General features: G+C 33.8%; 1 protein-coding gene and 5 non-coding genes across 6 annotated transcripts; 3 read left to right on the forward strand and 3 right to left on the reverse strand.

Annotated features, from left to right (window-relative positions):
- Positions 1–7,043: 7,043 nt before the first annotated feature.
- TRNAD-GUC (transfer RNA aspartic acid (anticodon GUC)) lies at positions 7,044–7,115 on the reverse strand. Its single transcript has one exon. It is a non-coding gene; the product is annotated as a tRNA-Asp (tRNA).
- A 19,419-nt stretch (positions 7,116–26,534) lies between these two features.
- On the forward strand, positions 26,535–112,024 carry RunxA (RUNX family transcription factor Runt related A). The gene is made up of 5 exons (XM_089633843.1): positions 26,535–26,979; positions 62,648–62,761; positions 84,989–85,105; positions 106,347–106,538; positions 111,328–112,024. Exons 1-5 carry the CDS (start codon positions 26,535–26,537, stop codon positions 111,999–112,001), a joined length of 1,542 nt encoding a protein of 513 aa, XP_089489969.1. The 3' UTR covers positions 112,002–112,024.
- On the reverse strand, positions 85,677–85,748 carry TRNAD-GUC (transfer RNA aspartic acid (anticodon GUC)). Its single transcript has one exon. It is a non-coding gene; the product is annotated as a tRNA-Asp (tRNA).
- On the reverse strand, positions 90,909–90,980 carry TRNAD-GUC (transfer RNA aspartic acid (anticodon GUC)). The gene has a single exon. It is a non-coding gene; the product is annotated as a tRNA-Asp (tRNA).
- TRNAD-GUC (transfer RNA aspartic acid (anticodon GUC)) lies at positions 98,732–98,803 on the forward strand. Its single transcript has one exon. It is a non-coding gene; the product is annotated as a tRNA-Asp (tRNA).
- Positions 100,053–100,124, forward strand: TRNAD-GUC (transfer RNA aspartic acid (anticodon GUC)). Its single transcript has one exon. It is a non-coding gene; the product is annotated as a tRNA-Asp (tRNA).
- Positions 112,025–144,179: the final 32,155 nt, after the last annotated feature.

Here is a 144,179-nt window from a genome sequence, read left to right on the forward strand (position 1 = left end):
TAAGCACAAAGGATATCAAATTATTATAAGCAATAATTATTAGTCTGAAACACAAAATGTAAATTGAAAAAATTTTTAGAAAAAAATAAATGCCGTCGACGGAAATTGAATTCTGATTTCCGGTCAGGTGCACTAAGCCACTGCGCTACTTCGGCTTATTTTTATCCGCCAAATAATTCAATAAATACATCCGAGTATTTTATTCAACAATTATTGCATATTTAATTTTTTTCGGTTTATATTTTTATTTATGTTTTTGGCTAGTAATCATTGCTTATAATAGTTAATTATTGCTTATGATTATTAATTATTGGTTATAATAATTAATTATTGCTTATAATAATCACTTATTGCTGGCAATACATAATCAATTATTCCTGATAATACTTAACTAATCATTGCTTATAATAATTCATTATTGAATAATAATAATTAATTATTGCTTATAAAAATTCATTATTGCATAGTAATAATTACTTAATTGCTTATAATTATTAATTATTAGCTAATAATAACTGATTATTGCATATATAATTCATTATTGCTTTTAATAATTAATTATTGCCTAGTAATAATTGACTATATAATTCATTATTGCTTATAATAATTAATTATTGCACAATAATAATTCATTATTGCTTTTAATAATTAATTATTGTGTAATCATAATTAATTATTGTTTATAATAGTTAATTATTTCGTAAACATTTTTGTCTCAGGATTGTTATATGTATTTCTTTTTCAATTATCCTAGAATAAAAAGGTTTATAATTGTTTAAATTTTATCAATTGGTGAGCGGACTCACACCTCATGACCCCAGTTAAGGGTCAGACAGGAGAAGGTGGAGGGTAAAGGTGCAGGACTCACAGGAATGTACGAAGACAAACTGCGGAATACTCGCAGTAAGCAGTCAGGATTTATGGCATATTTTCAAAGGACACGAGAGAAGCTGCATTGCGCTGAATTAAATTCTTTGAATAATTAGTAATATCTTCCTCAGTAATTGCAAAATTAATTTACACCACTATTTATCGAAAAGGTCCGAAATGTTTCCAAACCAAAAGTTTCTTTGTCAGGATAAACATGAAATAATGAAAATTGTCAAATTTAAAAATAAGTGTAGACATAAAGTACCTATGGACTAAAATGAGATGTGATTAATCAGTTATTATTTTTTTAAATTTGGAAATTTATTTGAAATATGAAACAATCGAATAATTTTAAACATTTTATTTTATTATTTTATTAGTGGCACACGTAAAATGAAATGCGGTAATTGTTTGGGATAAATAATGTAAAGTTAAACTCTCTTGTATGAAATACTGTTAATTTATTAAAAATCTGGTAAAATTATTCGTTTTTCTGTTAAGAACGGGACTAGAGGCCTATAAAGAATGAATCTAATTTCATAACATACTATCAGTAAAACAAGAATATGTTATGAGGAAGTCGGAACACGTGATCTTAAAAAATGATAATTTCGCATCTCGTACATTATATTTATTAGGAAAAAGCCACCTGCGTGAACACGTGTTCATATATATTCTGAATTACTAATATTTTATTAGGAAATGGTTGTGCAGTCACATACTTAACAGAATTTTGATTTTAAAAAAGCCATACCCATTTTTCTACGTTTAGTACAAACTTAACCTACTCGTTACATAGTATTATATTTGACTTCTAAATGAATAAATACGCCATAATATGAAAACGGATAAATTCTAATGAATTATCTAATGGGTACTACCAGCTTAATGTTCTATATGTGTTAGATTTATGAGCAGTTTGCTGAACAAAACAAATTTATCTTTGTTCACTTGTTTAGGGTTGCTCTCGTGTAGTAAATGTTGGAGGTACCTACCTACTTGTCGGGGAGTGCGATTTGATTTAATATGGAATACATGTAATTAATACTTAATTAATTTTAGCTTTGTTTATATGAGTGGGGTGCATCTAATACGCGAGGTAAATATATATATCACTCGCTTTAATTGAGATGTGCGCTGTAAATAAGATTTCAATTAGAATTTTGGGGAATATTAATATTATTTAAAGCAAAGCCGCGCTAAAATTACGATAATTGTTATAAAATCTATTAAATAAACAGTACAGTGCTAATTCACCTTTCCAATTGATGTTTACATTACACACTTTCTGCTTTATTACGTTATACTTATTTCTGAAGCACCAAGCTTTGCCGGGCTTCTGTTTAAGGGGTGGAAAAAGGGATGAGAAGGTAGTTTTCAAAATACCGCATGGATAGTAATCATAATAAGATGATTTGAAAGTCAAATGTGCAAAATTTCATAAAAAATAGTAGTTGTACAGTGGGTATATTATTTCGATTTTCATTTTGTAACTGCCCTGAATAAGTTATGATAATTTAATAAGAAACTATTAGGTACTTTACATATAAAAAGAAAAGTGAATAAAAACGAAGTTAAAATTTTTATCTATCTGTCTATTTATACAAGGTGTCCGGGGATAAAGTGCGCTAACTTCGGGAGGTGATTATGACAGATGTGTTATTTACAATAACACATCTGCCCTGGTGATGGACACTGCAATGTTGTCCGAAACGTTGGCTAAAGAAGGAGTTAGCGCAACACGGCATAACACCCCAAAAACAAATAACAAAAATATTTGGATGATTTGTATAGTGCCGGTTTTGTGCAAAATCACCTCAAGGGCGCTAACACGTTTATATAAAGAACAGTGTTCGTGGCAAACGACGTGGATTTGATTTATCTACAAATTTACAGTTTATTTCGAGATTGCTGAAATTTTTCACTTGATATTCGAAACAAGAGGAAAGTCACTGCCTAAAGAGTCCTGTTTAAAACGTGAAGTGAGGCCATTTTATAAAAAAACCATCAATTCATTCAGAATATATCTGAACAAGTGTTCACAGAGCTACGCTTATCCTAATAAATATAAAGCATAAATGCGAAAATATCAGAATTTTTATGAACACGTGTTCTGACACCCCGAATACACATTCATGTTTTACCGACAATTTGTTAGGAAACTTATCAATTCATTCGTTAAAGGCCTGAAGTACCATTTTAAACAAATTTTAAATTAATTTTAAATTTTAATGTATTAACAATATTTTATAGGTATCAGTTTGTTTTCTCCATGCGCCTCCATACGATTTTCCTACCTCTTAAAACAGAATTATGATACTTCTTCATGAAATTTTGCACCCTTAACGTTAAAAATAAAAGAAAAGTTACTGTTTACATCTGTTTTTTTATTTTTTTTTTGTTAAAAGCCCGGGTAACGCCGGGACTTCATCTAGTCTCAAAAATATATGTTTTAAGCCTAACCCTGCTCAAAATAAGTTGGTTTGATGAATGACAAAAAAAATTGTGTTCTTATTTTAAAAACTGAAAAACACTGAATAATCACTTAAATTCATGCAGATAAACAAAAAACGAGATTTCCACCCTTTGCCATCTGACTGAGTGTGATCTGCCGCTGCCGGGGTAAGTCACCCCATTAGCAAAGGGCACTGGGCACTAGGAGCGAGGCAGGGCAGTCTTCCTAAGCGGGCCGCAGTCGTCTCGCCCCGTTTGTTTGCTGAACTGACCAGGAGGCTTTAGTCTTTCATCCCTCTACCCTCTAGTCGTAGGAGGCATGGGCAGGGTCTGGGTACTAGGTAGCACCCAGCACCCGCCCTCAGGAGGCCATTGATGCTTATTTTACGATGGACAGAACAGTTAAAAAGCTTTGTATCTAATTAATGCAATGAAACTGAAAAATTCAGGCATATTGAGCAATATACGTGTTGGTAGGTATACCTTTTTACCAATATGACCAGTTTTATATACGGGGCGTATCAGATCAGCACGTAGCCGAAAGATTTTAACCACAGATTCCTGAGCATATTTGGAGTAAAAAATGTAGACATGTCCGATGATTTCAATATCAAAAAAATCCATCACACGTCGCCACCGGGTACAGCCTGGTTCGTCACGTGATACGTACTTCATCTCGTTCCACCACCACCGCACAGACGAGATGGAGCGTAGCATAAGTAATTTTAATTGTAAAGTAGAGATCATTTTTCTGATGTAATAAAACCCAAAACCGTGAGCTTTGGCATTATGAAAGTATCACTTTTTCAGCGTGTTGGTACTAATTTTATGACGACCGACGATTTCAAATGTCAAAATAAAGGATACGATGCCGAATATTACGATAAAGGTACCTATACCTTCTTAAGGATTGTTTTATTTCTTTTAAATTAAGAATGATTTTTATGAAGGCGTTAACAAAAGCAAATTTTTTTTTTTAATATCAGTATTAAAACATATTTTTATTATTATTTAATGGGTGGGCAGCATTCTGGTAATCGCTCATATATTTTGCAGTAATTTTGGCAATTGTTTTAAATTTAAAATAAGTTAATCCAATTTATCTGCTTTTGAAATAAGAGTATGATTAGTTCTTACCGGGATGTCATTTATGCAGTTCCTATCTATCCCTAACCACAACTTAGCTAGATAAGTATTTGAAATTTGGAACAATGGCAAGAACATGTGCAAATTCGAGTATATTTATTTGAAAACAGAAGAGGGATTGGGACTACCTTAAAACAAGTTATTGGTGTTTTTCGTGTACATAATTTCGTTGAAAAGTAAAAGAAATAAGTTGGCTATCTTGAATGTGCATAATATCGTTTTAAGCCCTAATTCGTTTTGTTGTGGCGATAATTACCTCGAGGTATCGTCAAGGTGGAACTCGCTATACTGTGTTGTGTGCTCCTTCGCGGTAAGCGGTAAGTGATCGGCCATCCTGTTTTTTCTTCCTTACATATTTATAGTTCATGTTCATCTGAAGCTGTGATTTGTAAGCAGTTTCGGTTGCAACACCTTTCTTCTCTCCTAATAAGACTCCAATCAAAGCTTTAAATTGCTATATATTATTAGCATCAATGAGATGGTTTTATAGATAAATGATTGTAGTCTAAATATAGTAAAAACAACCATTATGAATCGAACGAATAATTTATGTATTAATATTCAGCATGCTTGTATCCTGATGAAGTAACCATTGGTTTTGAAACGTGTCGATAATTTTTATTGAAAATAGTTGTGTGAACTAAATTTGGTTATTTTCATTTAATATAAATTGAAGCCACAATGTAATTTTGCAATTATCGAAGAGGTGAAAAATGAATTTAAAAAATTCATCCTTTTATTTCAAATATGTTCTAATCACACTGTAGAATCTGGATAAATGAATGCACTTCAGTCCATTGTGGGGGGATTGTCTTAACCCTCCGTAGCCCTTAATGCCAAACTGCCGGCCCGACCCAACCCCTTCGGGCCCGCGACTTTCTGCGTTTTCCGAGCCTTAAAGACCACTAATTTATCGGACGGGGCCAGCTGGAAGACCGGGGAGGTATTACTCTTTCCTCGAAGAAATTCCAAAGGACTAAAACTCAAAGCTTTATTAATCGCTTACCATTTTCTAAGGTACCTTGTAACCCTGCTTAAAGGCGTTGTTTACATTGTGTAATTTGACGTTGATACCTACTAAAGGGTTAATGTTTACAAATGAATTGCACCAGTTTCAAACTTTACAAATATTTAAACCAATTTAAACATTCTTCAATAATCATTCATGATTTCTTCCTGATGAAGTAACCATTGGTTTTGTAAGGGTGCACATAAACATGTCAAAAATGAGCCAAGAATTACTGGAAAGGAATAAAGCAACCTCAACCATTGTTCTTTCCCATATTCGCTGCTCGGCTCGCGAAAATTTCATTCTGTTTATACGTAGCATAACATGTTGATCATTTTTGATTGAATAGTTGTGAACACGAAGTTATTCATTTTATTTCAATACATATGTATTATCTTTTGATATACCTGCTAGATTTGATGATATATATCACGTATTTTCACATTTAGATTACTGATTTGTTGGTCGAGTGGTCGAAAGCGTTGGGTTCTCACTCAGGCCTCGCGGGTTCAATACTCTAATATGTGTTACGATTATAATGACGCAGGTAGGAGGAAATTTAAAATTTGGCAGATTTTTGAAACAAAACAAGTCAAATTAATTAGCTTATTGAAGTATTTTATAGAGGTACCTGCTTTAAATATTTGTTGTTTTTTTTAAACTATCGACATAAGCGTCCCGGAAAACAGTGGTCTGAGGCAGTCAACTCTTAGATCAGCAACATCATCAGCAGACTGATGGAACCTAAGCGCAAGGCAAATATTATGTTTGGAGATCTCGGTTTCGGATTATCTGGGCCGAAGGCTTGGATTAAACTCCCTCCGGAGCTAAGATGCATAACAAGCCCAACAAATTTCAGGTCCAAACTAAAAATTTACTTTTTTAGGCTCTCAATAGAGCTGCCTGAGAGTAATTTTTATTACCTACAATATATCCTCATCACACTTTTCTTATTGGTTTTACATTATTCGAGGCCTATGTAGGTATACTTATTAATCTGTCTCATATTAAGGAATAAATCACATTTGGGAAAATAAATTCTAATCAAATCCTGTTACTTTTGTACCGCTCAACTTAAGGGTTGCTTTTCCAACACGCTCATTAAAGAACATAAATACCAGAATCAATAATATCATTTCCAATTAATAAAAAAATACCAGAATTAATAATATCATTTCCAATTACACGCGTTCCAATTATGTCTTCTGCGTGCGAACTGTATATAAATTTCTTTAACAGATAATGGATGAACAGTGATTAATCTCAGGTGACCTTTGAGGTAAGTATGGTCCAGTATCTATATTATCTGCATGTACAGAATTTAAATAAATTGTAATATATAGTTTTGTATTAGTGTAAATATATAAGTAAATGTATAAGTCATAAGTTGTAAATAGTTCGTCTAGTCTATGGTTAGTAATAGGATAGATCATTGTAGAAAGATATCATATATTTGTACAGCGTCCTTGAGGTGATTTTGCACAAAAACGGCGCTATACAAATCATCCAAATATTATTATTATTATACAATGAAGATAAAAACAAAGCGATGTAAAAAAAAAGTCTCTCCAGCGGGGAATCGAACCCCGGTCTCCCGCGTGACAGGCGGGGATACTTACCACTATACTACTGAAGATATCTGCTCGGGCGCCATTTTTATAAATATGTTGCAAATCTTTATGTTCATACAACTTAATTATGTTCCTACCTACTATTTTTTTTCATTATAAATTAAACTATTATTGTTATTACGCCAGATAATGTATTAAAATGTGGGTACCTACATATAATTCGAAATTTTACCTAGCAATTAAAAACCAGTGTGCTGAAGAAGAAAATCTACTAGTGAGCTCTGTCGTTATGAAATTAGCAATTAGCTTTCAGTCTCCAGCGTCATTTTTTAAATACATTATCATAAAATGTCTATGTAGTCATATAAAAAACATATACTATACTATATGAAAAAGAAATATAATAATTCTGGCGAATGCGTGTAGGTACCAGCTTCCATAGTCCACAGCAAACTTATGTGTACATTTTAATCAAATGCAGCTCATGTGTGCATGTTCAATAAAACTTTGAAAAAAAGCATTTTGCATTCAGCAATTAATCACGTGACAGCGCCGTCAATGGGGTGCGCATCCAGCATATGCATGAGATTCAACGTATGCATAAAAATCATCGTAGGTAGGTGTAGTAATCAACAGTAAGGTATAAGAATCAACATAGATAGATATAAGAATCAACATGTGTAGGTATTAGAATTAACATATCTGGGCTTAAGAGTCAATATGGGAATATTGATCAACGTAAGCCCGCTATTCAACAATGTGGGTATAATAATCAACAAAGGCTTAAGAATTAACACAGGCATGTGAATCAACTTGTGCATATGAATCTACATAGGTAGGAAACACGGTAGGAATAAGCGTAGATCTGATCTTAAAATTCGCAGGTATGAGATAAACGTACCCATGAGAATCAACGTAGCTAAAATATTCCGCACAGGGATCAGCATAGCTAATAGTATCCAGGAGTGAAGGTACTGTGGGGTGGTATTGTGCTGCTGGGCGATTGTACTCGGATAAGCGGGTTACCCCTGGTCGTATCTAACTGACCAGCCCTTAGGCCTGTGACTGACCACGCTATAAGCGCGCTATATATGCCTGGCTTGGCATATTTCAGCATATCACTTGCCAAACATTCCTATTGGTAATGTGTGATGAGCGATTCGCTGAAATAGGCCAAGTCATGATGCATATAGCGTAATGTGTCGCCTACTTTACACCCGACAAGCACATGAGTTCGCCCGTTTTCCATGCCATGGTACCAATACCCGGCTAGAGGCTTATTTATGTAAATGTAACACTAATTAAGTTATGTTACACCAAACATGATTACTACCCGATGATTTTGACTAAATATTTCATAATAAAAGTTTTTTTCGCTGTCCACTTTTTATTTTAACACGAGTTTCAACTTATTAACATATTTTCAAGGTTATGTGTCTTAGGAAACCTGCAGATTATTAATTAATCATTTTTGCATTAACTCCACACAGGAGGCCGCGAGGAAAATAATTTCCCTCTCCATCTATGTTATATTTGGGAATAATGTGTGGAGGTTTTTTTGAGTAGAGGAAGGATGGGTCTTGAACAGACCCATGTTGTAGGAGGGAGAAAACACAGAGGGCGGCAAATCGTTCCACAAAGATGAAGAATCATACTGTTTGATTAAAAGTAACACAACAAGTTATTTTCGCTGTTTAACCATCGAAAAAATTAAGAGAATTATACTATAATGATTGCATTAAAATGTTATCAATTTGACGAATAAATATTCTAAAACTAGTTAAAATACGTCATTTTTGATTTGCTGGCGGGTTTGGTGACGTCAGGGCGGTTCTCCGTGAAGGCCGTGTTAGCAGCAAATATCCCATTATGCATACATAAAATTATTATAATATTCCGGAATTTCATTTATTTATTTAATTTTTATTTCTTGTTAGAGCAATCCCGATGAGTTACAAAACTCATTCACGTACAGTACGGTATAAAATTTAAAAATAGTGGTTACATAGAATAAACAGAAGAGGAAACCAAAACAAGGATTTTCGTGTAAGCACAAAGCCAAGGGATGAATTTATAGAAGGGTATTTATCCAGTAAGATATTTGTAAAAATAAATAATGGATGATTACTGATATACGAAAAACAGGTAAGAAAAAAAGATACAAGATAAAACTAAAAACGTCAAGAAAATTACGTAGTTTCATTTTAAAATGTACAAAAAAATATTCTTTAAAGCATTATTTTGAATATTTTATTAATCAGGTTGTTTATATATATCAAGAAGAGAATTATATAGTGTGTAGGCAAAAAAGTTAATAAATTTTATTTTCAATGGGTTTCTACTAAATTTTTATTAATTTATTGATGTTGATGAATCCAGATAGATTTTAGATAGAATAATATTGGAATTTTCTGAGAAAGAAGGCACTAGCTAACTAGATTATACATAGGTATTTCAAAATATAATAACATTATATGAGTAGTCTTTACTTCAATAACCTATTGCCATGATCACACAAGAGTCAATGCTTTCAATTACCCGGAGCATGGGTGACTATATAAATTCAACATTAGAAAAACAATGACGAATTGTTAAAATAAACTGTACATAAATTATGGGAGAAACAGTCTTATTAGAACTAAATTACTGAAAAATGATCTCTCTTTTATCTTAAAATAAAATATTAACTTTGTTATGTACATATCTTTTTCTATTACTCGTTTCATGACATCAATCGCTTCTCTTCTTTTATCTTCGACGTACAGGGTGTTCCAAAATAACGGTTGTATTTATGGCAGACGCACATGTATACGAAGTAGCCGGGATTTAGTAATTAAAGGCCTAAAAACACGCTCGCATACATTATCGTGCAGGTACCTAGTTACCATGTGAGGGTATGTGAAAGGGGTACAAAAGTATATGCGTGCCCTTAGATGTGTGTGAGTGTTCCCTTGAAAAACGAAGACATGCATTTTCTAGGGGCGCGGTAAGGGTCAATGAGGAAGGGAGGCTCGTGGATTATTTTAATTACTCGGTGAAATTAACACGATGAAAATAGGTATTTTAAATTCTCATATTCCTAACGAGTTTACATGAGAAGTTATCAATTATTATGAAGATTTATTACTTTTATAAGCCAACCCAAACAATTGCTTACCCATACTACTGTTACTGTTACATAGAGTTTTTTAACGCTTTAGTTTTTCTAATTATTTTTACAAAGGTAAATACATTTTTTTTTAAATGTCTACGTATACAAATGAAATTATATATAAATACAAAACGAAAATAATGAAATTGAAGTTACTCGTTCACTGTTTATAATAATAATAATAATTGGATAATTTGTAGAGCGCCGTTTTTGTGAAAAATCACCTCAAGGGCGCTGTACAATTTATTTCCTAGGATCTACATTTGTTATTTAGACCAACTGGGCCAACACGAGGTTCGTCATCCGTTCAGGTATGTGTCTGCCGCCAATATAGCGCTGACATGTGTCTGCTGCCAATAAAGAGCGCTGACACAACATCCTCACATAGATAACAAACCTTGGCAGCACCGCTGTGACGTTCGACGAAGACAGAGACTCTGCTGCAAGAATCCTAGCTGGCGAAGGAACTGTACCAGCTGCTGCAGCGAGAGAGACCATCGCGTCCTCCAACAGTGCCAACACGAGGTTCGTCATCCGTTCAGGTATGTGTCTGCTGCTAATATAGCACTGACATGTGTCTGCTGCTAATAAAGAGCGCTGACACAATATCCTCACATAGATAACAGACCTTGGCAGCGCCGCTGAACAAAATCACCTCATCCTAGTCTAATTTAGTCTCTCTAGTCACTTCTTAGTCATTCATGCCACTTAGTGTATCCTCTCCACCCTTTTAGACTCTTTCCTGGCTCCAATACCTAAATAAAATCCAGCAAAAAAAAAATTACAATTCTTTCTATTGTCGTGATCCGACGATTTCACACCTCTGTCTCAGACCTTTAGGGCTCGCTTATCGCAGGCTATCATAAGCAAAATCTTGAACCAAAGTCAAAGTGAAGTGTATGTGTGTCATCTGTAACAAAATACATAAACAAAAATAGAAAATAAAAACAAAAACTTAAAATAAAATATGGCTTATCTGTTTTATAGGTAGATATCCTCGGTTGAAGAGGTCCCGTAAATCCAAACACCACTTGACACTTGAGGGGTCAGGTATAAAATCTTCGACTGCATTGAGAATCTTTGTTCTAGCTTCACTTTCAAAATTTAATCGGTTTAAAATGCTATAATAATTGCAAATTCCGGCTAAACGGTAGAAGTTACGCGCATTTCGTGAAATAAGAAGGTAAGCACTATATAAAACACGGATGCTGAACATTTTTCAGCGATCTCTTAACAAGGGAAACCTTCTGGAAGGATTAAACAAACCAGAGCGGTTAAAACACGTCCGCTCTCGTAACAAGTCCGTAATAGTCTGTGGGTAATATTAGCATGTGATAGGTTCAACTTTAATTTTTAAAGTTATTATATACCTACTAGTTTTAATGTAAATTTCATGAATTAATGTTTTGAAAATAACAAAAACCAATGAGCATAAAATATACTGGTAATTTTGATGTTACCGTGTTTATGTATATTTTATATTGTAGTGAAAAGTGAAACCTTGAAGTTTTCAAATCGTGTTTCAACATCTTAACTATCCAACCATAATTTAGATTTAAAAAGTATGATATTTTTTTAGTCATTTGAATTTGTTTTGGAAGAAGATAAAAGGACCAATTAAACCGCCATACGCTTGCATTCATTTGTGATTGTTTAAACTGATTTGTTTAAATTCTTGAAATCTACGTAGGTATAGTAGACCTTAATTACCTATTTAAGTGCCCAAGGTTTTCTTATTTTTTAGTACCTACCTAAATTGTATAATATTATAGTCATGCTAATGTTATTTTATGTAATCTTGGTTGGTAATAATATTTCCAAGAATACTTTTATGAAATAACCCTCTTACTTCAATGAGATCATTTTGTGAATTGTTAAATATGTAACATTGTTAATTGAAATTTCCAAGTAGTCGTCGAGAAAAAAATATGTGACTTATAAACTGTTAAAATTATAATAAGGGATGATTTCTCCACTCCCCTGCCTCGTGCACGGCGGAATAACCTCCAGCCTGCGCGGAGTGTGCGGGGGCGGTAGCGGGGGACGGGGCGGCAGAAAGAAAGAGGAATGAACACGATCCCGGCCGCCCCCGTTTCATTTGTAATATCAGTCGAGGGGTGGAATCTGATTATACACTGGTCAGAAATGGGGTTAAAGCCCTGTGGTGCAGTGGGAAAAACAATTTCACAAGAAATGTACTATTATTTTTCAGTTTATTAATATGCTTTTGAATTTAGGTGAGATTTGGTCTAATGAACTAACATAAACATTAACCAAAAGACTTATATTAAAGTTTAAAAATATTCAATATCTAAATACCAGTTTAAAAAAGTAGATCGTATCTGAAAAAAGAAAACGTTTGTCATACAATTTGAAAACGTTACACTAAGGAATTAGTACAACCTCAATGTTTTAAAAATAAAAAAAATATTTTTTAAATAAACTTTTATTTAAAAAAATATTAGTTCTCTGAGGGCGTGTTTCATCTAAAATGATAAATTAATCATGGACATATTGAATGTATACAAAAAACACATATCTATTGATACACTAGCTCTACTCTGCCATAGTAGCTCATTCTGTCTATAATAGAGAAACAATAGCGCGAGTTGTTTTTACAAAACAGTTTTTTACAGCTGTTTTTCAAAAAAGCATGTTTGTCCAACAAATATAATTTTTTTTGTTAAAAAACAATCATGTTATTACCTGTCACAGGTGACATCTTTATAATATAGGTATATAAAAACAGGCGTATTCGAATGCAACGTTGCGTTGTGTCAAAATTTCAAAGCAATCGGTGAAGAACAGTTATAAAATTAAGCAATATGTATGTAACTCTTGGTCCGGTTGTGTATAATGTATGATATGTAGGTAAATTTTTACTATTTTAAGATAGTTTTTTTGGCTTTTTAATCCATATCTTAATTTGGTTTCTGAAATTTTTTGTGTTTCCCTCTTTTTTTTTCAAGTGTGAGATTTTTTATGCTTTTATTGCCTTGAATTCGTCCAAAGCTTGTACTTATCGATGGAATTTTATGTTTTTTATGTACGCTTGTCTAACTGGTCTATTCATGTTAGTTTGTTTCTGTTTGTTGAAATTTGGCTTTTTGGTAAAAAAATGTACTTTACTAGTGTTTTTTTATGTATATTTGTTGTGTATCTAGAATGTCAAACATGATCAATATTTGATCAGTGTCAATAATTCTATGCTTCTTAAGTATTATCTTTATGATAGTTTTCTGTGTAGTTTCCATATGAATGATAGCTGAGTTTGTTGCTCCTTCCCAAGCAATTATACCGTAATCTATAATAAATTTGCAAACTGCATGATATATTGTTTTAATTTGTATTAGGTTAAATATGTTTCTTATATTTAGGAAAATGTAAATTGTTTTGAGGAGTTTATTTGTGATGTATCCATATAAGGTATATTATTATTACTAGATATTTTATTTGATCAGTTTTTTCTAGAGTAGGGAAATCGCAGATGTTGGTGTCTATGCATTTATGTGTTTTGTATGGTGTTTTTTTTTGTCCTTTTGGTATGGTATATTGTACAACTTTCTTCAATATTTAGATTTATATAGTAAAACTGGATCGTCCAAATAACTAAAAATTTCTACTTCTATGTTCATGTTGCATAGATTTTTAATATAAATAGTGGATAAAATGGGCTTAAGTATGCTTTCTTGTGGAACTCCATTTGTAATCGCAGTGGATTTCTAGTATGGTGATTAACTTTGACTTGTTGTGTTCTGTTACTCAAATTATTTATAATTATTTGGAGTTACTTTCCTTTGATACCAATGTTTTCTAATGTTTACATAGGATTTTGTTTCCAGTCCGAATCAAAGGCGTTATATAAGAATCTAGATATTTCGCCATTCATTTATGTCCTTGTTCTGAGTTGCCATAAATATAATCTAACACGTATGCCAATGCTTTTTTTGTGCCCCTTTTTTCTAAATCCATATTGTTTAACCGAGATTAGAGTGCGATGACGAAGAGCGAGAGAAAGCCAGTAGAAACAAGAAAACCTAAGAAGAAGCAAGAAGAGTAAAAAAGAGCCAATAAGAGATAAGAAAAGATAAGAAGAGACAAGAAGAGCCAAAAAGAGACACGAAGAAGTAAGAAAGGTGGGAGAAGTTGCAATATGAAGTAAGAATCAAGAAGAACCTCAAAGAGCCAATATGAGCTATGAAAGCGCGCGAAGATGCAAACATTGTCAAGGCGAGACAATAACAGTTAAAAACTAAAAAGAGACAAGAAGAGCAAATAACAACCCAGAAAAGTCAATAAGAACCTGGAAGAGCCAAAATGAAGCGAAAAAATACAATAAGAGACAAGGCGAGCCAAGAATAGTCAAGAAGGGACAAGAATATCCAAAAAGCAAGAAAAAGGAAATGTAAGACTAGAAGAGACAAGTCGAGCCTAGAAGGGTTGATAAAATGCAATAAGAGTCACGAAGAGCCGAGAAGTGACCGGAACAAATTTGAAGAGATGAAAAGCGGCGGTAAGAAGTAAGAACATTTAAGAAGAGCCAAGAAGATACAAGGCTAGCCAAGAAGGGTCGAGAAGTTGCAATAAAAGGCATAAAGTGTCAAAAAAGCCAAGACAAGACTAGAAGAGACAAGAAGAGGCAGTAAGAAGATTCAAGAAGAACCAAGAAGAAATAAGACTAGCCAAGAAGGGGCGAGAAGATGTAAGAAGAGTCAAAAATAGCCAAGAATAGCAAAGAAGAGCCATGAAGAGTATGGCAAAAACAAGAAGGGGTTGTAAGGCGTAAAATATACAAGAAAAGACAAGATAAACCAGGAAAAGCCAAAAAGAGAAATGGAAATGTAAGAAAGGGCGAGAAGAACGAAGACATAAAAGAAAAATAGTAAGTAAATAAAGGTCAAATCAAATTCTGTATTTCTGCCAAATTTCTATCCAATGCGAGCGGACATTAACAAATATTTATTCTCAGACCTTTCAGCCCCTGTTCTCGGATCCTTAAACTCCCGCTATGTCTACTCCACTCTGCCCCACGCAAAATTCCAATGGGGGCTTATTAGGTTGCTTGTATACTGGTCGTTTAAACTCCAACCTCCTTCCGATCCTCAGAGCACGTGTTCCAAGTCCTAACAAATCAGTGCCCCCTGGTGTACCGGTCGCCACAAGAGCATCGTATCGTATCTTAGTATCTTCTTAATCTTATAATTTTCGTGCACATTTTATAAAAATTGAGTTTCTCTATGTCATCCGCAGTATATTTAATTTGTATGTGTATTTTGTCTCGTTAAGGAATACATTTTAAAATTCCGTGTTTTATACACAGTTTTATTTATTTTTTTGTTTTGTGTGTATGTTTTAATGGTTTCAGATGGGTGTAATTATTCATTTCTTGCGTTGACATAGTTGTAAATTTATCTCAAGCCTTTTCAACATTCTGTTTTCGGTGTATTGTGTTCCAGTCATTATTTTTTAGTTTTTTTTTTAAGTTTTAGATTGGTGCTCGACGAATGGACTGTGAATTTGTACAGTAAAATAAGATTGAACAATCGCGTTTATCACAAGAAGGAATGGGTATGTAAAGGAGATCTTTACCTTGTGAAGGTTGTGGCTACAATTGGAAGTTTCGATGTCGGTCTCGATCTGGGCACAATAGTATATAGTATATACATTTGGTTAATTGTTCACAAAACACACGTTTTTTTTATCACATTATGAAGCAGCTCATCGGCTCTTCGATCACTCTCGACAACACATAACATCAATCCAATGTACGACGATTGGAGCCGATGAATGACTATTACCACGAGGGACGACCAGATACGTGCAACCAAATGCAACGACCACAATAATGAGAATAAGAATGTTACTTGATTTTTTCGAAAAGGCATTTTTTTAGGGAAAAGGCAATTTAGGTAGGAACCGGATTGGAATAGCCGTAAGTGTGTTTCAATAATAAACAATACCTACTATCAATCTGGTTTTTGTGTTTCGTTGTGTGGTGTGTTGTATTTTAGAATATTTTAGGTGTGTATTTCATTCAACTAGCATACTGTTAGCACAATGACACGAAAATTATGTTCGAGCTGTTGAAGGTGGTATAAAATGAATTCATCAAAGTTTTTGTTAATCGATTTGATGTTTTGGTTTAATATTTGGAAAATGGATTGGTAACCCTACTTTAATTGTTTTTAGCAATATGTAGGTAAGTACTATTTATTATCACTCTATTGAGTGTTCCCAATAAACAATAAAGAATTAATTATATTTGAATTATAAGTGCTTATATTGTGCATACTCAGGTTATTACTACACGATTATTATTGTAGGTACTCCTGCACAACTTACCCTAAAGCCTTCAAGGCATTCTTCGCAATTAATAAATTTCGGAATTAAATATATTTCATTAATTTGTGATATTTGGAGAATACATTGCATAATTACTATTTTTACAATTTTTTTTTTTTTTATAAATTTTATAAAAAAAATGTATTCATATATTTTATATTTAAAAATGTATTCATATATTTTATATTTAAAAATATATTCATATATTTTATATTTAAAAATATATTCACATATTTTATATTTAAAAATATACTCATATATTTTATATTTAAAAATACATTCATATAGTTTATTTAAAAAAATCAAATATTTAAAAATATATTCATAACGGATTAACACGTTAAAGTTCGTAGGGTAAAGTGGAGTAGACACAGCGGGAGTTTAAGGGTCAGAGAACAGGGGCTGAATATATAAAAGGTCTGAGAATAAATATTTGTTAATGCCCGCTCGCCCAAAGTTAGGGATTTGCTTTATGGCTCATATCACTTGTGTTATTGAAATGTTAATAAGCAATTAGAATAAAGCAAGATGTTGCACTGATTTACGGCGTTTTACAGACTTATGCATGGTAACATTCAATAAGGGGAATTACAAATTTATTTTTTGGGCGCCATAACATATTAGTTTACCCCAAAAAAAACAACAGTCAAACTTCTGGTTATCAATTTAGATTCAGATTTTTCGTTTAAAAGTCAAATAAATAGGGCTGTAAGCACCTGTTTTTTTCACCTAAGAAAACTCAAGTCTGTCCGAAGAAACCTTCCTACGGAAGCAACAAAACTACTTATCAACTCTTACGTAGTCTCACGTCTCGATTACTGCAACGGAATTTATGCCAGCCTTCCAAAATATCAAATTGACAAACTTCAATCAGTGTTTAATGCAGCAGCATGGCTCGTAACCGGGGTTTCAAAATATTCGCACATTTCAGAACACCTTCGTAACCTTCACTGGCTCGAGTGCCCTGAAAGAATCCAGTACAAACAGTGCTGGATGGTGTTTAAATCCATCAATGAAATGGCCCCACCCTACATCTCTGAACTATGCGTCCCGGAAAACACTGGTCTGAGGCAGTCAACTCTTAGATCAGCAACATCATCAGCAGACTGATGGAACCTAAGCGCAAGCCAAATACTATGTTTGGTGATCGCGTTTTCGTAGTATCTGGGCTGAATGCTTGGAATAAACTCGCTCCAGAACTAAGATCCATAACAAGTTCAACAGAATTCAGGTCTAAACTAAAAACTTACCTTTTCAAGCTGTCATACCCTTAAATTAAATATACCATTCCCGAGAGAAAGTCCAGTTATATCCAATTATGTCCTGAATCCTGTATCTAAATTTCGCAAATAAACAATTAGTTCATGTTAATTAAGTGTTAATCTCAAGTGACCTACCAGGTAAGTATTGTACAGTATATTATCTTCATATATAGTTAGTAATAACATAGTAGAAATGTATAATATACTTGTACAGCGCCCTTGAGGTGATTTTGCACAAAAACGGCGCTATAAAAATCATCCAAATATAATAATTATTATTCTTTACCCAGCAAAAATATTTAAGTAGATACCTGCCTTCTTTCCACAAAATTAATTTTTAATCAAATCAAATTTACATATTCTTTTGATACTATGAATTATAAATCCAATTCCTCCAGCTGAGAATAAAAATATAATATTTTTTATGTTAATTTAAGTGCACTATGTAATTTGATTAAATAATACTTAGTTTATGTAAAAACCCGACAGGCGTAAATTAATTAATAAATATTATTTTACGCAATTGAATAAAATAAGTTTTTTCGTATTTTTCATTCTTGACAGTTTTCTTTGCAAATTTTAACCCTTTCGCGGTCTGTGACAGTGAGACCTAGGTACCTAATATGTAAGTATAAGTATAAGTAAGTACATTATGTACCTTCATCATCTTTTCATTTTTATAAAAAAATTCTGAAACATTAAAAAAGTTTTTTTTGTTATTTGTTTTTGGGGTATTATGCCGTGTTGCGCTAACTCCTTCTTTAGCCAACGTTTCGGACAGCATTGCAGTGTCCATCATCAGGGCAGATGTGTTGTTTAAAATAACACATCTGCCCTGATGATGGACACTGCAATGCTGTCCAAAACGTTGGCTAAAGAAGGAGTTAGCGCAACACGGCATAATACCCCAAAAACAAATAACAAAAATACTTTTGGCCGTGAAAATCTTAAATCATATTAAAAAAGTTCACTTTCGCTTAATTTTTCTTTTCAACTTAGGTATTCTAGTCGTTGAATTTTAATCAAATAGAGTAGTTAGTAGTTATAGATTAATAAAATATTAGAGTTTCAATATAAACCCACTTGGTTCGAATATAAGTTTTAACTACATTCTGATATTTTTTATCTCAATTTAATTTTATAAGTAGGTAATACAGGTTTCTAAGTGAAATACACTTTCGTCAAAGCGTTAAAAATATTGAAATTTGTAAAATTTACAGTTAAACTTTATTTTGCTTTTCGTATGTCCGTACACTGCTTTAAGATGGTGGCTTTAATGGTTCACTAGAATAAGTAAACAATTAATTAAACAATAAATCCAAACCGAAGCAGTGACATCGATGTTCAACTGCATTATACGATCAAAACTTGAATACGTTTCTGCGTTTTGGGCCCAATACCAGAAAAAATACGTAGAATTACTAGAATTTTTTTTTAAAGTTTCTAAGGTATTTTTATATGAAAGTCTCCAATCTAGGAGGAATGGAGCTCTTACAGTAACATCGTTTAAAACTATAAACTATTTAATTGACAGCCCATACCTCTTGGAATGCTATAAATTGTTCGTACCGAACAACTACCGCCAGGGTCGACATCACGACTTGCTCTCTATTCCACATAGCAGAACGGACGTAGCAATTCCATAGCATGACAAGAGGTATGGTGCTGCTAAATGAAATCTCTAGGACTCTTGACACTATCAACATTGGCTTCGAAGGTATCAATAGTCATTTCAGGCAAGTACTCTTAAATATATTATTGTTAAATATTTGAAACCTGTAAAACACATTTATGAAAAATAAAAAAATTACAGATTCTTTTCTCAAATTTCAAAATCTTTTGACGTTTCTCGTTCGCGATTTTGTATCTACTTAAGTAGGAACCTACCGGCGCAATAAAAGTTTTAAAAATCATTTGTTATTGTGATAGTGACGTGATAAATTGTATAATTCCTAATTTAAAATGAAAAAAATATAGTAAAAAAGAAATATTAATCCATAAACTATAAGGACGGGTTGTTTCATAGAATTTGAACAATTCATCAAATTTGAAGGTTGATTTTCAAGTTCTGTAATTATTTCATTTTTGTAAAACAATTGTCCAATAATTATATGCAAACAGAACTTGAACCTAACTAGAAAATCGACTTTTAAATTTGATGAATTGTTCATATTCTGTAAAACAACCCGTCCTAAGCGACGTACACCACCCAACAGTCTAGATTTACGCAAGCACCGAAATAATGCACTGCTAACCCCTCAACAAAATCATTTCGATTGATAATACTACGCGCTCACATTATCTCCTATCCTCCCCGCCTACCCTCCCAATCCATCCGCTATTCACCCGCCTCTACCTATATACTCTACTCAGCAGTAGAACAAGTACAACCTAGAACAGTGCCACATGCGCTAGAACACTCAGCCTATTGTTCTAGTTAATTTTCATTAGACGCCATTGTGCGCGAAGTCGACCGGTTCCACAGTCTACACTTCCATGTGTTGGGAAATGTGAACTGCTTAATGTTGTAGCCAAACACTGGCAAGTTCGCTTTCCTTTCTTTTGCAGACGCATATAAGTCACGGAATAATCATTAATTTGTTATTGTAATCTGTTTGTTTTAAAAAAAAACCATATTATTAAAAACAACAAAAATTCGTAACACATTAAAATACTTAAAATATGCTTAGGAGAGAAGAAAACGTGCACTGTTGTTTATTTATCATACATTTATCAAGGACCGTAACAGTATCTATGGGCCTGCCAATAAAAACTTCTTTCAAATATACTTCGTCATTTATTTCATTATTTTTTTACAATTTTAAGGATATTTTGTTGACAATTGAATTGTGAATTTGCTAAAAAAATTGGTTTTGTTATATTACTTCAACAACGTGAAATAGATCTTAGGGGCGTCTATCGGATCTTTTGAGTCCAGTGTGTCATTATTAATGCAAATGAATTGAATTCCTCAACCCTTCCGAACCCAAGGGATGGCTGCACGGCGTGTGTGGGTACCACGCCATGTACCATCAGAGGGTGGCTCGGGGTATGGAGTAAGGTGGTACGGAATTATCTGCTAGTCGAATCCGCATTCGTGTTGGACAGAAGTTGCTCCCCGCCCCGAGTTACCTAATCGTGTTGTGTTAATAAGCGCTTCAATAGAACTAATGTCTGGAGCTCTGTTCGTCTCTTCTCCGTGTGTTAATTAGTGAGGATTGTTAACTCAAGCGTGCATGTAAAATGTTCCTCGTCGCCAGCGAGGAGAAGAAAACTAATTAAGAAGACGAATTGATTTAACACTACGTTGTGAAGTTGGAACGTGGCGTTTTCAGGAGTTGCTAGCTGTGCAGAATGTAGAAATAATTATTAGAATGTAGATGTGTTTCGGTTCCAGGGAAAACAGTGTATTGACAGGGTTCTCAAACATTTTTTATTTATTTAGTCATGTTCTCCATAAAACGGTTATTCACCAATATATTAATTTGTAGTTAACCCTTCAGGCGTTAAACTGTTTTTACCAACGGGTCTAGGTCAACCCAAGTCCCAACGAAGGTAAAAATTTTCATTTATATTCGAAATGATTCCGAGGTATTTAAAATGTGCTATATATATATATATATATATATATATATATATATATATATTTTTTTTTTTTTTTATAGTGAATACCTCACAAGAGTCCCAACTGCTCCTGTCTGGAGCCAGTGAGACTATGGCATCCCCAATTGGGGGATATTGTGAGGCTGAAGGTAAGTGGGAAAGGGAAAGAGGAAGGTGGGGAAGTACCTGGCTATTCAGATCTAGTCAAATAGTTAAATTAAAGTTATTCAGATCTAGTTAAATTTTCCGAAACAACCCGTCCTTAAAAAACATATATCTTTTGTGTGAAGAATTAGTTAGAAAACTGTTACTTCACTTTTTATGCCGTTTTTTACAAAAAAAAAATAAATAAACCATCTTTTAACTTTCAACCGTCGACGCAAAAATCCTGCCAATATGTAATCATTCACTCTAACAATTGTTTGGAATTTATTCATGGAATCAAGCATAAATATTTCGGACAAACCGAGAATAGTAATTATTTTTCTTTCCAACGACGAAAAAATCACATATATCCGCATTATAGAAAAAGATATAAAAATAATTTTATAATTAATAGATGCCCCGGTCAGATATGTCCTTCAGGGTCTTTAATGGAATATGATGTTTGTGACTACGAATTTCCTTCAGAGGTACGAAGGGTTAAGACCCACTTTACTAATAACAAAAGCGTCGCACCGAACGTTAATGAGCATAATTTATAAATGAGTTTTTAAAAATGTGGACAACTTTCGTTTTAAATTTAAAAGGCTAAATTTCAATGACAATATTTCAGCACTTACACGCTGCAGCCGAAAATATCCTGTTATAATTTCAATAATGTTTATCATCTTAAATGTCTGAGTACTATTATTTTAATAAATCTCAACAACCTTCCGGTAGGTCGCAACTCAAAGGTTGGGAATCTATTGACAATTGTGTAAAAAAATCAAAACTAATAAATTGAAGTTGAATATTTATTAGATGTTTGTGTATCTTTATATTATTGCATGGATGGTTGGTATGACAGTGGTAGGCAGCATTATTATTTGTTGCCATCGAAACGGTCTTCAAACAGAAGAAATAGGTGGCTGGGATATCTTGAGAGCAAATGATGTTCCTTCGTAAAAATGAGTCAAACTCGCCCGCTCTCAACAGAACAATGATCTTGTTCCATTTGGTAATGTGCAACACTTAATAATGAATTCTTACATTTCCTTTAATGAATAGAATCGTGTTCCTTGCAGGAATAGGAACAGAAACAGCTGATGGCCACCGTGTTCTGCCCAGTGGGGTGTTGGGGTGGTGGTGGTGGTGGGTGGTGGGTAGTGGGTGGTGGGTGTGTGGCACTAACGCGGTCGTCCTAAGGGCTATTTTCCCCGGCCACCCGATACTCGGTAGATAGTTTCAAAGCTAACACAGAACAAATGCCGCAGTTATCGAGAGCCTGTGTTCTACCGATTCTGTATCAGCTCCCGTGCCGATATCCCTGTCCCCCTCGCGCGCCGCCGGACTCGCCATCCCTGTCTGGCACACTTGAACACGTGTTTATTTGTACGTTTTATCCTTCGGCGGCTTTAAACCCAACCCTCTCTAACCGCAACGGTGACTCTTCTCCCGCTTTAACTCTTTGGATCTGTTTGTCTCCCTTCTTTCCACGATGCCCGCCGCCCTCCCTCTCTCCTCTCGCGCCGCGGTGTAGCGCCGTCTCTGTTTAACTTTCCCGCGATAGCGGTAGTGCCGCCTAAAATTCTTGGCGGGCGTGGAAAATGGAATCTACATTACTCCCACACGATTCAGTTGTGTTTACGGCGCTTTTTCAAAACTACGCCTCACTAACAAACCGACAAAAATGATAACACCTCTGTAAGAGAATCTGTCGATGGTTGTTATCGGTTGCTCCCATTTGGGGAATTCCCCGTGCGATGACAAGACACGGAAGGGTTGGTTGCCGGTGGACGCTGCCACCGAAGGCATTCCTTCGCGGGCTGTCCCACGTGCGGCCGTGCGCGGTGTAGGAGCCTAGACAGCGTGTAGAGATAGAGCGCAGAGTGCGAACGCCGCGGTGACCACACGTAGTGCGCGCACCCACCACGGCCCGGTCAGCCGACAGCCGACACCGAACCACCCGGCACTCGTGGACACTCAGTCACGATTTTTTTCCCGCGGCGGATGGTAACCCACCGGACCGCGATCCGACCCGATGATCGATATTAACTTAATTGTGTGAAACAAAACATTCCTCGACCCACGAATAAAAAACAACCAACAGTGCTCCTTGAATAAAAAAAGTAATTTTAATGTATTTTTTAAAGTGTTTTTAATTATACTTGTGTCCAAAGTCTAAATCATCAATTTTAGATTGATTTCCAAACGTGCAACTAATGCAACCCTCATATGTCAAAAGTTAAATGCTTCTGAGTTGGGAAAGTTTGCCCGTAGATCCGCGTATACGCTTTTCCCGTCACGTATTTTTTGCGGACCGAGTGACGGATGGCGGGAAGTGTCACGTGACGGATTATGACAGAAGCGGGTCTGTGGCACCCTTCACGACACTTGTTTACCGACAGTAAAAATATTTAACGCTTTTGTCGGCACGCGGGCTTCAGAAGCTCGCGGCGGCGGAAGTCGCCTGAAAGTTTGTCTACACTACAAAAGAATACAAACAAACTTTTATTCGAAAAGCGTTAGCTTTGATGTTCAGTTTTTTTTCCATTGCTTCAGCCTCTTTGAAAGTGTCCCATTATTTGGATATTAAGTTCCCATGACTGACAACTAGAATTATCAACTTTCAACCAGATCAATTCACTCAATTGTAATCAACGGTATCTGTTATTCTAAATTATCGTTAAAATGCCTAATGGTAGCATTTTATCAGATAGGTATTTAAGCGTCAATTTGTTATTATTCATCAAAAAACCATAATCAACTGTCACACTTAAGCATGCGGTGCCACGCATAAATAACGAAAAGAAAACACTTGTTTATCAAACAAATGGAAAATGCGCTGTATTCTGACATACAATAAACAATGACATTTAGCAAAATGCAGAAAGTGAATTTAATATGATATTTTAACAAACATGATTTCTCTAAAAAAATATTTTTTAATACTCTTTAAATGCGATTTATTGTAACTTGTCACACCGTATAAACATAAACAGTAGCATTTTTTAAACAGGGGGAGAATTACTACGATAATCGACATCATTATTTACCCAACCTGCCTAAATTAAAGAACAGATTGCCTTGATAACTCTGTTAGAATCCTTTGGAAAACAAGTGATATTTCACAGTCATAACCGCTCCAGTGTGTGCCAAGTCGAGTTGGCCGCCCTGGGGTGATAAATTCCTTCAGGCTAAGCTTTCGGTAAAAGCCCAGGGATTAGCACTAAAGCGGGCGCGAGAGCTTCCTCCGCGCAGACTTCTCCCGTCCACCGACAAGTGCTGTTTTTAAAGCTCCTGCTCGAGAAACCAAATAGACTTGTTTAAGATAGACTTAACCGGTGAGATATTACTCGGGCAGACTTAGACTTGTTAATTCTCAAATAGGCAGTGATATATTGAGAGATTTGACGCCGCGTCACCGTGAAAGGGGATTAAAGTGATTGAGATAAAATGAATATGGGTATCTACTAATTGAGTTTAGAATCAGTCAATTTTAGCAGTTTTGTACATTTCGAGATAAACTATCTAGATTTATGTAAAATTCGTCGGGCAGGGCTTTCTAGTTATCATGAAGGAAATTCAACAATAATTGGAATCTTGGTAATACGAATAAAGTTATTAACAAAATCATCAATTTATTATTGACAAAATTAAATCTCAATCCATTTCAACTGCACTGAATCTCTTTTACTTAAACACATAGGTATGTTTATAATCTGCAGAGATTTCTATCTTGTATTCTATTTGCACTTTAGTTAATAAGCACGGTAGACAAATTGATCTCTCGAAAGCTAAAACTAAAACAATAAATCAGATTTTAAAAATCCCCGAACTCGACTGTAATTTCCGCCGCCCGACAAACCGATCTGGAAACAAACTGTTGAAACTCGATTAAAAGTTTCAGCCGCGTGGCGCGTACAACGTATATACAAAGCGCAAAAAACTGTCACTCGTAGAAAAGTTTGTATCCCCTCCCCGACCCGCGCCCCCTAGCGCGCGCAGTAAAAAATCCCCGTCACCCCCACCCCGCGAAAAAGTTTTCATTCACTGAAAAAAAGTGTGGCAAGGCCACGGGCCGCGGGTAGGTTGCAAGCGGGTACCTCCGACGGGCGGCGCTGACGGTTCGTGACGTCGATTCAATGCGATGCTACTCTCTGTGCTCCTGCACTGTTCTGCCCCCCTAGCACGCGAGCCTGTCAATATTCTTTACTCTTCTTTGTTTTACATCAATTGAAAAGCTATTCATATTAAGGAAATAATAAGTTAAATGTTGTTGAAACATTGTTGAGTTTTTCAAATCTTGTGGGTTGTACTCTAGTTCATTTTATCGTGCAAATGCAATTTTATAATTACATTATGAATTTGTTTTATACAAAGTTGGTTGCAGTTTGTTGTATTTTTAAAAGTGATTGACATAATAATAATTATTAAGAAGAAAATCTTAGGAAATTAATTAGTCTTACTAAAATTAGACCTGTATATGTCTCCAAGTGGTTTGTTTAGATCGATTAGTGAACTATAAATAGGTACTTACTTCGGAAATAATATCAACAAAATAATAGCTTTGTTAAAACCACACACATTATATTAAATATTTACTTTTATTTTTAGCAGTATTTTATTTATTCATAAATATACTACTTTCATAAAACTTACCTACTTAAGTTTTATGAAAAAAATATATTATGTGAAACCGATAGGTGAGATATATTTAAATAAATGAAGGTTTTTATGAAAAATGATTGTATTATGAAAATATAATGAAAAACCGCTTAGTTATTGATTTTAATTAAAATGTTATTTTTTAAAGAAATAAAAACAGTTTTAATACAGTTGGAATATCTGAAATATGACACTTAACTCGAGATGTAGCTTCTTCTGACAAACGTTTAAAGAAGTGACCAAAAAGTGCGTGATTAAAAGTTGAAAAGATTGTGATGATAATCAGAATACGGCCATCGGAGACCTGAGGCCCTCTTATGTGCACCACTCAGAGGTCCAAGGTGGGAGGGAAGATGCACCTGACCGCCAATAACAATACCAGTTCGGGAGCCGCGGGGGCGGGCGCGACCTCCCCCGAGGGGGCCACCAGCCTCCTGCAGGACTCCTACACCAAGATGACATCGGACATCCTGGCCGAAAGGACCCTAGGCGACTTCTTATCGGAGCATCCGGGGGAGCTGGTCCGCACGGGCAGCCCGCACTTTGTGTGCACGGTGTTGCCACCGCACTGGCGCTCCAACAAGACGCTGCCAGTGGCCTTCAAGGTGGTGGCACTGGGAGACGTTGGAGACGGAACGGTCGTGACTGTTCGTGCTGGTAATGATGAGAACTACTGCGCTGAGTTGAGGAACTCTACCGCTGTCATGAAGAACCAAGTGGCTAAGTTCAATGATTTGAGGTTCGTCGGCAGAAGTGGCAGAGGTAAATACCATTACTTTAATTAGGTACTTTTTTTCCCTTCGTTGGGTGTCTTCATTATGCTATCTGATATTCACGCTTCAAGCGCGTTATTTTCCAACGCTTTTGAGTTTGTATGGTACAAAATACATTTGAAGGTTCTTCTGGGGGTGTGTTTTTGATGGTGGAAAATTGGGGTTGAATGATGAAATACGAAAAGCAAACTTAATCAAAAAATGTATATTGTCTATAGCCAATTAAATAATACATAATCTAGAGTTCCACCTTCGTGTAATTTCAAACACGGACAATAGACAACAAAATAACAAAAAACAATCTGGGGGGGTGACATAGAAATGTGCATATTTAAGTGGGGAACGTATAAGGTTCGAAAGTAAAAAAATGTGGATGGCTGTTGGATTGGGGACTGATAGGTTTTTTGAACTGGATAATTATTAAAAAAAGCAGAAAGGTTTCATCCTAAATAAAAACATCCTTCAAATTTTTTGAATTGGTTAGTTAAATGATTGGATTGGACGTACATCCATTTAGTGAAAATTTTGACTAAAAATAAATTTTGCAACAAGCATGTGAGTTATAGTTATCTGCAAATACCTTGTCGTAATAAATGTAATTTCTAATAAATTAACTGTCCATATTTTTTTCGAATGACGTAATCGGTTTGTCGACAAAAAAATTTGAATTATGCTAGTGTGTGTTGAAAAATATCTAAGTAAATTCCTAGATTTTCTCAAAACATTTTTTATTCACCTTCGCATTTTAGTTTTGAAACTCGGATCATTTGAGCGCCTTATAAAAACGAAAATCCAGGATGCAAGGCCTTTAATATTGCTAGGTAAGTATATGTGTTCATAAAGTTTACATTTACGTGATATAAGTGATGAAAATTATTTATGTTATTTACACACTCTTAACAACTATTTGGATAGTTGATGTGAAAAATAGTTAATAATAAGGGAAACATAAAACAATATAATAAATAATAAAAATCTCGTTTAAGCTGGACAATCTTTTTGCACATATGCATTTGCACGCTATATAAATGAATTAACTGTTATTATTATATAATCGATAGCCATTCAATTATTTGTAGACCAACTGTCATTGTTTGTAAATAAATAATTATTTTGCGTTTACGTGGATAACTAAAAATATAAATAATAGTTAAAACGATAACTTGCGCAATAACGCTCCACGTTGTTTTTTGTTTCAAATGATGATTCAGCACTCACCGCTTCCTCAAATGATTTTGTTTTTTTTTGTTTCAAATGATGATTCAGCACTCACCGCTTCCTCAAATGATTTTAAAGATGGTTATGAGTAAAGTTGTGTTTTAGTTAAAGCCCAAACAAATAAAACTAAAATATTATGTCTGTCTATCTTGCGAAATGTTTTTTTTATTATCAAAAAACACCCGGGTAACTGGCACAGTCGATCGATAAAAGATTTAGCGATAATGTCGAAAACTTGTCATCGTTCCAGAGCACGACTGCATCGTACATAGACAGTTCACCTCTGTCAGTTCATCTCAGTCGTTCTGAACTGTTGTTTGTTCATTAGCGATCGGCATTCATGCTTGGGAACGATGACAAGTTACCGACGTTATCGATAAAATCTTTATCGATCGACCGTGCAAGATAACCTGGCATTAAGTTTTCAAATGAATTGATCAAATTAGAGTGAATTTAACTTGTAGATAGTGAACTCATAATATACGGTTGGTTTAATAAACAATAATAATATAAAAATGGTGACTTTTAAAGAAAATCTAACAGTTCTTGCAACGCTTGATTGTTCTTTGTGCGTTGGGTTCATCAGAACAGAAATATCTGTTAACTCATTTTTTCTGGTCAATGAAAACTACCGTGGCGACAACGGCAATCACTGGGAACACTTTCTGATACTCATTGTAGTTTTTAGGCAGCCCTCATGGGTTGGTAAGAAATCGACGTAAGCTGGGTGCTGTAAGAATGCTTGATACCAAGAGCGCTCCATTCCAAATATTTATATTGTCGCCTTAAACGAGTCGGTGCGGCGCGTGAGCAGTGTTGCATACTTTCGGTATACAGGAAAGTGGTACATAATTTCGAATCATCGATATTATCACGTCACCGCCAAGATCACTTCAGGAATTTTTAAATAAATTTTTATTAATTACATTTATTTTATTTTAAAAACGCTTTAAAAGTATACTTACGACTTTAAATTATGCGAATTAACAATATCACAGAAGCATTGTGAATAAAAATGTAAAATCTCACAACCTCATCGTCACTTGACTCGACGACAACATAGATCCAGTTGATGTGGGCGTGGCCGGAATCAAGAATTTCAAAAAAGGATCAGTTATAGTGGAATTAAAAAACACAGAGGCAACAAAAAAGATCCGAAAAGAAGTTATCACTAAGCTTGGGGATAGGTATGATGTTGATATTCCTAAACCCAAGAATCCAACAGTAAAAGTGATAGGAATGACGGATAAATATACCGCCGAAGAAATAGAAAATAAAATAAGGATGCAAAATGATTATATAGACAAGGAAAACTCAAAAATATCGGTAAAATTTATAAAAGAAAATAAAAAAAGTAGTGAAAACAATAACTTTACTGTATTCATAGAAGTAGATGGAAAAACACACTCAAAAATGTTAGAGGAAGCGAAGATAAATATTGGATGGAATAGATGTGCTGTCTTCGATCATCTCTCAGTTTTGAGATGTTTCAATTGCAACGGATACAGACATAAAGCAGGCGTTTGTAAAAATAAAAAATCATGCGGAAGATGCTCAAATGAACATGATACGTCAGACTGTCAGGAAAATAGTGAAAAAATCAAATGTGTAAATTGCAAACTGACAAATGAAAAACTTTCATTAAATTTGAATGATAATCACCATGCATGGAGCAAAGAGTGTCCTATTTACAAAAGAAACATAGAATCGGAGAAGAGAAAAATTGATTTTTTAGGATAAAAAAAAGACAAACGTATACTATTTAAATATTTCAAGTCTTTTGGCCCACGTAAATGAAATTGAAGTTTTATTACAAGAAATGAAACCAGAAATTTTAATGTTAAGTGAAACATGTATAACCAGTGATATTTACGATTCTGAAGTATCATTTATTGGGTATTCAACTGTAAGATGCAATTCATTTAGTCGGCATACGGGAGGAGTTCTAATGATTATTAAAAATGGTATATCTTTTAAAATAATATCAAATGAAGTGTTTGATGAAAAAAATACATGGATACTGGCAGTACAAATAAGAAAAAACTTTATTAAAGGAACATACGCTGTATTATACCACTCACCAAACCAAAGCCATTCAAAATTCTTAGATTTTTTCGAAAGTTGGTGTAGTAAAAACATGAAAAATCAAGATATGTTTTATGTAACCGGTGACTTTAACATTGACATGAAAGTCAAGAATACCTACAGTAATAGACTTCAGAGTTTAGTGAATTATCTAGGAATGAAACAACTTGTGACCAAACCAACTAGAATCTCAAATACATCAGCAAGCATTATTGATTTAGTCATAACAAATCATTTTTACTTGAATGTTAATGTTATGGATACTCCAAAAATATCTGACCACGAAAATATATTAACAATATTTGAAACGACCACAAGTCCGAAGCCACAGGGAATACGAAATATAACGTATAGAAAAAAAAAACTATAATAAGGATACATTGTGTACAGCATTACAAAACAAAAAATGGATCTGCGATACCCAAGGAAATTTAGACGGAAAAGCCGATGAACTAGTAGGACATCTGAAAACAGTAGTAAATGAGCTAATGCCTTTAACTAATATTATATTAAAAGATACAAATAAATGGTATACGAAATCCCTACAAATTCTACAAAAACAAAGGGATACAGTCTATAAAGCCTGTAAAATACAATTCACTGAAGAAAGGTGGGAAACTTATAAGAAACTTAGAAACATGTACAGTACAGAAATAAAACATACCAAAAATTCGTATATCAGGCAAAAAATAATTACCTCTCAAAGTGACTCAAGAAAAATGTGGACTACACTTAAAGAAATTATAAGCGGCAAACAGAGGGAAAACATTAAGGAAGTTCGGTTTCCAGATGGAGTTGAAGATGATACACTTAAAATAGCCCAAAAATTTAACACAAATTTTGTACTTAGTGTCGAAAACATAAATAAGAGTATTCCATTAGTCGCAGATACCTCTTCTCAATCATCGGAAAAAAGAGAGAATAAAAATATTTTCAGGTTTAATAAAATTGACAATGAGTATTTAATGAAAATCATTAAAACAATGAAACCAAAATCATCGCCGGATGGAATTACTATAAGCATAATCAAAGATGCACTGCCAGCTATAGGAGACAGATTAGTTGCACTAATAAATGAATCTCTGACTAAGGGAATTTTTCCGCAGTCATGGAAAACCTCCATAATAACACCAGTGCCCAAAATAATAAATGCTAAAAATTTCGAAGACTTCAGACCAATAAATGGATTGCCTAAATATGAACAATTACTAGAATGCATTGTGAAAGAACAGATGAGTAAATTTATAGAAAAAAATAACATCCTAGTAAAAGAACAATCTGGGTTTAGAAATAAATATTCCTGTGAAACAGCAATAAATTATGTGATAAATGAATGGAAAACAGCTATGGATCAGAAGAAAATCACAATAGCAGTGTTCTTGGATTTTAGACGTGCTTTTGAAACGATAGACAGAGAAAGACTAATAATGAAATTGAAGGACATAGGAATCCGTGCTAATGAATTGCAGTGGTTTATTGATTACTTAAAAAATAGAAAACAAAAAACCAAAATTGGAGATACTATCTCTGAAGAACAAGAAATCAACATTGGAGTTCCTCAAGGATCTGTTTTGGGACCGCTCCTATTTATTTTATATATTAATGATATAGTGAAGTGCTTAAAGTACTGTTCCATCAAACTTTTTGCAGATGACACACTTTTATATATTATAGCAAATAATATTGAAGATGCGTTGTCAAAAATACAAAATGAACTTAATGAATTATCTAAGTGGTTAAACATAAATAAATTGAAATTAAATGTAACTAAAAGTAAATTTATAGTATTAGGGAAAAAACTAAACGTACATACTGACCTAAATATAGACAATCAAAATATGGAAGAAGTACAAGAAATTAAATACCTGGGAATCATAATAGATAACAAGTTAAAATTTAACACTAACTTTGAAATTTTAAATAAAAAAATGGCGAAAAAGGTTAATTTCTTAAGTAGGATAAAAGGAAAATTGGACATTAAAACAAGGATATTGGTCTACAATACCACTGTAGCATCCCATCTAAATTATTGTACAAGTGTAATATTTCTAAGTAACAAAACCCAAATTAAGAGAATGGAAGTAATCCAGAACAGAGGCATGAGGTCAATACTGTGTTGTAGCAGGTACACCAGAATAAAAACCATGCAACGTCAACTCAATATTTTAAGTGTGTGGCAACGATTAGTTTATAATACCTTAGTGTTTATTTATAAGCTAAAAAATAAAATGTTACCTGACTATATGTCAAAGAATGTTAGAATTAATAGTGCAGTTCATTTATATCCTACGAGAAACTGCAACGATTTTAGGCTTCCTAAAACACACTTATCAGAAACACAAAACAATATTTATTATAAAGGTTTTAAAATGTTCAATGAACTCCCGGTAATTGTTAAGGAAGCTAAAAGTCTTGCAGTTTTTCGTGGATTATGTCTCAATGTTGTTAAATCTAAATTTTAGTATGTAAGAAGTAAATAATATTGTAGTAGTCATAGAAAATAATATATTAGGTATAAGATGTAAACTCTTATAACTAAATAAAATATACATTAAAAAAAAAAAAAAAAAATATATACATAGCTATAATATAATGCGGAAGTGCAATACTGACAGTTTACTGGCTTCAGATATACTAACATCTGCAGACCCGTTCGCGAGTCCACAAGGAGAAAAATGAGTATTGCTTATTAATTAAGAATTTTGATCAATAGTTGCAAGGTAACTTTGTGACGTTATTTTAATAATATAAAAATGATATACTTTGCTTACACCACTTTTAATCAAGACTAATCTACAAGTTTCAAAGCCGAAGGCTTCTTCGTCACATTTTTTTTGTCAACAAACCGATTACGTCGTTCGACAGAAATATGTACTATAACGATGTCGGAAAAGGTGTTCATAAAAATCCTAACATTTTCGCATTTCTTCATTAGATATTATCATGGCAAATGCAGGTGCATGAACACGTGTTCCGATATATTAGGGATTTACTGAACGTTTATTAGGAAACGACCCGCTATTCCGTTGTTAACAGAGATAAATTTCACAACATTACCCGCACTATTGCTGCACGCTGGAATTGTTGATTTCATACCTGCCCGTGAGGGAGCCATCTTAGACTCTCTGTTTAAACAAGAAAATATAGCGGCTATGATCCTGCTCCTCTGAAAGATGTGTTAAGACAAAATTATGCTTATCAGACCTCTTCTACTATAGGCCCGATGGAGGTATAAGAGAAATCTGTAATTTTCTCCACATGCCTGTTATTAATAATATTAATTTGTTCATTTTAATATCTTGAAACTGCCCACGGTGACTTTTTGCTACTTCAAATATCTGAAAAGCGCTGAATAACCGATGATTAGCACCAGTTTTGGACTCCAGTTTGTGAGTGATCTACCTGACGATAATTTTTTTAAGCAAAGTAATTAAGAATAACATAAATCGATCTGTATTAAAAAGAACACAATATGATTGAATATTACAATTTGAGGTATTACTTATTAAGTTGTTCAAATAAAAAATGCATTAAGTGTATGGTTTGTATTTGTATTAGTCTAGACTTTTTTTTTGAAAAAAGGTTAAAAATTAAATTTCGCAGCCGTAGCATACAGATTCTCATTCTTACGGTGATCTTCAATGTCAGAATAAAATTTCACGGGATATTATAATTACTGTAGCATTTGTGAAGCTGAAAGTATAATAAATGTATAAATGTATGCCTCTAGATCATTGCCTTTAAAAATAAATATTTTCCATTTTCTTTATAATGTAATAATATTTTTTTGTTGACAAATTAGAGAGAAGGCGAACAGATATATGCACTTTGAATGAGCACCGTTAGAAAAATTAAAAAATAATAAATGTCAAAAATTTGTACAAACGTATAACGGTACATATTTAAAAAATTAATTAATTAAGTTTAACAATTTTGGTACGTACTTAGAATTATTCTTCACACAACTAATTAAAATTTTGAAAGTCACTTATTTTCATGAAAAATTTCACTCAGGAACAGTTCAGGCAGGAAAAACAAAAGCACATAATAACAGACAACCGAAATAGTATATGAAAAAAAAAAATTATTGGTTTTCAAGCTACAATCCCGTTAAACTGTAATAAAGCAGTTTGTCAACAGGATGTTAATGATCAATTACATACATACACACATACTATTATTACTATAACTATACAATTAACACACCTAAATTAATATAAACTATCTCTATTTAGTAACCATTGTTTCAGCATATATCTCAATCTATTTGTAGAATCGCAATTTTTTATATTAATGGGTAATATGTTAAGCATTTTTGGCACGTTAAATTCTAGAGTTCGCCGTCCGTATTTATTATTATATTTTGGAACAAGCATTCCTTCATTCATTCATTCCCGAGTATTCAAATCTTCAATCATTTTCAGGAAAAAAATATGAAAATGGATGGTAGGTATCAGAATATTTTCATATGAAAAGACATATTTTTTCTCATAAACGTACATATTAAAAGAATTACATGTATTTTTTCTAGATGCATTTTGCGTTGGTTAGAAAAAGTAGTCGCAAGTCAAAAAGTTTATTTTTTTACTACGATGTAAAATAATAAAATACATACGGAAGATTCTAATAAACGTTAAGAATGAACTAAATCATACTTAGAAATTTATATGGGTTGGTGGTAGTGGACTACTGTGGTGGAAAATAGTTGTCGACCACGCTACGCATTTAAACCCGTACAATAACATCCATATTTGACCGGTGAAGTGTCGGTCAGGTTCGGGTTGAATTTCGGTTTGGGGGCCCGGCCAGGTCAGGCCGATAGTTAGGGGTTTGGTCACCTCGGGATGACTATCGCCATCTGCGGCGGGCGGCCGAGGGCGGGAGGTAGGGCGGGCGGCCAGGGCGGCCGCAGGGTTAACCTGTGAGGGCGGCCGCAGGACCACTGGCCACCGCCACCGCCGCCGCCCTCGCCAGGTGAGACACCCGCGTCTTAATCACCAACAACGGCGGAAAGAGGACCAAGAACTGTTTGTTTGTTTATGAGTAGGAAATGGTCATTATTTTGGCATTTGATCACCGTACCTAGCCACATAAAAATAAATTAGTTTAATGATTTTTTTAACGAAAACTTGTCCAATTCTTTATGAATTGTTTGTGAAGGCCTAATTTATCTTTTGCTTAATTAATATTTTTTAATAAATTTGTGATTGTCCAATTATTAATCTTCATAATAATATCTTATGAGCATGACGCGATCTTACAGTAGTACCATTTCTTTACACGGATAAACGGAGAAAAATTAGTATGGCTGAGTTAATGAATTCCTGTTAAAACTTGATGGCAATCCATTTCATGATAAAATATGAGTTTATTCAGAATACATCGAAACACGTGTTCATGAAGGTGTTATTTTACTTATTAATACGACAATATTAGATTTTTTATGAACACGTGTTCCGCCGTCCTCATAACATATTCGCGTTTTACTGATACTTTGTGAGGAAACCTGTCAATTCATTCATTGCAGGCTTCAAATGAATTAATTGAAATTGTTAATGATACTCTTTCGTATTAGTTATTAATTACTATATACATTATTCCAATTATGTTTTTAATTAACTAGATCGTGTTATAATTTCCTGGGGCACCCCCGATATATTATCCATCCACTTGGGTGTTGTATTATTTCGATTTCGTGACTATGCTTACATTTTCTTTGGTTATCCAAACAAGGTTTCGCCAAAATTTAACTTACACTTTTGTAAGTAGGTAATTATAATTACAGAAATATAGTAATTGAACAGTTCAAATGTAAAAATAATCATTCCTATTTTATTGGAATAACTTGTCTTTTAATAACTTTGGAAGGTTTTACCCATTAATGTAATATATTATTGAAGAAGAATATAATAATCGTCGTTAGAGGCGGTGTGTTGTCCCGGTAAGACAGAAATCCCGGTTCGATTACCAGTTGACACCGTTACCTTTTTAATTTTTCTCTAAACACTTCGTTTAGATTCATTAATAATATCTTCTTAAAAAAATAATATTTTTAATACAATATTTAAATAGTATAATATGGCTTATTCAAGGCTTATGTATAGATTTTGTACAATTCATCAATTTGCACAAGTTGATTCTGTGAAAATTCTATTCAAGTTATGTTATTATATCATAATAATGGATGAGAAACTAGACTTTACGGCCCACATTCAACAAATTGTAAATAAGGGTATGAAAGCATTAAGTTTTATATTAAGAACAATTAAAAACTTTGAATCTTTACAAATCATAAAACTATTGTACATATTCCTTGTTAGAAGCCTGATATCTCCATAGTTTGGTCACCCTTCTACAATGTACATATTCGTAATGTTGAAAGAATCCAAAGAAAATTTCTACGCTTTGTAACATCCTTTAGAACACATAAATTACCAGTCATTATTGAATCTTTTAAATATTCCGACATTAGAAAACATAAGAAAAATAAACGACCTAACCTTTTTATTAAAATTATTGAACTCTAAATTCGATTGTTGTGAACTCCTGCATTTAATAAATCTACACATACCTACACGAACAACTAGGCAAATATCAACATTTTACATACATACATCTCATTCCAACTATAGTTTTCACTCTCCAATACAACGTTTACACAGTCTTGGTAACAAATACTTAAATAAAATATAAATGTATTTGACAATAATTTGAACTAAGCCAACTTTAAACAGAGTATGTGCGAACTATTTTTACCTAACTTGTAAACTGTTGTTATACTTTCTTATTATCATTATGGTTGATTTTGTGGATTTTGTCAGATTTTCTATTTTTCGTCTCACTTATTTGTACTCTATCCATACCTATATTTTTAAAATTCTTATATTTTATGCGACATATTTTGTCAACTCTGATATTTTTTTATGTAACAACATGTATTTTGTTTACACTGATTTTTTTTTTTTTTTTAATTTTTTATATGTAATCTGTATCACTAAAAAATAAAGATTTACATTATTATAGGTAAAAGCCCTATGGGCGTTTAAATAAATAAATAAATAAAATGATTGGCCAGTTTTTTTCACATAGCTGAAATAATAATAGAAGTTGAAAAGAACTTAAAAATCAGCTTTGCAATTTGATGAATTGTTCAAATTCTAACACCCTATACTATCATTGTTGAAACTATCATAGTAATCATTACGACGAACTACAAAGTTTCTAAGGGACACTCCTGTCTCTTCGTTCTTTTGATACACTTAACTGCCGTTTAACGAAGGTTGAACATTAGCGCTGGATTGAGATTTGAAACTTTCAAGTGCCCTCTTTTTGTTTCATCTCAGGAAATTCCCAGGGAACTAAGTTACTTTGGAGTGCTGGTGACAAGTATTTAGTTCGGTAGAAAACTTCTCTTTACGCTCTGCACGGAAAGAGGAATTAAGTTTGAATTAAGAAATTTGTCGTGAATTCTCGTTAATCATTATGATGTAAAGCTGTGTTAATTAACTGCTGATGATGAGCTTGACAATTATCATTGTTAACAAGATGATTAATTCATTGCTATTTTATTTATTTATAACATTTGTTTACTGACTATTATCTATTAATAACACTATACAAAGCATATTATACAAACAGAAAAACAGTCTAAATTAACGAAAAAATTGTACATGGGAAGCTACAAATTAGCTACAATTAAATAAAGCAAAAAAAAAATACACAAAAAGTAACGTCGGTAATATTATAATTTCTGAACATTATTAAGGTGAAATACGTGATTCATCCAATATCATTATAGTTTTTGTAGTTTCATTAATTCTATAGATAAGATTATTATTCATCTGTTTTAGATTTTCAAGTACTTATGCACTTTAAATGCTATCGTTTTCTAGTTTTACTCTCCGACTTTTAGCAAGTATCGACTAATTTAAATCTTTGAAATACAAGGTGGGCAAGAGTAATTGTCATGTTGTGAATATGCCATAATTTTTGCAAATTGTTGTTACTGTTTATTTGACCAATTTCCGGCCTTTTGTTTTAACATAGGTAGGGCAAAAGCTTGTATTATATGACAGCTAAATTAGTATTTCTAAACTCTAAAGCGTATGCTAGTAATTATGTTGTGAACCGAAAATAATTTTATTGACTTTCAGAAGAAGGTTTTAGATTAGCTTATTAACAGTCATATTTTTGCATTATATTTAAACATAATTAATAATTAGGCATTTTATTTTAACATGTCAAGGAACGTATGAAAGTAAGTACAGTAGTTTTTAAATGTACTCATTAAATTAGAAATGTAATTAGTCCTATTAAAACTAAATCTATCTTTCAAGTAGAAATGCAAAACAAAACACATTTGAATCACATCTAGTCTGATGAATTATCATCAATAATTAAGAGACCATCTCCGCAAACCCTTCAAATGATACATCTGTCATGTCGGTACGATTCAGACTTCAGACCTATATATCACGTAATAATAACAGTCTCCAACGTCTTGATTAAGGCTATCAGCATCCGATATGGGCAATGCTGGTGACACCCCCCTCCACTACCCACCCCAACCCCACCCCTACCACCCACACTCCCGTTTTCCCTGCTGACAGCAGTGCATGCGTCTGACACCTGTCACAAGAATATTCTCCGATACAGTTGTAGATTTACAGAACCCTACGCAGAAGGTGCTTGTAATCAACAGCCAGCTCTTGATTTGACCCTTGAGTTCATAAATCAAATAGTCGCAAGTGCAGGCAGAAGAAAAATTTTTACGTTAACCGTCATTCACCCCATCTGATTATTGATATAAAATACCTAAGCTCTTGAAAGACTTCGAAGGAATATATCTAACTTCATGCTAAAATTATAGATTTCTTTAGAGTGGCTTCTTTAACATATACCTACCTGCATATCAATCTGTCATTAACTAAAGCACATCATTGTTTGATCTAATATACGATCTCACTTATGCGTCAGTAAAATTCATGTTTGAGTCCCGCAAACAGTATTTTTTAAACAAACTAATTTTGGCGATATTCTTCTGCGATGGGAATCTTTATAGAGTTGGAAGTACGTGATTTTTGCGTGTTTTTATTTATTCCTTGTAGGTAATTGTATGTATGTGTATTTTTATAGTGCAGCATAATTATTAATGGTAACCGAAAAACTCGATACAATGACCACTGAACACACATTTAAAAAGTGATGATACAAGAACTAAGTTTAATAAGTTAGGTTTATAGGTTAGTTTTTTCATCGCTTTTAATGACCTTACATAACTTTTTAAAGGTGCGTTGAATTGTTTTTGCATTGAGTTATGATTATTATTAAACATATTTATCTTTCTCATAAACAACGCGTGTAAGTTAAGGCCCCGTAGTAAGCGTTCAAAGGTTTGAAAGGTAGATATGTAAACGTGAATGTTAGAGGGAGCGCGCTAATATTAAAAGAACGATAATAATTAAGCGAGCACGGTGAAGATATTTAATAAAACACGACTCGTTTGAAATAGAGCAAAAATCTCTCTACAAATGCATTAATTGCATTTAAAGATACACTGTGATTTTTTTTTAATATAACATATTAATTAATATAACATAACGTGTTTTTAATAATTTTCGGAGCTTACTTTGCGATGTTTTTTCTATCGAGGGAATTTCATAAAATTAAAGTTTTGGCATAACAAATGTTGGATAGCATAGACTAAATACAACTAGACTAGGTGTAACCAGTGAAAAATAACACCAACTCAATTTTGTTTTGGTTCACGTGCACATTTATGAAAAGGCGCACGCATTGTGTCGCAATGCGAAATTGCAACTGTGCATTGCGTTTTACCTTTTGTTGGTCTAGAGTTAAGCTATTTTGCGTGTCAGCTATGCTGGGCAAGTTCATTTTTTCAATCACAAAAATAACCCAGTTCCAAATATTTTAGATTGCACCCATCGCGGACTTTATTTTAGGAAATGTAATCAGCTATCTGAATACAAAAAAATATCAGTACCTTACAGATCGATTGAGGGCAGCGTATTAACAAATGTGAAAAATTCAACGAGATTAGATTTATTTCCGGCAAATTTGTGACGTCACATGCATAACACACCTCCAAGTGATTCGACCAATAGGGTGATTCAAGTTAATTATTATCACATGGTGAGCATACGAAAATCACGCAACCAACGCGTGATACTTATGGATGTATTAGTCGTCTAGCGTTGACACGCATTGAGAGGCGCGACAACTCATGTGTATGTGTGATTTATTTGGTCCGTACATTTTGCTAATCAGGGTTGTATTAAGTCGTCATTGCCTTTCGGGCTTCGCCTTTTCGATTTTTTGCAGAAGAATTGATAGAAATAAAATTGCGTCATTTAATAACTTCATTTATTTTTTGTGTATTTTCGCTTAGGTTTCCACATAAACCGGAAAAAAATGGAGAAATGGTTAGAAGCAATCCGCATTCAATTATGTGACAATAACTGGGTACCATCAGCAGGAAACCGCGTTTGCTCAATAATTTTCACGCCAAACATATTTATTCAACTGCAAGCGGCTTCCGACGTGTAGACTGAAAAGCTTTGCCTGTTATTCCGGTAATTATTTGGTTTGATTTTCGTGTGAAAACTTAAGCAAGTTTATTATGTATTGATTGGTTTTAATTTTTAAGTTTTTTTTTAAACAGGTTTTAATTGATAATGTCGTTGTTTATTGGACAGTTGCTGTCCACCATGGCCACAGGTCCTGCGAAAGGAGATACCGTCATTGTTTCTTCTCGAACAGGACTGGTTCTGGATCCTGCTGAAACTTCTTCTGTAATCGACAAGCCGGTTGTTCCTCTACCAGAATCGCAACAACCGATGTGCGTGAATGCCGTAAATAACACGTAAAATTCTATTTAACGGGCGTAAATAAATAAATAAGTATGTATTGTAATCATGTAACCTCCACCCCCTCCCCCCTTACCCCTCTCCCATACGATCCCTGAAGCTCTGTCCTCATCATTGCTGCTTATTCATTTGCGAACCGGAACGCGAGCCGAACTACAAATTATGGGAAAGGAACGAAGCAATCTTATATTTCTTAATAAGTCGTGGTTCAGCTCGCTTGTGAACACGCAACATTATATGATTTATCTCTCTCTTTATGTTAATCTTACATTATGTTTAATGAAAAGTCGTTTAGTACTTAGGTTAGTTTTCAATAATGCTATCTTGAAGAAGGTTGATAAACTATTTGACACAATGTCTCAATTCTAACAAAGTGGTTGAAGACAAAATAACTTTAATTGAATGATAGTGGTATAATTATTTAATGCTACATAGTGTTGTTCTAGTCTCTATAATTTTTATGTTACTGTTAAACGTTTTACTAATATTATTTTATATTCATCAGCTTTAATTATTTTGTATAATTTTCGATAGCTTACTAGATATATTCTGTATTAAAATGCATGCAAAAGCCCGACTGGGAATAAAACCAAAGAAAATAAAATGATGTCAAGTCACAAAGTGATTGCTTTCTTCAATATTTATATACCATTCTATATAAAAACTATGGTAAATTAAAAAAAAAAACCTATGCACAGTAATAAAAATATAAACGTTTTTGGTTCTATAGGACCTGTATAAAATTCAAAAACACAAATAAAATAAATTAAAATCATTTTGTGTTTTTTATCAATTCTTTTCCTGATTCAGCCCTTATTCAGCACATAAAATTTGCTGTAAGTGTTAGTTTCTTTTTGGTTTTATGTCCATATTACAACACCTCTGACAACAAATTCTCCGTGGTTTCGCTTACGAGTTTGAACGGTTGTACAAAGAGTTTAAACAGAGTTGGGTTGTTAAGTTCATCTCCATATTTGTGACGTACGCGCTATGTGGGGTCATTTTTAAAATGGATTTAATATAGACAGGGCCAATCTAGTATAATACATCAATGTTGGATAGATATTGTCTTCAAAAATATTTTTTTTTTTTATCTTAAAAACTTAACGAGAAAGTTGTTATAAAAAGGGTAGCAATTGGGTAGGCGGGGGCTTATTGTTACATCGTAGCTATCGGGTTAAGGACAATACGGTGACTACCTGTAATATCCACCAAAAAATGACTGTACGTTTTAAAAGGAAACGAAGTTATCCATCACTATTTTAATGAAATTGAAGAGCAGACATCGAATTTGGTTTGCAAATTCCCCCTCCTAGAATCCCAAACAATTCCCAATATTCCGTTGCCAACAGACCGCCATTTGCCCACTGCTACTCAATTACTCTATCGATTACAAGCCGCGCTGCTTGACAGGTGTTCAGAGTTCAGTGTTCAGGCTTCGTTTAGACTCCGAACCCAAACCCAATCCCAGTTCCAGCTCCCAGATGCCTTCCTGATTCCTTCGTGAAACATATGTAAATTGAGGCGTAGAGTTCAACACCGGCTTAACTGTTTTGTAAAGAACTGAAATTTTTAGTAAAGGGTACTGAAATTGTTCAATATTCGAAACACATGTTTTAATCTTCGCGTTCATAAATAGCGCTAATTACAGTATAAAAAAAAATATTTGCCTAAAATTATTGGTGCCATTGCCTAGTAATCTGAAATACTCAAATCAACCGTTGTCGCTGGTGTAGTCGGATATCATTCAGTCGGATATCATTCAGTCGGATATCATTCAGTCGGATATCATTAAGTCGGATATCTTTCAGTCGGATGTTATTCAGTCGGATATCATTCAGTCGGATATCATTTAGTCGGATATCATTCAGTCGGATATAATTCAGTTGGATATCATTCAGTTGGATATCATTCAGTCGGATATCATTCAGTTGGATATCATTCAGTCGTATATCATTCAGTGTGTTATCATTCAGTCGGAGATCTTTCAGTCGGATATCATTCAATCGGATATCATTCAGTCGGATATCATTTAGTCGGATATCATTCAGTCGGATATAATTCAATCGGATATCATTCAGTCGGATATCATTCAGTCGGATTTCATTCAGTCGGATATCATTCAGTTGGATATCATTCAGTCGGATATCATTCAGTCGGATATCATTCAGTTGGATATCATTCAGTCGGATATCCTTCAGTCGGATATCATTCAGTTGGATATCATTCAATCGGATATCCTTCAGTCGGATATCATTCAGTCGTATATCATTCAGTGTGTTATCATTCAGTCGGATATCATTCAGTCGGTTATCATTCAGTCGGATATTATTCAGTGGGATATTATTCTTAAGCAATTCCAAACGTTTTTTACGAAAGTTTAGTAATAATAGTACTTAAAATGTCTCAATGTTGTATTTTATATATTTATGCTAAATAAATTATTACATTTAAAAAAAAAAAAACCAAAAAACTGCTCGTATTTACAATAAACATTTTTTTCTCTGGAACGTGTTATAATCGCAAGTACAGTCTAATCGTACCCGCCTAAGTATCTGCCTCAGAACAGAAATTTTCTAGTGAGGCGGGTTACTTACTTGTTTATAAATGATAATATTATTTTAATAAACGCCCGGATTGCGGCAATTTAAAAAAAATAATTATAATTTAATATTTTTGGCCTAAAGACCTACAATTCTCACTACGTTTCACAAAATCAAATAATATGTACTATTTAAAATAATAATTCTTACATATATATTTTTACACATCATGGAAACAATGAAAAAATTAAGATACTTACCTAACTTATCTCTTTTACTTTAAACATGAAAGTAATTTCCATAATGTTATGTGAAAGTAATTTCTGCAATGATTGAATATATTTGTTATGTATTTGTGTTACCTTTACTACCATTACCTACTTCATATGGGCTAAACCAATCAATTTGATTGTCCTGAAACGGGAAACCTTCCCAGTTGGACAGTCAAAGATTCATTAATCTTCAATTGCATTTTTAAGTTTCTAATAAATAAATAAATAAGCATTATTTCAAAACATGAGTTAACCTCATTTTTCATTAATTTGGCGCTGTGAAAATCATTTGAAAATGGTTATTTCTGTCGAAAGCCAATCTGAAAATAGCAGAACGTATTTTTTATTTTATTCTATTAAAATATGTGTAGATACATATGTTTATAAGGAAACAATTATTTGAATTAGGTTGCGGTCATACAAAAAATTAATCCACCTTTTTATAAATTATTTTACTCTGTCCCCCTCTGACCCCCCCACCATACGAAAGAAGAAGAAGAAGAAGATCAATTACTTTTGAATTTCTATTTCTCAATGCATTATTTAATAACTGCTCGCCACTTCAACCACCACATTTATCAACAACATAATATCATCATATCGGTTCCATGCTAACTTAATACAAGTGACTATTCAACACACTTTTAAAAAGTGATATAAAGTCATTAAAAACGATGAAATTTTTTTTTAACCTAACCTAACCTACTTAACCCAGTTAATAAAGTTTTTGTTTCATCACTTTCCATGATTTTATATAACTTTTTAAAGATGTGATGAATTATCATTTGGATGATTTATCCGGTCACCCATCATATCAGCTGTCAAATAATGCCAATGATATCCAACTACACCAGCGCCATCTGCTTCGAGCTTTCCAGATTACCTGCCGTTGTTTGTTCACAAGTTGTTCGCATAAAAACTCAATTCTTTCAAGAAAGGAATACAAATACTCTATTGTATCGGTGATTCAATTCAATATATATGCAATATATATTTGTTAAATCGAATAGCATTTTCAATTTCTAACTAATTAGATCATTCCAGAATTCTTAAACTTGTAGCAAACTCATCTTTATTGCTAATTCCAACTATCCTAGAGATATCTGTTAAAAATTGTTTCCCCTTTTAAATCTCTGCTGTAGAGTGTTTCGCGCTTTCTTGTGCGTGGAGTTCTTTTGAAAAGTCATTTCTTCTTTAGGGGGCGGGAGGTTGTTTTCTTTTTTCTCACGCTCCATGCGCATGCTCGAGGAAATTCTCAAGACGTTCTCTCGCTTCAAGACGAACTGAGACACAACCGGGAGAATTCTCAAGAAAGCATTTGGTTTATGTAAACATTTAACGTACATAAATAATTTACATTCCAAAAAGATTTATGGCCGCAACTGAATATGTTGATTTAGAAACAGAACTGCAAGTATGGAAGTATGAAGTATGTATACCATTATTACAATTTCCAAGTCAATCACTGTAGATATTCCTCCTGCAGTTTCATTTGTTCTGTTTAAAGATGATTAGGTTATTAAATTAACGTGCCCGTAAACGAGTATATAATAATATAGACTATATTCTATACTATATATTATTATCTAAACGAGTATATTATTAAATTATAAAAGATTAAGTAAGGATCGCAATTGTATCAATTCTTAGAGACAGTCTGAAGTAGCTGCAGGGTGAATCAGTATTGCAATATTCATGTCAATTAAACATTCATCGTCACGGGTGTGAGTGCCCCTTAAGAAACTACTTGGTGTTGTTGAGATAATTCCAAGATTTAGTAGCAGGAGATAGGCCGTGTCAAGAATCCAGAGAAACAATGCGATCGGCCGTGTCTGTATCTGTATAGTGTGTGGGGTGCAAAGCAATACGTCTTTAACCCCTTCCCTTCCCTTCCTTGGTCCTCGCAGAACATAAATTTCAGCTGACATCTGTGCGTCGGCACATAAATGAAATATTTAACACCCAGCTTAACTGGAATATTGAAACGTTGGCACTGTGCGCCGATTGAGTAACGTAAAATAGTTGTGATCTAAATATAGTACCTACCTACCTAACACTGATTGATTGTATTTATAATACCTTCTTTAAAGTATATATATAAAGTTGATAATCCATTTTTTTAAAGTCTCGTAATTTAATAATGTTAATATATTTTTGCATAACAGCTGGAATCAAGCCCACAACTTTAAGAGGAACGAATACGCGGCCTCTTTCATGCATTATTTAATTTTGTATTTTATATGAATAAATTTATTTTTTAATCAAAAGGTATACCTATGAAATATTAAATAAGTAAGTGGGATATTTTTACGTAATAATGTGTTAAATTATATATTTAAAAACCATTAAAGTATTTGATTTTTCATGATTTTAGATACCTCTTTCGAGATATACGTGAATTAATATGTTTCGGGTAAATCACGAATAGGGGGTCTGCAAACAAAATTTGACCACTCTGCCCCTCAAGTTTAACCAACGGTAAGGTTCATTTCGGTTTGCAGGCGACCGGATCCAAAAAAATAAGATTTTAAAATTAAGACCCGATTTCAAACTGATATTGGATTGCCTCATGTAATACGAAATTTCTTAAAAAACATCGATTCTGCTCATATAATTTTTGGATAATATCGAAGAAAATATGTTTTAGAAAGTTCATAATCTATTGGATTAATTACATTACAATGAAAATTATCCACAATTGCGTGATTATTTTTGACGTTTATAAAAATAACATAATTAATTTTAACCAACTTACTACGTTAACACATTGCAATATAAAATGAAACATCATAAAAAATGCGTTTTTACCTTTTGGAACTTAATTTCAAACTCATCGAAATGATTTTTAAAATCATTTTTTTAGCCGCAAACTAATGTGATGTCGGAATTTTTAAAGTAATACAATTTGTATAATTGAATAAACTTTATAAGAAATACACTAATTTTGTAGATTACATAAAGGTTCCTTCCGATTTCACAACGAACGGAATTATAAATAAAAGCATTTCAGCGCACTAGTCCTTTGAAGAAATGGCACCCGCTCGGTACGTTCGGGAGGAAATACCTATGCATTACCGATTTCTCGATATCCTCTCCGCCCCACCGAGCAACCCTCTATTTCTCAATTTCTTGCTAGTGTTCAATGTTCATATCAACCTGTTTCCAAGTTACAGCAAATTGGTACTCGGGACCCGATACCCACCCGCAAAACTCGACCTTACCCATACTTGGGTATGTTCATGCACACTCGGGAGATTAAGAAACGTTTTAAACACATATTGTACGTAGTCGTATGCAGTAATGTAGCTATAGCATTCACATGGGGCGGGTTCGACCCTGGCGAGGGGTTAAAATTTATTGGAAAGTTTTTGGGAATTATACTTATCACAACTTATTTATACATAAAAGAGATAGTGCATATAATATTGTTGTTTTTTCAGGAATGTAATCAAGTAGTACTATTAATTTTTCCTGTGCTATTCTGAAGCCGATGGGGGGAGGGTGATTGAATCATGGTCATTCTGAGTACCATCTAAGACTCATTATTCAAGGATTTCATAATTAGAATTTTTGTTTCGTTCGTTTATTCCGTTTTCTTTGCTAATTCTAGGAAATTAGAGGAAATTAATTATGGATCCACACACACATTAACTAAAGATGTTTTTTTTATAAAACACCAGAGAAGACCCGTGAAAAATTATGGAATATTATAATTAATTAATTTATGAAATATTTATAATCAATGCCTATTTAAAAATAGTGAGAGACAATCGGGTAATTACCATTCGTTTCTAAAATTAAAATTAAAAATAATTATTTAATCTTTCAGATTGAGCTCAGTCAAACATTTAGATCTGTAAAAAATGCAAACAATAGAAATACAAATTTGAATTATAGAATAATAATTATTAATTATTAATAAAAATAATGTTGTTACTTACCTTATCGCCTGTCTAATATAATTTAATATTTGTCAGTTCCACTTTTCAAAATTTAAAGTTAATTTTTAACGCATTACGTAGAAATACGTAGTGACATTTCACATCACGCATGCAGGCACCGACAACCGAAATTAGAAAATTAGATTACGGTGTATGCTTCCACAATATGGTATACTCTATTTATATAACGTAAACATTGGTTTTAATTAAGAAAAATCTCTTTTAATAATTGGTGAGAAAATTCGTTAAAACACGAAATGTAGGCCATTCATATGTTTCCTGATAAACTGCCTTAATAATAAATCTTGGTGAAATTCAAAAGTATTCGGATTTTCATGAACAAGTGTTCCGATATCGATACATATAATTCCAACTTATACTTTATATTTAATATACACACTATTAATTTAAGATTACGCTGTTAAAATATGGTTTGAATATATTTGATTTTGTAAAAAAATATGCCCTCTGCAAAATGCAGTGAAAGAATGCTAAAGAGCTGTCATTGATTACATTATACGGAACCGTTGTGGGATCTCCCTAATGGGAACAAATGCGCTCCAGCATAATTGCATTATTTTGTTTGACAGCAGCCAAACCAATCGTTAATTTAATGATGAATGACACATTTAATTACCGGAAAACGACGGAAATTTCATGCATATATTTGTTGGGTAATTTTTTATTGTAATACCTATTATCTACAATATAGTAACAAAAAATTATTAGCAATAATTAGTCGCCTGGGATATGAGTAAAAATACAAGTGAAAATAAATGCCGCCAACGGGAATTGAACCCGTGCCTTCTGATGTCCGGTCAGGTGCTCTCAAACCACTGAGCTATTTCGGCTTATTTCCAACCTGCCAAATGATTCAATATGTACTAGTACCTCAATCAACAATTACTACTTATAATATTTTTTTCACTTGTAAACAACAAACTTTATTTTTGTAGGAAATGCTTTGTTAGTGCTAAATTTCTCACTAGATGGCGTAGAGACATATTATATCTTTATTTATTGGTGAAATATTTTTGACTTGTTAAATATTATTATTTTTTAATGATAAACTAATGTTTACAAGACATGCATAAAACCTTGTCTTATAAACATTAGTTTTATCAAAAAAATAAAAATAAATTACAATATGGTAGATAATATTGGTTGGAAATTTTAAGTTCATTAATTGTATTATGTAATATTTACAAACAAACAATAAATAAAAATAAATAAAAATAAACAAATATAATTTTTACCATCAATACTGAATACTTTATTATTTAAAAAGTTATTACAAGCAATAATTAATAATTAGCCTGAAATATTATATCTAAATTGAAAAAATCTTCCGAGAAAAAATAAATGCCGCCGACGGGAATTGAATCCGCAGCCTTCTGATTGCCAGTAAGCTGAAAAAAAACACCGATACATTTTTTAACACCCATACATTTTCTACGCATAAAAATCTTGTCTATAAACATAAGTTTATCATCTTTATATATGAAAATTGGTGCTCGCAAAACAGTAGACTAACAGTTTATTCTTATTAGTGCCAGGAGTATTTAAAGAGATGGTTTGATTGGCAAAAAAAGTTTGATACGCCCGATTATCACTTAAGGCGAAGCTTAGTGCTAAATCAGTATTTTGATTAATCTTTATAATGAATTGGTGTATATTATTAATACCAAAAAATATGTTTTAGATAAATTGAAGGTTTTCCTATCGTTTCACTTCAGTAGAATACAAATTTAAAAAAATAAATTACTCAATAAAAAATATAAATGTTAACAACTAAAAAATATATTTTTTCAATAGAAATGTATGAACGCGTAAAGGAAACAACTTTTTAAAAATACAGTATTGTAGCTAAGATTATCTGTGACAGTTTCAGTTGATTATATTTTTTGCTTTCTTACAAAATTATTTACAAATTAAATAAAAACCAGTGTTGTGCTTGAAATCGAACGTTTCTAGACTCCGTTTGTAAAGCGAATGTAATGCCTATTACCTACAATATAAGGTTTGCCAAGAATATACCCTTTTTTGCTTGTAGCTTCCTCTTAACTCAATATCTCTGCTGAGGAATGAGATACGGAATCGAATTAAAGTCCACATAATGTCGTTTTTTAACAGTAACATTGTCGTATACAGGAGTGAATGGTGGAAGAAGTTGGAGATAAGACTTTAGCAGAAGCGAAACATTGCGGGGTCCAATAGAAAAGTAATATTTTCATTTAATTATTACTTTATTAACGCCATCTTAGGGGCTTTTACATGTGAATAGTAAAAATTATATATTTCATATGTATTATACATAACTAAACTGCCACAGTAACAATCTTTTGTATGTGTTAAGCAGAGATGTGCTTTATTTCAAATAAATCCATTTCAAATGGAAATGCAAAATGCAAAATGGGTATTTTTCATTTTGCATTTTAAATGCTTTTCTAAAAACCATTTTGCATTTTAAATGCTTTTCTCAATGCATTTTCCATTTCAAATGCTTTTTTGCAACATTCTTCCTACTTTCTCCACTCATATTTTTTTCATAAGCCCCAAATATCAGTCAGTCCTCAACCTCGCTACGAGAGATAATTTACATTTATCAAGTTGCTCCCTGGTAGGAGCCCTGGCAATTGAGTGATACCATTACAAAAAATACTGATTCAAATACTGAACATGGCCATGACGCTGTAATATTAAATGTTAGATAGCAGTTTCTATGTTTTTACGTTGTCAACAGTAGTCCCGCGCAAATTTTTTGTGGTTTCATAATCTGTAGTCGTGGTGTTTTTGGATTTACCATCATGTAATATGTTTGTTCTACATTGATGTCCATTATTAAATGACAAAATTGTTTAAAAATTCTATAATTATTTTAATTGTTTGACCTGAGAAACCATTTTGCATTTTCAATGCATTTTGAAAATGGGGAATTTTGCATTTTGCATGTTCACTCCTTCCTCTCCACAAAAAGACCCTCCACACAGCATCCCCAAAGACTACATAGGCCCTGAGGGAAATTATTTTCTTCAGGGCCTCCTGTGTGGAGTTAATATAAAAAAAAAAAATAAAATAAATAAAAGAAGTTTAACCCGCCAAATCAGAACCAAAAGTTATAAACACCGTTCTGTCACGAAGAAAATAAAACCTTTTTTTTAAATTTGCATTGTTTTTTTAAAATAATATTTCAATATCCACCATTCGTGTTGATTTCAAAGAATATCTGAATCATTTGCACCACCAGTCGTTATTTCCACGGTTATTGCAGATCAATCAGACGGTGATGGGCCATAGAGAAGGGGGTACTGCGGATCCACACTACATACATAATACATACACACCACATACACGGTTCCTGCACACTAACTGGCTCCGGCGAGCGGCCACCCTTAGCAGCGCCGCGCGGGTTAACTCCCGAGCCTTTTTTTGGCCACCGCCGCTTTTCGGCTTTGGGCGGCTCTTTATTTTCATTTCTGGTTTTTTTGGTTAGCATTTTGTGCGGTGGCGGGCGGCGGTGTAATTATCCTGCCGTGAGTGGCGAGGGCGGGGGCGGACTGGGTTGGTGGGGAGGTAGCGGGGGCAAACTGGGGGCGGGGGCGGTTTACCCTCACCCGGAGTATTCGGATAGCCTGATGTGATTACGCTCACGTGTTGGCTCAAACAGTAGATGCCATCGATTTCAAATGGAAAAGTGCCCAGGTAACGAAGATATTATGAGATTCTGATGAAACGTTCAGTTGTCCTACCGAGCTTATGATCAAAATTTTGTCTCAGTCAAGCTTTTATTTCTTAAAAGAAATGCATTTTTGAAAAGAAAAAAACAACGTGTTCATTTATCTTATTGATACCATACTCAACTATACAATATTTTTCTTGTATAAGAAATATTTTCGTAAATTTCTATTTTCGGAAAACTGTTGTTTATTGTCTTAAAAAATACACTTTATGATACAAATACATTATGTAGCTAAACAAATAATTCGTGTTGAAAAGTGATAGCATTCCAATTTCCTGATAAAATATTAGTCATTCGAAATATTTCGAGGGAAGATGTGGGAACGCGACAATATCAGTATTTGTATGAACACATGTTCGGCCGTCCTCATAAAACCTTCGTTTTTATCTGATACTTTGTTAGAAACTCTGTCAATGCATTTGATAAAAGCCTTTAGGCCAGAATTCCCTTAAATACCAGATTTTTAATAAATTAACTGTACCAGTAATTTTTTTCCGAATGGAGGGTCTGTATAGTTAGGTTTATGTTTATAATATATATACCTTTAAATAACTTATAAGTAATAATCCACTTTACATGACCGTTAACAATTATTCGATAAAATTAACCTTAAAAAAATGATACAAAATTTGTCATGTCTTGTATTCGAATGTATGAAATCGTGGAGGCTAAAGAAGGAGTTAGCGCAACACGGCATAACACCCCAAAAACAAACAACAAAAAAGTATGAAATCGTTTTTATAACAATATCGTCTATCGGAAGATTCTTTTAATATGTTGGTAAACTATTATTTAATCAATTGGAAAACCCGACAAAACATACCCATACCTAGCACGACATTATTTTTCAATTTAGACAGCTTTAAAATGATCATTTTGATAAGCCATTTTCCTGTCTAATCTCTCCAGCCCCAGAGGGGGTAGTGGGACGGCAAGGCGCATCAGGGGATGCGGGTGGGAGAAGTCGAATGATGGATTTAATTGTGTTTTCCAAACCCCTTTGTGTCTCGTAAAAGTGTGCGGTGGCTACTTATCAATATCAAACCGTGGTCCGCGCAAAGCTCAGCGGAGAGAGAGTACTGAGTGCCCGCAACGAAAGTACAACATTGTAGAATTATTAATTTTCGACGAGTACCTTTACATTTGCGAATGTAAATTTGCATGTAAAGGAGTTTCTGTGGAATTTGATGCTCGTGGCTGCACACGGTTCACTGAAGTTTTTCACGATACATTAAGGTTAATATTATTTTTTTAAAAGACACATAGGAGGCCCTGAGAGAAATACTTTTCTTCAGGGCCTCCTATGTGAAGGTAATGTAAAAAAACCACCTGCAGTCTTTTTTTTTCTCTCAGGGCATATACCATCTTTGGGGATGCTGTGTGGAGGGTCTATTTAGGGAAGAAAGTAGAGGAAGTTCTGGGAAAGATAAAGGTATGACAGGTGAGTAGGAATCTGGGAGTCAGTGTGTACAGGAGTGACGGACGTATGAATCCATCCCTCCCACTTCGGCTTAGGACGATGTTCCGAGAGAGTCTTTCTAGAGAGTTCAAAATATCTCCCTCAACCAGTCTCTCGTAATCTGGCCTGTCACGTAGTTGGTTGGCAGACGCATCCGCCGCCAGAACTCTGACAAATATCACAACATAAACAAGGGCACCCCTACTAAGTCACCAAACGTAGCGAACCAATTTGGGTTACCTATGGCAGAGGTGTCGGTTATCCGTTAAATGGTTCCCGGGCAGCGGTATCCATACCCGCCTCACAAATTGTAAATTTAAACGTGCGTGCGTTACTATAACATTTTGAAATAAAGGAATAAGTAATGGATATTGTATGTCCATGAACTGGATTGTTTGCTTATTTGATTTCAAGAAAGTCAATGTGTCTAAATACAAATTGATCGAAGGTCCCAGTTTCGATGACTCGAACATAGCCTACCTTTAGTGAAAATAGTTGAAAATGAAACCTGGGGACAGAAAATTTGTGTTAAAAGAAGTAAGGTCAACTAAAGAAAATGTTTTAAAGTAAAAAAAAGTACCCACCTACAAATTAATGTAACTGTGACGGGGGCTCCATCGAAGCCAGTTAAGTTAGCTTCCCAGAGGCTGGGCGTGCTGTACAATGTACAGGGCCCGCAGATACGGCAGATAGTACACAACTGCTGACCGTGTACAAACCGCTCTTTGACAGCCACCTCTGGTATGGAGCCCCAAAATAATTGAGAAAAAACCTTTACTCTACTTTTTGTATATAGATTAAATGTATTCCACTATTTTAATAATCGGATTATATGATCTAGAGCACAGGCGTCAAGTAGGTATGCTGTGATATTTGTCACATGAGATCGGGTCGTTCTTGAGTTCAACAGTTCGGCTGTGGAACCACTTTCCGGCATCTGTGTTTCTTCCCTTCTACAGCAATGGTCTCGTCAAGAGCCATGTTCACTCCTTCCTCTCTCTGTAAGAATGACTCCCCACACAGTATCCCTAAAGATAACACTCACCCAGAGTGAAATTATTCTCCTCAGGGCCTCGTGTTGTGTTATTAAACAAAAAAAAAATTATTATTTTTCGGATTAACTTATTGAGTAAAACCTCAAATTATAATATTTAAATATTGAAGACAATATAAGTGATTTTTAAACGCAAATCTGAAACAGAAAAATCAGAAAAGGAAACGGTCACATCTGGGACTCGAACCCGGGTTGAATCTTGCGATCATACATAAAGATAGTTGCCAATAAAAATGTGCGGTGAAAAAATGAAGACAACGTTGGTAGTTCTTATTCGAAGTATGATACAGTTAAAAGTGACCGATGAGGATAGGGTCCCATTAGCGGAGTTGGTAGAGCATTGTCCCGGAAAGACAAGGGTCCTGGGTTCGAGTCCCAGATGTGACCGTTTCCTTTTCTGATTTTTCTGTTTCAGATTTGCGTTTAAAAATCACTAATATTGTCTTCAATATTTAAAAAAAAATAAACATAAAAAATATTTAACAGACTTGGATGTTTTTAATTTTGTATTTTTTTTGGATAAAAGTATGCAGATAAATGTTACCCTGATTAACGATGTGAATTTTGTGACAATTATACTAGATAAATTGCCTTGTAAAAATAAAAATAAAGTAAAAATCCTATCAAAACAATTAAAAAGCTCTCAAAACAATAATATAAAAACATATCTGCCATAAAGGCAACTATCGTACTCGTAGCATAGCACGACGGTGATTGGACAGAAGAAGACAAGTACCAAATCATCCCAGTACCTTCATTACGGGCAGGGAGTCACCGGTCATGGTGATCGGTCTCCGTTGTAACCTGTCTTTTAAAAAGATACTAGGTACAGCTTCCCGTTCTCGTTTACCTTTCAGCCGTTTCAGCGCCCGACGGGAACACAGGACGGGCTTCGTCCGCCGGCTAATTGAAATGTCTCTTGTCCGCACTTGTCTGTTGTCAGTCTTGTTATTAATATTGTTCCCTTTTATTTTCCATGCGTGATACTGAAGTTTCGTTAAAGAACTAAAACGCTGTGTTGAGGTACAAACAATTTAGCGAAAACTAGTAAGAGATATCATAAATGACTTGTTTGGAATTTGTTCATGGACAGTGACAGTATATAAATATTTTTATTCATTTCACATAAAAATGTACATCTTTTTGTGAGAATAGCAGAATGGAATAGGTAAGTATATAAACCAAGTTTCGTGATTTGTTGCTGTACCTCACCAAAAAAGGGACTAGCTCTTGTGCTTGATGTGGGAGATTATTATTGTTAGTAGATATCAGCCACTGCTCCTACTATAAGAAATGCCTTCTTTGTACAGAGCCTGCTGACTTAGTAGGTAGTTTTCGCTTCTAGCACATTTAGCTCCGGTTCTGTCTCTCTTACCCTGCCTAACGATGATGAAACAAATTTCTGTGTTTAAAATTTAACGTATTTTGTATCACAAAACAAAACACGACCATATCGCATTTCTTGTGTATTTTCTTTATAATATGATTACAACCATGTCGACTTCTTGCGAGATATCTAAATCACGCTTTCAGAAGCTTTTAATTTCCGATTCAAAATTATATAATTATGAGAAACATACAGCAGTACAGAAGTTCTGTATTAAAAAAAATAAATGCATGTATCACAAAGCTTCAAAGAGTATTAAAAATAATAATCACTATTATTAATAGATTATGATGTAAATGAGATAGTCGGCTGAAAACAGTATAGTTGACCTAAAATGTAGAGAAAAATAGTTTTAATAGAGAAGTTTTGTCCCGCCTGAAATCACCGGTGTTGTGATCTCACTACTTCATTGAATTTCAACTTTATAGTTAAGTTTTTACGATATAAATTTATGCGTCAACATAATTTGATAAGTTTTACAGTTTGGATTTTATTTTTTGGATTTGGATTTGGATTTTATTTTAAACCTAACCTAACCTAACTATTCGTTCGTATTTTTATATAATTTTAGGTACGTTATAGTACTATAAAAAAACTTGGTAGATAGCTGCCTCAACACAGGCTAAGCCTAGTGAGGCGGGCTGTGATAAACCTTAACACATAACTACATTAACATTTCTATTATTTACATTTATTTTACCTACTGTTTATATATTACTTTCCGTTGATAAAATTATATACTCATCTAATTTGTAAACCAATGTACACAAAACAGTCTTTCATGTATTTCTATAGTTATAGTTTGAAAATTTGTCACAATAAAGATTTTATATTATTATTATTATTATTATACATAAGAAGGTTTAAAATTACTGAAATGAAAAAAAAAACAATTTAGAGAAAATATCTGTATTACAAAATTACATTTCATTACACTCACTGAGAAAACTGTTAAGCTGTTAAAAACGGTTAACCGTTAAACTATTAACTGTTAAAATCTTGAAACTGTTGAACCTACTGTTCTAAAATATTACTAATTTATTAAAAATCTCTTCAAATTATTCATATTTCTGTTAAAAACGGGACTACGGGCCTTTAACGAATGATTTACACAGATATCGCCATAAAATACGAATGTTTTATAGCGATGTCGGAACACGAGTTCATAAAAATTAGAATATTTTCGCATTTCGTCATTATAAAAAAAACATAAACGCAGCTGCATAAACACGTTTTCCGATATATTATGAAAGTACTAATAGTTTATTAGGAAATTGCATGCATACGTTTTAAACAGGATTTTACTAAATCAGCAATACTCGTTGTTCTCCGTTCACTCTCAAAAATTTATAAATTCAGTGTATACAGTGTTTTAGACATAACACATAAGCCATAGAAATGAGTGGTGATGTCGTGATGATTAACAAACTCAAAAGATTTAGTTTAAGAAGATTATTTTTTACCTACTTATAAAATATTCAGTTGCACTTTTTATGTACGTTCAAAAAATGCCCATCCGTTTGTTAAATAATGTGTTGAAAAACGTTTGAAAAAGAGATTGACGACACACTGAACTTTGTTAGGTAACGGTTAATATGAAGAAAGAAAAGTGTTTGAAAAAGAGATTGACGACACACTGAACTTTGTTAGGTAACGGTTAATATGAAGAAAGAAAAGTGTTTGAAAAAGAGATTGACGACACACTGAACTTTGTTAGGTAACGGTTAATATGAAGAAAGAAAAAGTATTTGAAAAAGAGATTGACGACACACTGAACTTTGTTAGGTAACGGTTAATATGAAGAAAGAAAAGTGTTTGAAAAAGAGATTGACGACACACTGAACTTTGTTAGGTAACGGTTAATATGAAGAAAGAAAAGTGTTTGAAAAGGAGATTGACGACACACTGAACTTTGTTAGGTAACGGTTAATATGAAGAAAGAAAAAGTATTTGAAAAAGAGATTGACGACACACTGAACTTTGTTAGGTAACGGTTAATATGAAGAAAGAAAAGTGTTTGAAAAAGAGATTGACGACACACTGAACTTTGTTAGGTAACGGTTAATATGAAGAAAGAAAAGTTTTTGAAAAAGAGATTGACGACACACTGAACTTTGTTAGGTAACGGTTAATATGAAGAAAGAAAAAGTATTTGAAAAAGAGATTGACGACACACTGAACTTTGTTAGGTAACGGTTAATATGAAGAAAGAAAAGTGTTTGAAAAAGAGATTGACGACACACTGAACTTTGTTAGGTAACGGTTAATATGAAGAAAGAAAAGTGTTTGAAAAAGAGATTGACGACACACTGAACTTTGGGTAACGGTTAATATGAAGAAAGAAAAGTGTTTGAAAAAGAGATTGACGACACACTGAACTTTGTTAGGTAACGGTTAATATGAAGAAAGAAAAAGTATTTGAAAAAGAGATTGACGACACACTGAACTTTGTTAGGTAACGGTTAATATGAAGAAAGAAAAAGTGTTTGAAAAAGAGATTGACGACACACTGAACTTTGTTAGGTAACGGTTAATATGAAGAAAGAAAAAGTATTTGAAAAAGAGATTGACGACACACTGAACTTTGTTAGGTAACGGTTAATATGAAGAAAGAAAAGTGTTTGAAAAAGAGATTGACGACACACTGAACTTTGTTAGGTAACGGTTAATATGAAGAAAGAAAAAGTGTTTGAAAAAGAGATTGACGACACACTGAACTTCGTTAGGTAACGGTTAATATGAAGAAAGAAAAGTGTTTGAAAAAGAGATTGACGACACACTGAACTTTTTTAGATAACGGTTAATATGAAGAAAGAAAATTTTTGAAAGAGAGATTGACGATACGCTGACTCTGTTAGATAACAGTTAGTATGAAGAAAGAAAATTCATAACAACTCAACCCTTAACACGAAAACACGTTTGTGCAAAATAAACGAATTTAAAAAAAGTCACAACTCGCCGATCTTAGTTCCGCGCGACTAATCCAAATCAAATATTTATTTAGTATTTAATCTATCATTGAATAAGAAGATAAAAGTAATAAATCTAAACGAAACATGAAACAGAACAAGACACACAAAAATTAATAAGGTAACGGTCTCGACTGGGAAATGAATACAGAATCTTTGTCTTACCTGGACAACGCCTCAACCAATTTGGGCATTGGGAACCGATTTACTTTATATATTACTTATGTAATAAATTATGACTATATTAAAAATCATACTATGGATGGTGGATTGATTTGAATTGATGGATTGGGTATTCGGTGAATGTGTCGGTAAGTGGTATGTGGGAAGTGGGCTCGGTGGTAGTGGCAATAGTGTGCCGAGTGAGGTGATGTATTCACGAGCGAGGGTTTGGATATTTCCGCAATCCTCCGGTTAGCGGCTCCCCGCCCCCGCCCCGCCCGCCGCGCCCGCCCATCCTCCGCGGTGCCCCGTACCAGCCGCAGCGAGGAAGGGCGGGCGAGGGGTATTATACTGCCAGTTAAAGGGGCCGACATACGTCTTTCAGACACCCTCCAACTACAAAACATTGTGTTATTGTTAAAATATTGTAACTTTAAAATGTGGTCAGTGAGTTAACTTATAAACGAAAAAATGTGTTTAAGCGTCTCTGCGAAATCTCTTCGACGGTGAGCTCTGACGTTATGAAATTTAAACACATTTTCTGCTGGTTATTTTTACATTAACTCAACTGTTTTAAGCTGGCAACGTCACTTTCATTCTAATTCGTGGAACTTTGAAGTCAATTAAGAAGACAAGGCGACATATTATTTAATATGTATTTTACAATAGTTCAAATTAAAGGAGGAAACACATTATTAAAACGCGACGCGACGCCACGTCTCGACACCCGATATGCACCGTGCACATTACCAACACGCGACGCCACAACATACTAGCAATTTCTGAATACAGTTAGCTGACAGCAGTGGAAGTGAATGGTTTTGTACTGTGGATTTAATAAATAACGAGTCAGATGAAGACTTTGAAGAATATTTGATGCAAATTATGGGTACATATATGATACTTAAACGACTCAAGAAAAAGAGAATAACTAGGCGTTACTGGGTTCATGAAATAAATCAAAAGAGAAGTATGTGTGGTGAAAATCATACTCTGTATCAAGACTTAATTCAAGATAATGAAAGATTTCATATGTATTTCGCTAAATAAATGCTAAAATAATATTAAATTGGCATAAATTCCGTATATGCTCTGTGACAGTTCTCGAACGACTGACGCGTGGCGTCGGGTGTTGTCTAGAAACATACTGCGCAGGCCGCGTCGGGTGGCGTGTTTACCCCACCATGGGCAACACACCGACCTGGCACGTCTGGATCGGGTGGCGTGTGCGCGCATGGCGTCGCGTCGGATGTTTATAGTGTGATTCTGGTCTATAGAAAACAATACATTTGATTCGACTCAACACGCATCGCGTTGCATCGGGTCGCGTCGGGTTTTAATAATGTGTTTCCACCTTAATACTTACAGTAATTCGGGCAATCTGGTACTTCTGAAAACATTATCGAAATCCTTCAAAATTATTAATCATAAAATGTTTGTTTATACATATCTATGAGTGTGCTTTGTCTAGTTTACAATATTTTATTTACACTGCAAGCCTAAAAGCATTTAAGCATTAAAATGAATCATCAACATTAAAAAATGTTTTTTTCAACTTGAGGTTTTAAAAAAAAAAAATCGCAAGTTGCGCCACAATACGAAGTATGTCAAAAAAATACAAATAAATAGTAGTATATCTTTGTGTAAGGATAGAATGGCCAACCTTATGATTCCAGAGATAGCCTCAGTTTTAATGTCAGTGCCATACAAATTTTTCTTTAAAAAATGATAACTCCTTCATTTGTACACGCAATTGCTTCGTACGAAATTTTATAGCATAGTAATCAAGTAATAGTAATGATCAGTAGAATCCATTTCTAGCCAAAAAAAATACCCTCGAAAATTCAAGTCTCTATGTCTATGAAAGGCGATTTTCAGCCCACTGTGCGGCGCATCCCGTGTGGTCGGGGTAGCAACCTGGGATGAATCTCACTGTGTCGAAAGGGTCGTGCCGTTTTCAGTCATTACCATGGTTTGGTCCGGAGAACACTGGGGCTTCATCGTCGGCACATTTCTTGGAAAAGGCCGTTCTTTCGTCTCCACTTTACTACCCGTAGAAAAATGTTTTTAAACAAAAAAAAAAAAAAAATTGAAGATTGAATTCGGCATTCGGAAATCGCCTCTATATCCATAGAGATGTGCCAGCAAAAACTTCAGAAATCACCATCATAAATGTATCGCTGCTGGGGAGCATCATCTTTCTGATGTTATTTACAAGACTTGATACATAAAAGATCATGATGTAATAAATATAATAAAATAAAACCTATTTATGTAAGTTGCGCCGTTTTTTTAATAGCTCTTCAAAATTGCACTGTCTGTTTTGCGGCACCCTGTACCTACCTAAAAACAGTAACGGTAAAATCATCCGATCAGACTTTTGATAGACATGTAGGTAAGAACCAAATAAAACCATTATATTTCATGTACAATTATGTTTAAACTCTAAAATTATTTGTCTCATTAACTGAATAATAACATTTCTTCATTGTAAACAAACAGCAAATGCCTCATTTCCGCCGTAGGAAACTTTAATTCAGAACATCCGTTTTATTAATTCTCCACACTTTTCACAATAGCCGACAGACACGAACCACCGATTTGATTGTCTCCCAAATGTCAGGCGCCCATTCTTTACTTTTAGTCCGCAGATCGCGTGTTTAACACCATTGAAACCTCGGCCGCCCTGGTTAAACTAAATTCAAGGATCGCAAAGTAGTGTACCTTATTGTATCGTGTGGAAACGGCTTAGGAAAGTGTCAAAATACGTATTGTTTTAAATTCTTCTTTCTACAGTTCATCTCCTAGAGGTTAGTGACAGGCGTTTAGAAAATTTCACGTAGCTAGTAGCTTCCATCACTCCACACGTTTCCAGTTATTACAATTGTAGCCGTATGCCGAAATGATAATTTTCCTCAATCTTTTATTGGCAAGGGAAGAAGGTTAATTTTAATTATTTCATATCAAGTTTTTCAATTACATATAAGTAATTTTTCTATATTTTCAAGCGATATCGTATTAGTCGTGATCTGAATCCAAAACACTTTTTTGTTTCCTCCTAGAAGTCTACAAATAAAATGCTTTCAAGCTTGACACTTTTGTAAGCTTAATTAATACAATTTTTTCTAGCGAACATCATTACCTCTCCATAATAAGATAGGCGATTGCTCATAGTAAAATCTTAGTAATTCAGGAAAGTCTTAGTTATACAGAAATTACTGATTATTTGTTCCGCAAAAACTGTATTATCTACCGTTCTACGGTAAAAAGATAAGCCACAAATTTAAATTGTGTTTTCCACTTGTTTCTCTAAAATACTACGATTGATTTTATAATATTGCATACTCCGCTCTTGATGACAACTTTATTTTAACTTTTATTAAATAAAACGGACATTATTTACATACTACATAGTTCTGTGAGCACTCAGCCTATGGGCTATATCCTATTTTACGTCATTTCTTTGACAGGACCCGGTTCCTTTGATAAAGTTTACCAGGTTGCCATTGGATATTTGGCTGTCTCCTGGTTTCATAATTTGTCTAGGAGTTTATTCATCCTCTTCACATTTCCTGCATCTATTGATGTGTTCCATTCCCAACAGCTGCGTGTTTCTCCTGGAATTCCTACCAGTCCCTTCAGTGAGTTTCAGTTCATATTGAATAGTTGCTTGGTTCTTGCAGGGTATAGGGTTAGGTCCCTTTATGGGTATTTTGAATTGTCTCATTCCGAGTGCTCTCTCGCATTCCTTCCAGTGCTAGGATTTGATCCACATTTTATTATGTAGTTTGGTGTGGCAAGCTCCTTGCGCCCCTTTCCTTTCTTGTCCGTCAGTCTGCTTGTTACTTCCAATACGTCCTGGGACTCAGATTAGAGTTATTTTATTGATGACAGCTAGTTTTTAAAAAATATTCCGTAACATGAACTGTATTTTGTTTGCAGGAAAGTCCTTCACCCTGACAATAACCGTGTCCACTACCCCGCCGCAAGTGACAACCTACAACAAGGCCATTAAGGTGACGGTGGATGGCCCCCGGGAACCCAGGTCGAAAACAAGTAAGTTTTACGTTGATCCACATCATTGATGTAAAAATTAATCAAAATTTAAAATGCAATTAACACATTATATGAAATATAAATAAATAAAGATTTTTTTGAAAACCTCCGGGAACGTCCTCATTAAAAATACTATACTAATAAAGATCTACATGGATCTTTGTAAATCACTGTAAGAATGGGGTATCGGGTGGGGCAGTGAAAATGACTGAATGAATGTCCTTAACCCTATGAGGGTTATATATGACCGGTCGTCCATATTTTTTATCTTTTTTTCTGTCACGCGGAAATACAGATTTTTTATGTTAGAAAGAAAAATAATGATTCTTTCCTGTTTGACTCAAATGTTCAGAATTAAATCAATCCATAAAATCCTTAAAATAGCCAAAATGAATAATTCATATTATTTATATAACAATCGGTTAAACATTTAAAAAAAAAAAAATTATTATATGAACGAGATTAAAGTGAAGGTACAGTTTTCTCACAAATATCCCAAACAAAACAGACGTGTTTTCGAAATATAGAGTTCTCTCAATTTTTTTATTGTTGGAGTAAAAAATTAAGTAAAAATGTGGTTAGCGTTTTTGACGACATTTTTCACGTTTGATATTAAAATTTTATTATTTAGAAATAGTAATGTTTATTTTAAATTCATACACCGAAAAGTAGTAATCTAGTTTCCAAAACTGTATTTGTTTTTACGGAAAATTAAAAAAAAATAACATGTATATAGCGCATTTGAAATACTTTAATTTAACTAGCACTAACAAAATCTTCAAGAATTTTAACATCATGTTAAAAACAACTCTATTCTAAAACAATATTACTTATTTTGAAATTTCGAAGAGTTTTTTTTTCAAAAATCCGGATTCATATATCCGGATTATCCGGAACGGTTCCGGTTTTGCAATTACATTTACAAAAAAACATAACAAAACCATAAAATAAATGTTGTCATATTTATTTATTTAAGTTTTTTATCCATGGTGTGCAATCCCAGTCTGCCATATTATATGATATATACTCGTATATACAAGAGAAAAATAAAAACAATGGCAAATAAATATAAGATGAAAATAAAAAAAATATAAAAATAAATGCTTCTAATAATTTTACTATTGTACGATGAATTTCTATGTATAGTCATAAGTTCAGTTTGTTTTTTTAAATAGGCATTTAAATTGGAAATCAATTTTGAATAAGGGAATTAAATTAATAATGAATCAATTTTAACGCACTTCGCATCATGTGTGCCCTAATAGCATAAAACCTTTATGGTACATTTGCTTAAATAATTTTTTTTTCTGCTTTATTGTTCCACATCGGCGTTTTTTATAAATATACCTATATACAGCTCTCCACGATTCTACAATATGATACATCTACAATTTTTAAGTCAAATATGCTCAGGAATCGCTGGTTTAAATCCTTCGGGTACGTGCTGTTAAGCCTGTATATATGTATTTTGTACTTAGGTATTGCTGATGTGTAGACTGAACCATATCGAAACATACTGGCATCAATAATTCATTCGAAGCTTTTCGTCCAATTCCTACATAAATAATTGGTACAAAATCGCAATCACTTCACAGACACAGGCAATTGTGTTCAATGTCTGAAAAGCAAATAATATTCCTTCGCTCGGCCGCCCCCATCTCCCCGTTATGCCCGCCGCCACACACTACACTCACACTCGTACTCTACTCACACTCACCACTGCACGAGTGTGGAACTTTTCCCACATGTCCGCTGTGACCGACCCCCTACAGTGACATCTGTCGGAACACCTTACAATTAAACAAATATTGAGACAAATTTCCTAAAATCAGTTATATCGAGACCAATAGAAAGAATTTCACTGTTAAATAGTTTATCCGCGATATTTTGACTGTAATAATTACGCAATTAAAAAAAACATCGAAAAAACTGAAGGTACTTTTCACTATTATATTCGATAGATACATACGATCATATACTGACTAGGTCACAAGAGAGACGAAAGACTACAGAAATAGGAAAAATTTATTTTGATGTGGTTTAGTACATGACATAGATACCGAAACAATTCTGTATGTCGGTAACTCAGGTTCAATGAACTCTAAAAAAATTGCTTTGAATTTAAGTGAATTTTCAAAATTGGAAGTGTTTATTTGGAGAACTCAGACAAGCTCTAAAGTAACTAAATGTAATATTTTTTATTTATTTGATTTTTTTTAAAATTGGAACTGATTTATCGAGAATTCAGACCATCCGTGATCTTTCACGGATCTGCAATAATTATATAATAATTACGAGAAACAATAATGATTTAAAATGCTTAAAGAGTTTATTTTATTGGGTGTGCGTATCTTTACTAGTCCCAGCGAGATGTCGTATGTGACATCATCGATCTAGTATATTTTTGAATTTTTCGTTTCATATAAGACGTGTAAGAAGGAAAAGGACGTTCGAACGAGCTCTCTCTGATAGTACGTATAGTAGATATATTAATCTATATTTGTGGGGGTTAGTATTTTTAATACGATTGCGATTATCTATTGGAATGTTATTATTCTATTAAGTACGTATTTTAACTCGTGGTAGATTTAATTATAAGGAAGGGTCCATCTCATTTAACCAGCACGCCCATTCCGTCCGAGAACATCCTTATAAAATGTTCGTACATAAGAACTCCAATTACACATGGACATTGAAAAAGCGTTTACAATAGGAGACGTCCACAAAAGGAAATCATCCCCACTTATCGAATCCAAGAAGCAACCGAACAAAAAGGGATGTACAATGGAATTGATTGATTTTCAATTGGGTTCAATTTGGTTGATGCTTTTGAATCGCGTTCCATTATTGCCTGATAATTAGTTTGGTGTTGCAGCCCAGCTCTTATGTGAAACACAGCACTTACCAATACACTTTCGCGCCAAGTTGGAATTAGAAACTGTCATTTGCAGGGCGGGAAACCTCGGAGTGAGCGGGAAGGGTGCTGGGTAGGGGTGTAAGGGATAATTAGTACGCTGAATAAGGCCTGCTGTTAATATTTGCGTTACACTTTTAAAAGAAAAGCTTAGAAAATAAATATATTTTTTGTTCCGACTCTTGGCCCGACTCAAATATCTGGTTGATTGTGCAATGTCTTCCTCAAGCGTCCCCAACTTCTTTTCCCATTCACATTTGCCTCATACATGATCCATATGTGTTCACTCCTTTCTGTGTTTTTGTTTGCTATACTTGTCCAAACCTTCTTAGCGTCCCTTTCTTCATCTTACGCATTAATTAAGCCGTGCATTTTTTGCAAATCTTCACAATGCTCATGCGATCGTATGTGGTTTTACCACTTTACCCCTCAGGGATCTCATTTATACAGATTGGATGATGAAAAAATGACATCCTTCAGGCATGTGTAGTAAAATCATGTATGATCGTGAAATAAATTTAGTACGAAAAGGAAAAAAATCGTGCTTCTGTCAGAGGGGCCATATCTATTTGACACAAAAGGTATTTTGTATTACAATTCACAACAAAATTAACTAATCAACCATGGAGTACCGCAAGGTAGAGTACTTGGACCTATATTATTTCAAATATATATAAATGATATCTTTTACCTAGGAACGGGGGAAAAAGTCATTAGTTTTGCTGACAATACAGTAATTTTATTTAAAGAAAGTGATTTTATAAGCACCTACAAAGAAGCGGATCACAGACTTGGACTCCTGCAAAACTGGCTTAATAGAAATTCCCTCAGGCTTAATTTCAATAAAACAAAACATTTTCTATAAAAGCCAGAGGACAGCCTTTGGATGACTTAATTCTCAAATTACATACATGCCAAGGTCATGTATCAACATAATCAAGGTTTATCATGCCTCTGTCCCACTATAGCACACTTCAAAACATCACATATCTTGGAATCGAAATCGATGAAAATCTCCGATGGGACTCGCACATTGACGTAATTACAAAAAAAACTCACCAGAAAAAAAATTAAATTAAATAACTGTTAATAACACTATATTCCCTTGGCTTAACCTCTCGTTTGTACTCATCGTGTGCTAGCGAATATATCGTGGATTTTCTAGTAGCTCCCCGCATTTGCCTTTAATTTATGGTATTTTGAACCTTAAAAATGCTTCCATCCATAAAAATATATATTTTATTAGCTTGGCAAGGAAATAACGAATCTTAATAACATAATCTAGTTTTTCAATTCGTCACTTGCAAATATATTCATTTTAATTGTGAAAAGACACGTCGCGAAATACCGTGTCAAATGTCATGGCACTGTATTTATTTACTGGATACCTAGTCTCGCATGAATAATTTTTACAGTGAATAACGTTTATTTAGTTGGAAGATATAATATGTTAGAATATTTTTGTATGTCTTCATTATGTTATATTTTTTAATAACATTAGAAAAAAATACATTTCTCTGAAAGCAAGTATCTATCCTGGGGAAACTACATAAGATATATACATACAATTTTTATAAGTATATAAATACACTATCTGGCATGATAGTAAAATTTACAAAACAATAATTTAGGAAAAAACATGTAAGGTATCACGAAAATATAATGTGAGTAAATACCACCGGCGACACATTTTTAAAAGATTTATTACTTTGATTTGTTTAGTTTATTTTTTTTTTCAAACCGAGTCATGACGAACATATAACAATATCTACTAAAAATATTAGATATAATACGTTATTTTGCAGGCAGTATCAATGTGCGTCATTTATAAGGCGCCATCCAGAGTATAAAACCTTCATACGTTGCCGGAAGGAAAGGGATTCATAAAATTAGAAAATATCACGGAACTCGGATTGATTAATGAGAATGTCATTAAAGGTGTTTTCTATTCCGGGTTCACATTGTTAATTAAAACAATTACGTACTTCCTTGGCTCCCCGTGCAAATACAACCCCGCCAAATACAGGCGAGAGATTGCAACAATGAGGGAATACAAGAAAGCGCTGTAAAAAAGCGCATTACATTTGCACAATGATGTCGCCTCTCACCCTGCATGCTGCTTGAAGTCCCGAAAACCCTTCTTGATGGAAGGAGAGAGGCTCCTCCGAATACTTCCCACTCCAGAAGATAGATGGAAACTTGAGTGGCAATCGGCTGACGATCTCGTGCACGACCTCACTGAGAGACTGCCTGGATTCTCACTTCCTCGTATACTCCGGTTCGTCATCAATAGGATAAGGTCCTCCCGCAGCCGGATGGTGCACAGGTATGATGCGCAGGCGGGTCCTTAAAGAGCCGGCGATGTGTGAATGCGCTGCGGTGCAGACCGAACATGTGGTCAAAAAATGCCCACTGCATTTATCCCCCAGCGGGATTGATGAGGTCCACAGAGTGACGCCTGATGCACTAGACTGGCTCACTAACCTAGATGTCCCTCAACATACGAAAGAAGAAGAAGAATAATTATTTGTATCAACAAAATACCATACATTTTCGTTTATCAATAAGATAAATTGTTAATAACCAAAAACTAGGTACGTAGTCACAAATATTATTAATATTATAAAAATAATTATTTAATTCTTACTTATTTATAAAGAAATTACAAAAAGTTACTAATTAACTATTAGCCGGGTTGAAAAGGAATCGTCTTATTGGGACATCGCACGGGAATATTCAGTTAATTAATCCACGGCAAAAAACTACCCGCAGTAAAAAATAAAATGAAACCTTCTTTTGCAATTTTCTAATTATATAAAACCTTTTCTTATTATTTTTATACATCATTCAATATTTTAATGTGTTTTTACTTTAATTCGAAATGCTTTCACGATATACTATTATTTTGGTAAACAGTAAACCTAGCGTCCAAAAAAGTTTGTTTCTAATTTTCTCGTATAATCAAAACAAAATTTACTCTGAACTTTCTTGTATGTACTATGCATATCGTGTGTAACATTAAAGTAAGGTGTAATGTCTAATGTGTACAAATAAACATAAAACTCAATGGCAATTCTTTTTAAAATTTTATTTAGGCAGGTAGGTACCATAATATTATAAAAGAATAGGATACTTTATATAAACAAGACGATCTCACATCACAATCACAAAATAATCTGTACTGAACCATTTAAAAGTCTACCTTCTTGAAACGGAAACGGTACACACTAATAAATTTACAGACAGACGAAAGGAAAACCGGTCGGGTTAAAGCAGGCTTCTCGGAATTAATTTATTGCAGTGGTAGTAAACATAGGTGTATTATAATATGCTATGAAGTATAATAAAATTAATATGACCATTAAACAGTATTACGGAAGTTTTAAGTAAAATTTTATAAAATCCTGAAAAATTGTTGATATAAATAGTATAAAAATGATATTTTAAATCGCGGTTGTCAGACCTTTTAATGCTAGTAATAATATGTTCCCGAATAAATAATTTGAACAGAATGCACTAATAGTAGCTTCTGTTTGTGCACTGTGCACTATGACTATATTAATGAACGGAATTACGGATCTCTGTGGGGTGAACGGATAACGGAACGGATAACGGCTAACGGGCAACGGGCAACGGATGATATATGAATATATTAAGTCGTCGCGGGCGGGGACGGCTACCCCTTCTATCCACACGCATAGGCTGATGAGGGTCACCCCTTTACAAAATGGATATTCCAAACAAACCGGACCGTTAATATTGAATAGTTCCTAGGAGAATAGGGGTAGGTAGTGTAAGTACTACTTACTACTTCAAGCTCTCCGATGGAAAATCAACGCGGGGTTTATCAGCTTGATGAAAACGAAAACTCTGTGTTCGTAGATTGAAAGCGTTTAAATTAAACACGACGTATTAAGTACTTTATTAATGCTATTGTTAGGAATATAACCACTGTGCCACGATATATGTATATTTATTTTACAGTTATATTAATTCATTTACAATATATAGATATATATATATTTTTTTTTTTTTTTTTTTTTTAAAAGAAAGACAAACATTCCCGGGTTACGAATAACCCAACAATGTTTGAAAATCTCCTACTACCACCACAGAAAGGCGAAAATGTTGCTTGTGTTGTGATGGAGGACTTAGCCAGCCGAGGAATCCATAAATTAAATAATCCATAAATCCATATATTCATGTATAATATAAAAGAAAGAGAATAATGATGTATACCTACCGTAACTCATTTAAATATTACATTGTTTCGTGAATACCTTGCTAAGAGAACCTGTACTGGGGTGTTCGCGTCTTTTTGTAGGGAGTATTGTCGTACATTGATTAAAATAATTATAAGAAAAAAACAGATTGATGATGTGTGGGTATTATAAATAATTTTTAAATATCACGGTGTTTCGTGAGCACCTCACCTTGATACCTGTGTTGAGGTGTGTGTTTTAAATCAGTTATTATGGTAATATAGTGTTTATGGAAAGCCTTGAAGAAGAAGATATGTCATGTCAATAGAAAATAATTAAATACGAATATAACTTTCATTAATGTTAAAGCACACTGCAGAGAATGAAAAAGAAGGCACTGTCAATTTTTTTTTGAGTTGGCTGATGTTTGGTTTGGTGTTATAACGTTTTGAATAAAAAGAGATTACCTTTTTTGATAGAAGTTGTTTCAGTGGGGTGGGCATGGAGTTATATCGTTATACCGTGTGTTTTATGTGATATCGGTATATATTTAGAGTTTTATTTGTTGAGGATCTAGTTTTTATTTCTGTATGAGGTTGCATTGGTTTATGGAGTTTATTTCGGTATGATGATGCGTTGGATTATGGAGATTATTTCGGTATGAGGTTGCATTGGATTATGGAGTTTGTTTCGGTATGAGGTTGCATTGGATTATGGAGTTTATTTCGGTATGAAGTTGCATTAGATTATGGAGTTTATTTAGGTATGAGGTTGCATTAGATTATGGAGTTTATTTCGGTATGAGGTTGCGTTGGATTATGGAGATAATTTCGTTATGAGGTTGCGTTGGATTATGGAGTTTACGTCGGAAGGACTGTAGCAGTACAAATTTGATAAAGTTTTCTTATTGTCATTAAGTCTAGTGTTTTATAAATGTTGATACTAAAATCGTGCGTTTTTTCGTCTTAAGTTTTGAGTTTGCAACTAGTCAACTTTTGAGGCAGGTATGGGTACCATTTATTGGATAACCAACACCCTTCCACAGATCATTGTGACTTAGCATGGGTGAGGTTTGTCTGGATCTTGGCGGCGGGTGTGTTTGCCCATCTACTGCGTGGCGGACCGAATCGCGAGAGACTGGTTGATGGATTCATACGTACGTCACTCACGGACACATTGACCCACAGATTCCTACCCACCCCTCATACCTATTTTCTTCACAAAACTTTCTCTCCTTCCTTTTACACACCATCCCCAAAGAAGACATAGTCCATAAGGGATTTTTTTCATCTATCTAACCTAACCTAATGTAAGAAAAAAATAAAAACTCTTTTGAATATACAAACCATCTCAGAGCTTTATTTGGATAATTATTTACATGTTCACATACTAGAAATGTTATAAAATCTGTCCACGTCCACACGCTTGCAACATCAATGGCGGCCACATATTAGCCAAACAATTTGAATATTCCGAGGAATTAAACGCACATTAAAGTGCACTATTAGATTATTGTTTCCATTACGCCTAATTATTTTGCTCTAAAAAACATTTTGCAATTCCATTCCAAAATACCCTCAATGGAGTCAGTATTATAATCTACTTTATGGTTCATTATCGTAATGGACGTTGCATTATTATTGATATTTGCTGAATTTAAGGAAGCACATGGATTCAATTTACATTGAATATTTCACTTGAAGTATTATTTATATTATATGTGAATAAAATAGTACGCAGTAAAATAATACCAGTAGTTTTGTGAACAGTAGACCACACGTCAAAAAGTATGTTTCTGATTTTCTCTTACTTAATAAATCAAAACCAAAATTTCCTCTGTAATTATAAGATTTGTAGGTAGTTACTTAAATACCTACCTACTTAATTATAAACCATAAATTTTAAGCAACATTTTTTTTGTATTTCAAATTTAATAAGGAAACAAAAAAATTCTCCAAAGAAACTTTACTACCTCAATGACAATTCGTTTTTGTTCAACTTTCATCCGGCAGGTATGTGCCGTGATTTTTTTTAAGAAATAATGTTCTAATCTAATTCTGATCAAAATTTGACAAAATCCTTCACATATCTAATGGAGGATGCTTGATCAACCGAGTCTAGTAAAAATTACGAAATCTTTCAAAAATTTTAACAAAATAAATACACATTTCATGTGTATTTATTTTATATATATAGATATAGATGGACACAATGACACCCAGATTCCAACAAACCCCTCCTACCTTTTTCCTTTCCATAACTTCCTATTCTTCCTTTCCTAAAAATACCCTCCAAACAGCATCATCAAAGATGACATGAACCTGAGGGGAATTGTTTTCTACAGGTCCTTGTGGAGCTAATGTAAAAAAGGTACCTGCATTTATTAATGACATTTATTCGAAGCAAATTTGTATTTCATATTTCATTGAACCAGAGTTACAGACAGACACGAAACTGAAATTAGTATTTGTTGTGATATGTAATTACAAAAATTCACAAAAAATAATCTAAAATATAAAAGATTCATTTTTTTATGCAAACACAGTGCCGTTATAAAATATTCTAATCTTATCCAAAAGTGGTACCTACGTAAGTCAAGACTTAGGACGCGAGAAGCATATGGAGCAGTCATAACGCCAGTAATAAAAATATTAATATTTGTTTAGAGCATTTTAACGTGTTTGTTCGTCAGCACCGTTAGCAGCCGTACTAAAAGCTGAGTCTTTTCTCTGGCAGAGCTTTTTTTACATCAAATGAAGATACTTGTTTACGGTGTTCACATTCAATGTTCGCGATCTCTAATTAAATTACTACGACACGATTCGTTTATGATCCCGCCCGGGTGCAAGGTGCTCTCATATTGTAATCATAAGCACTCAAACTATTGATTTTTATCCATAACTCACTTGTTGAACTACAAAATGGGTTTATGAAACTTTTCCTAAAAGTTTCACTTTAATAAACAGTGTACTTAAACTAAAAAAAACTAAAAGCTTGTATTTCTACGCAGAGAAGGTAAAATTAATATTTTATTTATGTGAACACAACACAAGAATCCCAACTTCTCCCAACCGTTTGGATCCAGTGAGACCATTACATCAACAATTGGAGTGTGTTGTGAGGCTGAAGGTAGTCAGGAGAGGACGATTTATATTATTCCAGAGTTGGAATGAGGAAATTTAATGAGCGATACTGAGAGTATCTTCCACTCTGGGATATTTATTCCGATATTTAAGTGACACTAATTAAAAAATGTAGCTCCTTTTTGAGCTGTGTTTTTAAGCACACAAATAATATTAATATGATGCCAATGGTGCGTTAAATAATTAACATTACATTTGGTAAAAATTACTTCTTCTAGTTTTAAAATATTTCTACTTATACGTAGATACCTTTACTCTATTCAACCACAGATACAAAAACAAAAAATATATCATCTCATCAAATATTCTTTTTTGACATTCAATATACAATAGGTTCGCTTTTTTGAACGTATCGCAAAATGAATTACAGTTCTCGAAATCAGAAGAAAGATTCGTTATGATTTTAAAATTAGTAAAGTAAAATAAAATTAAAAATTTTGAACGCAAACAAAAGAAAAGTATATAACGTATTGCATGGTAAATTTTTAAATGCCAAAAGAACTTTTGGTGTTCTCTCTTTCTAATAATGTTTAAATTAGATTCCTGAGGAAAGGAGATAGAACGACTTTATGTGGACTAATAATAATAATAATAAGTGTTTTATTATCTTTTTTTGTGTAACAAATAGATATAATGATATCCTCACTGGGATCTCCCGTGCTGAGGATTTCATTTACATATATGTATAATTTAATTATAAGAAAATTAACATTACATCAATGTTACAAATGAATTTAATTATGAACATATATCATGCAATATAATTTTTTTTTAATAATTTTAAAATAAGTAAGAAACTAATGTGTATAATCAAATTACACCCGAGTGGTTTTAAGTTGTGCAACATTATTAAATAGTTAAAACAAATTATTGCAAATTTTACTAAAATAATTATATGTTTTGGCATCTTTACTCCTTGTTTTAAAGTATTAATTTGTGGAAATAACTCACAAAAAATAAATCATAATCAAGATCAATAAAAAAAATCAATAAACATTATATTTGCAACCTCGGTAAAAATCGGTAAAAAGGCTCCTGCGATAAGCAATATTCATTGGACGCCTTAAAAACAATGATTTGGCATTTAAAAAAAAATTAAATGTACAAAAATAATGAAATAGATTTAGAAATAAGATAGTTCAAGGCTGATTGCGAAAAAGGGTATTTTTTTAACGAAACTACCCAACTCAAATGATAAATTATTTCGCGCGTTTGAATTGGGGAGTGACACCATTGTAGTTTATAAGTGTTTCTTTCTGATGCGTAGATTCTTATTAATCATTTAAAATCAAATGCAGTCAGTCATTAAATAAACCGAAATTGAAGTAGGTATAATACTATATTTTTATTGTAAATCAAAAGTAATCCCTCTTATAAAAAAAAACGTTTTTTGATCAGTATATTCACAAATATTATTGAAAACTACTGGACGCTCGGACTGGGTGGCGTAAAACATGTAAAAATAGGATTTAGTGTAGCGATGGATGGAATAACAGTAGCTGTCCATCACTGGGTGGTCCGTAGTACTAAATCATCGGCACTAAAATAACTTAACAGCCTATCAAATCTAAATGGACTCCTAAATCCAAGCAGTTTAGCTCTCCCCTCCGAACAATAAACACTATGCATTAAGCGTTGTTTTATCGATAAGTAAATTAGCCGGTTTACTAGTAAGACAAGCTTAATTATTTCACAAAGGTGTAAATAAATATTTAAAAAAATATCAATTCACATGTTTCATCATACTCCAAAAGTAAAACAAACGAAATACATCAGAAAACATTTTTTTGTTTTGTCTGAATTGTCTGAAAAATGTTAAAATAATATTTGGTACTTACAGCATGCACTCATTCAATTTAGTACAAGATTATTTCAGTGAAAATTTAAAAAAAGATCATTTTTGACTTAGTAAGTTTTGCTTTAACTCGACCGTTTCGCACTTGTCTGTCTGTAAGCTTTCTTCTAAATTCCGTTTGCGATTCAAGATGGTGGCCATAAATAAATCACTAGATCGATAGTATCACTAGATTCGGGCTTTTTTGTATGAAACAAATTGGTCCTAAAATACCATAGATATGCCAAAATATAGACAGTAAATTTCGCATTAAATAAGAGTAGTTTAAAAAAATAAAGTCACTATCCGTGTCTGTCTGTTTGTGTGCTTAGTTATTCTAAACTACGAAACGGATTTTGATAAGGTTTTCAATTTAATTTAGAAAATTTCTTCTAGAAGGTTTATATACATAATCTATGCATAATTTATTTATAGAAAGTAGATAAAAGTAAATGTTTTTTAATGAAGTCGTAAAAAATATAAACCTTATGAAATAACTTAAAATAATGTACTAGGGAATTGTAATTCTTAAAAAGGTCAACAGAAAAGTTTACTGTGGTAAATGTCTATCAGCTAGTTATACTATACACCAATGAAAAACTCTGAAAGTCTATTCCATTTTCTTTCAGAGTTTTTCGTAGGTGGAGATAGTTAGGCAATCATATGACGTCACAATATTCACAGTTCCAATTTTCTATCGGAGTTATACCCCCCTGATGGTGACTGCTTGGTTCAGTAAATATTCTTTTTTCAAATGTTATATCGTAGTGTATTTTGGACTTTCTTATTAGAATTTTTTTCTCAATATTATAGTACCTACCGGCCTGATGAATTTTTGAAATAAGAATTGTCATTTGATTGTGACGTCCATTTGAACAATTTGTATAATTCTTTATTTAAAAAAATGGTACCTAAAAATATATAGTTTATAATTAATCAGTACCTGCTTACAAATCTTATGATTTCATTGGAAATGTTGGTTTTGATTTTTCAAATAATAAAAAATACCTAAATTTTTTTTTTGGTTTGTTTACTGTTCATTCTATTACTAATGCAATTAAAAGAACTCAAAGTTTGATAAGGTACTGCCCATTTAACACTAAAAACAAATTTAGTCGTGCACAAGACAAAATGCTGTTTTTCAATGACGTTTGGCTACTACACTGTTCTGAAGTGAGATCCGCAAAGAATGAATGAGTAAGATTAAGAAAGGGACGCTTTGATGGTTTGGGCATGTAGAGTGAACGAACGAAGAAAATAGTGTAAAGAAAATATACGAGGTAGAAGTGGACGGTAGTAGAAGTCGGGGACGCCCGAGGAAGACATAGCTCGATTAAGTGAATCAGATACTTGGGTCGGGCCATGTCTAGAGTCAGAATAATACAGGGTTTTCCAATAAGAGGTGTTATTTTGAATATTAATTAAGGAATCAATGATTTTTTATTGCCGGAATTGGATGGTATTCATCTGGACAATGTTTACTTTCAACAAGACGGCGCTACGTGCCACACAAGCAACGAAACCATTGATATTTTACGGGAAAAGTTTTCGGACCGTGTTATCTCTCGAAGAGGTGATCACAATTGGCCACCGAGATCTTGTGATTTAACACCTTGCGACTTCTTCCTTTGGAGCCACGTGAAAGAGAAGGTACCTATACGCCAACAGCTCAGCGTCGATTCTAGACCTCAAAGATGGAATTCGTGAGGCTATCGAGGACATAAGGCAGCCACTTTGCGATTTGGTTATGGAAAATTTCATGAAAAGGATATGGTCCTGTAGGCGTGATCTTAGTGGTCATTTGACTGATGTTATTTTTCACTATTAACAACATACTTTTTTCTTTATAATGAAATAAACATTTGATCATTTATATTAAAAAATGGCATTTTTCTTTGAATATCAAAATAACACCTCTTATTGGAAAACCCTGTAGAAGAGCATGCATTAATGTGAACAAGGTAAGGAGTGTGTGCCAAGACCGAGTTGTTTGGCGGTCCGATCTCTCTCTCTACCCCTGCAGAAAAGGCGTGATGGTTAGTTAGTTAGTAATTAGCAGCGAAACGGTAATTGCGTAGATTTTATGAGAGTCTAAACTCTAATTCAATATCACTATGTTTTTTTCTAGAATTACCTCGATTCATGTTCAATCAAACGCATTTGAGTTCTGTTTTGTGAACATATTTTGGCAGTCAAAATGTTTTGCAAGCCTAGTATTTTTTTCCGAAAAGTTATCTGTTTATATGACCCGAGAAAAAAAAAATTTATAATGCTGAGAAAATGCACCAACACGGCAATACTCGTATAATTTTGACGGCTTCCATGAGGAATAAGGCTCTTGACTAGCAATCCGGAAATCGCGATTTCAAATCCCTGCGTCTGCAAGTAAATTTTATTTTATTAATTTGTGTTATTTCAAAATTAATTCATTTAAAATGATATAAGATATATTTGCGGCACGTTCCAGTGTGTAAGATACTCTCAGTATCGCCCTGGTATAAGACCACCAATCAGAATTGAAACTTTGCTTGAAGTGGCTTTGGACGTGTTTAGTGACCAGATCTGAATAGCTAGGTACTTCATAACCTTCCTCTTCCCCATCTCATTCCTCTCCCACTACTTTGAGATACCTTGGTCTCACTGGCTCTAGACCGTTGGGAGCACCTGGAACTCTTATGCAGAATTCACATTAAAAAAAAGTACCTTAACAACATTTAAAATCGAAGCAATTACTAAAAGGAAAAAAAATAATCCTGTTAAAAAAATTATTACAAATAGCACGCCAATTTCCTTATAAAATATTAGTTATTCAGAATATTATCAATACTATATATCAGTAAGTTTTCCCTCATTTCAATAATACATATGTTAACCCGGAAACCATGTTGGATTTATTATCTAAACGATTCTACTACGAGTAATGAACATGGCAACAAATAAAAATGGCAGTGATAGAACACAATTGATGATTGATAACAAATTGGTACAGTTTTTTAATGTGTTTTTTTTCAATACTTTGGGAGTTATTGCTAATTTGATTTGAAAAACATTAGGTACCTGAGCGAGTGTTCCATATAAAATGACAAAACGTAAACTGTTTACAAAAAACATAACATTTTATTCAATTACTTGAAAGTTACACACTGAAAAAATACCTTCCGTTGACATTTAACACAAAAATAACGTTTCAAAATAAAAACATTGCTTTTTCCTTAAATCGTAACTAAAATCATTTTTTTTTTAAATAGAAAGCAAAGCTAGTTTTTATTCGCGCTAGATAGGGAGAAAAAATTCTTAAATCTTTTCAAATATAGACACGGTCGGAAAGGGTTAATTATAATGGATATTTTCCAATGAAAAGTGTTAAATGACAAGTAGCTCTCAAAACAAAACTCAACCTTATAAAATAAAAAAATATTCATTTTAGTCATCGCGAACAGGTAAAATACATGATGATATTCTGATCTATCTTATTTTTAGTAGGATTGATAAAATGTCCACTTACTATTTATTATACACTATAAAAGTAGCGTGCAGAGTAAGGACAGAATATAAAACATTGTCTCATTTCTACTGTGCAGCACAGCGGGTCTCGTTAGGTGTTGATTATATGAAGGGCGGAGACATCCCCGCCCTTAAAACCACCCACCCTCATTAAATATATACCGAGCCGTTGGTGTCTCTTGGAAAACTAGTCGAAAACAGAAACCTGGAAAATGTTAACAATTTGTTTTCCCAAAATCGAATAAAGCTCTCAATAACAATAAGTAACCTGTTTTTAATCTATTCTAGGTAACTTGTACCCGACGTCGCTCAATGATTTTTGAATGGTTTTGGGTAAAGTTTTGAGGTTTTGAATTCTAGTGTACCTGTCAACTATTACTATTAACATATATACCCTTTTCTTTGGAGTCTATTTATTTATTCTATCTATTTTTATTTAAGTACCTACATAAAACAGGCATGGTGCCCAAAAATTTACATACATGGATGTTTAAATACATAATAATAAAAATAATAGTAACAAAATGAATAAGCTAAATATGCAAAAGTAAATGACAAATAAGAATGGGTAAAACGTATATACAAATGTGTTCATAAACGATTTGTTATTGTCACACCTGTACTGATGAGACACTGATTAGTTAGATACAATATTGCTTCTCTTTAAATAAAGCGCAATATTAGCTTAGTTTGATTAAAGGTAATACGTTTTTTTAAGTGTTTGAATTGGTCATTAAAGATGTCTATTTCATTATTAGAGCCATGTAGAATGTTATAATTTCTTAATGTTCGCGGTACAGGGGAGAAATATCCTGTATTTGTGTGGTAGGCTTTAATGTAGAAAATGTCAAAGTAACAAAGTAAATGTACAAAGAAACATTAGTTTTTATATAAGAGGCATATCCAGAAAGTAAGTGTACTGAGGCTCTCACGACCGAATGAATTTTATTTTCGATATAAGAATATCTGCCTCAAGTGGAGACCATCAACTCTGCAAGATACTGTGAGACCCGAAAAAAATTGCGCAAGGCGATTCATAACAAGAGGAGAGGCATGCTGACAAAGGGAGTCAGCCTGCTGCACGACAATGCCAGACCACACACGGCCAACGCCACGAAGGAACTGCTTGCTTCGTTTAAATGGGATATCCTGAACCACCCCGCGCATTCCCTTAACCTAGCACCTTCAGATTATTATCTCTTTACCTCCCTGAAGCTGTACATGGGTAGAAAAAGGGTTTTAACCGACGAGGAGGTAAAGGAGGAGGTGGAAAAGTGGACGAAGGTGTTGGCGGGAAACTACTTCGAGGAAGGCATCAAAAAGTTGATCCCCCACTTCACCACCTGCATTGAGAGGAATGGCGACTATGTCGAAAAATAGTTTACATATGTACTACGGTAACCATGTAATTTTTTTGTTTCAATAAAAAGATTTGTAACCTACAAAAATTCAGTACACTTACTTTCTGGATACGCCTCGTATATTTGAATGTTTCTTTATCTGTATCCTATAGACTCCAAAGCTACTTGGCGGACTTCGCTTAAAATTTCAAAGTTAGTTCTTATTAGTGCCAGAAGTATTTAGAGAGCAGTTAGAATTCCAGTTGTAGAAGTCGGTTACGCCCTATCTCTGCACGGGAATGAGATACAGAATCGAATTAATGTCGATATAATATCGATTTGGTAATGTAACGATGTGGTATACAGTAGTTAATGATAAAAAAATTTGGGGGCACTTGAGAAAGACTTAACTCTTATTTCTTATAATGTAGTGTTTTAACACAAAGTAAATGGTAGAAAAGACACGAATCAAATAATTATTTGTGGTAAAATGATGCGTACGTGATGAACGAAGGTAGAGGTGTGAGTATAATGAATGACTTAGAAGTGAATGGTTAACGAAGCCAGGGACACCAAAGGAAGACATAATACGATAAAGTGAAATAGATACATTCGTCTTCTAGTACGAATTTTTGGTATACAAACAGTTCATACTACCTACGGTGAAAGTGCAAGTTAACATGCACATTATAAGAAACGTGTACCTATGTTTTGTTTGAAACGTAGAAGATGATAAACCCTTTAAAAAATTTTTTATGTTACTTATTCTTCCAGAGAATTAGCTCATAATTAACTCATATTTAACGATTGGTTGTAATTCATTTACAATCAAACATTCCTTTTAAGAACTGATTATTTAAGGAGTTCAGGGGTAATGTACAAAGCCAATTAAAGAATCTTTTCTGCACTTTTCCATGTATCTTTTATTTCCAAGAACGAAATATGATAACATTCTAGGATTCAGTGGACAAGTGTTTTAATATTCCTTGTAGGTTGAGTGTACCACGTGTGTCCAAAGAACAAGCCATTACCGGCCAAGTCCAATTATTCCACAATCGAGGACGATTCCCAGGAGTCCCCTTAAATTCCCGCTCATCAGATCTACCCCTCACCCTTTCCTGATCCTGAGTCCACTATCTAAATCCGAGGTATATGCATTATGGATGATTTTACATTGTTCGAATCTTGGATTTGAATGCCCTGAGTGTCAAATATGTATTTGACACCCTGAGCAAACCTTATTTTACGATCGGTGTTTTATGAGAAGAGCGCTTTGAATTATAAGTTATATTTACGATTTGATTTAACCAATATATTGGGATGAAGAAAGGAGAAGAAAGACTGCTAAGTACATGTAAACAAAAATTAATTGATTGTATTAAATTATTTAACCATTAGTCTTTCCAAATCATCGTCATTGTCATGTGTAAGAGCGGCACACAAATTTTTTTTTTCAATTCATTGTTATTTTCATGTCTAAGAACGGCATACAAAGTTTTTCAAATCATTGTCCTTGTCATTTTTAAGAGCGACACACAAAGTTTTTCAAATCATTGTCATTGTCATGTCTAAGAGCGACAGACAAAGTTTATCAAATCATTGTCATTGTCATGTCTAAGAGCGACACACAAAGTTTTTCAAATCATTGTCATTGTCATGTCTAAGAGCGACAGACAAAGTTTTTCAAATCATTGTCATTGTCATGTCTAAGAGCGACACACAAAGTTTTTCAAATCATTGTCATTGTCATGTCTAAGAGCGACACACAATGTTTTTCAAATCATTGTCATTGTCATGTCTAAGAGCGACACACAAAGTTTTTCAAATCATTGTCATTGTCATGTCTAAGAGCGACACACAAAGTTTTTCAAATCATTGTCATTGTCATGTCTAAGAGCGACACACAAAGTTTTTTAAATCATTACCATTGTGATGTTTAAGAGCGGCACACAAAGTTTTCTTGAGAATATAAAAATAATTTTGAAACATATTTTAAACTTCAGCTTCGTTCATTGATTGAGCGTTGCGAATTTCATCCGTCTATAAATTTGTTTGTACGTTCCGTTTTCAATTCAATTTTCAAGATGGTGGGCGTTTTAATGGTTCAGTAACGGTTCTTTTTCAAAATGAAACCGATGTCTTTTTTTTCAATATTTTGGGACGTACTATTGTCTTTAATTTTGTGACGTTTTTTTGGACAAATTGTATTACTCCATAATTTAAAATCGTTACTTACATAAAATATTGGATTTATAATTATGCTGGTAGATATTTAGAATTTGAAAGGAAATAGGAAATTTCGATTTACTTTATTAAATAAGAGAAAATAAGAAATATACTCTTTTGGAAGCGAGGTCTATTGTTCTAATAATAACTGTCTTTTATTCCTGTTATTGTTCTAATAGAACTACTAATAATATTTTACTCCCTACGATAATCTGCATATTATGCATTGCCATTTCAAAATAACGGTTGTTACTGCGATAGAAGAAAACAGGACACTAATAAACCTCAGTTATTTATCACCGACACTGTGATAACGTTTTGGTTAGTTATTATATACAATTGGTTAGCCTACATCCATACGTACAGCTAATATTAATATAATCTTATATAATTCAACGGCCGTGGTCCGCACTCGGTCCGTACAATGTGCACCCTCACAACCGTAAAGGGTCACATAACGCACAACACAGATAGTAGATCACAGAATAGAGGGTACCATACACTACACAGAACGCAGAGGTACACGGCTCACTTGCAATCCTGTGCCGATTTACACCTGCCCGTAGAGTAGGTAGTGGGGTGAAGGTACGCCACTTAACGTCTGACCAATGTTGGCCTAATGAATTGCCGGACACTTGGGAGAACTTATTAATGCGTGTTCGAGCAGACCGACCAGACCGAGCGTACATCGTTGAGCGGTGCCAATTTGATTAGGCCACGATTTTGACGTGATTTGGATCTGGATTGGATTTGCCTTTTATTCATTTATCAATTATTCAAATATAATATGTCTTCTTTAAGTAAGTTGTGCACAAAATGCATGTTTGAAAATAGTGCACAAGCAGAACATAAAAATATTTTTTATAAATTGTATCGGCTGAAATTTTCAATTGTCAGAAGCAAATAGCCAAGTACTGACAGCATTCCCTGGAGAATGGGCTTTCTATGAGATAATAAGGATGGTCGAATCCCACGTTTTACGACCGGATATAAACCAAAATGACACATATTTTTCTTCAATTACTCTCTTATAGACTCCTGTTGTTGCAATCGAAAAATGTGAAACAAAAAAGATTCAGTCGCATCTAGGATATGAACGCTAGACCTCTTTCTTGCCGAGGAAGTTCTCTAACTGCTCAGCACTTGTCCGGCTAGGAAAAGGTCCGAGGTTCAATTTCTAGATGCGACTGAATAATTTTCTCTTTTCGATTCACATTTTTGATTGAGAGTCGTCAATGTTGTCTTCAAAGAATAAATATTATAATTAGCGTTTTTACTGATTAAAATTATTATTTTACTGATTAAAATTATTATTTTACTGATTAAAATTATTGCAAAAAAAAAAAACTTTTTGTTACAACCAGGTTAGTGAGTTGATGAAGTATGTCCTGAAATATTGTTCTTATTTTCTATCGTTACAATATTATTCATTACATAATTATAACGCACTAATTTAATTTTTTAAGACTTAAGAGTGAATAATATTGAATTCTTTGTTATTTTTGAAACAATTAGTCTGTGACGTTTACATTTATGTAGCGTAGATTCGTTTTTTATGCATACCAATTTGATATCGATCCCGTGGCAACATGTTTGCATTTAAGGATCTGTAGTTTTTCAACCCGAGCATCTTCAAAAAAGCTCTATAGTAAAAATAATATAATGTATTGCAAATGCTCTAACAAAGGTTCGATTACCATTGCAGTGGAAAACATTAGATATCGTATCGCTAAATAGAAGATGTTTTAAATGCATAACCACATAAGTGAATATCTTATATCGTACAATCTAAAAGTGATATACTAAATCTTCGGAAAGTTACCTACCAACTCATTAAGGCGAGTAGACACCTATTAAGATTTTGTCAACTGATATAACGGTGTAGAAAGTTTGTTAATCGGTCTCATAATGCAGCCGCGAAAGCTTAATGAAATACTAAGTTAGCGTTCGCGAGCGTGTAACGTGGGATGCAATCTAAGGGTAGTCATTGCACCAAAGTTGAGGCATATATGGCAAGAAGTCAAGAATTGCAGTTTGCCAAAGTAGTGTTTGGGGAAGTTTGGTGATCATGCAAATTCTTAGAGTTAATTTAGCAGATTTGTTTCAATGCTAACTGTAAGTTAGTCCACTACTTTGAAAGTGAAGCATTCAGACAATCTTAATTCAAAGCAAGGGTTAATAATGTTAGGATATTTTTCTTATTTTTTTAACCCGGTACTCCGGTGTTCACAAAGGCTTGGTAAATGCTCCCCTAGGGGTAAGCCAAGTGGTTACAAGTTTCAATGCAACATGAAACCAAACTGACTTATTAAACCGATCTTCGCCTAAAGATTTCATACTTTCTATACTATTCCACTTTCCCCGGACCCGTTGTCCGGATTCTTCATGTACAATCTTTCCCTCGTGCGTTAGTTGGTTGCAATGAAGTGATATGTGTAAATTGAAACAACACTGAGGGCAGCCTTTACCGGACTAATGTTGGTTCTGTCGCTTCTAGGGCAGCAGCAGCAGTTCCACTTCGCCTTCAGACAGCGCCCCTTCCATTTTCCCCTTATCCTACTCTCCGGATTCCTCATATATTATAACATCTATCCCTGATGCATTGGTTGGCTCCAATGAAGTAATGTGTGCCTATTAAAACCAAACTGAGGGCAGCCTGTACCGAACTAATGTTAGTGCTGTCGCTTCTAGGACAGCAGCAGCAGTTCCACTTCGCCTTCAGACAGCGCCCCTTCCATTTTCCCCTTATCCTACTCTCCGGATTCCTCATATATTATAACATCTATCCCTGATGCATTGGTTGGCTCCAATGAAGTAATGTGTGCCTATTAAAACCAAACTGAGGGCAGCCTGTACCGAACTAATGTTAGTGCTGTCGCTTCTAGGGCAGCAGCAGCAGTTCCACTTCGCCTTCAGACAGCGCCCCTTCCATTTTCCCCTTATCCTACTCTCCGGATTCCTCATATATTATAACATCTATCCCTGATGCATTGGTTGGCTCCAATGAAGTAATGTGTGCCTATTAAAACCAAACTGAGGGCAGCCTGTACCGAACTAATGTTAGTGCTATCGCTTCTAGGACAGCAGCAGCAGTTCCACTTCGCCTTCGGACAGCGCCCCTTCCACTTCCCCCCGGACCCGCTTTCCGGTTTCCGGATGCCGCCCATCACCAACTGTCAAAGTAAGTCAAACAGTATTTTTATTAAAAAAATATTTGTTTAATATTATTATTTGATTTGTTGGAACTATTCTTAAAGAGCGATTACAATTAATTTACTTGATTTCCTTTTGGCCGTTATAAAATATTTTTATTGTGTTTTGCGACCAGCGAAAGATAATAGTTTGACGATGATATAAATTGTTTAATATGAACTAATCGTATCACTCACATAATTAGTACCGTGAGGCTCATTTTTATACCCATTTCGAAATAATGATATTTAAAAAAATATAATTTTAAAATAATCATTGCAAGATATAGATAGCCCAAAACTTCGATGTAAAAATTATGTACACTATTTCATTTCAATGTATTTAAATCACAATAATAAAAGTCATTCGGATAAGCGATGATTAATTTATTTCCTGTCAATACTGAAGAGTTAAAATGTCTTATAATCGTAGATATTATAAAACAAACGATTCAGTACTATGTAAAATCTATGATATATATTTTATTTAACTTTTCTCTAACCGTTCATTGAACTACTTGCTTTTAAAAAAGGTATTCGATTAAAAAAAGAAAAAAAAGTCTCTCCAGCGGGGAATCGAACCCCGGTCTCCCGCGTGACAGGCGGGGATACTTACCACTATACTACTGAAGATATGTGCTTGGCGTTTGATTTTAGAAATCTAGTGAAATTCCAAAGTACAATCATTTTCATTACAATAACATGCTCTTTTATTATCTCCATTGTTATCGAAAGAGCACCGAATAATTGCACCGCAAGTTAAGACATACAAGATAATATTATGAATGTCGTTCAATTTATAATGGTGAAATATTTTATCAGTCAAAAATGCTGAGTACCTACTATATTTTGGGCATATATATATCTTCAAATACCTATGCGTTCTTTTTTTGTATCGACGCTACAAAGTTGGAAATTTCTGTGTTTTTTGTTTATAATTCACGAGGCATTTTTTTTTAAATATAATAGAAATTAAAGCTTATGAAAAATATTCACATATTATCTAGTTGAGTAAAGTACCTACGCTTCACACTGTCTATGCATTATTTTAGTGATATTTATAATTTCAATATTGACAAATTTTTTTATAAAACAAAACCCACCCCCTAAAAAATAAAGTTTTTCTTCGAACTAGAACACGTCTATTTTAAAATTATTTTAAAACTGAAAAAAACTTTTTACTCAGTAACTGAAGTCGGCAACTTTACTGTAGGACTGACATTTATTTTTTATATTAACTGCTATAAGGTCGATGTCGGGAAGTGGTTTGATTTCGGCATCCAAAATTTGCATTTATTCATTACCGAAACCAAAAGTGAAGTTCAAATAGATGTATTTAAAAAATATCATTAAATTATTGAGGAGATAGACATGAAAATTATTATAATATTAAAAATAATTATTATGAGCGTTCACCTAGAGATTTTATAAAGTTTTTAATTATAGTAATATTTATCTATAATCTGTAGCTTTTTCTTAACCTACAGTAGGTTTAATACATTAAACAAGTTAATAATTCTCAAAACTCATACCGCTGATAGGTTCATGAAAATTAATGAAATCTTAAAAGGTTTAATCGCGTTGAAGTAGGGATGGAGTGGGAATAGGGGGTGGTATTTGCGCGTTTCTGGGAAGGGTTTTATTTGCAAACATCGATGCCTGAACACAGTAAACTGAACACCGCGCAGAGCTCCTCACTGTGCATCAGAGCTTCTCAAACTTTTTGGTTTACCGCCTAATTTCACCATTTTCAAAGTTTTTATGTTTCTAGTACCCCCTCCTCCTCCCCATCCATATTAAAATGTTATGCCTGTCCAACTAATCATGACAAAGAAAATTCTATTGTATAGATGGCTGAATTTTAAATTAAGGAAATCTTAAAATTACTAATGAACTGCTCGTTCATACATGGAAAAAACACTTTTTGCCATTTATGCTTTAAAATATTAAGGCGATGCAATGCAAAGTACTGCAAAAGCAAGCCAAACCATGTATTTTTGTATTGAAAATTTGGTCGCTTAGAAACATTACAGATGCTTCAATTAAATACTGAGAGCATAACATATTTCGATCTTAGAATAATCGAGTAGGTACCTATCTTTTTAGTCTTTTTATAAGCCTTGAACAAAATTAAGTATCAGACCTATAAAAATACTTTCAATTTCAAAATCTCCTACTTATGAATCTCATTTTCGAATATGATTTTAAATTTTAATGTGACAAATTAAGTTCTTTTCAAAATGACTAGAACACATATTAACATTTGTTTCTGAACTTATGCACGTAAATACGGAACATTAAAATATTTTTTTTTTCGGTTTAAAAACTAATTTCTTTCAAGATAGGCAAACAAATATATAAATAATTAATATTATATCAGCGCCCTTGAGGTGATTTTACACATAAAGGGCACTATATAAATTAGCCAAACATTATTATTATTAAATTGAAACACCGATACAATTTTAGTTTGTATGCCTTCCTTGAAAGAATTGAGTTGATGAAACCATCAACTCAAATCTATAATAAAGCACACTGTGACTAATAATGCAAACATGATATGGGCATTATTCTTAGAACTTCCTCTTTCCTCTTCGTCTTCTTTTCTCTTCTTAATTTATTGCCTTATTTCCATCCCTTGAGGGAGGATCTTGACAATTGCCCTGGTGAGCCAGCCTCCTACACTTCCAATATTTATTTTTATTTATTTATTAGCACACTTTTATTTTTTATTATACTTTTATAGTGACGTATTGCCCATCTCACTAGGTGTGGAACGCCTGTGTTGAGATGGCAATTTAGATAGTGGTTGATTCAATTCAAGAATGAATGAAGACAGTGGAAGCGAAGCAATAATAATTTTTAGTAATTAATTAATAAAGTTTCTGTTTGACCAAAAGGCGTATTATACATATACAGGGTGTATCGGCACTAACCCGACAAACTTTAATCAGCTATTCCTTAGCACATTTGGAGTAAAAAATGTTATGGGCACTTTGCTGTCCGGTAGCATTTTTTTTTCAATAAAAAACAAAAAAATTAAAAATTTCCACACTACATCACTGTCATTGGCATTGCTTTTCGTGTCCTACAGCTGTTATAAGCAAGTATGTCGAAAAGCGTCTTCGCTCTTTCGCACACACTAAATAATAATAGTTAAAAATGAGACGAATGGTGCCGTGCCATTTCGTTGTGATTGTAAAAGTGCGCCAATATAGGTACACACGTGCATTATTCAACGGAATTCGAATAAAATAGTGCCAGATGGGTTTTCAAACTTTGACAAAGGATAAAACAGTGGTGACATGTGGTGAAAATATGAATAATAAATTTTTTATTAAAAAAAAAACGTTACCGGACAGCAAAGTGCACATAAGATTTTTTACTCCAAATATGCTAAGGAATAGCTGGTTAAAGTTTGTCGGGTACGTTCCGATACACCCTGTATACAAAGTAGGCGCAATTTTTAGTATGTTATGAAATAGTTCAATGTATATTTTTATTGGAGGTAATTAATGATTATCTTTACTCTGTTCGAAAAACATTGGAAATTGACGTAGCCGCCAAAATTTCAGCCACTTTTTATTGTATTATCTTCGCTGCCCCCCACTTGTACTTTAACGCTTCCTGATACTATGGGATCTCTCCAGCGCTTCTACAAATAATTTCAATACAAAATCGACTCCTTTAGGATTGAGAATCACTGGTGTACGAACACTGTTGAATAATTGTACACACATAGAATAAAGTTCTTTCGAAGAGCGGCAGTGCTTTGTATTGAAATTTAATTAATAATCAAGCTGGCTTGTGGGGTGCGCTTTTACTCTCATCTCTCCCATATCCCCCACCTCCCCAACACCCCTCCGACACACACACACCCAGCCATGCTCACTACTTACTCTCAAGCCTCACACACACCTCCGCCGAGCGCCTTCCAGCTAATTTCGTTCAAGTATTTGAGAAAGCTCCTTTGTGCTAGTGGAATTAGAAACGGTATTAAATTCAACATATTTTCCCCGTTATCGTAAAACTAAAAGCATTGTTTGTGCTGCGGTTGGGAAAACATTTTTGCATTATGTTTGCTACAAAGATGCTGTCGAAATTAGATTCAAGATATAACAACTCATTGGCTTCCCATTATTTCATTTCACCTCTTCATTATTATTCGAAGCAAACAAGTGTTGTTTTGTATAAAATAAATATATAATTAATGTGTTTCTTGTAAACTGTAGTACCTACTCGTAGATAATAAATTATAGATACACCCTTGATAAAATTATAACTTTTAGATACTTATCGTGATTTCAACGAATACAGATGTAAGTAGAATTTTACGTAACTAATTAATTTTTATTTTTATTTGAATACCAATTCCAAGAAGAATCCCAACTGACGGCGCCAGTGAAACTGTGACATATCCAATAGGGGTACGTTGTGAAGCTAGCGGAATTGGGACAGCAAGGAGAATGACTTCATGAGATGATTATGGATTATAAATGGCGGTCTTTCACCAGGGCGATAACAGAATATCTGCAAGGAGTTAAAGAATATTGCAAAATAATCAGATTAAAAATATGATTGCAGGTCTTTAACGAATGAATTAATAGGAATTACACAAGTGGAAAGTCGGAACACGTGTTCATAAAAAACCTAAAATTTTCTCATTTCGTCATTTATTATCAAGGCATTTATTATAAGGAATTTACTAAAAGTTTATCAGGAATCCATGAGATACCAATAATTTGAAGAGATTCTTAGTAACTCGTTTTTCTCCGTGTGAAACGTTCCGCAGATAATCAATAATATACCACAATACTATTTAATCAATGAAATGAATAATGAGGTCTGAAAATAAAATATAACCCTGTTCAAAATATTAATCCGCTAAACGGAATAATCATGGAAATCCGTTCTCTTATAATATTATTTTATAACACGTGAAAAATAAAAAAGGCCACCTCGGCAGAGTCGAGCACACACACAGAGTTCACAGCCGGGGGCAGTATAAATAGGCAATAAAAGCGAGCCAGCGTACAAAGCCGAAATATCCACGAAAAAGCCCCAAAATAACTTAACTGCATCACCGGCGGAACAAAGCGGCGGGAAATAAAACCGGAACGGGCCACCGACAAAAAGTGCGGGAAAACTGCAACACCGATTCCCGCCCAAACTGAGAGGCGCTTTATTCACTGAAATCGGCGACGATTTATCTGCGTTTACCTATTATTAGATGGCGACTCTCGACCTACGCTTTTAGTGTAATAACATAAGAATAAATAATTGTTTAAAAAATATATATAAATATAACTAAGAGGGTACTGGGTATATTTGATCATTATCATTATTAGTATGTCCATAGTATCTATATTTTATATTGTAAGTTTTAATGCAACGTAAACAACAAAAGCAATAATCTCATCTCACCTGAAATGGGTACTATTGTAAAAAAAAAAAAAAATGTAAAAAACTGTGTAGCATTATGTGCTTGTAAAATCAATTATGAATAAATAAATAAAAATTAATTTCGTTTTACCAGAGTTACGCAGGACGTATTAATAATAATGATAATATTTGGCTAATTTATATAGCGCCGTTTTCGTGAGAAATCGTTACTGTTTTTAGTTATTAATTAATAAATCGGAAAAACATCTTATGCTGTGCAATTAGATTATGGTAAGTATAATTTTTGGAAATAATTTTTTCGATTTTTTTAAATTTATTATAAATGTCTTTTAATAAAATAAAATAAAAACAAAAATATTATATTAAAAAAAAAAAACGAAATAAAAAAATCTCTCCAGCGGGGAATCGAACCCCGGTCTCCCGCGTGACAGGCGGGGATACTTACCACTATACTACTGAAGATATGTGCTAAAGTGCCATTTATTGAAATGTGGTGAAATTTATTACCTGCTGCAGTTTTAAGGTAAGCATACTGCATTCTCACGGTCGATCTATAAAGATTTACCGATAATGTCGATAACTTGTCATCATTCCCGAGCATGACTACCGATCGGTAACGTACAAAAAATAGTTCACGTCGAATACACTTAGGACGGGTTGTTTCGGAGAATTTGAACAATTCATCAAATTTCAACATTCATTTTCGGGGTCTGTGAAAGTCCTATGCAAGTTCTGTTAATATATCATTATAGGTTATTGGCTTGACAGAACTGAAATAAAAACAGAACTTGAAAAAATCTTTCGCAGAACTGGAAAATGAACGTTGAAATTTGATGAATTGTTCAAATTTTCCGAAACAACCCGTCCTTAGTCGTTGTGAACTGTTGTTTGTTCATTAGCGATTTGCAGTAATGCTCAGGAACGATTACAAGTTACCGACATTGCCGATAAAACCTTTATCGATCCACTGTGCTAGATAACCTGGTATCTTGTCCAATGTCGATACATTTCCACTAGGTCAATTAAATAAAATATTTTACAGTCTGAATTAATTTGATTGTACACCACATGGCGCTGCGATCTCTTAAAATGTTTTAAATGGCAACACCAAGATATCTCATGAGAAAATGAATATAAATTTAAAAAAAGCGTTAGGTTCAAAAAAAGAATTCTTTTGACATGATCAAACTTTGTTCAGAAATGATGGGTACCTACTTTCCGAAGGGAGGTGATTCTATATCAAATTGTTTATTGTTGTTGTTATACGCCCATAGGGGCTTTTACATAGATTATAAATAAGTTTTACATAAGTTATCGAGTTAGAATTTATACTAAGAGTTATAAAAGTGAAGAATTTTAAAAAAATATACAAGTAGTTTTTGAAGAATATGGCGTAAAGAAACATTTTAAACAACATAATATTTAACAATAACAAAGAACAAAATATAATATAAAACATTACAATAACATATCTAATCGTTAAATCTATTACAATAATTTGTATGATTCCACAAAGTGTTGGTTTAATTTGAATTTAAGATTATAAAGGGAATCATGGAATATATCTATAATACCACCAAACTTGTTGCCCAAATCATGCATCCTATTGGTAAGTGAGTTTGACTGATAGTTGGTTTTATATGTGTCGCAAAAGAATGTTGTATTTTGTCTAGTATTTCTTGTCGGTACATAGAGTTTAATAGCAGCAACGATGGCAGGGCTGTCAATAAGGTTGTTCATGACTCTGTATAATAAAATTAGGTCTGAAATGGTTCTTCTGTCAGACAGCGTAATTAAATTAAGTCCATTCATCAAATTTACATAATTAATGTTTTCTATTGGAATTTTAAGCTTGAAATTTAAGTACCTAAGAAATTTGTGTTGAACCCGTTCTAATTTGTTAGAGTGTACTTTATAGAAAGGAGACCAAATAGGTGAATTATATTCCACTTGGCTTCTAACTAGTGAAATGTAGAGTGTTTTCATGCAATCCAATGACTTAAAATCAGTTAGGGTTCTACAAAGGAAGCCAAGAATCTTTAAAGCCTTATTAGTTATATCATCTATATGCGCTGTGAATGTTAAGTTTGATTCGAATATAACTCCCAAGTCACGAATTTGTGATACTGGTGTTAATTTAACATTATTTAAATTATATTCATGTAAGATATGAGAATGAGTTCTGGAAAATCGTATTACTTGACATTTCTCAATGTTCAAAAATAACATATTTTGTTCGCACCATTTAAAAAATTTATCTAAATTAGCTTTTAAAATTAGGCAATCATATATATTTCGTATTCTTTTAAACAATTTTAGATCATCTGCAAAAAGTAGGACTTGTACATCTTTAAATATGTTTACAATGTCATTAATGAATATTAAGAATAATATTGGGCCAAGGTGGGACCCTTGCGGGACACCACTTGTGGCCTCGAATACATAGGATTCTAAAAAATTAATCCTGACACAAAGAACTCTATTACTGAGGTAACTAATAATCCATGTCAATAAACTACCTTTGATGCCTAACAGTCGGAGTTTGGATATAAGAATATGATGTCGAACCTTATCAAATGCTTTACTGAAATCGGTGTATATAGAATCCACTTGTTGTTTCAGACTGAGCGATTCAGATATGTAATTATTGTAGATAGTTAAATTACTTAAGGTAGATCGACCTCTGATAAAGCCATGTTGGTTAGGAACAATAATATTGTTGATAGGTTTTACAATGGTATCTAATACTAATGACTCGAAAAGTTTGGGTAAAGCAGACATAATACAAATAGGTCTGTAGTTAGATATATCGCTTTTGTCGCCTTTTTTATGAATGGGCGTTAAATAACTCTTTTTCCACAGAGCCGGAAAACAGCCAGACGCTAAGGATTTGTTAAAAAGTTTATGTAAGGGATATATCAAACTATCAATGCAAGTTATTAAAAATATGGGAGGAATACCATCCGGTCCAGCAGATTTATTACTATCTAGTGCTTTTATGCTTCTTTCTATGGAATCTAATTTTATGAAACATTGACTTAGGTTTAATGACTCTTCCACTGACGTACTGGAGACTGCTTTGATGGGAATATCTTTGTCGTAGACACTTTTAAATGAGTCAGCAAAAAGATTAACTATACCCTCAATACTGTCGGCACATTTTTCTTTAAAGAACATGCTATTAGGATATCCACAGTTGTCTTTTCGTTGAGATTTAGTAAAATTCCAGAATTTTTTCACATTGTGATGATGTACCTCATTTTCAATTACGTTAACATAGTCACTATAGCACTTTATTGATAATTCTTTACATTGTTTTCGTAGTTTAGTAAATGCTATATAATCGTTAGAATTTCTGGTATGTTTATATTTTCTGTGGATACATTTTTTTTTATTAATTAAATTAGTTAGTTCCCTTGTAAACCATTTCGGATAATTAGATGATGTAAAGCTAACCTTGGGAACAAATTGTTCTATAGAGGTATTTAAAATCGAGTAAAAGTATTCTAATTGATCATTTATATTATTTTCCTCATCTAAAAAGGATCAATCTGTTTGGGCAAGGTACTCCGTAATATGATGGTATTCAGCTTTGGAAAAGTTATACGATGGGACACTTGTTTTTTTTGAAGATGTTAAAGGCCTATTTGTTATGATAATGTCCAACGGTGGGTGGTGTTGATCTAATGGTAATAATAATTCGTCGGATAGCTCAACCACTATTTTCGAATCACTTGAAAACACTAAATCCAACATTCGATTGTTAAAGTTGAAAATCTTGTTTGATTGAGTTAGTCCCAAAAATAAAGACATATCACGAATTTCACTACATTTAGCACACTGTAAATCGGCTTGGTTTGTAGCAGGTCCGTTGTCATCTTGGCTGGTCCAGTTAGGAAGGTTATAATCACCAGCAATAATGAATTTTGCTTTAGGATATTTGAATTTGAGTACTTCTATGTCCTCATTGTGATTTTTATACGTTTGCAAATCCGATGCAGGTGGGATATAGACACAGCCAATAATAATTTTTCCATTAGGTATATTGAGCAATACAAAAATTTGTTCAACACTTTTGTGTTTTACCGGTAATTTAGTAGATGATATATTCTTGGATACGCACAGCATCACACCTCCTCCGTTAGACTTTTTGCTCGTAATAGAATTTCGATCAGAACGATATGTGGTATATTGATGTAGGCCTAATTCTGACGAGCTGATATCAGCATTTAACCATGTTTCAGTTAAAAACAGAATATCGTGTGAGAAGATTGGGGAGTTAGTTTTAAGTTGGTGCAATTTTGTACGCATTCCCCGTACATTTTGATAATATCCTGTAAGTCTAGAAAATCTGTTCTGTTTGTTTTTTAGTTTTTTGCTTGGGTTTTGATGATTTTGGGAATTCCGTTGAAATGTTTGATTCGTAAATCGACTTCGCCCTTTTCTTTCCTCTCTTCTAATTCCTTCCAGAGGTCAGTTAAGTGATTTCTTTGTTGTAGTGTCCTGTCAGGTTTGATTATAATTCCATTGGACAGAGTAGTTTTGTTAAAGAGTATTAGTTTCGCCTGTTTGACTTCATCAAATTCTAATTTAATTGGCCTGGTTTTGTTTGGAATTTTACTTCCGAGCCTGTAAATTTTCACATCTTCTAGATTGAACTCGCTATTAATTTCACTAATAGCTGCTAATACCTTTTTTCCATCCTCCAAGACGCTCACTGTAGTTGAGTTCGAATTACACTCGGGGACGTTGAGTAAAATTATGTTCTTCGAGCGGGTCTTGCGTTCCTCTATCTCAGCGAGCACCTCACAAATTGGCGTTGTTTCCTGTGGTAATACTTTCTTTTCAATGATTTTTTCGAATGTCATAACTTTTCCTTCAAGAACTCCAACAGTTACTCCTAGGTCTTGCATAGTTCCAGATAGATTAGAAAGAATGCTGATACCTACCTACTATTTTGTTTGTTTATTACTGAACAGACGGCGTTTTTTTAGCAATAATATAATTAACTGTCTTCCTTACAACCTTTGTTCTTTATTTGCTTATTTTTCGTAAAATAGCACGTATAATAATATATATCATATTTTAAATCAAAATATTATATGGCAATAAACTAACAAACTAAAAATTATAATAAGCAGGTTTAATGTTACGTCTTTCTTAATTGGGAAGCCTAAAGTCATAAAGGCAATTTATCAACCTCTTGAACAATTCGATTTTTTTCTCACTCAAACACATCGCAAATTAACCGAGAACTGACAGCTCGTGATATATGAGGCGCAACTGGCAACTGAAACGCGCCGGCGACTAGCATTGCGAGTTACGAGAGACTGGTTGCGTCTCCGTTGTAAACCGGTCGCTGATAAGTTGCGTAGTGTGCGGACCGCCATTGATACACAGGATGGCGATTTGAGTTGCCAACTGTTTTTTCAGTTACCCCCTGAGCGGATGGCCTTGGTTGTTTTTCAAATTGCTTAACTTAATTTTTTTTATATGTTCTTATTTTTTCAGATTTGAGGTAATTTTTACAACTTCTTCAAATTCATTTTTTTCATCATTTAATGTTTACACGGACTTTTTGAAATCATACGTAGACAGTAAATTTCTTCCTACTTTGAAAGTCAAGTGTTTAAAATTTTATCAAGAAGTACCAAAATTCTGCTGAGTGGGGTTTGTGTTTATAAATCATTTGTCAGCAATCACATTTCGATTAATTTGAAGCTCAATTGTTCAAATCAAAACCACGCCGCCATCCCTCCCACGTGACCGCTCGCCACAAACACTCTTACGGGAAGTTAAATTAGTTTAAAAATGTAATTAAAAATTTTGGTCTCATGGGGATATTTTCAACTTTTTTTGTTCAACTAGAAACACAGCAAGTCAATCAGGTATTGGACGGCTAGGGTCGACGTTAGGGATTGGGCGGTTACTCGGCTGAGTGACTAGTGACGACATATGGAAGAATTAAAAAAAAAAATAGTTTAAGAAAAAAAAAATTGAAAAATAAAATAAAATACATAAAAAAGTCACCGTAGACAAAAAATTAAATTTACATTTTCTTCCTCTAATAATTGTCTGGAATCACTGGTTAAATTAAGTCAAGTAAGTCCCTTACGTATACTCTTATATATGCAAAACTACATTTATTGAAACGTTAAAAAAACTGTTTAATTTGTAAAATAAATGTGATTTAGAAAAACTGTTCATCTTTTCTGCGATTTTGACTTCACAACCCATGAGCTCTCAACAGGGTTTATTGAAGTTTACTTTCAATTCAATTCAATTCAGTTTATTCATTTTAAAAACATTACAAAATTGTTAATTTTAATGCGTTCTATCAACTATACCAGTAACAATAGAGCTTGTCTTTTAAAGACAGCTTCATTGATGCTAAAAATGTCGATATCCGAATTGATTCTGTTCAACAGCAAGATTGCTCTCCCCACAGGCATGACCATTGGCAGGTTAATCCTACAGGCTGGGAGATAGATACTTGCTTTATCTCCCAGCTATATTTGCTCTACAACACTCCTTACTATGCATGAAATAAATATGCCGTAGTGTAAACGCTTTATATTATAATGTACATAAACACACAATGTAATAAAATAGTTCGTGTAACATGAATCATAAACAATATACGAAATTAAAGCGGTAAAGTCAAATTCTGCGCTATTATTCCAGAAAAACGTAATTCACTCAATGGTTTCCTAGAAAATTTGGTATTTCAAGCTGACCGGCCAATTTACCTGGCACTTAGTAAAACCTCCCATTTACAAACTCTGTTCACAAACAACACGGGTTAAATAATTCGCACACTTCGATGGATTGGCCCCGCCAATTTGGTAGTTAGTTGTAAGTTTGTTAGCGGGTCCAGAACTGACAGATGGTCAGTTGACCGCGGACCGCTAAAGTTCCCTGGAATGATTCCAAACCTGGGTTGATTCGGTTGACGAGCTCCTAACAAACTGGGCAACTAAACAAAGCGTACACATTACATTCATTATTATTCTAGCTTCATTTTGGAAAATACTAAAACTGTCATCACAATCTCACATAATGAGAGGTTGAGAAAATCACTATCGTAAATTATATAAAGTTAGGTTCCCACCTATATTTAAACTAAGTGAGGTGTCGGGAGTGCACTAACGGTGAACTGCAGGTGTAAAGTGCACTAACTTAGGGACGTGATTCTACTTCATGATATGAACCTACCTACAATGATAAGTACCTACCTGAGTAAAATCATTTCCGTTAGGGCCTATGTCATATTTGGGGATGCTGTCGGGAGGTTTTTTTTAAGGAAATGAAGGAGAGGAACATCTGAGAAGGATATAGGTGTGAGGGGTGGGTAAGAATCTGGAGGCAGTGGCTTTTACAAATCATTTATTTAATGTTTTTTTTCGCATTTTCGTGGTTATTTTATGTAAACCTAATATGATTTTTTTATAATGATTCAATTATATTATTTCCCGTCTCAGATTAGACATCGTCTAGGGAGGCGGTTTATGTACCTACTTACATTATGATATTTATTTATATTTTAAAAAGAAAGACAAACATTCCCGGGTTACGAATTACCTGACAATAATTGAAAATCTCCTACTACCACCACAGTAAGCGGAAAATGTTGCTTGTTTTGTGATGGAGTACTTCGAGGAATTATATATTTTCTCAATAAAAGCCCGGATTGTTGGCTATTAATTTATGAATTGTTACAAAAAAAATCTTCTATGTAAAAGTATTTTTATATGAGAAAAAAAGGAATTTAATTTTTTTAATTCCACCATCATGTGAAATCAACCACCTTCCGATTATGGCATTAATTTACTCCGTGACATCCTGTATTATCTAAACATTACATCCATTTTTTTTTATTTATTGTTTTATTAACATTGAGATGTAAAAGAATTTAAAAAAAAGTAATAGTAAATAATTATTGTGTCACTCGTCACTCAAAACCGAAAACAGATTTAATAATAATTTTATCACTACTCCAAAACAAGATACGTACTGGGTTAATTTGAAGCATACCACAATGTGGACGAAAAAATTGCGATTATAGATAATGTTATCGGAGAATTAATTTTAGTTACGTGTTATAAAAATACATATAATAATGTTATTATCGGAGGAATATAAAATTGTGTATCAATTGGTTCATATAGCTTAGTCGTCCGGTTTATAAAAAAATTTTGGCGTCAACTATGGCATCTTCAGTAGTATAGTGGTAAGTATCCCCGCCTGTCACGCGGGAGACCGGGGTTCGATTCCCCGCTGGAGAGATTTTTTTTTATTGAAAGTATTATTAATTCGCTATAAAAATATGTTTTTAATATAAATATTTAATATAAATATTTATCTTTTTCAGTTTATAACTTTAAATATCGGTCAAAATTTAGAAAATTAAGTTTTTTAAAAAATGAAATTAAAAAAATTCTAAAAACATTATTTTTTATTAAATTCTGTATGTCATAAGCTTAAAGTCTTCAAATTCATAAATATTGATGATCTACGTATGATATTATATTTAAAAATAATATGAATTACGATTCATTAGTCAAATAATAAATGTTTAAAAAAATATTTTGATGATTTAGGATGTATATTGGGCCGATTTTGTGAAAAATCACCGCAAAGACGCTGTACAAATATATTTCTACAATGCTTAATGTTAACCCCCCCCCCCTTAATAATAATAGTTCCTTCCTGAATGTATGCAGGGGGTAATGCAATGTAATATTATTTTGTAATGAAAAATAAATCAGACAAATAATGACAAAAATAAAAAAAACACAAATAAAATAAAATAACCAAAAAAACGAAAAACTAAGAAAAATAAATGATTAAATAATATTCATTTTTTGTTGTAAAAATACAGGAAATAAGTGAAAAATGACGAAAAAGTATACAAGCAGCCGTTTATGTAGGATATTTGACCATCTCCCTTCTCCAGATAGCTGGAAGGGGGGACTCCATACAGGCAACCGATAACTCATCAACATGACAATTCAACAAACCTATAAAAAGTGCTTTAAAGTGATAAAACATTTAAAACCAAAAAAGTAAAAATATGTAAATATTCAACCTAATTTTTGTTTCTTCACTTTTCATAATTTTATAGCACTTTTTATAGGTGTGTTGAATTGTCATTTTGGATAGAGATCATGAAACCGATGGTGATGATAATATTATTGTATGGGCGTAGTCTGCGCCATAAGCTCCTAGTATGGTGACGGAGAAGTGCTCTGAAAGAGTGAACGTCCCTCGTGGAACATTTCCGTAGCGCTGCAGTATCTCGGTAGGCGGAATAGTTAGCGGTAAGCATTATTGTAAGTGACTTTTTGCTTATGCCATTGGGGTGCAGTGTAATCTACGCACAGTTCTGACGTGTACAGCAAAGTATACACGCCATTGGATAATTGATTGAAGGACTTCTGGGCAATCAACAATCGACGGAGTAATTACAAACTTATTCAAATAGAATAAGCTGTGGATTTTACCACATGTTAACAAATGGCGCTGGTGTATATATCTTCAGTAGTATAGTGGTAAGTATCCCCGCCTGTCACGCGGGAGACCGGGGTTCGATTCCCCGCTGGAGAGTTTTTTTTGTCAAAATTTCGTATTTATCTTCTTTTTTTTCACTCACTACTTTTATCAAAGTTTATAAAATCGACTAAAATCGGAATATTTTCAACGAACTACTGAAGTTGTACGGAAAGGGAATGACAATTCAGTTTGTTGGTACTGTTGGCATCCCTCGCCGCGTGCATGCGTCGGGGTCAGCGTGGGAAAAAAATCGCTTATACAATCGTCACTAACAGCGGTTTGCACTTAGTTCAGTGGGATTCAAGGGAATCTCTTCATCTGTTGAAGCTTCACATCAGTAATAATAATAATAATAACATGGAATTTATATAGCGCAGTTTAGTGTCATTTCACTTCAAGTGCGCTTAACTACTCGTATAACAAACTTAAAAAAAATGGTAATTCAGTGTTAATAGTTCTTAAAATTATTCCTACAGTGTGCCTTACCCAATACAGATCTAATATTATAACACTAAATACACTGTTTATACAAAGTGATGACAAAACTTAGAATAACAATAACAGTAGGACAGGACAAAACACGAATATTAAAACTAAAACATAACATAAAACAGGAGGCAGTTTTTGCTCAGAAATGAGAATTTTCTGAGCAGACACTAAAAAGGTACAATAAGGAGACAACCGAAACCAAACAATTACCGGAAGTTTTAGAATATGGCTTATTATAAATATTGAAAAGAAGTTAAAATTTATAAATGGTAAGATTTTTCAAATAATTTTGTTTTTAAAGCTCGTTTAAATTCAGCCAAATTCTGGAGATTAGTAAGAGCTGAGGGAAGTCTATTCCAGATGAGAGGGCCTGTTACACTAAAAGAACGATCATAGTAAACAGCTCGATTTGACCTAGAAAGTTCGATTAGACGATTACTAATATCTAGATCTGCTGACCTTAGAGTAAGCTGTCTATTGCTTAAGTTTTGTCGGATACATAGTTCCGATATATATGCTGGCGCCATTCCTTGCAATGCTTTGAAGGTCATTAAGCAGATCTTAAACTCTATTCTTTCAGGGCATCGAAGCCAGTGAAGGCGATCCCTTAGAAGTGGGGTTATACGGCAATACTTAGATTCACCAAAAATCATTCTTGCCGCAGCATTAAAAACTGACTGGATTCTATTGATTTGTTTCTGAGGTAGGCCGGCATATGCACTATTGCAATAGTCCATACGTGAGACGACGAACGAATTTATGAGTGACTTTGCTCCATCAGAGGGAAGGCATCTCCTGATTGATTTTATCTGCCTTAAATGGAAAAAACCAGAACTCACAGCTTTTGAAATTTGCGATTCAAGAGAAAGAATATTGTCCATAGTGAAACCTAGAAATTTTATTTCTGCAGAAGGGATTATATCCGTATCCTGAATACGGATTGGACTGAAGTCAAGGAGAGCTTGCCTTCCAGGGGAAGCTATCCACATAAATTCTGTCTTTGTGGGATTTAGTTTAAGTTTATTGACAGACATCCAACTTGAGATTGTGTTAATGAGGCTAACCACCTGGTTTTTAAGGACGTCTTTTTCGTCCGGAGAACAAAACTTGAAAATCAAACGATCATCTGCGTAGCCTTGTGATTCAAAGCCAGCTGAGTGAATTAGTCGTTCAAGACGATTCGTATAGAGAATGAAGAGAATGGGGCCTAGGACAGAACCCTGGGGAACTCCAAATTCTATGGGAGTTTCAGGTGATGTACATTTATTGAAAGTGACTGAGGCTACTCGTCCAGACAGGTACGATGTCATCCATTGGAGTGCATCACCTCGAACGCCAAATTCGGTTTCAAGCACATTTAGTAAAATACTATGATCTACTGTGTCAAATGCCGCACTCATGTCAAGAACAGATATCAAACCCAACTTACCTGCTTCCATCCCGATGATCAAGTCTGAAACAACCCGCAAAAGAACAGTTTCCGTTGAATGAAACCGTCGATAAGCGGATTGATTTTTGGCAAACAGACCAGCGGAGTTCAAGTACCCCACTAATTGTTTGGCAACGATTTTCTCAAGCAGTTTTGATAGGAATGGTAGGTTGGATATTGGCCTGTAATTATCTGTATTATCAGTATTAAGATTTTGTTTTTTTAGTATTGGAGTTATAATTGATTTTTTAAGTGATCCCGGTACAAGTGAATTTACAAGAGACTTCCGGATAATTTCGGTAATTACAGGTGCTATATCCGGGAGACATTTCTTTAAGAGCCAGGTCGGTATGGGGTCTTGAGCGCATTGCTTGTTTGGGCAAGACTTCACAGCACGTACGACATCTTCTTCAGTAACTGCTGCAAAAGTAGTGAAGTTACCAGTGAGCGGAGTTGTTGCTGCGACAGAAGGCAATCCTACCCCACCGAGAGCCCGAATTTTTTCGACTTTACTCCTAAAATATGTCGCAAGACTATCCGCTTCAAGAGAGGAATCAATCTTGATGTTGCTCTCTCCACATAAAGTTTTTATATTTTGCCACAGTTTTCGAGGGTCCTTTTCTGCCTCAATTTGTTCACACCAAAAGTTGGATTTTTTCTGCGTTACTTCTTCCTTGTAAGCATTTTGTTTCGCAATCCAAAGTTGCCGATTGCTGAAAGTCGGGTTTCGTCTGTACAACCTCTCGAATTTTCGCATTTCCCTTTTCTTCTTGAGACATTCAGCATCGAACCATTTGCAGCCATTTCGAATGCGGCAGACCTTCTCTGTGAAAGGCGCATTTTTGTCAAGTAATGCTAGTAGAGTAGAATTATAAAGAATTACTAACTCTTCTACCTGGTATTTACAAAACTTTTCCTTATCACAGAGCGGTGAGATTTTCAGTTCATTGCAAAATGCCTCGAAGTCGAATTCTCTCCAATTTCTAGAGATAACGGATTTAAACTCCAATTTTGGAGGATCGAAGGCAAACACGGATGTGACGAGACGATGATCCGATAGTCCAATGTCAGTCACGTGAGTTCTATTCGGGGGAGACCCAACTCGGGAAATGATTACATCAAGTGTACCTCCTGCATCATGAGTAGCTGAGTTTACCCACTGCTCGCAGCCGAAGTCACACAGGATTTTGGTGAATTTTTTGGACATGAGATCAGTTTTCTTTTCTAGGTGAATATTTACATCTCCTAAAATGATAACATCACAGTTGTAGTTGGAGGTGCATTCTAGGAGAGACCTGAATTCATTAAAAAAATTTGCAGTCGGTGCGCACGACCCGGGACGGTAGATGGAGATTATGACGAGGGATGCACCATTGGCAGAAGCCTTGCAACTGACGAACTCGAAAGTAGTATAAATCTGACGTATCCCTATACTGTCTAAACGAATACCACTTTGCGCTACAATTGCAACTCCCCCATGATTTGTAAAATTAATGTTCGTTGTATCATCTTTAATGGGCCTTGCAGCTTCATAAACCGAGAACCCGTTTGATCGAAGGTTTTTGATTGAAAGTGAGTCTGCATTTTCGTGCCAAGTCTCCGATAGCGCCAAAATGTGAATACCTTTGTCACGTATCAGATCCACAATATCATCGTGTTTGTTTCCAATGGATCGCGCATTCCAGGCGGCAACGGTTAAAAACTTAGGCGGACGAGCATTCCTGGTTTGTGCTAAACGCAAGATTTTAACTAGCTTAACTTTCCTCCCGGCTCTACACCCTCGTTTTCTTCCCTTACGTCGGGAAAATAGTACACTATTGTTATTATCATTATTACTATGGTTTTTGTCATTATCACTGCCATTATCACTATTAATATTGTTTTTAACTGGCAAGGGTCGTAAAGCACACAATTCGTCCAAAGTATATCTTATCATGATTTATGACCCTTACGACCCATTTCGAAAGTTCACACAAAAAATACAACGTACCCTTATATCGGTCATCGCACCGTCCCAGCAGAAAACATGTGGCATGCATCTGTGAACTCGCACTGCACCATTCAACAAACTATGTCTGCTAAAAAGTTTTTGAATAAAACTTTTACATTCAATATTTGAAAATGTCATATCTATCAGAATTTACACTATACAATTATTTTAACATAAAAAACACATAATTTGGCATATTTCACTTATAAGGACACACTTTAAGAACACTAGTATAAGAACTACCCTTTCAGGAGAATTTAAATCTGGGAGCTTAAATAGATGCGTGTCTGCAGCTTCTAAGCGCGAACACTAATATCAGCTACAATCCTTAACCCTATTTTAGTGAAATCCAATCCCCTATTCACGTAAATAAAAACATTACTAAATCGTCTCTAATAGATTATTTACAATAATATTAATAATTTTTATTTCATTTCGGTTAGTGCAATCCCACACGTCCCATTTAGATGTACATATTTTTTGTACAATAGATATGGGAAAAATGCATAAATAGATAAAGAAAAATAAATTAGCAATTAAGGACAACTTTGCAGGGCGTGGTCTTGAGTGAGCTTGGGCCGCGCTCACTCAGGAGTGAGCGCTGGGCCCAAGCTCTTGGTGTTGGTAGGCTGCGGTCACCACCGTGTTGGCGGAGGCCATTAGCCGCATCCTGGCTCCAGTGTCTCATCAGGACGGCAAATCCATTTAGTCCTAATTCCGTGAACATTGTCATTCTGTATCCAAATTAAAATTTGTGGGTGGATAATCTATGCGATTTTTAAATTGTTCTAAGCTAGATGACATGAAAAACTTTGCTAGCGGTCAGAGGGGGAACTAACGAACGAATGACATTTTTGAAATCCATAGCTGTTCTATTGTGTCCACAAAATATACTCTAGAAAAAAATAGAAATTTATTAAGAATCTGCAACAACTTTTTATTTTTAACTTATTTTGAAGGTTATTCCCATCAATCTAATAATATATCATTGAAAAATAAGATAATACTAATAACTAAAAAAAGATAATAACTAAAAGTATAAGATAATAGAAGATAATAACTAAGATAGAAGATAATACCCAAAAGCAGATAATAGAAGATAATAACTAAAAGAATATAATACTAATAACTAAACATTACAAGCCACAGACAAATAAATAGATATCGGTCATCCTAGTGTAATTCTATGTCTTTTACTGTTTCATGTTTCGTTTAGATTAAAATTCTCTTAAAATTATTGGTTATCTGGTTAAAAACTGGATTGCAGTCCTTTAATGAATGAATTAATAAGGTTTCCTAATATAATTTTATATTATCACGATGTCATATGTATATTATAGGTATAATAAATTTTGATAATGAATTCGAAATTTACTAAAAGAGCAAGAAAACTGTTAATTCATTCGTTAAAGGCCTGCAATCCCGTTTTTAACAGGATACTAATAATTTGAAGAGATTCCCAATAAATTAACAATACTTATTTTTCTCCGTATAGCAATGCCACCGAAACAAGGAAAAAAGTCACTGGGGTTTAGAAAAGTAACGTCCTTAAATAGAAATTATTGGATCTTGAAAAAAAAACTTTAATTCCCATCTTTTGTCTGATTGACATGGAAGACTTTGCTTTTGGAGGCGTTGCTTGTGTAGATTTTGTGGAAAGGCACTAATATTAGTAATAACTTAAGGATCTTAAATGTATATCGATAGGTACCTAAAAATGATAGGCACCTACTTACCGACATATGTTTAAAACTATTCTCCGTAGGGGTAGGCAAAGACGCGGTCTTGGCACACACTCCTTGTCTCATTCACAATTATACATCGTCTCGTACCTTTTATTATTCTTATTTTTATTTATTGTTTTTATTTTAGTAATTTGTACATTTAAGTTTACAAATGACTAATTAATTATTACATACAAATATACTATGTTTTTTTTCTGACTCTTGACATGGCCCGACTCGAGTATCTGATTCATTCGATCGTGTCATGTCTTCCTCGATCGTCCCCGACTTCTGCCCCCTTTAGTATACGAACACAGGTGTGGCATACATATACCTATTATATACCTACCTACCGATTAATTTATGACCCAATTTTTCAAAAAAATTAATATAAATTATTATTTTCCAAGATTACGATACATGTTATAATACTACACAAAATTAGTACCTACCGCTGGCGCGTTTATCTGCTGATAACGTTCAGGGGAGCTCTCAGCTGTAGGAACATGATACCTATAGCGCCTTTGAGATGATTTTGCACAAAAACGGCGCTATTCAAATCATCCAATTATTATTATTATTATTACTCCTAGATCGAATAGTCTATAACTCTTTAAAAAATAATAACATTTTGTTTGTTCCAGACATGCCACAGTTCGGCCTCGGCTCCGGCAACTCATGGGGCTACGGGGGCGCCGGGGGCTACCCGGCCTACCTACCCTCGTGCGCAGCCCCAGGGGCCCCCGCTGCGCCCGCCCCCCAGTTCGGGGCCCCGCCACTCACCTTCGGGGGCTCCGCAGAACAAAACACTGGACAGGATTTCGCCTCGAATACTAGTGAGTATGGAAAGAGTTGACTATAGATTGTACACTGAAAAAAAATAGTATAGGTAATTTATTAAAACACTTCAAATTATTGGTTAAAAAACTGGATTGCCAGCCGTTTCGTCATAAACTTCTAGAAAATTCCTAATATATCGGAAAACGTCTTAAATATTAGGGTTTTTATGAACACGAGTTCCGACATCGTGATAATGTATTCGTTCTTAAGAAAAAGTTTGTCAGGAAACTAATCTACTAATTCATTCGTTAAGGACTTGCTTTCCTGTTTTTTTCTTTACAAATTAGCAATATTAATTTTTCTCCGTGTATTGTTTATTAAAATAAATTATTTTTCTAGTTCCTGCATGGAGAACTATTTATTAGATTATTTTCAACAAAGTCTATTGGATTATATCAAGAGAACTAATTAATAAGTAGTTGGTACCTATGTTATTATAAAGGGCAACTGGTAAGTGATGATAAATGTTTAAGTGGGTAGGTAGGTCTCAATAGGTTTGCTGAAAAAGTCTTAATTTAAAAATATCATGGAAGTGTAAATATTTCGCGGTCAGATGTTATAATTCTGTACAGTGCCTACTAAGAATATTGTATGGTGACTTTTGCAATAATTTAAATTAAATTCAATGATGTTCTAGCGTATGACTTCCATTAATAATACATACCTACTATCATCACTGTTAGACTAAATCACGAGTTTTTCAGGAAATAAATATTTATATATAATACAAATGACCCTTGAATAAGTGTCTTATATGCTCCCAATCGTCTGAAGCCAGTGATACTATGGCATCCTGAATTGGGGTATGTTGTGAGGCTAAAGCTAGTGGTGGCGAGGAAATAGGGAAGACGAAGGTTGAGAAGTACCTGGCTATTCAGAACTGGTCAACAAACACGGCCAAAGCTATTACAAACAACGCGTTTCAATTTCGAATGTTGGTATTACACCTGGGCGATACTAGGAGTATTATCCACTGTGGAACGTACCGCAAATACACTATACATTATTTTAAATTGGAAATTTTGTGAAATAACACAAATTAATCAAATAAAATTTAACTTGCGCACGCTGAAATGTAGACACACATTATGGTTTGAAATTTCATTGAAATTCCAATGTTTCAAATGAAGTAGAAATCTCAAAGCCTCAAAAAATATTTTATCGAAATAAACTGAAATTATATTCCGCGCATAATATTCAAACCTCAAATCAAAAGTGCACCACAGTCGGTAGTGAAAAACAAAATCTACATGAAGGGCCGTCAGGCGCACACTCAGTGATGGGGATTTGATATTCTCCTCGTCCACCCTTCTCCTTCCCCTCCCCTTACTGCTACTGCATTTCATGTAGATACTCAAACATTAAAAAAATCTAATGTTTCAATAATTCTAAAAAGGTCATAATTTTATGTAATGTATGATACATTTTGTATGATGGCTTTTACATTATGATTTCACTATTGGAATGGTGGAATAATTGGTAATTGATAGAGACAGACAGATACATTACTCTCCCTTTTTCATGCTGCCACTCTAAAATACATCAGAAGCACGTTTGTTACACTTTAAAAAAACTTGAGTCTTTTATTGTTCAAATAGTATAATATTCAGCGCGAGTTTAAGCACCTCCAATGTGTGTAAAATCAATCAGATAAACTTTCCCTACTTATTCGAATGAGAAATCGACATTGTTCCGTTCTTTCTGTCCTTTTTAAAATAGAAGTTTAGAAGTTCTAACTTTGTATCCAATACCCGTATTTGTTGCTGTCCCTCTCTAAACAAATACCCTACCTCCTATCAAGCCTCATCTAAAATTACTCCTCTCTCCATAATTTGAAATGATGACCAAGAAAAAAAATAGTTTTTTTTAATAAAATAAATTAATTGACGCCATTAACACGTAGAATATAACAAGCATACCTATACCTTAATATAATTGTAATGTTTTACTTTTACCGTCCTACCATCATTTAGTGATGTAATTATTTATAAATATCTCACTTGTTATTCGTTTAAGCATCAATTATAAAAAAAGTTTAAACTACAGGGGTTTCCAATAAGAGGTGTTATTTTGACATTCAAAGAAAAATGCCATTTTTTAATATAAATGATCGAATGTTTATTTCAATATAAAGAAGAAGGTACGCCGTTAATAGTGAAAAATAACATCAGACAAATGACCACCACGACCACGCCTACAGGACCATATCCTTTTCATGAAATTTTCCATAACCAAATCGCAAAGTGGCTGCCTTATGTCCTCGATAGCCTCACGAATTCCATCTTCGAGGTCTTGAGTTGACGCTAGGCTGTTGGCGTAGACCTTCTCTTTCACGTGGCTCCAAAGGAAGAAGTCGCAAGGTGTTAAATCACAAGATCTCGGTGGCCAATTGTGATCACCTCTTCGAGAGATAACACGGTCCGGAAACGTTTCCCGTAAAAGATCAATGGTTTCGTTACTTGTGTGGCACGTAGCGCCGTCTTGTTGAAAGTAAACGTTGTCCAGATCAATACCATCCAATTCCGGCCACAAAAAATCATTAATTCCTTAAATAATATTCAAAATTACACCTCTTATTGGAAAACCCTTTATTATTGATGTTACTCTTTGAAAATAGTGAAAAATACACTCAATAGACTTTCATTTATTAATTACGAAACAGAAGTATTTGAAAAATATACTCAATAGTCTTATATTTATTAATTTACTAAACAGAAGTTTATGCAAGAATGCTTGTATTTTTACACCGGATTTATTTAAATTTTAGTGTTCCAATAATGACAGGTTCGATACTTTTTCAAAAATTAAATAGTCATGCCTTTCTTAGCTTGTAATTTATTTTTAAATTTATGTGTAATCTCATAAGAGTACCTGTCTGCACGGTGTAAGACAGGGGAACTATGTCACCGTACACTTTATTTGGTGCAGCCATTTATTAATGCGAATTTTGAAGAGGAAAAACAGATGCGAAACAGATTATACAAAAACGAGTCGAAGAAACAATTCGTTATGGCTGGGTGTTGCCCTTGTGTCCGTAAAGTTTCGCGAATGTGCACCAGTACACAAGGCTGCTAACGAAAACATATTTTCTCTGTTTAAAATCTTTTTGGCGTCCAGTATTGGACATCATAGTCGTTCCATAAATTAAAATTTCCAGTTTTACATATTCTTTGCAGCTCTCACCCAAAACTATCAAAAGCAATTCTCTGTAGATGTTAAATAGTCCTCCCATCTTATTTTCACTCGAAGGAAGGAATTCGACGATTTCTCCATTATTGTTACTTTCTCACCTTCATCCTCCCCGTATTTTTCTTGTCTCCACTACCTTCAGCCTCACAACATACCCAAATTGAGAAAGCCATAGTCTCACTGGCTACAGACGGTTGGGAGCAGTTGGGAGCTGGGCTCCTATGCGGCCTATGTCTAAAGGAAGTCATTTCTTCATACCGTATTTCTGGTTAATATAATCGCCATAAATAATTCTTTTCTAATTGCTCAGGGATTACTACAAAAATTATGGCACTAATGTGATTATTACAAATATTTCCAAACGCGTTCATTTAAAACACAGGAACAGGACACAATTGAATCACAAGGAGTCTACATAAAGCATTAATTATTTTTTACATTTATTGAAGTAGTGAAAATATTTAATAAATAGAAATCCTATATATTTGAAAGAAAATAAACTAAAACATGTTTAGAAGCATACGCTGGTCCAATTGCAAAGTCTATAATACGTCCATGCAATCCGTTAGATTCCCCCCGTTGGCAACTGCACCACAACGGGAAATATGACGTCATATCCACGCACACCCTTCCGTATAGATTTACTGGGCCTCCGCAGTCCTATCAATCAATGCGAAGGGCAATATTTTATCTGTGCAACCATCATCGGGGGAAATAAAAAAAATACGGAATGGCGGCATATCCGCGCCGTGCATCGTTCAAATTATATGGCCGACGTTTTGCATCCGCTTTTATTTGGCTGGCAAATAATGTCGGTTTCATCGGGGCCCGCTTGTTTGTGATGAATGTTCAGTTTTTGCTACTCGATTTTGGCGATTTATCGGTATATTTATACTGAGACCATATTTTTAATTGAGATACAAATTTTACTGGTTTACGATGAAATATTTTTCAAAATTGATCCTCTTTCTGGTATTGATTATATTATGCACGGCGAAAAATGAGAATCTCTTCAAATTATCGATAATCCGATTGATAACGGGATTTTAGGCCTTTAACGAATGAATTAACAGGTTTCTTGATAAACTTTTAGAACATTTCGGATACATTATATATAATTAATTATAAATAATCAACGTGATAATATATTCAAATGGTCTTGTAAGTTTATCAGGAAACCTGTTAATTCATTCGCTAAAGGCCTGCAATCCTGTCTTTAACCGGTTCAACAATAATTTGAAGAGATTCTAAATAAATTAATAATACTGATTTTTCTCCATGTGAGGATCAGAGAACTGTAATAGTTCACCTGTGTATGTTGTGTGATTAGATAACTCTAATTATAGTTTACCTGTGTATGTTGTGTGATAGATTTTAGAAATGTGTTTATCAGGAGTATAGCAAATGCGATGCTTACAATCTTTGGTAATGTAGTTAAAACTTTGAATTGGAATGTTCTACCTAAGTTCAAAATGATGACAACTGAAATGACATTTGGTTTTAACCGCCGCTTTAGTTATAGGCCCCACGAATGAAACATCCGGGTTTAGTCCACCTTTTACAGTCATGATATATTTGTATTTTGTTCCATCGCAGTATTGCCCGACACCACTGCCTCAGAGTTGGACCAGCACCTGTCCGGCCTGGTGAGCGGGCCCCCGTCACACAACCACTCCACCTCCTCCAGCCTGCTGGTGCCCCGATACCCCAACAACAACGCTTCTGCAGACTTCGGGCTGGCGGGTCCACGCTCCCTCAGCGACAACAGCTCGCAGGCCGAGTCACCGGTCCAAGAAGACCCGCTGACGTCAACTTCCAACCTCATAAGCCACTTAGGAAACTCTGCAAACTCGGCAAACTTCCCGTCCCTGATGTCTGGTCATCAGAATTCTGGATCAGGCTACTCAACGGGGAATTGTAACAATTCGCTTTATCCAGTGCTCCCTGCTAGCTTATTATACAGCCAGCTCTATACAGCTGCGAACCAAACGCATAACTTCCATCCCTTCCATTCAAACTCAATCCATTCGTCGCAGAATCACCATAATGATCTCCAGACTATGATGGACCAGATCACCTCCACTACAGGGGGTCATAGGCAGCAGCATATGGGTCTGGGTCATGGTGGGACTGGGGCGGATCTCTTGGGCGGAGGTTCTTGCGCGGCTGCCGCCCAGAGGGGTGCAGAGGACGGAAGGGGCGGCGGACTCGGCGGACAAAGGGGACAGCCTCAGAATGATGGAAATGCTGTGGTCTGGAGACCGTACTAAACTGAAGTGACAATTAATCAGTGATTGAACACTAAAATATTTTTTATTGGAGAAAGCGTTTTTTAATTATTATGTGTAAATAGTCATGGGAGGGAAGCAAGCAAACTAACAAATAAGATTTCGAAGTTTGTTAATGATTTGTTTTAAGCACTGAATTTATCTCAGTGATTAAGAGTACCTAACTGATTTAAGCAATCATGTGTAAAGTCCATAGGCTCATTATAAATATTAAAGTAATTTGATTACATACGTTTCAGAAATAATAAAAATAAAAACAATAAGTACTTTGTAAATTATTGGTGAGAATTCACTCCACAAAAAATCCAATCACATTCAAAATAAAACACACAAACGATTCATATTTTTTTGAATATGAGATTTGGTACGCACTTAAAAATAAATATTATGTTTTATTTTAAATGTTTAATAGATATTATAATATTGTTGTGTGTATGTAAATATGTATGTAATATCTTTATCCATTTCAAAACATAATGGCGTCCAAAGTCCAAGAGAGTTGATTTAAATCGACTAGTATGTTTCAGACAAAAAAGTAGAATATTTATTTTTTTCTGATGGATTTCTCTTGTCAACGATATAAGGATGTAAGGATAAATAATTTAGCACGGATAATATAAATTTAAAAATTATCATTTTGTTGACAACTAAATGAATACATCGATAACTACAGGGTTTTCCAATAAGAGGTATTATTTTGATATTCAATCGTAAAATATCAATAGTTTCGTTGTTTGTGTGGTACGTAGCGCCGTCTTGTTGAAATCAAACGTTGTCCAGATCAATACCATCCAATTCCGGCCATAAAAAATCATTAATCATCTCTCGATAGCGATCTATTAACCGTAACTGTTGCTCCAGCCTTATTTTCGAAAAAGTAAGGTCCAATGACTCCACCGGACCATAAACCGCACCAAACAGTCACACGTTGAGAATAAAGAGGCTTTTCAACAATAACTCTTGGATTTCCGAGCCCCAGATGCGACAATTTTGCTTGATATAATTTTTGTTGACGAAGCCACCGAGGTGGAAATGGGCCTCATCACTCAAGATGATTTGCATTTGATTCACTCAAGTGAATTTTAATAATTTCAATGCGTTGTTGAAGCGTGTATCGTCCATTTTTACTAATGGCGTAGTTTCTACTTGTCAAATATTTAAAAAATGACAGCTTCAAAAGTAACATCTACCGAAATAGCGGGCTATTCAAAATAACACCTCTTATTGGAAAACCCCGTATTTTTCAGGGTTACTTTTGTGTTATTAAATTTGTATTGTGACCTGGTAAAGAACAAAGAGAAAATCTCTTATGAGTAAAGTTTATTTCCAAATAAACACAAACTGATTAATATATTTTAATGAACAAGAATTCATTATTGTTAATACAAAATAGGAAATGTTTGAACAGACTTTGGTCTTCAAAATTACATTGTTCGTAAATATGTTAGTTAATATGTTAAATCCCGTGCCACCTAATTGTATTGTTACTGTGAAGGAAGTGTAAATATATGCTGGAAAAGGATTAGGAAAAATGTAATATGTACTAATATCAGCGTTCGAAGTCGAATAAAATAAATAATTTAGGATAATTGAATATTATTTCATAGGAAAACCACATAGTACCTAGAACCAAAACCAAAGCATGACCTCAATTTTGTAGCTTTTTATTGATTTAAATTTTTTCAAATACGTATTTTGACATACAAAAACAATTTAAAATCAAGAATCTTGATTTGAAGTGAAGATATTTTTAACCAATTGATTGATCTTTTCAAATATATTTTCCATAACCCGAGAGCGTCGATACTTATATGAGGCGATCAGTGCAGAAATGGCACATTTGCCGGATGAATAAAGTAAACTTTTTCGAAAATAAAATTTTAAAAGATTTAAAAGTTTATTTATTAATATAGATTATAGTAACAACAGTGAAACGTTTTAATTTTTATTTGTTTGATGATATGTAAATGCATTCAGTCACTTTTCCACTGACCGCCTCATATTTCGTTAAGTTTTAAAAAGTTTATCAATTTTTTACTATGCACTAGTATATTTCTTACGTTATGTATATGTTTACATTATAATCAGTGCAATAAAAATATTAACCTGTGCAATATTTCCAAAACTGTTTTCATCATAGTTTACGTTAGTTTTTTGTTAAATTTTCAAACTTACTAGCTAACGAAAAGTTTCTAAAATTATTATAAGTATAAATTTAATGTACCTACATGATATATTATATTTTAAAGTTATGTTGAATAACATTATTTTTACGTTCTTTATAATGTTTTGTTGATTAATAAAAACCTTATGATAATCACTTTATTTTCTTGAACCCTATCCACACGATTTTCAATTTTCAATTTTAGAATATTTTCAACTTGTCGGACATGAACAAAAACTTCAAAATACTCGTACATATCTTTTAAACAAGAAACGGATTCCTTTTTTGTATTGAACAATGAAATTTTTTTTTTTTCTAAGGGCTTCAGAGGCGTTATTGTAAGGTAGGTACAGCAAAACGTAAAAACAGACATCACAACAATAAAAATTGAAAATTATTGAATTATTGCTGTTCAAGTGGCCACTTTTTCAAGCTTAAAATAATAATAAAAAGATTTTCCGAATATTCTTGAAATAAAAAAAAACATATTTCGCCTTTAATGTTTATATCTTTGTACAATTGTAGATACATAAAATGTGTGATTCAACTGAAAATTATTTAGTTAAATCCTGTATATCCCTGTCACATTATAACCGAATAGTCAGTCATTTGTGAAAACGCGAATTACCGGCATAATCCAACTCATCAGCGAATGGGTTTATCTCAAATTAGTCGATCCCTCAATCATTGAAAAGGTACACATTTTATAGTCCATTAAATTATAAACATGTGGCTCGCTATTAAATAATGCAGGAAACATGATCATAAATCATTCACAATGTATTTGTATTCAAAATATTTGCCCACTAGCTTTGTGCAATTGATTTCAATACGGGATTTTGTTACTTTATTAAAATGATAAACAAATAACTATAGTTTAAAAGATGTACCTAATCATGAGATTTAAAAAAAGTGTTGCTCTTTAAAAAAAATCCTTTAACCTACATAACATCGTTTTCTAAGCAGTTTTATTTTATTGTTTCAAAATCGTCACAAAAAGAGTTGACCTTATATGAATTTTAATCGCCATTTATGAGGTATAGCAACTTCTTTATCAAGTTATAACTTCTTCTGTTATATTAGCAGGGGTGGCCGAGTTCATGGGGTATGAGTTGTCCCACCTACTCTGTGGCGGGCCAGATTTGTAAAGACTGGTTGAGGGAGATATTTATACTTCTCCAGCAGGACTCTCGTATCGGATAACCTTGATGAACTCAAACTTCCGTCACTTCTGGACATACTGACCCCCAGATTCCTACCCACCCCTCAAACCCTTTTCCTTCCAAAAACCTTCCTTTTTTGAAAAAAACCCTCCACATTGCATCCCCGAAGATGATGCTGTGTGAATCTAATGTAAGAAAATAACTCGGTTCGGGTAGTGTTGAAAGCATTCGCAATGCTGTATTTGCGCAATACGACGAGCACAGTGACTTGAAAGGCATTCAGGTTTTGGTTTACACAACCTATTCTTGTTGCAAAGATCTTCAATGTTTTGAAAGAGATGAAATTATTTGTTACCTTTAATGACTAAATAAGTTCGTGAAGTACGTTGTGTCAGACCATTATACGCCAGGGGAGGATAGAACAGAATACCAGACCAAAATGGATACACCCTGCAGACTGTGTACCTGTTTAATGCTGAATGCGTACACATCTGTATGGATATGTAATGGATGAATATACTGATATATGTGCGAACAGGATGTAGTGATGTAGTCACGGGAAAATAGTGAAACATTACGCTTTCCAATATCGGATGGCGGGAAATCGATGCCTTGTATTTTATTTACACCACTTTGAAGTTAAATAACCACTGCATATACTGTAGAGGTATTTTTTAATCCAATAATGATTCCACCGCATTATTTTAAAATAAAGCATAAAACATATTTCTTATTCAAAATCACCCTAATACTATTTTTACCATCCTAAATCGTGTATATTTTTTCAATTATCCATCGAAACAAATTAACTTTCTATTTTTTGTTCAGAATTCTCATCAGTTTTGAGGGAAGTTTTATAATAAACGTCTTGTCCAATCTCAGAATATTTCGAATTATTATAGCCTCTTTACATCAATATCGAAATGTTAAATACATTTTTGGATTAAATTACTACTACGGATGATGAAGGTAATACAAGTAATTATCTAGAGCAACACAAACACCTGCTCGCTTACAAAACTCTATAATATAATAACAACAGAACATTTTGAGACATCATGTCATCCTGAAAGAGCAATGTATGATGAGATGGAAAAAAAACTAAGACATATCTCTGAAACGATAATATACACACTTTGCATAACGCTTTAAACCAGGAATGCTAACGGCATACATTATTTAGTATATTAGTATATTTCGTTAGGGAAGAGAAACATAAGTCACCCACCGAAAAGGGTCCACTTCGGGAGGATGATAACCAAGAATTGGCCAACCTGGCATTTGATGAACATAGACCATCATTCTTAACTAGACTCCGGAAAGCCAATAAAGAAGCAAAATCATTTATTTATTACATTACGTATGGAAGAAAATAACACATTTCTCAAACGAGAATATGTAAGATTGGCATAACGTGTTAAACCATGAATGCTAACGACATATATTAACATCCTTCGTCAGGGAAGAGAAACGTAAGTTACTCACAGAAAACAGTCCACTTCCATGGGCCAAGAATTGGCCAACCTGTCATTTGATGTAGACCAACATTTTTAACTGAACTCCAAAACGCCAATAAAGAAGGAAAGTATTTTTTTATTTATTTATTACTTAGACACATTTACACTAAAATTAAAATTGTTTCTAAAGGTGTTCTTACTTCTCAAGACCGATATTAGTTCCCGATTGTTGTTCAAAGGAACAAAACACTCCGGTTAATCCTCCGATTTTCTTTAATCTAAAAACTATTGAAGGTTTATCAATACGATACTTAGATTTAAAAAATATGTATATTTCACTTAATATAATCTTTCACTGTAAATTTAATATAATTTTTTACTGTACATTTAATATAATCTTTCACTGTACATTTAATATAATCTTTCACTGTGCATTATTTTATATCTTTCCGTTGGCTTTCACGTAAAGAAAGCTTCAGATTAAAAGCCCTACGGCTGAAAGCGTAATCCACCGTCGCGTTGCACGAGTAGCGCTGGTCGAACAATCGAAAAGCAGTCGGTATTTTTTTGCTCCTAGTGTGGTTTTATCGGTAGGTAGGTGGTAATAACGCTCACATTCGTTTTTTTCAGTTTTTGCTTGTTTTCCGTCCACTCGGTATCATCGTTACACACAAATGACGTGTTACGGTGGAGAGCAGAGAAGTAGAGTGCATTTTTGAACAGATTAATGATTTAAGGGGAAATTTTATATCATATACACGGAGAAAACATACTGATATGAAATATTGCTAATTTATTAAAAATCTCGTGAAATTATTCGTATTCATGTTAAAACTGGACTAAAGCCCTTTAACGAATGAATTGACAGATTTCCTAACGAACTATCGGTATAACACGAATGTGTTATGAGGATGTCAGAACATGTGTTTATAAAGATTCTAATATTGTCGAATTTCATCATTAAATTTTTCAGAAAAAACACGTGTTCTGATATTATATTCTGAATAGACAAATATCCAATAGGAAATATCCAAGTAACATTTTAAACACCCAAATGAGGTAAAAATTGAAGCACAACGACGCCGTTCTCTTTGTATAAAGAACAGTAACTTTAAATTCAGTAAATTTAAGGCGATGCACTACTTCGTGTAATATTTTAAATTGAGCCGCTATCAATAACAACCCTTACATAGATGGCGATAAGGTTCAAATTCCCGCTTAACACCATCCGCCTGTTTTGATTTATGCAAGAAAAAAAACATGGCCAAAAAGTGCCTTTTATTTTATTTTGTGGATGTTCAGGCATAATTTTTTTTTTCGATCATTTTATAAATAACTTAATTTTCCACATTATACAATAAAATCATAACCGAAAATGGGTTCGTAAGTAGGATATTTTGAACTTTAAAGCAGTTTTCATAGGCCTTTACATTATTTTTTCTGGGCTTATAAAAAGATTTATCTAAAAAATACTCGATTATTTCAAATGTAACATATGAAACATTTCTAGGCGATCAAATTTTCAAACCAAAAACACATGATTTTGAATTACTACGTATGGCATCGCCTTAAATGATTCACCACTTCATGGAAAATAAGAATCTAGAAAATCAAAAAAAAAAAAATGGTTTTAAGAGGATTTTAATAAACAGCCACACTCATTTTTCTCCGTATAGGGCTTGAAATATTATGGTTGGGTACTTAGGGCACAGGTATTTATTTACAATAAGAAATATTATGCTGCAATGCGAAATGCTATCTTTCATATAAAATTATCATAAGGACGTAGATAAGTAAAAAAATAACACGAACAAGAAAACTGATAAACATACTTATCCTGTTGTTATTTACGAACATGATTATTTACTTGGAAAACTAAATGAAAAAGGTCACCCACAAAGACTCCCTCAATGTTATTTAAAGTATTAACTTTAGAGGTTTAATCAAATGTTGTGCATGATTTCCACAGAAATTAGCTATATATGTGTTAACCAGCTAAAAGTCCCCGGCGTTGCCTGGGTTTTACACAGTTTTTCGGAATCGAACTTAAACAGTGGCCTTCACAGTTAGTGACACTTAGTGACATCCACTTTATTTAATAAATGAAATATAAGTATATCATAACAAGATGACAAGCTAGACTAAAATTAATTATTTCCTTCGTCCTTACTTCATTAAACGGACCCTTCAACGCACCTAGTTCAAGTTATTACGTTGTTAACATTTTCATATTTGCTGAAGTTATTTCATCTAAGGAACTAACTAATACACAAAGTAAGAGAATAACAGATAAAATACATTGATTTATCTCTGAAAAATTGTTATTAAAAAGAGATAATCTCTCGACGAAAAGACCTGAAAGAACGGATTACACGCCGGCACTGCATCGGTTTGGTAAACTGGAAATGCAGTGAAGTGCGGTGTATGTGTTTGCCTGGTCAGTGCGTGCCCACTGTATGAAGGTAGCCTACCAAGGCGAATTGGCCCACCGATCGACAGATACACAAAGTGGCATATGCATTGGCATGGCAAAACGTGTACGGACCCGTACACCGTACACGTATACAGTCAACAGTATAGAACAGGTACACGGGAGGAGGGGAGTTCAGTTGGCCGATGCACGACTCTTTAATTATTTACCAGCAATCATTGTTCAGCCCTCAATAGATACGCATCCACTGAATAGATTTTTTATCGAAGTGTAAAAATAATTTTAAAATTATGTTAAAATGGATTAGATATAACTAGTTCTCAACGATTATTTAATTATGTACCCCAGAGAACCAAATAAGTTGCAAATTCTCCAAACTAAATTGTAAAAGGAACCAAATTGGCAGGTTAGCATCAGTGATACAGACGCCGATTTTTAACGCGATGATATTTATGCATGAAATAAAATAAAAAACCTATTACGAAACTATTAAGTACATACACAGACATTACCAAGAATGGGCAATGAAATTAGGAAACAAACAAAGGACAAAGTCAATACACAAAGGAATGCAGCATTATAATACGCTGCCGGAAAATTGATAGATTCAAGCTGGATTATAGGAGCCATATTAATCAAAAGAAAATGTAATAATGTATGCATACCTATATGTTATAATAATTTAGAAATGCGTAAACTTTTAAACACAATTTGGTGATGGCTTGATTCGCGATTGTCAAAATCACGAAAACCAAGTCTTTTGGTTGAATGTCGGGTTAGAACTTAGGTCAGTTACTTTGATTTGTAAAAATTACCCAGCCAAATTTAATCATTTTGCCGTGTGATTTTGTGCACACAATTTAAATTCCGGATTGCATGAAAAATTTCAAGCATGACTGAATTTGATTTAATTCTACAAGAAGTCAGGATACATTTAAAAAACTTAGTTCACTTTACGAGTATTACAAAAAAAGGATGTTAGGGAACAAACGAATTGAATACATATTTTTTATTTATTTTTTACAATACGACATAATATATTCAACCAGTTACAGAAATTTGGGAAGATAATTGCACAAAAATGTTTTCAGCTTAAGGAATAATCAAATGTATCTACTGTTTCAGAAATTTGATTAAATAGCACCATTCCTCATTGCCATGATGTGCTATGCCAGAACATCTGTTCTGCCGTGTGGTATCTTGAAAAAGTCGTGGCAAAGACTACGGCTGAAGTTTTCCGGCACGTGTATCTTAATTTCAAAATGTATCCATAGGGTTTAGAATTATATTTAAACTTAGTATTGCATGATTTGCATAATTTATTTATTTATTTATTTATTGATACGCCCATTGGGCTTTTACATACATAATTCATAAAAAAATAATATTCTGAAGATTGCAGGTTCACAAAAGAAATAGTAAAAATACATATAACCATATCCATTTGACATTATTATAACAGCAAGTAAATAGTACAAAAATAGGAATATACAAACTAAATGAATAGTAACACGATACAATACGACACATAGTGTATGAGGCCTTTGAGTTAGAAATGTGTCGGGTGTCTAGACTAAATCTTTTTGTTGCTTCGAGTAAGTCTATGTGGTGCATGATTCTCGATTTTTCCGCATAAGACATAGATGAGAATTTTTTCTGGATATGTTCCAGCAGATTGTACCTAGTTTGGTGTGGAGTATGGCAGAATTGTGGTACTTATGGGCAATATTACAGCGTAACCAGAGCGTGACCTTAAGAAGCTAGGGAAGTACAAGTTGCTTCATTTAAGGCGATGCACTACGTCGTGTAATATTTTTAATTGAGCCGCTATCAATAACAACCCTTACATAGATGGCGATAAGGTTCAAATTCCCGCTTAACACCATCCGCCTATTTTGATTTATGCAAGAAAAAAACATGGTCAAAAAGTGCCTTTTATTTTATTTTGTGGATGTTCAGGAAAATTTTTTTTTTATCATTTTATAAATAACTTAATTTTCCACATTATACAATAAAATCATAACCGAAAATGGGATCGTAAGTAGGATATTTTGAACTTTAAAGCAATTTTCATAAGCCTTATACATTATTTTTTTTCTGGGCTTATAAAAAGACTTATCTTAAAAGTACTCGATTATTTCAAAGGCAATGTATTCTACTCGGAGTATTTAATTAAAGCATCTGAAACATTTCTAGGCGACCAAATTTTCAAACCAAAAACACATGATTTTGCATTACTACGTATGGCATTGCCTAAGGCTGGCCGCATACATACGTTTTCCGTATTCGATTTTCGAATTCGTTTTCGGTATGCGGCCAGCCTTAATCGAAATATTTCATTTCGCTTATTGTTACACAATAGAACTATGATTTTGAAAACAAACTGTTTGCCGTGTGGCGTACAAAACTTTTGCGATTTGACAGTCTCCCTAACAAATTGGACCATCTCCCAAATGAAATTAGGCCGGAGCTAAAAATTTGTTGCAAAGTAAAGTTTGGAATATTTTTTAATAATAATAATAATAATAATTGGATAATTTGTATAGCGCCGTTTTTGTGAAAAATCACCTCAAGGGCGCTATGTATAATTAACACACTTGTCGACATATCTTTTCTTTACGTAAATACACACATTGTTTATTTCTTTCTCACATTATTTTATGACTTTTTATTTGCGTTTGAATGATTTTTAACTATAGGTACTTTTAGTTATTAGTATACTAAGATTTCTAGTGATTTTTAAAATTAATATTTCAACCCCTAAAAAAAAATTTAAGAATTTGGTCTACATGACCGTCTTAGATCATACGACGTACTGTTGAATACTTCAAGATTAATACACCTTAAGTGAGAAATCAATTGATAGATCTAATGTGTCAACTATCTTGATACCAAATTAGCAATGTTGAAATAAATATTCCCAATTCCTAATGTTTAAGACGCCATACCATGTTTCACCTGAACACACTTAAGGCGATGCCATACGCAGTAATGTAAAATCATGTGTTTTTGGTTTAAAAATTTGCTCGCCTAAAAATGTTTCAGTTGCTTTAATTAAATACTGCGAGTAGAATACATCTGGCCTTTGAAATAATCGAGTATTTTTTAGATAAGTCTTTTTATAAGCCCAGAAAACAAATAATGTAAAGACCTATGAAAACTGCTTTCAAAATCTCCTACTTACGAACCCATTTTCGTTTATGATTTTATTGTATAATGTGGAAAATTAAGTTATTTATAAAATTGTCGAAAAAAAATATTCCTGAACATCCACAAAATAAAATAAAAGGCACTTTTTGGCCATGTTTTTTTCTTGCATAAATCAAAATAGGCGGATGTTGTTAAGCGGGAATTTAAACCTTATCGCCATCTACGTAAGGGTTGTTATTGATAGCGGCTCAATTTAAAATATTACACGACGTAGTGCATCGCTTTAAAAACACACACTTTTAATTTTAGACACTTTTATTTGTATCTCTTGTATCTCTCGCCTCTCTTTTATCATTTTTCATTTGAGTGAGTTTTAAAAAAATATAATTTCGTATTTTTGAACATCTGGAAAAACAGTATTATTATTAATAAATAAAAACGAATATTGAATATTAATTTCGGATAGGTTCCTACCTACCTTAATGCGAGCATGTGCCAAGATGGTGGTAAAAAAAAAAACGATATCTGTATATTAGCTATTTAGCGTTATTTTCTTCGCTAAAATTAATTACTAATAACGTTTGACCTATACCGTAACTACCAGGTAACCATGGGTAGTGGGCAGGTATGTAAGTAGGTACACTCTCCACGGATCGCAGACCTGTAATTTAGTGGCTACGAACACAATTGATTATAATTGCAAGCAGGTAGCGACGGACGACGGGCCGATGCAAATATGCAATAATGCATTTTGTGCAGCGGCGGATGTGTTATAAAATGTTTGGCATTTGCAGAATGTGATGGGGGAAAATTGTGAATAGTTCCATGTGTGATGGAATGATTCAATGCAATGTGTGCGCCGAACAGGGGACGAATTAATTTTCATATCGTTAAAATATTTAATCATATTTCGTTCCGGATGGTTTTGGCTTAATGTGCGTTATTGTTTGTTTTGTTTTAATACTTAATGCATTGCTGGCAACAGACGAGGATAGGTTTTTTTTAATGAATTTGTTGTGAATGAGATAAATTGTTTTGTTATTTACATACCTTAAAACTAAAAATTATCCTCGGTTAATTCTTAGAAAGGCATTATGACAAAGGCAAAGGTTTTATGACTAATCATTTATAACTCAATATTTAAATATACTGTTTCAAGCATCGATGTATTATACTAGATTAGCCCAGTCTAGTTAAATTCATTTTAAAAATAACGCCACGTAGCGTACGTCACAAATATGGAGATGAACTTAACAACCCAACTCTGTTATAACTCTTTGTACAAGCGTTCAAACTCGTAAGCGAAATCACGGAGAATTTGTTGTCAGAGGTGTTGTAATATGGACATAATTCAAATTTAAATATTTGGAACTGGGTTATTTTTGTGATTGAAAAAATGAACTTGCCCATCATAGCTGAGAAGCAAAATAGCTTACTCTAGATCTAGACCAACAAAAGGTAAAACGCAATGCACAGTGACCATTTCGCGTTGCGACACAATGCGTGGGCCTTTTCATAAATGTGCCCGTGAACTAAACCAAAATTGTGTTGGGGTTATTTTTAAATGAATATCCCGTGTCTAGTCTAATTTAGTCTATGGTTTCAAGGGTTCGTGAATTGTTTTTTTTGTTTTTCTTGGAAAATTTCAATAGTCCTTATAGCACACTACACAGACAATATTTAGTATAATTTATAATAAATTTAGTATAGATTTTTTCATATTGTATGTAAACTAACTAACCATCACGTCGTTTCCCCACAGGGGTAGGCAGAGAGGACGCACCGCCAAACAACTCGGTCTTGGCACACACTTCTTGCCTCATTTATATTCATTCATATTCTTATACATACTCTTATTATGAATCTTGAAATGGCCCGACTCAAGTCTCTGAATAACTTGATCGAGGCTTGCCTTCCTCGGGCGTCTCCGACTTCTGTTATTCATTCGCTCTACATTCCCAAACCATCTAAGCTTCCTTTTCTTAATCTTACTCATTACGCTTAAATCAGCCTTGCAATCTTTGCGGACCTCCATGTTTCTCACATAATTATACATGGTTTTACCACACATACACGTCAGAGATCTCATTTCACCAGCATTCAGCCTACTTTCTCTCCCAGTTCCATGCCTCACTACCATACATCAGGGCAAATTGTGTGTATACTATGTAATTTTTTTTTTGCTAACTGGGTGTTGATTGGTAAAAAGAACACTTATGAATTTGGGCTAATTACTAGAGGTGCCCGGTTTCACGGGGTGAGGATTGTCTATGTCTTAGCGAATGCGTAGGATTTAGAGAAACTGGTTGAGGGAGACATTTTTTAACTCTCCAGCAAGACTTCCGTATCGCATAACCTTGCACCGCAGTGGGAGGGATGAACTTAAACATCCATCAATCTCGTCTCGTTACTGGACACACTGACCCCCATATTCCTACCCATCCCTCATACCCTGCCCTCATATAACTGCCTTGACCCATCGCCTTGCACCGAAGTCGTAGGGATAAATTCATACGTCCGTCACTCATGGACTCACTGACCCCTATATTCCTACCCACCATTTTTTATTTTAATTTTTTAATTTTTTTTATTTTTTAAATTTAATATATGAAAAAAATTTTTTTTTTAACATAGATAAATACAGGATATTAACAAGATATAAAACAATTCAATACATTCTTAACTGTTTTCTTGCGCAGATCTTCCTCTCCTTCCTTTCATTAAAAAAACCCTCCACATAGCTTTCCTAAAGATGACATAGGCACTGAGAGATTATTTGGATTATAAAAAATTCTAAAGATTGCTATCGTTCACTTGTTATTGTAATAAAGCACACTTTGGATGAAATTTTACTGTATTGTGTAACATAAATAATGTAATGCTAATATATTTTCAAGGTAGGTTCTTTCCAATTTATTTTATACTTTTGCAAATATTTGTAAGAGCCTTAAATAAAAACATTTAAAAATAAATCAATCATTATAGTAAAAGTTTCATTGCCAAGCACTATTTTGAGAAATTCAGGATAATAAGCAACGATTAATTTTTTTTAATAAATTAATTTGAACCTCTTAAATAAGTATTTCATTGTTATCATTAAAACAGTATCACGAACATACTACAAATATACTGTATTTAATTCCATGCCAGAAGTCAAAGGACACATTTTAATAAGACATACGTAAAGAACTAACAAATGTATTGCAATTATTTGCACGTATGACCTGAGCGCGTTTTGCCAACCTAATCTTGCGCTGGTAATTAAAAACGTCATCAGTCTTTGAAGTTCCACCCTCTTGTTGAATATCTGAGCTAATGAACAGGCTCGCATTTATAATGCTCGCATACTGAAGCCCTCTGTTGGCAAATGTCACAAAGGCACAACATATCGACTACGTGCAAGTATTCTCTGGATCCCGGAAGAGAATTTACTGAAATAAACAACAAAATGTCAAGTCCGTTTTTTTCAGTGGAATTTGTAAAATATTGATTGGCCCGTAGAATTATGGTAGATGTAATATCATTAATTTCTATTAATTACATTTAAATTTACTCCACATAGTGTACATGTCTACAACTCATTTAACGAATAGAAAAGATTTATATAACAAGTGGTTTTGTAAATATTTACTATACAATTTATTCATAGAGCGGAGACGGTTAACATGTAGTTTGCCGTGAGCACTTGGGCCATCGGCCCATTGTTCTAGTTCCTATTTTACCACATTATTTTTAGAGTAACCCGGTCCCTTTTTACAAAGTTAATCAGGGTTATCTAAGGACATGAGACTATGACTTCTGGTTCCATAATGTGTCTTTCCAGGTCTCATCTCTCTTCCCCACTCCCCCTTGGTTTCTTTCAAGATCCACGAGGGAAAAGGGCTCCTCTCCTCTCCTCCTTTCATCGGTTTTGCGAAGGTCCAGACGGAGGAGTCCACTCCCTTTTAGTTTCCTGAAGGCCCCACAAGGGAAGAGTTCACGGATGTGGCCTCATCGCTCCTTTCTACTCCTTCTTAGTTCCCTGAAGACCTCACGAGGGAAGAGGATCTTATCTCTTCTTTGCACTCCTCCTTCATTACCAGAAGGCCCCAAGACGGAAGAGTCCACTTCCCCAAAATTCCCTGAAGGCCCCCTCTCGAGGTTTCTTATGCTATGTAATTAATACATTTTTATTTATTTTTTTATTTTTTATTGTTGATACATTTTTTTTACAATATTTCATATTTCAATTTAGTAATGTTGGCCTCACTGGGTTGTTTACCCGTGCTGAGGCCCCCATTTTATAATTTAAGAATTTATACATTTAAAAAAAATAAAAGAAAAGAAAAACAACATTAAAATAAAGATAAATTTAAAATAAAAAATAAAGATTAAAAATTAAAATATAATTATAATACTAAAAGAAAAATATCAAAAGAGAATGTAAATCGGCATTTATAATGATATATGTGTTTGTGCGTGTTGCGTGTTTTATATTTTTTTTTTGTGTTGCGTGTATATGTTTTATTCTTTTATGTTATAGTATTTTGGTAATATTGTCTTTTTGTTCTTTAATCCATTTTTTTATTTTGTGTTTGAATTTATTTTTATTTTCCTCAATTTTTGTTTCAAGTGGAAGACTGTTAAATGCTTTAATAGCGTGGTATTTATGGTGTCTTTGTCCAAAGGTAGTGTTTACCGTCGGAGTTTTTATGTTTTCTTTGTACGCTTGTCTGACCGGTCTATTAGTGATATTTTGTGTTTGTTGGGGTTTGTTTTTTTGGTCGAAAATGTAGTTTAGTAGTGTTTTAACATATAATTGGCGTATATCAAGTACGTCACAGCTTTTAAATATTTGGTCTGTGTCGGTTAGTTTATGTTTTTTGAGTATTACTTTTAATATCGTTTTCTGTGCGATTTCTATTTGAGCGATAGCTGCGTTTGTTGCTCCTCCCCAAGCAATTATTCCATATTCTATTATTGATTGGCATAGTGCATAATATATTGTTTTCAATTGTTTTATTTTATATATGTTTCTTATGTTTAGGAAAATGTGTATTGTTCTGAGGAGTCTATTTGTGATTTGTTTGATGTGACGTGTCCATCTAAGATTATGGTCAATTAGGATTCCTAGATACTTTATTTGTTCTGTTTTTTCTAGAGGGGGGCAATCGCAGATGTTGTGTTTATGTTTGTGTTTATGCATTCGTGTATTTTTATGGTGTTTGTATTGTTTTTTGGCTGTCCTGTGTTAGTTATGCTGTACGTTGTGAATTTTGTTTTCGATATGTTTAGTGTGAGTGTATTTGAGTCCAACCATTTTTTCACTTGCGTGATTCCTAGATTCGCTATGTTATAAACCTTATTCCAATCCTTAGATTTAAATAATAAAACTGTGTCGTCTGCGTAACTAATTATTTCTCCATCTATTTCCATGCTTCAAAGTTCATTTATGTAAATTATGAAAAGAACGGGCCCTAGTATGCTTCCTTGTGGAACTCCGTGTGTAATCGGCAGTGGTTTGCTAGTATAGTTATTAATTTTGACTTGTTGTGTTCTGTCGCTCATGTAGCTTTTTAATAGTTGTAGTTCTTTGTCTTTGATACCTATATTTTCTAATTTTTTAAAAAGTGTTTTGTGGCATATTGAATCAAAGGCTTTAGCCAAATCTAAATATATCGCTATGCATTTAAACCCTTGATCTAAGTTGCTATGTATATAATCTATTGTACTTGCTAAAGCTTCTTTTGTGCTTCTTTTTTCTCTAAATCCATATTGTTTGTCCGAGATTAATTTGTTTTCTTCCAGGTATTTTATTATTTGGTTTTTTAATAGTCTTTCGAAAATCTTTGATAGAGAGTTTAACAAAGTAATTGGTCTATAGTTAGTTATTTCCATTTTATCTCCGGATTTATACATAGGGATTACCAGTCCTTTTTTAAGAGTATTAGGAAAGCAGGCATGTGTTATGCTAAGGTTGATTAGGTGTGTTATAGGTTTTAATATTTCATTTTTTATTATTTTAATGCAATCCGTTGTTATCTCATCTAATCCAGGAGCAATCTGGTTTTTTAATGTATTTATTATTTTGTTAATTTCCATTTCCGAACTTGTTTTTAATATAAATCTGTGTTGTGTTGGTTGGGTACCAATGTTTGATCTGTTTGTTTGTGTTAGTGTGTTTGTGCTGTGTTTTTTACGATTCGCTAAAACTTTCCCTATAGTTGCAAAAAAGTTATTTGCGTGGTTTGCCATCATTTCCATATTTGTTTTGGCATCTATTTTTTTCGAGTTAATATTTAGATGTTCGATAGTATTTTTTTGTTTGTATTTTTGTGTGTATGTAACTTCCTTTAATATTTTCCATATTTCCTTTGGGTAATTGTTTGCTTTTTTAAGTTTTTCTTTGTAGTACATCTCCTTAGCTACTCTAATAATTTTCGTGCATATGTTTCTATATCTTTTATAGTAATTAAGTTGTTCCATGTCATACGGTGTTTGTTTAATTTGTTTGTGAATTTTGTCTCGTTTACGAATACAGTTTAATATTCCTTGTGTTATCCATAGTTTAATTTTTTTTGCTTTGTGTGTAAGTTTTATATGTTTTATTGTAGTGTAATTATTTATTTCTTGTTAGCGTATTTGTAAATGTATTCCAGGCTTCCTCGACATTATCTATTTGGTATAATGTATTCCAGTTTATTTTTTGGAGTTTTTCTTTTAAGTTTGAGTAGTCAATTATTTTTTTTGTAAATATTTTATGTTGTTTCGAAGTAGTGTTTTCGGTGTCTATTGCTATCATATTCATGTAGTGATCAGTGATTGTGCTTTCAAGTACTACTGTTTTGGTTTTTAGTTTTGTCTTGATCATTATATGGTCTTGATCATTTATGGACGATATGTTCTGGTATTCTTGTTCCAGGGGGCCATTAGGGTTATTTAATAACCTACAGAAGGCGGAAATCCACTATCACAGCGGAAAATGTTGGTAGTGTCGTGATGGAGGACTTAAATTTTTAAAATTTAATAGAATTTCAAAAATTGTCTCAATATCTCATGATTTTGATTTTGCAATTTTCGATTATTATTACAAGTGAAAAATAAATAACTAAAATTATAATAAAGATTTTTCAAAAGCGAAAACACTTTTTATTTAACTGAAAGTAAAAGATAAATTTAAAAATTCAAAAGATCAACTGCTTGGAACGCAACTATAAATTATTAAAGGTGACATAAATTCATTTTACGTACAGAAAATAAGAATAATTTATTTGTGAACCGTATTATATGTTTTTAAATTAAATAATGCTAAGGATACACAACCCAAATGGCACATAGTTTAATAATAGCAACGTCAACGGTAGCAAAGCATTGACACCACCTACATTGCGGGAGTAACCAAGTTAGGAAAACTGAATGTAGATTATTTAAAGGCAGTGAGATTCTACCAAATTGAGCTATTTAATAAATGCAATGTAATCCTCATCGATAAAAAAATGTTTATGTCGTTGATTATGTGGTTTCAAATACACTAAGATTTTTCATTCAATTTTAAAATTATGTTAATTTGCGATGCAAAAATGCTTTCTAAGAATAACGATTAATAATAATTAATAACTTATAATATTATAATAATGATGCTCACATTTATTCGTGTTTAAATCATACAAAATTTACATCACAGAACTTGAGGAATGATTGAAACAACGTACAAAAAATGTACTGTTTGCTAATAATCGTAAGATGTATTTATCTACGCATCTATTCAAATCCATTGTAGGGTTACACAGTACAAAATGAGACGTTTTCTTATTTTCTTTGATGAAGACAGGAGAAACCCCCTGATATGTAATTCGCCTTTGCGACTGGGCGCTAGCAGCGACTTAAACAGGAGCTAATGTCAGTTAAATGAATATAAACAAATTGAATGACAAAATTGGTTCGACATGTTTCTTTGAATTGTCAATTAGTCGGAGACAAAGGACACCTCGTACAACCCGCCCTCCGCCCTCCTAGCCTCCGCCCTAGCTACCCGCCGCCGCCCTTCCCACCCTCCCCACTAGGGCGGTAAAACCGCGCACCGTAATGATGGAGAGCCAAGGACAGGATGTGGAAAGAGTTGTTTATTTATATAATTGTGAACTTCTGTTTAGTTGCAATGATAACCTATTGTTCTTACTAATATCATTTGGCTACCAATAAATACTTGACCAACTTTACTTATTCCTTACTGACCATGTGTATTTTTGAAAATACATGGATTTGGAGGAATCCTTTTATAGAGCGAATAAAAATTGTCGGTTTTCTTTTTTCAATTTGCTCGCCCGTTTTTATTGGAATTTAGCTATTAGTTTAGGCGATAGCGATTTTTATATTTTGAAATGTGATTTTTGCTTGTTTTTATATTTTGAAATGTGTTTTTTTGTGTTCAATCTCGGCCGATATCGTTTCCCGATTATTTGTAATCATAAGTTTTGAAGGTATTTTTCAATTTTTCATTTTTATGTAATTTTTTTAAGTTAATTAAATATTTTTTTTGTACACAGCGTACGATTTGTCATTTTATGTGAAACCGCCCTCTGAGACCTAATGTTATTTTAAAATAAAATAAAATTTTAGCAATTACTTATAAACTATTGAAAAACATGACTTAACCTGAATTTTTAAAATAAGTGTACCGATTTTTATCAAGCATCAAAAATATTTTCTGGCACTACCGGTTTTAATTCAGGTCAGAAATCAGTTAAATTATAGTGTGTTAAATTAGGTACCGTAAAAGCGCAGATTTTCACCCAGATATATGTTGCAAAAACTTGAACTAATCAAGATTACATTTAGAATATGTTAGACTAATTTTTAAATTAGATTTATCTGGCTAGTTCTGAACTAAGTAAAACATAAGATGTGTGGTATCTAAAATTGTCTAGTTATTTTGATTCACTGTACCGTTAAATATTAAAATTTGGTCGGGATTCAATAATAACTGGGAAACCATAATATGATTAATAAATTAAACAATAATATATTTGTAAATATTAATTTATCCATAATATCCACAGTGACACGGAGAGCACACTCAATTTTACGCTTAACACAATTTAATATTTTACAGTATTTTTAAACAGTGAAACTAACAATTTAACGAGTCATTGAGAGACTGCAAGTTTAAGGAAGTCGGAGAGCAATCCTGCTGGTTCCTAAATTCATAACTGAGTGAGCATTGTCAATATAATTAAAAGTCAAAACATTAAGTATTATTGTCACCCAAACTACTACTGCGCGGCTGGGTCCCTAGTATCTACTTCAAATCACTCCACCTTAAATACAGGCTGACCCATCCTCCATTTTTCCAAAAAAAAAAAAAATAATTTAAGTTAATAAAATGGATTCCCAAGGATTCATCAATCTGGCGAGAAACGCGGTTGAGGCTCTCACTGAATTAATAATTGACCCAACAAGCAAATTAAACAAAGATCAAATTGCAAAAATGGTACCAAAAACAAATGCTATTCTCGGAACCATTGCTCAAATGGCTGCCAAAATGGCAGCACTCGAGGGTGAGCTGTCAGCTTTTAAAGCATTATCCAATAAACCTAACTCAGTAGTATCTACTTGTGAAGCAGCCGACGAACTCGAAGAAAGAAAAAAAAGAGCAAATAATCTAATAATCATAAATATTCCTGAAAGCTCTAAGATCAACCAAATAGAAAAAATACAAGATGACAAAATACAAATTACAAATATCTTGAATAAGATTGATAGTAACATTGAAATTAACTCTATCAACACTTTACGCCTTGGAGCAGTGAGGCCGGATAAACCTAGGCCCGTTAAGGTTATTCTAAAGAACTCCACTGAAGCAATAAATATCCTCAGGAGAAAGAACTTTTATCTGACCAACTCCACTGTTAAAATCTTTTCCGACCAAACACCGAACCAACGAAAATTCTTGTCGGACCTCCGCCAAGAATTGGAAACTCGGATAAAGGGAGGAGAAGTTGGGTTAACAATAAAATATATGAATAACAAGCCCACAATAATAAGGTCAACTTCAAAAAACTCAAACACATCATCGGATACGGCCAAAATATCCGAGGCTGCCGTACCAAACTCATAGAGCTACAAACTACTCTTCCACTACTCCAACACATTGAAGTTTTTCTTCTTACCGAAACTTGGCTTGATCCTGATATTCACACCGAGGAACTTGGATTTTCATCTTACAACACCTACCGCCTTGACAGAAATCTAGCCACTAGTACTAAAACCAGAGGAGGAGGAGTTCTTATATCCGTTACAAAATTACTGCCATCCACTCGATTAATTTGTAAACATCTGGACGTGGAACAGGTATTCGTTTTACTAAAAACTAAATCAGGCAAAATTCTACTGGGATGTGTCTACATTCCTCCTGGATCCAATATCACAGTCTACAGAAACCACATAGATGACCTCGAAACCTTTAAAAATAAATACCCTGATGCCAGAACAATTTTATTTGGTGACTATAATACCCCCTGCATTGATTGGATGAATAAGGACTCTTATAATAACTTAAGCCTACCAGAAAATGCCCGCGAAATAATAGATATGACGAACTTACTCTCTCTACATCAAGTCAATCAAGTCTACAATACCAATAATCGGCTGCTGGATTTAGTATTCTGCAGTGATACCTCAGTCCATATTGCTAAATCAGTTGACGAGCTTCTCCCCCTAGACTGCCACCACCCCGCCCTAAGCTTAACCATCACTACTAATAACTCACCAGATGACACAACTGTTCTTCCTAATCTAACTTATAATTTCTCCAAAGCTGACTACTCTAACATGAATCAATATCTTGCAAATGAAGACTGGTCATTTCTTCACCATAATAATACTATTAACTATAATCTTGAATTATTTTACAAAATTATTAATAAGGCCACTGACTGACAAAATTATTAATAAGGCCTTTGTACCACTTTCACACTTCAAGGAAGCGAAGTTCCCAAAATGGTTCAGTGGCGAGCTAATTAACCTAGTTATCTGTAAAAAAATTGCACACAAAAACTTTAAAGAATCGAACTCTCTTATCGACTACAAGATATTTCACAACTATAGAACTCAATGTAAAAAACTATCAAGAAATTCATATTTCAATTATATAAATGGAATCGAAAACTCTATACCTTCTAATATACAAAACTTTTTCACTCACGTTAACTCTCTTAGAAAAAACAAACAAGGTTTACCCCTTTCAATGCACTTCAAAGAAAAGAGTAGTACTGACATGAATGTAAAAGTTAACTATTTTGCTGATTATTTTAAAAGCGTCTATGACGAAGATATCCCAGACAATTATATACCACCTTCGTCGCTTAACGAGAGCATACATATCCCTGCCATACACATCAACTTAAACGACGTTATAAGTAAAATCAAATCCTTAGACAAAAACAAAAAGGCTGGACCTGATAATGTACATCCCAATATCCTGATAAATTGCATTACTTCACTGGCTGAGCCGATTTTTCTATTGTTTAATCAATCCCTTGACACAGGGTGCTTCCCTGATATTTGGAAACGTTGTTATCTAACTCCTATATTTAAAAAGGGTAATAAAAGTGATGTTACTAACTATAGACCAATATGTAAGCTATCTGTAATTCCTAAACTTTTTGAAAAACTATTACTTGATAAAATTTCACCATGTATTAACCATCTCATTGTTCCGAATCAACACGGATTTTTGTCAGGTAGATCAACTCTGACAAATCTCTCATTATATGAAAACTATATATCAAACGCATTAGCTAACAGAACTCAAGTCGATTCCATATATACGGACTTTATCAAGGCCTTTGACAAAGTATGCCATAAAATTCTCCTGATCAAACTACGTAAGCTCGGTATTGACGGAAAACTTTTAGAATGGTTTGCTAGCTATCTAACTAATAGAGTTTTACTTGTAAAAATCAATTTGTTCATTTCCAATCAATTTATAGCTACCAGTGGTGTACCACAGGGGTCTCATTTAGGCCCAATATTATTTTTACTGTTCATAAATGATATTGTAAATATATTTGATGAAGATATTAATTCGTTACTTTTCGCAGATGATTTAAAAATATTTAAAATAATCAAAAGCGCTGAAGATTGTATCTGTCTACAAAATAATTTGAACAGGTTAATTAATTGGTGTTCTCTTAACAAACTTCATCTGAACATATATAAGTGTTATTCAATTAAATTTTACAGAATAAATCAACCAATTATTCATTCATATAAACTCAATAACTCAATCCTTACCTCTGTCGAAGAAATTAATGACCTGGGGATAACTTTCGATTCTAAATTAAACTTTATATCGCATATAAATAATATTAATAATAAAGGAATGAAAATGCTAGGCTTCATTCTTCGAAATTCCAGAGGTTTCAAGAATATTTCAACATTAAAAATTTTGTATACATCCCTGGTTCGTAGTCAAGTCGAATATAACTCCTCGATCTGGTCCCCCCACTACAAATTACATTCAGATTCAATCGAAAAAATTCAACATAAATTCCTAAGACACATTAATTTTAAACTCGGTATTCCCATTGAAAATATAAATTATAATTACTTGATGAAAAATCTAAATTTATTAAAACTCTCAGATCGAAGAATTATATCCGACTTAATATTTATGTTCAAAATTGTAAATGGTAGTATAGACAGTCCAGATTTAATTAACCTCATTGAATTTCATATACCCACGAGAGCTACTCGATCTAAAATTTTGTTTAAATGCAACAATATCAGGACTGAGTATTCCAAACACTCGCTTGTACCTAGGTTGCATGAAGTTAGTAATAGATACGCAGATGTGGCAGATCTATTTAACTGCACGCAATGTAGGTACAAGAGGGCTATGCTATCAAATCTTTTCAATCAATATTAATTTAATCTAATTCTACCTTATTTGCACTATAGAAACTTAAGTACTTGTATCTCTTGTTTACTTACTTACTTACTCTCTAATGTCATTTTACAATCAAATGCCACATATATTTGTAATTCTTTTTTAAAAATATTTTTACGATTTTAACTGTGACATGTTATCATTGTTTATGGTATATTTATACCGTTGATATTAAATAAATAAATAAATAAATATCTTAATTCAGGACAATTAGTTTTTAAATCTACACCGGTATCAGTGTTTTGGGTATATCAAGCCTTGTAAAAACTCCCAAACGAACGAAAATAAAAAAAGGAGATAAAACTTTAATAAAATCAAACACATATTAAAAAATAAAAATGTAGACCCTTATTTCGGAACTACCTTATATCTGACATCTTGAAATGTCTTTTAAACAATGAAGTTAAAACTTTTATGTTTTTTTTATTAATAGTTTATTAGCTTAACCGACCTGCTAATAATTAACCAAAGCTAATATTTTTAATCTCTTAATACTAAATGATGTCACGTAGCAATGTTGATTCTTACATTTACGCATGACAGGCTAGTGAAACAATTTTTCAAAATGCAAAATTATAAAATCTGTCGAGGCGTCCTTGACTTGAAGTTAACTTGGAGGGATGGATGGAAATGAATTTTTTTTTTTTTTTTTTACAGTAATACCGCACAAGAGTCCCAACTGCTCCCGACTGGAGCCAGTGAGACTATGGCATCCCCAATTGGGGTATGTTGTGAGGCTGAGGGTATTGGGGAGGGGAGGGAAGATGGGGAAGAGGAAGGTGGGAAGTACCTGGCTATTCAGATCTGGTCACCAAACACGGCTAAAGCCATTTCAAGCAACGTTTCAATTCTGAATGGTGGTCTTACACCAGGGCGATACTGAGAGTATCTTCCACTCTGGAACGTGCCGCAAATATACTATATATTATTTTAAATTAATTAATTGTGAAATAACACAAATTAATCAAATAAAATTTATTTGCGCACGCCGGGTTCGAACCCGCGACCTTCGGATCTGTAGTCAAAAGCGTATACCACTAGACCACGCCGGCCGAATGTAGAGGGATAAAGGTGACACTGTACAAATGAAGCTTTACAATTACACACAACCTCCGAAACCTCCCAACCCCACTTCATCCCCCATCCGCCACCACCTTCCACCGTAACCTGAGTCAGGGGTGGTCGGGTTCCTAGCCACCTATCCACCCAGCCACCTAGCCATCTAGCCAGCCCGACTGATAGGTAGAGCTGAAGGAGATGTAATACAGGAGGATACCTTACTTTAAGAATTTTACATAAGAGTTTATTTTCTACATCTGCTGATCGACGCTGTGCATTCAAATAGTATAAAGTTTTGTTTATTAGCACAAACAAAGGCACTGAAAAAATATACATTTATGAAACAATAAAGAAAAATAACGTTATAGAGCAAAAATTCACAGAAAAAGATCACGTTAATTTACGTAGTTCCAATTCTTAAACATTACGAAGGTTGTTTTTTGGTTGTTTAACCACCATCCAGTGGCCTGATTTCATAGATTTTGACAATACCAGGGTAGTGAAGGGCATAATTGCGAGGAGAAAAAATATATTCGAGAATGCAAATCAGAGAATTAAAATGCTTCAAATATATATAGTATCAATGAATATTTTAGTATCTGGGGAAATGTTCCAAATTTACTTGACGAATTTATACAATAATACGAGGATCATTAAATCGTTGATAAACGTTAAAACTCAATAGTGATTCAGATTTAGATCAGTCAAAAATTTAAACAACGGAAATACAAATTTCAAATATAGAACTATTACTAGTTTATGGCTTGGTTCCCACAATCAGTTCCCATTTAGAAAAATAAAAGTGAATAATTTCACGAAATACATTATATTAGATACATCATCATAGACAACCGTGTTGTTCAATTATTATTAGTGGCAAAATCTCTTGGATTTTTTTTAAATATTTTGATTTATCAACGAAATAAACATTTGTAAAAAACAAAATTAAATATGTGTCAGTTTCAGGTTCTCCTTTGGGATAGCCGAATCATTGCAATTTGGGTATGTTTTAGCATCACAGAATCATATTATGAGTATAGCATTCAAAGGAGAGGGAATTGCCGATAGACTTATTTGACGGCCGGCATAGTCCAGTGGTAACGCATTGGACTGCCATTCCGAAGGTCGCGGGTTCGAACCCGGCGTGCGCAAATAAATTTTATTTTATTAATTTGTGTTATTTCACAATTAATTAATTGAAATAATATATAGTATATTTGCGGCACGTTCCAGAGTGGAAGATACTACCAGTATCGCCCTGGTGTAAGACCACCATTCAGAATTGAAACGTTGCTCCAAATGGCTTTAGCCGTGTTTAGTGACTAGATCTGAATAGCCAGGTACTTCCCCATCTTCCTCTTTCCCTTCCCCACTTACCTTCAGCCTCACAACATCCCCCAATTGGGGATGCCATAGTCTCACTGGCTCCAGACGGGAGCAGTTGGGACTCTTGTGAGGTATCCACTATAAAAAAAAAAAAAAATATATATATATATATATTTCAACCCCTTTGGCTAATTTGTTTGCTTTCGGGAACAATGCATATGATCTCATGGAAATCCTTATATTTCCCTGTCATTGTGAGAAATATGATGCAGACGGTGTTAGAAAGAGAAAGCACCATGCTTTATATTAAAATATTGAAGTTAACCACAGAAGAGTTAAAATGTGCACCTTTTTGAAACCATGTTAAAATTTTTTACTAATTATTTTTATATGAAACGACAAAAAGTGAGGTGAGACGGTACGTAACGTTTACAATACATATTTTTTTAAATGCGTTTGTATTTATATATATCCGTAGTTTTAGTTCCAAAAAGTGAGGTTTTTTCAGTTACATTCCATTTATTTGAATTTTATTGAAAAACGGAAACACTCCAACTTCGTGTCAAATTATGGTAGAGTTTAAATTCCGTTAAGAATGAACCGAAGCCAATATAAGGATGGTACACAATACATACCAAGGTACCTACTTGCAATATTTTATGATAAATTGAAGAAAATAAAACCCCTTTGTTATTGGTCCATCCAACATTATTAGACATCGTTACCAAGATAAATCTTCTTCGAATATTTGTTTTGATGAGATACTTGGGCGGTTTATTGTTTATATTAATTCATACAAATTCAGATCCATAAATATTAATTTCATCTCCTCTTTTTGAAAACAATGTTTTCGTCAATTTATATCAAACGTTATAATTGATATTTATATCTTTATTCACTCATTAAAAAACTTAATTGTTTCAATAAACAATTACTTTAATTATTGGAGCATGTTTTAATAGCAGACATAACTAGGTAAGTACGTAAAATTATTATAACTTGTTACAGAGAAGTTACCTTTGATGTTGATGGGAAAGTTGGACCATTAAAGTTAGACTTAATGTTACTTGGGCTGAAATTCGCTGCGACTAATTATAACAAGTTGTGTAGAATCAGTGTTATAGTTATTTGGTACCTGTCTTATATTATGGTAATTTTATAGTCATCCTTCTATGTGTGTTTCTCTATTAGGTAAGTGCCATTCCTAGACAATGATTAGTTTCATGTGGAAAAAGCAATCCAAAAAAGTGAAAAAAAAGTTTTTAATTAATTTACTTACCTACACAGAAAACGAAATTGTATAGTTTTTAAAAGTATTTTGATTATTAACAGCTTACCGCTACTTTAATCTACTCTACATCAAGCCTCGCAACATACCCCAATTGGGGATGTCATATTTTCACTTGCTACTGATGGTTGGGAGCAGTTGAGATTCTTCTTAGGTATTCACATGAAAAAGGTAAATTCGGGTTCAATTCCTAAATGTGACCGTTATCTTTTTATTTTATGTGTCTTGTTCGGTTTCATGTACATATGTTAGTAGGTCGGTAGGTACCCGTGATATTTTAATGATAATTAAATCACTTAAAACTTTCAAAAGTCATTTCCAAACTGGAATGATAACAAAAATGGTTTAATCGTAATGCATTTACATCCCTACACAATTTTAATATTTAAAAAAATCATGTTTTTTTTAAACACACGACCTTTGGGTTAAGAGCAAAGAAGTTCCCAACTCTGTCACCTAAGTTATCATATAGAGTTTGACAGTGGATGAGAATTCAAAGCTTACGGAAAAAACTGTCACAGAGCCTATCCAAAATGATGCGCGGCGCTCCATCAACCTTTTCTTTCCACATAACGAGCAACTACATAAAACCCAACAAGCAACAACGCTTAGCTAAGTCCTTCGCAATAGCGATGGGTCACGACTCATTTTATTAAAGGCGAGAGCGACGGACCAGCTCAATATTTTCGTACGACTCAAAGAGTTGGCTTAATTGAACGGGAGCCGCAAGCTCAGAGCGTATAAGTTCATGAGAACACTGTGCACGTCCGATACGACTAGTTTGAAATAGTTCCCCCGGTACAGCTCCCTCGCTACCGCCCACCCGATACGGCTTCCAGCTAACAGCTCTTAGCTACCAGCTCTCAGCTCCCAGCTCCCAGCTCCCAGCGTATGAATGATCATACGACTTGCTACCGGTGCGCGCGCCGCCTCGTACCACGAGGAAAATACGATGCTAGGTACTTAGTAGGTGTAGATAAATGAGTTCAAGTCCAGATATCGGACTGTCACAACGCTGTGTGGACGCTATTCACGTATGAGTATCTAATAAATAATTATACTTAGATAACTTTAATGGCGCTATGTTTCGAATGGTAACGAGTGACCGTTCCATTGAGCCGTTGTACGGTTTTCCAGGAGTCGAACGAATCCGGCACATCAAAAAGAGCTAGCTCAATTGTACGGCTCGCTCATGAACGACTCATCACTATTCCGCAATACGAATTACAGACCTCCTCGGCCCACACTCGAATCCCCCTCATAAAACCATAAAACTGCACCGGCAAAAACACACGCTGGCAAAATCTGCCGGTCGGGGTCGCGCGTGCGTGTAATGGCGGCTATCCAGGCAATAACAATCGTCGTAAATCCCGGCCACTCGCCGACCTCGTCGACCATTACTTACTCCAATTAACCGGGAAGCAGAATTCATTACGCGTTTTAATATTATTTTTGTTCTCGCACAGAGCGGGAGCGCTTAGTCGTGGAGAACGGCACTCCGAGGCGCTTGTAGTCAGCAGGGTTTTGATCCTGGGATGTTTCTGAATGCAGTTTGGGTCCAAAACTGAAAAAATTACTTTGGGAAATATCTTACACAAAATTTAACATCTTGGATTCGTCTTTAGCTCATTCAAACAGTGTATCATCATGCAACGGACGCCTTAATCAACGAAAAGATCAATAGAAAATAACACTTAGGTATTATATAAAAAAATTGCATTCTACACATCTGGCGGAGTTTACCTGAAAATTTCATTGCAGGTCAATAAAATTATATAGTATCATTCATTAAACGTACAGGGAAATTCTAAAACTAAATAAATCCACTCCGGCTAACCCAAAAGGCTTTTGCATACAACGCAGTATAGCGATTTTTAAAAATTATCATGATAATAATAATAATAAAATTATACCAGAGTTAACATAATACAGGTTATTCGGGGGTAAAGTGCGCCAACTTTAGGAGGTGATTCTACATGATGGTAGAAGTAACAAGAATAATACTTTTTTTCAAAATTTATTTTCACATACAAAAATATTTTTTCATAGAAGAAAATATAGTTTCGTTTTCCAAATATTTAACTTTTTTTACCCAAAAACTACCTTAAAATATTTAGATAACACCGAATATAAATAAGTTACATAAAAAAAAGATAATCCGCCAATATCTTCCCAATCAACGAAAATATTTTTAAAAATGTTGTCACTCTTTAATTGGGCGTAATACATCTTAAAACAATCTCGATTTTTTTATTATCTTTATAGCGACTATTTAAACAGTGTACATACAAAATATGATTAATTATGAGTGAATATATGCATAGTGAATTGTATTTCTTAGTCCTCCTCACTAGGGTAACCTGTAACATAAAACTTGTTTATCGTTTTCGTCAGTAGTACTAACTTTGAGTGGGAAATGAGACTATATTTTTCAAATTTTTTTATCATTTTCTTATTTTTTTTGGGAAATTAAAATCCAATTTAATTTCTATGGTTGCTTGATGTTTAGTGGTTGATGTACATGGCTTAACTTTAGTGCACAGTAAGTCGAGCAAAGATTGCAGTCAGTCGCCTTGGAGCTATAAATGAATTTTATCCAAACGGTTGTTCAGTTTGATTGGTAAAAGCCTTATTTCTCCGTGTTAACAGAGTTGATTTTTACTAGCTATCCATAGACATTCAAATTAATAGACGAGCCAATCGGAAAAGGGGAAAAAACCAACTGCGCGGAGGAGACATGTCCATATTGTCCATACCACATTCGGTGATTTGTCAATACAGGCAACTCGCATTGTAATATCCCCATTCAGTGCTCTAAAACAAAATCTACTACATAATCTGCTCAAAACTTGCCTACATATCCTTAGCACGGGAGATCTCACGAGGATATCATTATATCTATCTTATGTTACAAATAAAATATAGTAAAATACTTAATATTATTTATCTTATTATATCCCAAATCACGTTAAAAAAGATCGGGCTTGTTTCCAAAATTGAATATTTCGTTACACTATTTACTTAGACACTTTTACAAATGCGATATAATTTACCTGCCTCACTCAATTTCAGCGTCACTACGCCAGGCAATTCGTTTAAGAACGAACATTCAGATCCTACGCAGAAAAGTTCCACAATGGACTGCGCTTCAAACCTTTGCATTATTTTATCTAACTTTACTTTTCTGCGTATGGCATAGTTATTTCAATGTGCGCTCTTCGGCGGTCAATGTAAAACCGATGTCATAGTTTATTCAAAGCATTCTCGAACCCTCATGTCAAAAATACGGTCACGTGCTTTGCCTCCGGCACGTCGAAATGATACCCAGATTTCATGTTAGACAAGTCCATTAATTTGGATTTCTATGTCGCTATCGAGTTTTATACTAGACAGTATTTTTAAATATTCAACGGCAACCTTTTGAATTAGAATATTATTCTTTTCCGTACTAAAATTCCTTCTTTAACGAGTAGATTTGCCAAAAAGCGTCCATCCACCAGAATTACAATAAAGCAGTTTAAGAGAGTGAGGTCGAACCTTCTAATTAATCGCGTTCAACATAATAAATGAACAACATCGCTTGGGGCGTCCTACACATATTTATGTATAGACTCTACACGGCATGGTTGGTCACACGAGTTGAAACACAAAATGGATGCACACATTTAATGGACCGGAAAATTACTTCCAAATTTGAAGATACAAAATAGCAGAATGGTTTTAACGACTGAAGCCAGGGGTCAGTATTTTATGGTACATTATCCTGTGGAGTGCGTATATTATTAGGAAAATGTGACATATTTAACTTTGTTGGAATCACTGATGATTTAAAGCACCTTCTGTAATTAGAGACAGATACTGTTTTTAATATTATTTCGATATAACTACCTATAAATACACAATACGCGGCTTGGTTTGGAAAGTTGGTAGGAGGGTTGATTAGGAATTAGTTCTGTTACTATCGACAACTAGTTTTATTTACAAATTGACAGAGTTACATACCTTTAGATGATTTGGATTTGTGAGATAAAAGTACGAGAAATAACTAAATAAATGTACTACATGAATAATCCTACAAAAAAAAATTAAATTTTCAATACCTAGGGTTGCGGGAGGTGCAATAAAGACTTAACAAAATAACAAAACGAATTGAATTTGCCTTATATTGTTTACAAGAAAGGAAAATAGTGGGAAAGGCCAAAGACTTACCCCTAGGTCTCGTCCTCCGTAGCCGCTGGTTCCTTTTACACCGATCAGTTTGCATATAATTAAGGCAATTCCTTTTAAAACTTGTTCACATAACATAAAAACAGTGACATTCACTGGGGCGGGTAAAAATGTTTCACTTGACGATGTGATGTTCCAAATAATCACGGCCGAGTTTAACATATGCGGGTATTCACAAAAATAACACCACAATATTCGCGGTGACTAAGATGAAACGATAATAATGTTCCTTGTCGTTTGGCCCGGTCAAGGAAAGGGGACAAGGGGTAAAAGGGGGGTGAAGGGTACTCATTTTAAAGCTATTCAATTTTAAAACCTCCACGCGCAACTATAGTAGGTATATAGGTTCATATTAGGTGAAGTCCGCAAAAATCCTACACAAAAATTAAAATAATCAATACCTAGTATAAAGGTTCATATTAACTGAAGTCCGGAAAAATCCTGCACAAAAATTAAAATAATCAATACCTAGTATAAAGGTTTATAATAGCCGAAGTCCGGAAAAATCCTAAACAAAAAATAAAATAATCAGTACCTAGTATAAAGGTTCATATTAGCTGAAGTCCGGAAAAATTCTGCACAAAAATTAAAATAATCAGTATCTAGTATAAAGGTTCATATTAGCTGAAGTCCGGAAAAATCCTGCACAAAAATGAAAATAATCAATATCGAGTATAAAGGTTCATATTAGCTGAAGTCCGGAAAAATCCTACACAAAAATTAAAATAATCAATACCTAGTATAAAGGTTCATATTAGCTGAAGTCCGGAAAAATCCTGCACAAAAAATAAAATAATCAATACCTAGTATAAAGGTTCATATTAGCTGAAGTCCGGAAAAATCCTGCACAAAAATTAAAATAATAAGTACCTAGTATAAAGGTTCATATTAGCTGAAGTCCGGAAAAATTCTGCACAAAAATTAAAATAATCAGTATCTAGTATAAAGGTTCATATTAGCTGAAGTC

Source organism: Hesperophylax consimilis, chromosome 1 (assembly GCF_061612785.1).
Source record: "Hesperophylax consimilis isolate HC1 chromosome 1, BYU_Hcon_1.0, whole genome shotgun sequence".
NCBI lineage: Eukaryota > Metazoa > Arthropoda > Insecta > Trichoptera > Limnephilidae > Hesperophylax > Hesperophylax consimilis.

Bases quoted from the DNA above. Each gene is read 5' to 3' on its own strand.
- RunxA (XM_089633843.1), top strand. From the start codon at position 26,535: ATGTGCACCACTCAGAGGTCCAAGGTGGGAGGGAAGATGCACCTGACC. The intron at 26,980-62,647 runs GTAAATACCATT...TTTTGTTTGCAG, and splicing joins CGTCGGCAGAAGTGGCAGAG to GAAAGTCCTTCACCCTGACA. The intron at 62,762-84,988 runs GTAAGTTTTACG...AACTAATGTTAG, and splicing joins GGAACCCAGGTCGAAAACAA to TGCTATCGCTTCTAGGACAG.